At 40.1% G+C, this 144,179-nt stretch overlaps 3 protein-coding genes and 1 long non-coding RNA gene across 6 annotated transcripts; 1 reads left to right on the top strand and 3 right to left on the bottom strand.

Annotated features, from left to right (window-relative positions):
- Positions 1-32,022: 32,022 nt before the first annotated feature.
- On the bottom strand, positions 32,023-32,877 carry LOC124274487. Of its 2 annotated transcripts, XM_046709860.1 has the most exons (3): positions 32,818-32,877; positions 32,325-32,716; positions 32,023-32,211 (listed from the first exon to the last, which is right to left on the bottom strand). In XM_046709860.1, the coding sequence occupies exons 2-3, from the start codon at positions 32,512-32,514 to the stop codon at positions 32,072-32,074; spliced, it is 330 nt and encodes a 109-aa protein (XP_046565816.1). In that variant the 5' UTR covers positions 32,515-32,716; positions 32,818-32,877; the 3' UTR covers positions 32,023-32,071. The 2 variants fall into 2 exon arrangements, with proteins under 2 accessions (XP_046565816.1, XP_046565807.1); XM_046709851.1 differs by lacking the exon at positions 32,818-32,877 and having other exon boundaries at positions 32,325-32,767.
- Positions 32,878-34,462: 1,585 nt separating this feature from the next.
- Positions 34,463-42,351, bottom strand: LOC124274411. Its single transcript, XR_006897935.1, has 3 exons — positions 41,106-42,351; positions 39,190-39,191; positions 34,463-34,473 (listed from the first exon to the last, which is right to left on the bottom strand). It is a non-coding gene; the product is annotated as an uncharacterized LOC124274411 (long non-coding RNA).
- Positions 42,352-42,438: 87 nt separating this feature from the next.
- Positions 42,439-56,039, bottom strand: LOC124274396 (cell division cycle-associated protein 7-like). 2 transcript variants are annotated; one of them, XR_006897929.1, is made up of 10 exons: positions 55,946-56,039; positions 52,746-52,811; positions 51,964-52,020; positions 50,632-50,805; positions 49,000-49,083; positions 48,166-48,294; positions 46,381-46,467; positions 45,436-45,499; positions 44,056-44,192; positions 42,439-42,730 (listed from the first exon to the last, which is right to left on the bottom strand). XR_006897929.1 is itself a non-coding variant. In XM_046709780.1 (10 exons), exons 1-10 carry the CDS (start codon positions 55,955-55,957, stop codon positions 42,718-42,720), a joined length of 825 nt encoding a protein of 274 aa, XP_046565736.1. In that variant the 5' UTR covers positions 55,958-56,039; the 3' UTR covers positions 42,439-42,717. The 2 variants fall into 2 exon arrangements, 1 of the variants encoding a protein (XP_046565736.1); XM_046709780.1 differs by having other exon boundaries at positions 44,056-44,190; positions 45,432-45,499.
- A 1,800-nt stretch (positions 56,040-57,839) lies between these two features.
- Positions 57,840-75,068, top strand: LOC124274419 (pyridoxine-5'-phosphate oxidase-like). The gene is made up of 7 exons (XM_046709792.1): positions 57,840-58,005; positions 60,310-60,463; positions 61,261-61,360; positions 62,553-62,606; positions 63,821-63,949; positions 70,875-70,951; positions 74,253-75,068. The coding sequence occupies exons 1-7, from the start codon at positions 57,909-57,911 to the stop codon at positions 74,416-74,418; spliced, it is 777 nt and encodes a 258-aa protein (XP_046565748.1). The 5' UTR covers positions 57,840-57,908; the 3' UTR covers positions 74,419-75,068.
- Positions 75,069-144,179: the final 69,111 nt, after the last annotated feature.

Below are 144,179 nucleotides of genomic sequence, written 5' to 3' on the forward strand. Positions count from 1 at the left end.
TACATCTCTGAACATGGTACTGCCATTAGACTTGCAGTGCAGCGATGTCATAGCATTGTGACGTCATCAAGTACATGACGTCATAGCATTGTCAGGGCATTGTACAAAATCTACTGTCAAAACGATATCTCCTAGGAGATATCGTTTGATCTCACACATGCGATATCTCCTGTGGAACACAGTTTTGGATGATAAAAGCCCATGTCATGACACTTCCACCCAACTCTGACGACGTTGAGTCACGCAAGCGTCTCTAAAACGGTCTCTTGGATGCCTGTAGACCTTGTACAACCAACAAAGTTGATTGGATGAAACCAAGGATTCCATTGTGAACAGTTGACTGTCTCAGGTCTGACTTCTGAACCTCAGATTCTGTATGTACCAACTTAGGCGTGCTCAGACAAGCAAAATTTGGTGCTTTGCCGGGGTGGATGTTGTTCTGCCCCAAACGTTCCTTAACTGGTCTCACCCGGGAAAGTATCCAAAGCTGTTTATGTGGGAGTATGGTATCGATTCCATAGATGCACCAACCGAACATGGTTGTCAAGATGTCACAGCTGCATGTGGTAAAGAAGAGAAGGAAGACAATTCCACCGAAGACGTCAGACCATGTGTTCTGCAAGGGGGTCGTTTTGGAGGTGGAAGCGTTATGATCTGGCGTGAGACAACAGCTGCAGCAAGCACGCCAATGAATGCGTTTAAGGGAGAAGTACTGAGACGAGATTTTGCAAATGCAATGGCCGCTTGACCGTTTTGGCAATAGAACGGTCGTAGAGTGACGTTTCAAAACGACAACGCCATGTTGAATGACATGGGTCATGGAATAAAGGGCAGTGGTCTTGTCCCAGTCATCACCCAGTCGACATGTGTGGTTTGTGCATATGGATGGAACATGAACTAATTGACGAACTTGACACACACATACATTGCTAACTGCAAAGCGATAAAAATCCCAAGTTTAATATGAAAGCAATTTTGCAATGAATAAACACATCAGCTATATGAACGCGCCATGGTTAGGCTTAACACTGGATATTTCATTGAAGCAGTTGCTCCAGTCCTGGGTTGTAGTTTTTATAGGGGCACTGATCCAGAGCGATTAATGTTTCACGCTAACAATCTAATTATGTATTGTTGCTGCAAGTTGGTCAGTCTCTGCTCCCTTGACCGTCACGGACACGGGGACTGGGCGATGTCCTCCCATTAGTCATACGTCCCACTAGTCATGCGGGTTAAAACAACATATGGTATAGTTGACTGCACCAACAACTATCTTTGTAATGCCTTTGTGAAAATAAAGTGGAATGATCCAAGAAACAAAAATACAGCCTCACATCAGTGAACTTAAAATAATCTGCCTTCAGCATGGTTTACATACATAATCTGATCTTGAGCATAGTATACATACATAATCTGTACAAGGTATCATTAACACATTATTCTTCATCTAAATAACTTCAATAACTTAAATAACTTAAATTCACAGTTTCGCAAATAATGGTCAGATGGGTAGAGGCCAACAGCATCCAGAAATTGAACAGAGTTTTTCTGGCCTGCTTCAAGTTGGTCCCACAATCGAACGAGTCTGTTTCCCTTCTCGCGATACACTCGCTTTCTTCCCTGGATGGCAGCACCGAAGTCGATTTGGCGCATCTTGGCAGATATGAATCTGCCAAGATGCGCCAGAAGTATGAACTTCTCAATCTGCTTGATCAGCTCAAAAAAAGCGATAGACGTTTGGATGATGGTGTGGCAGAGTCTTGTTCAGGTGGTAATGGAAGCCTTCAAAATTGTTCGTTCGAGGCCCAATGTTGTGGTGATTCCATAAAGGGATGGGGAATCTTGCGTCATCATCAACCCAAGTTGTCACAATCAGAATCAGAAGTCATTAAATCTTTGGGCGTTGTCTACTTCTGGCGTACTGTCCATGACGTTGACTCAGGCATCTTACACATCACATTCTGGTAATGTTCAGGGCCAGGGATGGGGCTCTTGTGACTCAAGCCATGGTTGTGAGGAGTGGAGTTCCCGACATGGTTTCCAACTGTAGTAACTCTACCCTGGCAAGTCTTCACAACACACCTCCAGTGGTTACAGTGTTCCTTGGTAGAATTCTTGTTGTGAAGGTGACCTTGAAACAGTACCTGTTGTGTACCTCGCCTAGAGGTGACGTATTCCCATTCAATCAATGCTGCCATGATAACAAGAGTGATATGCCGGAGTCTATAACATGGAACTTTTATGCACTGGTTTATGGGGTTTTTATGAGATTAAGTAAACTCAATAAAACTCAGTAGAGTTTAACATTGATTTAAATGTTTTCACTATCAACGTTTGTGGTGTATTATGTTCATATAACTTCATTTTAATTATAATTACACTGTACTTTAATAACATTCATTTATATGTTTTCATTACCAAAGACTGTGGCATTCTCAGTGTTAGAGATTACAATATTTACAATATTTGTTCCAAAATTTCCAAACATCCTTCCAATAAGGGTTGTTAGTTACTTGATCAACATTTGCACCAGATTTTAAAGTGACACCAAAAGGAACATTACAGGGATTTTCAATTGTTGTTTTTCTACAATATGATCTCAGGTTAGCTAGTTTCAAAGGTTCACAGATCCAGTGTCAACCATCCTTAAACCATCATTTTTGTATACTCTTTTCAAATTGTTCCTTTTGATTATCAGGTTTGTCATTCCATATGAATTTGAAAGAGATATTCTCCAATGAAGTAATGAAATCTTTGGAGGATTAGGCAGAGTATTGAATATATGAACAAGTTTTGACACAGCCAAAGTCGTTATGACAGTGATTTTGGCAATCAGTGTCAAGTGTCTTTTCCTCCATTGTGAAAGCAATCTATTTATCTCATCAAGTCTTTTTCTTGTATTGATTATGCACAAATCGTTAAGATCTGAGTGGAATTTAATTCCCAAGACTTCAGAATTCCCTATTGCCATTCTATTATAATGTCTTTACATAGTATATCCGTACTATTTGTCTTTGAGCCAATCCATATTGCTTTTGTCTTATCAATGTTTATTTTAAGTCCTGACATTTTATAAAATGTATTAATTTCACCAATAGCAGCCTTTAAGCTTTGTTCATTCCCAACAAGAAGTAGTTCCGTATCATCCGCATATTAGTTTAATTTATACTCATTATTGCCAATAACAATACCTTTTATGTTCTCATTATTTCTAATCATTAAGTATTTCAGCGACAAAAATACAGAGATACGGTGACAGAGGTTTTCTTGTCTGCATCCCCGTTCATTTAGGAAAAAATCAGAGGGTTAACCATGTTGGATGACACAGGATGTTGTTTCATATGTCAGTATATTTATCCAACAAGTGATTTCAGGACCAAAACCATATTTAGATGAAACAATATTCAAGAACTATTTGGATACTGTATCGAAAGCCTTCTCAAAATCTATTAGGAGAATTGGTCCTGGCATATTTCTTTTTTTTAGTTTCAAACATTATATCATAAAGTAATCTTGTGTTTTCACTGAACGTTCTAGCTAGAATAAAGCCAGTCTCCAATTTTTCAAAAGTCCTTTTTTAAATCTCTGTTAACTTTAGGTATACAAGTTAATACTCCTCTTTTCATAGTTACAGACATTTGATTTTTTTTCTGAAATATTATTGACAAGTCTAAAGATCCAAATTTTTTAGTTCCTTCCAAAAGAATTTAAATAAATCAATTGGGAATCCATCAATTCCCATGCTTTTGATATTTTCAATATCTTAACTACATAGGAAATTTAATTCATATCGATCTTTTTTCCAAATTGTTTCTTAATTCATCATTAAGGGTTGGGTTTACAATGTGATCTAGGGCGGTAAAGTATTTTTTTCTTGTTTATCATCAGAATAGTTTTTTTATAGGAGGATTTTACTTCATTCAGTTTAGAATCACTATCTGTTAAATCCTCATTGTTGCTTGACCGAAGTTTATTAATAGAGTTACTAACATAATTTCTGTTTTCCAAATGACAAAAATATTTTGTTGGTTTTTCACCTTCTTCATACCAGAGCAGCCTATTTCTCATCAATATTCCTCTCATTTCTTCTTCTTTTATCTGTTCAGTTTTGTATTTTGAAAGTTCACCTAGCAAATTTTCACTGACGTTTTGAAAATCTCTTCTTATATCTTCTTCAAGAGTCTTTATTCTAGATTCTAGTTCATCAGTTCTATTCTTTTTACTTTTTTAAGATATGTAGAATAGGATATACTCTTACCTCTTATTTTCATTAACAGGGTTTCTAGAAATAACCTATCATCAATCTAAAGCTGTAATTCCTTTGGATTAGCACAATTGACTGGTCCAGATATTGTGTATTCATCAATGGCTTCTTTCATTGTATTTCTAACTAAGTTTGCACAATCTGGATTTAGAAACAAGGAATTATTAAACTTCATATAACATCTCCCTCTTTCTTGGTTAATAGAGTTTGAAAATATTAGGGAAATAGTAGAATGATCAGATTTATAGCCTGGTAAAATATTGGGATCCAAGGTTAGGTCACAAATGTCTTGTGAAATACTGAAGAAATCTAGCTTGTTGCTTTGGATTTGTTTCCACCACACATATATTTCTTTTCAGTTTTATTTAATTCTCTCCAAATATAGAAAAGATTGTAATATTCTTCAAAAGATTGTTCAATACTTCTTCTCTCGATTGGGGGTTATGTATGTGTTTATAATTCTCCAAGTCTATTGATTGGTCAAAGACGAAGTTCCAATCACCCACAATGACAACTTATTCTTTTCCGAAAATATGTTTTTATTGAAATTTGGGGTAACGTTATTAGTGAGCGTAATTCCTTTATCTTCTACAGTTAGATCTGCGATGATATAATTTCCATTTTCATCGATAGTTGTTCTATGGATATCATCATTGAAAAGTATTACGAGGCCTCTTGCGTTAGATTGATAGGGAGCAGTTATACATTGCAGACCCACTCATTTCTCATAGTATTCACGTATTCGGGCGAAATATGAATGTGTTGTAGACAATAACTGAGTATTTCTTTTTTCTCTCTTATTTTTGTCAGTTAAACTTCTGCAATTTGATGAAATCATTTTAATTTTCTTCGTCTTGGTCATTTCAAATGGCGATTTTGTTATGGAAACAATAAGGCTCGAAGATAGAAATATACATTGAATTGAATGCAATGGTAAATGTAGTGTCTTACAAGCGTAACAGATGGGAACATTTTTGCATTTCAAAATAAAAACAGAAAAACACACACAAAAAAAGGAATGTAAAAACAAGCACATATATGACGTTATCCCCTCTCCTTCCCAAACCAGTCTTTGGTAAAATTAATCAGATGCCAAGAGTTAAAAACCATATCCAGTATATGAGGGAAAAGAAGAAAACAGTATATGGGACGAACTTTCATAACGTGTACGAAAAGATCGTAGGTCAATTTGTTATGACTATGAGTAGATCTCGTGTACTATACATCAGCTCGGGGAAACTTACCGATCGGCCTATAATAGGCCAAACGGGATATTATAGGCCGTTCTGCCTATTTTGCTATAGGCCGATCGGCCTATAATTATGATATTTATCAAATAAATTTGAAGTGGTGCATTTCCGCATGAGGATATTAACATCATTCAAGTTTTGATGTCGTAAGGTTTTCATTTAAACCCTTGTTGAGAATTTTCATCGCATAATCTGAGTTTGGAAATTGCTAATTAAATATGAGTCTATAATATTTTTTGACAATTTTCTTTGCAAATTATTCAGTGTTAGTTTTCAAAAGGAAAATCTATGCAAAATTGTCTTCTTAATGAAACATCTTTTCCTGAACATTATATAAATTTCCAATGTTTACTTACCCTGACTCGTGATCTTTTACTTATCTCCCTTTCCCTTTCGAATGGTAGTAGAACACTTGAATCCCTTGAAGTTCCCGAAGCGGACGTAAAAATACACTTACCCACGAGTTACCTCCCTTTTGCCCTTTCCCACGCAAAACAGCCAGGTAACCTGCCTTACTTTGTCACTCTCTCCCTTTTCGCCCAAGCGGATGGTTGGGCGAGCACTGGAGTCCCGTATAAGGCATTATATCCTTTTTATTAAGGTCCTATTCTTCAAAATTACGCTGTATATGGATTTTGCTATAACTACTATGTAGTATTTGTAAAAATTGTAGAAATTATTGACATTTGAGTTGTGTTTTCATTGTCATGTAACTTTGTTTACATTTCATGAAATCCTGCAGTGTTTGCAGGCACAGGTTATCCGTAGCTGATCCTCACCCCCCAGTGCCCTTCATGCATAAAACCATGTTCTTCCAGCTTCCGCTGTACTTATTGTGTTGATTTATCAAATCTTCAATTTAATCAATATTTGTCTCATATTTATAGACGTGCCGTGGATCGGGTGAGAAAGTCATCTCAAGTCACGGTTGATAAAACAGATCAGCCTTCAAACCGCATGTTGCTTGCTACTGCCGATGTTCATGATACTGATGCTATGTTTAGTGCGTTACAGGGGCAGTCTGCTAGTAAGGGGGGGCCAAGAAGAGATCGTCTACATCACAATCGACTCCGTCTCAGGCTAAGAAAAAGATGTCATCCTCTTCGACAACGCAGAAGAAGTCATCGGTTACCAGATCGGAGGGCAAATCTACGCATGCTAGAGCATCTACACACCAGAAATCCTTCAACGAAGAGAAAGTACCTCCTCACGAATTCGACGTCTTTGATGAACCCCCTTTACTTCTACCTAAGGTCTCTAAGAGATCAGTGACTCAATCGACCTCTACTACAGTCACAGCAGGACAGCTGTTTGACGAACGCAGATTCCAGGAGAAAGCGAAGGCTAGGAAAAGCCTCTCATCTAGCGACACCGTGCGCAAAGCTACGGACCTGTGCGAACCTACGGGCCTGCGCGAATTTACTCCTCATGGAACTACATCTCAAGACTACGTTGGCGAACGTACACCTTTGCGTAGGTCTCCACAGTTGGACGACTCTGTCATCTTGGAGGATAGAAGAGATGACATGCCTACTCTCAAATCTACTTCTGCGAACCCTCAACGTTCGAGAACATTGAAGGATCCAGCTCCTACACCTAGCCGCTCTAGGTCGAGATCTCATATCTCTCACAAATGTTAGCGAAGTCACTCTGCAAGAGATAGCTCACCTCACAGAGGTTCGCGAAGATATCTACAGATAGAGGTTCGCGAAGAGAGCACTACCAAGATAGACGTTCTCATAGGGAGGAATCTTCAGATAGAGGTTCGCAAAACGATGATGAAGGTTTTAGAAGGGATACATGTTCGCAGATGGACGAGTTGTTGAGACCCAGCTCTAATAATCAGGAGACTTTGGACTTGCAAACGGACTTCGTCTTCCGTGACTCAGAGGTTACAGCCTGGATTGCCAACGTGTTGAACTTGGAGTCTCCTTCTAAGGATAAAGATGAAGTCTACACTTATATGATGCGCATTGATGACTTCGACTCCGTCACAATCCCTCCGATTGAATCTATATCCATTGTACCCTCTAACCTACGCACAGCTTTCGCGAAAGCATCCAAGTACCAGAGTCAGCACCTACCATCATTTAATATGAAGAGATTCTCCCTACATCATATGGATCCATTTACAAAGGCACGTGAATGGGATGATAACATCAAGTTAGTGAATGACTCCCGGAATAAGATGTATAAAGTGGAAGACAAAAAGCTATCTCAACTTGATACTGCTACAAGGAGATCCTTCTTCGGGTTGGCCAGGTCCAGAGCCATCAATGAAGCATTGATAAATAAATTCCAGAATTCAACTTCGGAAGAGGATAAGCTGATATACTCAGCCCTCATTACACAATCAATACTTTTTGTCGGACCATCTAACATCTATATCCGCAGGTCTCACTTTACTACGCAGACAGGGGCTACTTGCATTCAGCTCATGGAATGATAGATTCACCCAACCGCTACTAAGAGCTCCATGGGAGGCGCCTACTATTTTTGGAGGACTAATAGATGATGCAACTAAAGAAGCTACGCACGATACCAGAGAAGTTATGATGATAAAATCCATAGATACTCTGGCCAACGTCATCCGTCATACTTCTCAAAAGTATAACAACAAGTCCAATGCATACAGAAGGCAAAGGACAAGAAGTACTCCAGCTTCAGAGGCGGCAAAGGATCTTTTCGTCGCCGATCCGGATATTACAGAGGAAACTCAGGGAGAAGCCACACTCCCAGAGGATCCAGAGGAACTAGACGTTGATATCAAGGTTTGGAACGACTGGAGTCTTCCACCCCCAGCCGTCTCTCAAGTACTAAGAGCAGGATACAGAGTACAACTAAAAGCCACACCTCAGCTAATCCTCAGCCCGATGGTCTTCGACTATGCAGTGGAACAGGCAGACAAACTACAAGAAGCCATCAACTCACTACTGATGAAAGATGCTGTAGAGATAATAGATCAGAATCATCTCACTCCAGGCTTCTTTTCCCCAAATTTCCTAGTACCCAAAAAGAACTCCAAGGAGAAGTTCAGACTGATTTACAACATGCGCAAATTCAACAAAGACTACTTACTAAAACCAGACAGGTTCAGAATGATCCACCTACCTCAACTCAAACTACTCGTCCGTCCAGCAGATTCCCTGGCCAGCATAGACCTGCAGGATGTGTATCTTCACATCCCGATACATCCGGAATCAAGAAAGTACCTACGATTCCTATTCAGAGGGCAGCACTTTCAATGGAACGTCCTACCATTTGGAATATATTCGGCTCCGTGGCTATTCACACGAGTAAACAAGCCTATAGTTGCATACCTACATCATCGAGGTCTACGCAATGCCTTCTACTTGGACGACGGAATTCAGGTTCACCAAGATGCCAGTCAACTCAAACTACACCTGAACTTCACAATCAAGTTGCTCACTCAACTAGGATGGTTGGTGAACCTTATGAAGTCAGAGTTGGAACCAAAACAAGATCTACAATTTCTGGGGATAAGGTTTATCACACCACAGAATCGTATTGTCGTCCCAGAGGATCGTTGGGTCAAGATACAAGCCATGATTCCACCAGCAGTCATCTCTCCGTTAACACTATGATCATGGCAAGTTCTACTCGGTCTGCTAACCTTGGCACAGGACGGTTACAACTAAGACTGCTGCAACGGATCCTGATAAAACATCTAGACAGCGTTGACCCTATCTTGCTGCCAGACAACCTCAAGAGGTATCTACTGTGGTGGACATACAGGTCGAACGTTTGCGGAGGGACCTATTTACAAGAGCTGGCCTTCGACACACATCTCTACGCAGACGCCTTGATGCAGGGATGGGGTGCGCATCACAACGATCAAGTGACGTTGGGAAAGTGGTCCAAAATAGAACAGCAGCTTCACATCAGTCTGCTAGAGATGAAAGCCGTGATCAACGCCTTACAACTATGGTCGTCCTCGCTGAACAACAAAATGCTGATGATCCACACTCTACAATGGCATTCTCCATAAACCGTCAAGGATCCACAAGGTCTCCAAGCCTATTGCAGCTCACATTCCAGTTGTTCCAGATCACAAAGGAAGCAAACATCGGGATAAAGGCGTGTCACATACCCAGAGCCAAGAACGTACTTGCAGATGCTCTTTCCCGACCACTACACCCGTCACCTACGGAGTGGATGCTCCATCCAGAAGCGTTTCGGCTCATAAGGGAAATAGGATCCCTTTGTATAGACCTGTTTGCCACGAGGGTCAACAAACAACTACAGACGTTTGTCTTGCCTGTTCCAGATTCTCAAGCCTGGGCAACAGATGCACTGAGTATGTCGTGGGAAGGACTGAACGCCTACGCGTTTCAGCCCCCGATTCTACTTCCAAAAGTAGTGTTCAAGATCAAACAGACTCAGACGTTACAACTGACTGGCCAGTGAGAGCATGGTTCCCAGACCTAATAGAAGATCTCGGAAGTCCAGTAATCAAGTTACCAGATTGGCCGAACCTACTAATACATCCGCACACCAAGCATGTCCACGGAAGCCCGACAGTATTCCAGTTACACGTGTGGAGTGTATCAAAACATGCTTGAAGAAAAGAGGATACTCCGCTATTGCAGCCAAAGCAGTAACGTGACCTATATAATGACAAATGGCTGAAGTTTGAGACTTATGCAAGGCAGAAAGGCTTCACTGCGATGATAGCTACTCATCCTCAAGTGGCGGAATATCTGTGTCATCTTATACAGACCAGACATCTGAAGGGTTCAACACTATCTACATACCTCGCTGCTATCAGTACAGTGATTACCATGAAAACAGGCATCAAGTTGACGAAAGTACTAGAATTACTTGCTCTGCTGAGATCTTTTAAGCTGGAGGACCAGCAAAAGAAATTCAGAGCTCCAGCCTGGGATCTAAATGTAATTCTACGTCATCTTACGAGTGATGTCTACGAACCACTCGGAGGTTACACATGTTTTCACCGAGAAAGTTTACACTCATAGTTTCAACCACTTATGTTGCGAGATTAACGTATTGAAACCAATATCCTAGAGGCCAACAGTAAAATTCCATATCCAAAATATGTGAACACACCTCGTGTACTGTTCGTACTAAATGCAGGGGCTGAGGTGGTCCTACCAAGCAAAATATGCACACAACCATGTACATAATAAAGTTATAACCACATAGCAATTAGAGGTGAGGTGAGGTGAAATTGGGTTTAACGTCGTGCTTGAGAATATTTCGCTCATATGACGACGTGCATGCGTGTGTATGTGTATGTGCGGCTGCTTGTACTAGCCCAGACTGAAGCTGGTTTTATAGTGCTAGCCCACTGAGATACCATGCCGCAGTGAAGCATGAATACCCCACTCAGACACAGTATACTGACTCCGAGCCGACCAGTCCTTGTTGTACCCAATAATGCCGAGCGCCAGGCAGGGACCAACAAGTACCATATTTTAACGTCTTTTGGTATGACGCGGTCGGGGATCAAACCTGCGACCTTCCGCTTTCCGGGTGGACGCTTTAACCACTACACCACGGAGGCGGTCCATAGCAATTAGAATACATGTAAAGGAACTCTTGTTTATAACACAAAGCAAATGGCAACCTCGATGTAACACAACACATTTTTATTTCATTTTCATTTTGTTTTCAGTAAGATGTACATGATTTACATAAAACAAACGTAATATTCATTACAAGATGGCAGATAATCTCTTGAAAAAACAATATTGTTTTTTCCATTTGGCATATCCAAGAACAATAACAATCAGTTGCAACATTTGTGTATCGCTGACTTTCGACAGAAGTAAGTTTCCTCCAGTCCGATGCTTTTCGGTGCTCTTCAAAAGGAGGAGCTGACACTTCTTCCATTTTTATACACATGTAAAGTTAAATCTCTAATAGGTTGTTATATCCACTTGCAAAGTCAAATGTCTAATTGATTTGCTCTATACAAATGGACAAAAAAAATGAAAATATTTTTGTATTATTTTTTAAATAGTAATAGTTAGCGATGATGTTATGGATGGGGTCTGACATAAATTCGTCATAGTCACCTAAGGAATAGGTTGAATACGGAGCAGGACAATCTCTGATCTCGAGGCTATAATCGACTAAAGCATAGATGAGAAACTAACCGTTTCGTGCCCACCAAGCCTAAACTATCGTACAAGGTCATGAATTGACCTCGACTAATCACACGGCATAGGGCTGAATAAATATCGAGCCTATTGACGTCCACTCCAACGCGACTGAACAACCGTTTCTCGATCAATCTCCACCACGCAATGATAAGGGTTCAAATCTTTACTAAGGAGGTAATACCCTATCGTGGGCATGATGAGCAATACAGGTAGTACAAATGGGGTTCGCCTTCTTTGATATTCACTCGGTCAATGTGGTATGGACACGGGGTCCGTGGCACAGCATTTATCCCCTCCCTCTAGTTCACCGGGCTGGTACAAATACCTCACACTGACCTGACCCAACAGTTTCTTCTCTGTTTTTGAACCCCCTTTGGTGGCGAGGCTGATTCGGTCGTCACCGATTTAATTTTAATGGCCTCGATGGATTTTTTGTTGATGAGTCTCCTCACTTCGCTGTTGTTTGCCCTTACCTCTTGGGGTAAATGCACGACCCATTCCATCGATCGTTTTTCGGGTGTCACCATTACTTGGAACTACCAGGTGTCCGAACAAGCGTTCGGCTAATGTTCGGTTAAATCTCTCGATGATGGCTTGGCTGCGATGCACGCTTACCGTACCACCGCCTTACCTCTACTTTGTGTTTGGACAGCAGTTGAGATACAGAGCGCATAAACTTGTGTCCAGCATCAGCTTGACAGGGCTCCGTTTGTAGATATGTTCTAACGCCTCAGCCACTTGAGTCAATTCTTTCACAGTGAGTGGTGCGTCCGCTTTGTAGCGACTGGCGACATCCACCATGGTCATGGGCATACTTGTCGCTCTCTCAAACTCGCTGTCTGTGATATCACGTATTACCCACGAAGGACGAATATCAATAGCGATAAAAACAACAAGAGGCTATTCATCGGTGGAAACTGCCACATGATAACCGACGGTTATTGTAATGTTTGTATGCTGAACGACGAAATTTTTAAACCCATTGGAGCCAGTCTCAAACTGAACGAGTCGGATGGAACGCTGATATTAAACACTGGGAAAGATGCCATAAGATTCGGTAAGCCATTGACAAAAACACTCGTGTTGACATCGAGCGTAAATACAACCCAAACCACCTTAACCGGGTAGAAATTACCGGACATCGTTCCCTATCATGAGCTGTTCATTCATCATGATCAGATAAGCACGACGGATAATATTCAAGGTGAACGCCCTTTGACGGGCGAACAGAATTATTCCCCTTCTTGCAGCACAAAAAATGCCCTACCATAGCAATCTCCGATCTCAGGGACACACGAGGGTTTGATGAACCGATGTTGAAGTCAAGTTATACGCCTTGCAATAAAGAAACAATGTTTCCAGATGAGCAGAAATGATCTCCACCGATGGTGGTGGCAACCAGGAAGATGTAGACTATGTCGAGACCGGAGGACTCGTAAAAAACATGCAGTACAATCATGTCCGCAATGACAATACATGGGTGAGGATCCCAGCATTCGATGGCAATCTAGGCGTCAAGACCAGAGGTCTCAGAAAAAACATGTCGTACCAGTTCATCCTTACCGATGATAACCAATGGACATTGATCTCACCCATAATCCACTGGCTACTCAATATCACCCTTGTTTCCCCCTATGTGTTTGCGGAGACTAAGGATATTTTTTGACGAATGGGATTCTAATCGCAGCTTACGTCCCATCGCAAAGAAGGAGTGTGCTCGTGAGCCCCATCCCTGGAAAAGCAGGTCTTTTGCTAGCAAGTCGACAGGATAACCCCAATACGAGTTTGCAGTTGGTGCTTGAATTCGAAAACATGTCAGATGTTCTGAAAGGAATTCCGATTAATTCAACGCTTTATATCGAATTCTTACTTGGGCAGCCATCGCCAGACCAAGATGTTGAAATCATATCGGGGTAAAACTCTGTTGGCCTCGAAAACATCAACATGACATTTGCTTGGCATGGAAAGTGCAGCAGGGACCTTGGGATTAGTGGGAATAACGCTTAAATTTATTTCATGCCGATTGCAGCGTAAATCATTAAAACATGATACCATTCACGTTCTCGCTGAATCAAAATTGAATACGATCGAGGATCATACCTCGACAGCGATCTCCGATAGCAAGATCTCTGAAGAAGAGTTTCGTTTGGTGTTGTCGGAAGTCTCCAAATACCACAAAATGAAAGAAGAGATATGTTTGAGTGCGTGAGTTGGGTTTTATGCTGCTGTTAGCAATATTCCAGCAATATCACGGCGGGGACACCAGAAATAGGCTTAACACATTGTACCCATGTGGGGAATCGAACCTCGCTGAGTTGACCCTGGCTTTACAACAGGAGTGACAGAACATCCCCCAAGCACCTGTTCGATGTCTGTGCGAATCCACGTGAACTCTGTGCATGTGTACAGGCTCAGGGAGGTCACACTCGCTACTGACGGACGTAAGGGGGTCTCTGTGTGAAGCTTGAGGTGTCAGCCATATTGGCGGAACTCAGGTAATCATTTTTACATGAAATTGAAGCACAATGAAACTGTCAACATATTTGTATTACAATTTTCATCCAAATGTTGTTTGTTAACTTTTCCTCATTTGAATTTGGTTTTGCGGTTTCAATGTGTGTCAGTATATGTTGAAGTTATGAAGGTTTAAGCTGGCAAGCTGATGACCTAGTTTATTTTTAGATGGCTTGACTTTGTTGAGACGACACGTAGCGCATACCTGATTGGTTGAATGAGGCTCGTTCAGGGTTGACTAAAAGAATTAAACATTCTGCTGTCAGGTCCTCCGTGGCTTAGTCGATTGAGTGACTGCAGGTACGATCCAAAGTGTCAGAGTTGCGCAGCTGTGCATTGAGGGTTCGAAACCTGCCATTCACCTGGAAGCTATCACTTGGAAGCTATCAATGATGCGCTCCCCTTGAGAGCGCCAGTCGAGACACAATCCCTTGGGAGAAATCAGCTTCCCACAGTGGAAGCAGTGCAACAACAGAAAAATTTCATTCCTATGGGATGTGATCATGGGGGGACATTTTGCTATTTTTCTCCTCATAAATTAAAAATTGTCCTAACCTGACATGGTGTATCAGTAGGTTCCATATAGATAGACTCACATCATGGTTCGAATTGAGCTTTAGACGCTCGTATCACAGGTCGGAGTGAAAGAAGCAGACATATATAGACATTTCCAATGCTACATTCCTGTACCACAGCTAAGTCTTTATGTTATTCACATATATCATTCCCCAAGCTTTTCTTTGAACTGTAATTAAAACTAAGCCAAGCGAGGCGTCCACGAGATTCAAGTTAACAGGTGTAAATCGAACAATAACACGAGGGGCCATGAAGAGTTGATAACAGTCGACCAATTATAGATATGAAATGACAGTGGATTTAGTAGAAGCTTTATTTCTAATTTGATAGTAATAACGAAACTGTGTGGAACATATGTAAATTTTGTAAACACGCCATGTCTATTAGATACAAAAAAATGAAAGCCAAAATGTAAACCATAGACGTCCAATATGTTAAATTTCCATTACCCAGGTATATATGTATGACATTATGTGTATTTTTATATAGGCCTGTGGCCGCGAATACAATATACTGAATTCAAATTGAAAATTTATCCTGTCAGCTCCAGTCCACGTCACCGTTGGTAGCCAAACTCGGCGACACCTCGTTGGATTGTGGCGCTGTCCAGAGCCATTAGGTGGCGGCCTGTTGAGAGAAAACTATATACAGGAAGTTGTTCAGATGCTGTAAACACACATGAAACATAGGCTTTCGTTAAAACGATACTGTCAACATACCGGTTATAGAAACAAGAGGACATGGTCATCAATATCCCCAGCCACAGTGTTCTGTTCCTATTTGCTTCCATTTTTTTAACTCCACCACGACATTCATTGTCCTGAAAACACATACTGCATTTGGTTTCCCTACCTGTAAGGGTTATTGAGAAAATCTGTCCCCATTGAGGATATCGTGCACTTAGTCAAGAAACGCATGACAAGGACCATAACTCTGTAACAAATTGCAACATGGTTTTCGTTTTCGAACTCCATCAAGGCATTCATGTCCGAAAGACACATACCAAATTTGGTTTCCCTGTCTGTAACGGATTTTTATAAAATCTGCCCCCATCATCTCGGACGGACGTATATCACGAAGTGGAAGGGGATAATAATGGATAAGTCATTTCGATGTAAGTTTCTCAAACTAGATCTATCTATTTTTTACATTTGAAAGTAAATGTGGTGAAAATGAGCTCACAGAGCTCACCCAGTTCCAGCAAAAGAGTGTTGTTGAGACCATCCCATGACCAACCATGAGTCCACATCCCAATCCTATTGAGCATCTGTGAGACATTTTATGTCATCGTGTTCGACAGAGAGACCTACCTGTCCAGACTGTGCATAGTACTGACAGTTATGTCTGTACAATTTATTTTTTTTCAATTGCTTTTATTCAGGGTACTGAAGAGGCCACAGGCCTATAGTACAATACAAGTGTGTACAGTTACATGGTATTTAAAACAAATTTTCTGCTGTTGAACCCATGATAGATGTACATTGATAGATTTTTAACAATTTGTAGATTTGTTGCTTTCAACAATAACCTTAATGTATATTCACAGTGATTGATGCGGCAAAATTGGGGTATGTATAACATTCTTAAATTGTGAAAATGCGGACAGACTATTAATAAATGATACTCATCTTCTATCACCCTTAAATCACATAACATACACAGTCTATTTTCTCGTGGAACATTATGATATCTGCCCTTTTCTATATTTAATTATTGGGATGTACATCTTAGTCGTGCCGTTGCTGTCCTAAACTTTTTAATGTTAACATCAAGGAGGTAATGCTCTGCTATAAGATCTGATTTAAAAGTGCTAGGGTGATAGAGTTAGCGAGGCAGTCCAGAGTTGCAAGTACATATCTTTTAATCTTTGTGTTACAGATTTAATAAAAACATTTGGGAAGCTAATACAATCAAGTTTAAAAGCATATCCGAATAGTAGTAAGATTATTTGTTGTAAATGAGGATAGAGATACAGACTTAGATTACACCTTTAATAGTTTTAATTGTGATGTGGACACTTCTGAAGATGATCTTAACACTGATATTTTAGATGCTCCTATTACGGAAACAGAGATACTAGAAGGTATACAACATTTGAAACCGAATAAATCTGCAGTAATAGACAATCTTATTCCAGATTTCTTTAAATGTGCTAAGGATATTCTTATGCCATATCTATGTGTTATATTTAATTTAATGTTGGAAAAAGCTTATTTTCCCAAAGGGTGGGAAGTTGGTATAATTATTCCTTTGTATAAAAGTGGAGACCCTAATAACCTAGAGCATTTTCGAGGAATTACTTTACTTAGCGTTTTTAGTAAAACATTTCTGTATGTCATTAACAGAAGATTAATATTTTGGTCTAATGCTACAAATAAGATTAATGAAGCTCAGGCAGGTTTTAGAGAAGGCTATTCAACCATTGACAATGTATTTATCCTAAACAGCCTCATACAGCGATATCTTTCTTGTAAAGGTTCGAAGTTTTATGTCCTTTTTGTTGATTTTGCTAAAGCCTTTGATTCTGTTAATAGAAATAAATTATGGATGCTATTAACAGCACATGGTTTGAGTAATAAAATGAGGAACAAGTTACTAAGCATATATAACAATGTTAAAGGATGTATTAGAAGTAAGGGGGTTTTATCAGCAACTTTTGATTGTAATATTGGTGTTCGCCAAGGGTGTATTCTGAGCCCATTCTTGTTTTCATTCTTTATAAATGAACTAGCGACTGCTGTTCATCAGCATTGTAATGATGGTATACAACTACATCCTGACATTGTTAAGTTATTCCTCCTATTGTTTGCCGATGATGTTATCATGTTTTCTAGCACTGTTAAAGGCTTACAACGTCAAATTACTGTTTTAGAAGATTATTGTAACAAGTTTAAGTTAAAAATAAATAGAGATAAGACTAAGATAGTGGTTTTTAAGAATGGCGGAAAATTACCCAAGTTTGAGAAATGGACATTAAATGACAATTATTTAGAAGTAGCCAAGGTTATAAATATTTAGGTGTATATTTTACAAAAACCTTATCATGGAACATACATGAAAATAATGCGTCCCTACAGGGTAAGAAAATACTTACGGGAATATTTCATAATTTGGAAGAAGGCTGGTGAAGTAAATTATAATACATTCTTTAAAATATTTGACTCCAAAATAAAACCTATTCTGTTATATGACTCAGAGGTTTGGGGTTTTACACATTTTAATATTTTAGAAAGGGTTCATTTTTATGCATGTAAAAGATTTTTAGGTGTTAAGGTCAGTACTTTTAATTGCATGGTTTATGGAGAATGTGGACGTTACCCTTTATATATTGAAGCATATAAGCACATTTTAAGATATTGGATAAGGTTAGTAAATATGCCGCAGTCACGTTATCCCAAAAAATGTTACAATATGATGTGTATGTATGACAGACATGGTAAGATAAATTGGGTAACAAATGTGAGAAATATGCTTGAAAACATGTCTGTACAAGAAACGTTATTGCAGGACATGACGGTATTTTCCAAACATGTACAATCTTCAAATAAACCAGATGTCATGTTAATCTTGGCTATGTTTCTCCTCAAACATTTCTTTTCACTGCATCTCGTTCGGCAATATTTGACTCGTTTTATGCACCAGTTCATTAAAGTTGCTCAGTCTGAGAAAATACGGATGTTTCTTTATCAATGCCCATTTGTATGAGTACTGATGTGACTGTCATGTGGAAACAGGGGTTAGGGTAACTCTATCAACAATGTCATTGGTTAATCCATTAACCATTGATTCGTGTGATAGAAACAAACATGGTGTCTACAAGTGCAAGTGCACGGTCGCCGATCTTTCTGAAGAGGGTGTTTAGAACTGGAACAACAGTAACATAATAAATAAAGTTCGGCACACAAACACCCTGCATTACCTTTATGGTGGCTATGCCAAAACGTAATTCATTATGCACACATATCACTTACCGGTCTATTATTGACGACGTCATCGTTTGTGCTGGAGGTGACGTCATCGTCTGTACTGTTTGTACTCGCTTCGTTCACAGAACAGGTGCTGGTGAAGCCATGGTTAACTCTTCCGATATTTCCTTTTATCTCGATTCTCTCACCTACCTGTATCTGGGGAGATGTAGCATCCTCTACAGCTCGTTGGGAGCCATCATCATCAAGCCTGTCATTAATGTTGGTTTTATCCTTGTATTTCCTTTGAAGAAATGTGCCTCCATCGCCAAAGGACACAGATTTCGATGCAAGATGCTGACAGAAGATTCGGGAGGCCACTCGACGGTAGGATGGGAAGGCCAACAGAAACAGGGGCAGCTTGAAGACAAGGTACACATAGTTCAGGAAGGCCAGGCTGGTTCCAGTTATAAAGAGAAGAATGTCACTTTCAAAGTAGACGGCAAAGTAAGGAAACGCGAACAGAGGGACAAATGTTACTATGTAGGTGATACACACGATAAGAATGCCCTTTGCCTGGCGGACATACCGTATGGTAACGGAGGCTAATGCGATGGAAATGTTCTCTTCCTTGCGTAAATGTAGGCATATACGTGTTAAGGCGGTGATGATCATTGCAAGGGGCAGAATGACAATGATGAACAGGAGAATACATGCAAACCAGGCATTCTGTCCTTTCAGATTAAGAAGAATTATGATAGAATCACGTTCCTGAATGAAGAAGTCGTTAGCTGCAAATGTCGAAGTCCAGGACCCAGTGGCCACGAGCCAGGATAGTACAATGAAAACTGTGGTTGTATTTCGTTCCTGGTAGACTTTGTAGAAAATAGGACTGCAGATGGCAATGTGAAGGGCGAAGAGTGTCATGGCCAGTGACAGTCCAGACTCACAATGCAGGATGCCTACGACGACCCTCTGGACAAGGATGGCGGTCTCCAGAATATCTCTGTGAGGGTTGGAGTACATGATCCCATACAAAACAAGCCAGGACAGTCCAATCCCTGCGTCAGCCACAGCCTGGTTCATTAGGAGGCGTCCTGAAGCTTCCATCTTTGTTGAGACCTTGTAGATCAGCAACATCAAGACAGTGTTACCAAGTACGTTCAGAACATCAAAGCAGGTGAAAGTGATTTCAGTTATCTGCAGAATACTATGAAACAAATGATCAGTTTGGTTAGCGTCATGAACGTCACATCCAGACGACATGTTGGTAGCGTTGCATCCCATGTCTGTTTCTTGAGGAGGTAAGAAGTCAGAGACATTAAAGCCCACGGTTGATGTGTTGTCCATCTTGGTCTGCTGTCACTTCTTCAATGAAGAGGCGTCACCCCACGCCTGTACACAGTAACAGGTGGAACTGACGAATGGCGGGCCACGCTTATTGGTGATCAATAACTGGCCAATGCCATGGTGAGTGATGCTTCCATTGACGCCCCCGAAGTAAGTGAACCAGACATGTTTATACATTCACAACCAATAGAATCTGTTACGGAGGTTATTCGAGACTGGATAGTCTAGCAATGAAATTCAAATATTAAAGATAACATTATTTAGTCTTCCCTGTGGTATACATTGATCTTTTAATCTTGTAACTGATGACAAATAACGAAAGTTCTCTTGTTAAAACCAAAATAGCATTTATGACCGATAAATGAGTTCAAAACTAATCACATTTTACAGTTACATGTATGATTATATGTGTACAGAATACTTGCTTATAAAGTCTCAGAAATATAATGTCAAATCCCACTGAAGTACGTTTGTGTTAAATCAACAAAACATCAACATAATAAATATAATCTTTCATCATGACTCAAGAAGACTGCTTTAGAATTGATATCTGATAGAAATGGTGGTAAGAAAAGCGCAAGAATGAATTCAGAATGGATCTAGCCACTCATTTATTATTAAAGTGAGTCAGTTAGTTTTACGCCACATTTACCAATATTCCAGCAATTCCACGGCGGGGGACACCAGAAAGGGCCTTCACACATTGTACCCATGTGGGGAATCGAACACGGATCTTCAGCGTGACGAACGAACGCTTTAACCGCTAAGCAGCCTCATCGCACCTAACAGTATAAGAAGAAGCATTGATAACACATGCTTATGATACTCTGCCAGGATATCAGGATATATTGCCATTGTATGACCCCTGCTTTCTGTGGATATTTCATGTGAGATTGAAACAGATTTTGTCATTTGAATCATACCAAAAAATGCTAAAAATGAAACTTTTGTTGTAACTGTTTTTATTATATGTCGGGGCAGTGGTGTAGCCTAATGGTTAAAGCGTCCTCTTCTCACGCTGAAAACCTTGGTTCGATTCCCCACATGGGTACAACGTGTGAATCCCACTACTGGTGTTTTGCTGAAAACGACGTAAAACCATACTCACCGACTAATTGTATTTGAACGATTAGGAATGCCTCAGCGTGTTTCATAAACCAACCTGTGTTCGCGTTGCTTATGTTTTGTTGTATTGGTTCACTGTGAGAACAAATTATGTCTTGGTCTTTATATTGGATACACTTGTTTTGAAAACATATATCCTCACCTGAGTTTTGGCATCAGGAGTGAGTGAGTGAGTTTGGTTTTACGCCGCTTTTAGCAATATTCCAGCAACATCACGGCGGGGGACACCAGAAATGGGCTTCACACAATGTACCCGTGTGGGGATTCGAACCCGGGTCTTCGGCGTCACGAGCCAACGCTTTAACCACTAGGCTACCCCACCGCCCCCCTTTGGCATCAGGAAGTTAAGTTAGAAGGAATGTAACTGTACAGGTGTATCTGTATGTGTTGTCAATTGCAGTCAACTAAGGTTGTAACGAACTCAAAGAGACAATTAATTTCAATTCGTAGTTCATTATAGAGTAGGTGCCCGGACTAAGACGTAGTTTGTTAAATCCACCATTAAACAAAACCAAGATAAATTGTTGATATCCAAGATTGTTATTATTCAGAGATAACTTGTTATAACTATTATAAAAATGTACACCATTACGCATAAATGTGAACCTTCACATGTATTATGGAGCGGCATTAATATAAGCCAATTAGGCTTGTTTGCCAATCCTTTTCTTTCTTCTTGAATGGAATAAAATATGTTTAAACCAAATCCAACAGTTCGTTATGAGGGTGTTCGCGTCATTCGCTCGTCACGCCGAAGACCCGGGTTCAATTCCCCACATGGGTATATTGTATGAAGCCCATTTCTGGTGTCCCCCGCCACTATATTGCTGGAATATTACTAAAAAAGCGGCGTAAAACCGTACTCACTCTTCACTTCATCGTTTCCAGTCACTACCTGTCATTAAGCTTTCTCGAAGTGTTTTAATGTTCAACAAAGGGATGCTGTCACTATCCAAAGAATGTCCAAGCTCACTTATGACACGGTAACCGTTAATCTGTGTACATCTGTTTGACCTGTATTCATTTAATACTAAGGTTCATCTGCTGTGAGCTACCGGGACAGCTCTCTGCTACAATCTAATACGTTTCTGAAAACGTTTCACATGTTACGATCAGGGTAATCACTTCAAAGCTTCCCTGCAGGTGAGTGTTTTTCTCATTTCTGGATTAAGATGCAGTTTGTCAGGCTTTAGACAGTGTCTAATAGCATCTAAGAAGATGAATGTGTCTCGCAGCGTATTCAATGTGTATGTAATTGCAAAGGTGAACTGGGAAACTTGTACTTGATCTTAACTATCTATATTAATAGGTTATCCGACCTCTTAAAGAGAATATCCTTTACTCAACGTCCTTGGGAATATCCGACATTTTCCCCGATAAGGGACACATGGCGAGCAGCAGACTGCCCATTGCTCGAACGCAGCATCTGATGCTGTACGGTGATGTGTGGCAAGCCGTTTTCACATTTACTACGGCTTATTCTGATGTGTTTAAATAATTTAATAATATCTGGGAGCAGGTCTATGTTAAAGTAAATCAGTTGTTCACCACTCGAAACTCGTCCCCATATCGATCAACGCTTTCTGCGAAAACACGACTAACCAATCCAGAAAGTGCGCAAGACCTGAAGAACAGGTATTGTAGCTGAGTCAGTTATGGCACTATGGGGTCGTTTAAAACACTGACTGACTGAGTTTGGTTTTACGCCGCTTTTAGCAATATTCCAGCAACATCACGGCGGGGGACACCAGAAATGGGCTTCACACATTGTACCCATGTGGGGATTCGAACCCGGGTCTTCGGCGTGACGAGCCAACGCTTTAACCATTAGGCTACCTCACCGCCCCTCGTTTAAAAGAAACATTAGTAATACATTACGTCATTACAATGTACTTGCAACAGACTCTGTTGTAAGAATTGTAGCTGTTTACACATATATAAATCACAGCTGGGCCCTTGGGTTGCTGCTGAACGATTTCCAAATAAATTCAGATACGGAAATGCCCCCGGACACATTCACATCATTAATTGTTTGTCAATATTTTAACAAGGTCAAAGAGCACAGCACATATTTTGAGCACATTCACATCATTCAGTGCACATTTATTTTTATTTGACATATTTATATGAGCATATATTTATTCATACATTATGTGACATTTATTCATTTGTCATTCATGTTTTTTGATCAAAGCATAGTCCCTTTTCAGCCAATTAACATCAACTCTTCTGCAATTGTTAATGAAGCTGTTCTATCAAAACATGATGACAAGGACTAAAGAACCTTTAATCTAAAGCTAAAGAATAGTGTCCTGGATTCAAATGTACTATCATAAATTTGTATGGACTGTGTTGTCGAGTGACGTGTACGCATAGCTACCCTTTATGCCACGGTTATACGGACGGCATTAGTAGATATGGTGACATAGTCTCCATTCAATACAGAGAAAGTCTCTGGTTATTGGTGTTTAATATATTGAAGGGAAACTGTCTTGCTGGTATTTAGTATATTCATTACTTGGAATATTATTTTAAACCTTCCGGTTGACCTGATATAAATATGCTTGTAGCAGTATCTAGGTTTTACATACAAAGTTACTTTCATACCAGTAATTTGCATTTGTCTGAAAGGTTGTAAGTGATCGCAAGCTCGTGGAATCAAATGGTTGTCATTTTTCTTGCCTCTATCAGCAAGGCTCCTTTTCAAAGGTGGACTACTAGTATATGCTGGCAATATACTACAGTCGAGCACTGTTGTCTCGATATTCATGGGACCAAGAAAAAATATCGAGTTATCCGAACTTCGAGACATCCGACCGGGGCATATTATCACATATCACTAGAAACAAAACAAAAAGTATATTTCATGTATATTTATTTGTATATACATTTTTACTCACAGGGATCGCGATCGCACACGATACAGCTCATGTTACAGTGTTTATCTTTAATGATGCACAAGTTCTTCGTCTCAATCTTCTTTACTGTCAGCTTTCTCTGTTTAGGTGTACCAACATCTGATCTGGTTATCCCCCAGATAAGCCGGGCCCTTTGCTCAAACCTGGTGATAACCATGCTCGTCACGTGATTACACAAAACCTTATTTGATTCTCAGGTGTTATAACATCACATCCTGTACCTACAGACAAAATGTCAGGTGTTATAACATCACATCCTGTACCTTCAGACAAAATGTCAGGTATTATAACATCACATCATGTACCTACAGACAAAATGTCAGGTGTTATAACATCACATCATGTACCTACAGACAAAATGGCAGGTGTTATAACATCACATCCTGTACCTACAGACAAAATGTCAGGTGTTATAACATCACATCCTGTACCTACAGACAAAATGTCAGGTATTATAACATCACATCATGTACCTACAGACAAAATGTCAGGTGTTATAACATCACATCCTGTACCTACAGACAAAATGTCAGGTGTTATAACATCACATCCTGTACCTTCAGACAAAATGTCAGGTATTATAACATCACATCATGTACCTACAGACAAAATGCCCGGTGTTATAACATCACATCCTGTACCTACAGACAAATTGTCAGGTGTTATAACATCACATCCTGTACGTACAGACAAAATGCCCGGTGTTATAACATCACATCCTGTACCTACAGACAAAATGTCAGGTGTTATAACATCACATCCTGTACCTACAGACAAATGGTCTGGTGTAGAATTTCACTCACACGTGCTATATTCGCCGTGCAACAAAGACTTGATCCATTCACTCAACCACTTACGCTGTATTTGAGATGTCAAATAACCGTGTTTCACTCACTCACCTACTAGAAAATAGACCAACATCCTCATATAGGGGGTGGGCGAGCTGTCTAAGGCGCCAGGCTAGTGATCCAGCGAGCTTGAGGTGCCGGGGTCGAGCCGGGTGTGAAAACCTTGGAGTCAGCTCTGTGTGCAGTGTTGTCACAACCCCTAGTGTACAGTACACAACCCCTAGTGTACAGTACACAACCCTGTACACTTAACAGAACCCACGAATCCGTTGGTAAATGACCAGATGCGGGCCACACGAATACGTGCAAACACCTAGCTGTGGGTACAGCAACGTGCAGTAAAACTTGGACAAAATACTGTGACTATGTGTCCCAGTCCACCTAGCTGTGAATGGGTACCCCATAGCGATGGGAGAGCCACATTAACTTGGTGCGCCTCGTGGCTGCACGTGTTGTAGGATTCCTTGGGAGTTGAGATTGAAAATACGATGTTCCGTTGAGATTGACATCCAGTGATGGAGGGAATACAAAGCGGTTTGAGCATGTAGATGGGATGGATTATAGCGCTGTATAATACTCATATAAAACAATATCACTATCAATGTTAGATACAATTTCCAAGTTTGATATTTTCAATATCTTCCTTTGTTTTTCAGGTGTAGTAATGATCTGCCTTGCCCGTGTTTGTAAATTCAAAAGCACATGAGACACCACCTGGTGTTGTAATAGCACACGTATACCTTAAGACAAATTGTCTGGTGTTATAACTTCACATTCTGTACCTACGACAAATGGTCTGGTGTTATAACATCACATTCTGTACCTACGACAAATGGTCTGGTGTTATAACATCACATTCTGTACCTACAGACAAATGGTCTGGTGTTATAACATCGGTCTGTACCTACTGACAAAATGACTGGTGTTATAACATCACATTCTGTACCTACAGACAAAATGTATGGTGTTATAACATCACATTCTGTATCTACAAAATGTATGGTGTTATAACATCACATTCTGTACCTACATACAAAATGTATGGTGTTATAACATCACATTCTGTACCTACATACAAACTGTCTGGTGTTATAACATCACATTCTGTACCTTAAAACAAAATGTCTGGTGTTATAACATCACATTGTGTACCTTAAGACAAAATATATGGTGCTATAACATCACATTCTGTACCATAAGACAAATGGTCTGGTGTTATAACATCACATTGTGTACCTAAATACAAAATGTCTGGTGTTATAACATCACATTCTGTACCTACATACAAATGTCTGTACCTTAAGACAAAATGCCTGGTGCTATAACATCACATTCTGTACCTACATACAAATGTCTGTACCTTAAGACAAAATGACTGGTGTTATAACATCAATTCTGTACCCACATACAAATATCTGTACCTTAAGACAAAATGACTGGTGTTATAACATCACATTCTGTACCTACATACAAATGTCTGTACCTTAAGACAAAATGACTGGTGCTATAACATCACATTCTGTACCTACATACAAATGTCTGTACCTTAAGACAAACTGTCTGGTGTTGAAATATCACACTATTTACTCACTAACCCACATCTGTTATATTTACCATGCGAAATAACCTTGTTTCACTCACTAACACGTGCTATATTCGCCGAGCAAAATAGACTTCTTCCACTCACTCAACCACTTATGTTATATTTGAGATGTGGAATAACCTTGTTTCACTCACTCACCCACTAGAAAATACAGCAACGTCATTCATATTATATGGCAACCTGTTTTGTGAACATCGCACGCCCAAAGCATTGCGCCATTCGCCAGCCACATTGCTTTTGTTTGGGTTCATACTGGGTCTAATAGGAGAGCATAGAAGCAGAGTAACAAAGAATGTACATGTAGAATAGAGCTAACAAAGTCACCACACCAACACGGATGTATCAGTAGGAGCCACAAAGAGTTCTCACAATATCTGCCTTAGGAAGCTCTCCTGTACATTGTCCCACAGAGATCATTAATGTAATGAGCCACGAAAATGATCTTGGGTATATATGTACTGACTGAGTTTGGTTTTACGCCGCTTTTAGCAATACTCCAGCAACATCACGGCGGGGGACACCAGAAACGGGCTTCACACAGTGTACCCATGTGGGGATTCGAACCCGGGTCTTCGGCGTGACGAGCCAACGATTTAACCACTAGGCTAACACCACCCCAACCCCCCACCCCCATATATGTACTGAATATATCTTTACTGAATTAATATCAATGTTAGTTAACCTGTTCTAAAGAATATAGTTTCTGTCATAATAATTTCGCTTGGTGTTGGAAAATGAATAAATATATTTCCGAAAAGGATGAAAGGGGAAGGATGAAAAGGGAAGAATGAAAGGGGAAGAATGAAAGGGGAAGAATGAAAGGGAAAGAATTAAAGATCACATATACTCTAGGGGGGTACAAATACACTCTGGAGGGGTACAAATACATAAATCACTAATTGGCATCGTTATAAATGAAACCCCGTCATTAAAACTACTCATTTCGATCTTTATTAACTTAAATCGACCTTTTGGCCAAGAGTGCACAATTCTCTCCCGCGAACGAAATTTCAACCAATCAGAGGGGGCCGATGTAGAATTCATGTACATTTCAGGGGGTAAATTATCTTGTTTACAGGTTTGTATGAACCTGAAATATGACAGTTGTTGTGAAAAATGAAAGCTATATGTTCTCACAATCTACTGTCATTTAATCTTGTCACCTGCTTTGCCTAGCTTCCGAGTTACAACTTGTTTTCATAGACGATTCTGTCAAAATCGCTTGGTGTCGCTAGGCCTTATTTGTTCGAGCCAGACGTGAAAACGATGATCAGCCTCGCTCATCACGGACACGATTAATTTCTTCAACCTAAACAGTGCGACATTAGGAAAGGTGGATGCCCATCAGATGCCGTTATTTGAAAATATCCCCTGTAGTTCTTGTTTGATTGTAATAAAGTATCAAAGCAGTGTAGGCTTTTTCAGGTTTTCTAATGCCTGGATGGTATAATTGATGGATCCCATTTCTGTGTTTTCACCTCGATATTTAATCATGTCATGTAGAAATACGACGTCTATTCAGTATGACATTAAAAAATTGACATTTGATTCATTTGAATCCGTAAACTAAACAACCCCTCTTTGCCATTGCTATAAGAATCTGAAAATGTACTTAGGTAAATAGGTACATACAGTTTTAGGACACAGCAAATGCTTATATGTATTTCTCATGCAACAACGACGTTCTGTTCGTATTCTCAAAACAGTGTCGGCCCATAAAGTTTTGACAAGCAATACAGCAATTCATACTCCCTTGTTGTAACCCGGGTTAGTTGGTATAAACCTACACGTTATTTGTCATCATTCACTTGATGGTCAGTTAATGAATTAATAACAGGTATAATTAGTGGTAACACCACTTAGATTACCCGACAAATGTTCCATTTGGCATTTCTTGTGTCTGCAGTAAATACTCAACATTATAAATAAAAGTCTGATGTTGAAAATGTGTTACATGCTATGTAATATGCGCATGGAAGTGCAGCGAGAAAAATTATCAGCCGAGTTACAAAAACAAACATTGATCAAAGGATTAACCGATAACACGCTGATTGATTAATTACTTTTATCTTGCACGGCGTTTTGTCAAAAGGTAGTGTTTATGTATGTAGATTTACTAATCTATACTGAATACACCCTGTCGTAAAGTGTCTGTATAAAACAACGTCCTTCTTTCAAAGGATTAACCGTCAATACAGTGATTGATTGCTCATAACTGGATAACTAAATTACTTCTTTTTAAAGAATGGCGGACATCATGCAGTTAGTTGCCAGGTGTGCTATCTTGGGTGACCAATGAGACTATACACCAATGTGAAAACCTGAAACGATATATCACTTTTTCGCATATTAGACTGTTAAAAGACACATCACTTGGAACAGCTGCAGATGAATAGCTCGTTTATGTGGATATTGATGGATACATTCCTCGAACAAGGTAATAGCATGACATTGTTCCTATAACTTTAATCTGATTTAGTTTTAATATTTGCATTTTGTTTTTATTCATTTGTCGTAGCATTCAATAGTATCATTGTTTTCGCCGTGAAGTGTAATGAGACAGACAATGAGACAACATACACTATGGTGTGTGTGCGAATTATGATTCACATTGGCAAACTATAAAATGTCTAGATATTACAGTCCTGTTATAAATTCACTATAAGTATCAGCAGATTGCCTACTTTTTTATTAAAGTTTCAAAATGCATACAAGTATGATAATGAACTAGTTAGGATTATAAGACCAAATAGAAAGACGTACATTGACTAGTATCTACATACTGGTGAGTGGACGTTAACCACGTGAATGTAGCAAGAAATATATCGCGCAGTATTGTCATTTCGACCCCCCACCTCGCTTCCGTGGAAGAAATCGCTATGGAGATGAAAACCAACCATAATCTCATTAATTCTTTAACAGACTTTAGCCCGTGACGTCACGATTTTTAAAAATGGCGGCGCCCTGTTGCGAACATCCGCCAGTCTGAGAATAAATGCTATTTAGGCTGTGCAGGATGAAAGCAATTAATCAATCAGCGTGTTATCGGTTAATCATTTGACCGATGTTTGTTTTGTAACTCAGCTGATAAGTACCTAAGTAAAATTTCAGATTACTTTTGCAATGGCAAAGTGGGGTTGTTTACTTTATGGAATCAAATATGTCAAATGTGTGTTTTTGATATCATAGCATACGTAATAGACATCTCATTTTTACATGATTAAATATCGAGGTAACAAACACAGAAATAGGATCAAATTGGATTAGTCACTATACGATACAAACATATGAAAATCTTAAAAAGCCTACACTGCTGGGATACTTTATTACAATCAGTCATGAACTACCGGGGATATTTTTCAAATAACGGCATCTGATGGGCATCCACCCTTCCTAATGTCCCACTGATTAGGTTGAAGAAATTATACCAAGAACCAGAACAATGGTTGACATGGTATTAGTTGGATTCTCCATTTCAGAAACCGTAAATGCAAATGAGCAATTATCGAAAAGTTCTATTTTCCATCTACGCTCATTGGCTGAGCTAAACACATACATAACTGCCCCTGAATATCCTGGTTCTCACTGATTCATGACCGGATGACATGTTTGACAGTACATGTCGAATCGTGTTGTGATCAGCACCGACACCCCAGTCATTATAGCTGTAACGCTGCATCGAACTATCGATGGATTGCAATTGTTGAGTCTCCGATAGCAATTATTGAATTAATCGATGCATTGTTTGTATGTGTGACTATCGATGGTTTAGTAATTGACTTTATTTTTATTGAATATTTATGTTGTTTTGTATTTTTTATAGTTTGGGTGCAGATTTGCAGCTTGATTGAGTTTATGTTTTAACTGTTTACTTGATCTTTGTTTCAAGTTTCTTGTCAGTTATTAATAGAGGCTGAAACTATTTCAACTCGTTTATATTTCATATAAATCATACATTCATTTGGGAATTGACTTCAAATGAGACAATTCAAGGAGAAAAATGGACCTTTGTTTGTGAATGTGTAACACAGAAATATTTTGAAATACAATGTTTGATAGTGAAGATGTGTTGTTCCAATAGCATGTGACAAGTCGGCGTGGAGTATTGAACAAAACACCAGTACTGCCTCCACCACAGTCCGCTCCCTGGCCAATGGACTCTTCCGATGCCAATTTTCCCTAAACTTGACATTCAAAATACTGTTGAGTTTGCTTAGCAATAGAGACTATATCGGAGAGTGTCTTCGAATCAATTGGGAGCCCAACACCTATTCATGTGTCCAATTAGACATCAAGGACTATATAGGTATAACCAATTGTTGGCTCTATTCATGAAGTTTAGTTCTTCCTACTTGGGTGTCCCACCTTTATAGCATGAGGTCCCGAGTATAACTTTTGACAGTTGGTTTGAAATCATAAGCTGCAGATTAACAATAACGACAGGTAATGTAGGAAGGTGCACACAGTTGGATGGGTCCAACCAGAGAGAGTAAGATCAACAAATTGTAAACAGGTTGATTGGATGCTGATTGAACAGCTGATTGATAAATCTGTAAATTAACTTCAGTATGGTAGAACAGAACTCGGGATACTTGGCATAAGAGATAATAATAAAATAATAGTAATATTAATCATATGCAATGAATTTACAGAGACTGTCCAACACCTTCCTTGGCACAAACAGTATATCTTAAACATGATGGCATGGCTCGTTACTTTTACTATCGCCTTCGCCATGCCTGTGGCTTTGACACTGAGGTCCATCCATGGAATGACCCTGAACATGTCCAGGGCGTCATGGAAAATGACAGCTTTGAACTTCTGTGGAATAAGCCTATATACAGTCTCAGAAGAATTCCAGGCAACAAGCCTGATCTTGTCCTTTTTGATAAAGCTAATGAATTTATTTAGATCATTGAATTTTCTGTTCCTTTTGGCAGCAGCATGATTAGCAAGATTCAGGAAAAACATGCTAAATATGTGGACCTCGCCTTTGAAATGTCTAGTTTGCATCCCAAGTCCACTGTCGTCAGGCTCCCCATTGTTCTCGGTGCCCTTGGTTTGGTAGGGAACCAGTCAAAAGGGCCGATGGAAAAAGTCAAAAGGGCCGAGGTGAAAGTCAAAAGGGCCGTGACAAAAAGTCAAAAGGGCCGAGGTGAAAGTCAAATGGGCCGAACAGAAAAAAGATTAGAAAGGTTTTACATTATTTATTGACACATATAGTATAATATCAGCATAACATTAATAAAGCATGTAGCCAGGTTTTCATATAATGGCAATACATATATTTAATCAACACAAGTTCACATAATTAACAACAATAACACTATGGCAATTTACACAAGTTCATTCGTTCATAATTCACACAAGTTCATTCGTTCATAATTCACACAACTTCATAATTCACACAACTTCATAATTTCATAATTCACACAACTTCATAATTGACACACTGTTCATTCGTTCATTCAAACACACTTGGGGCATACACTCTGGAACACATTGTCAGTAGCGCAGTTGTACAGCCGCCAAGCAGCAAAGATTTCAGCCTGGTCAGCAGACGCCGACTTCTTCACAAATCTTGTGAGTTTTCCATCATGGAGGAGCTGGGCGTGGAGCGGCAGGAGACTGGCTTCTTTATGGAGAGCTGGATCAGCTTGTACAGTCCCAGTTGTTGATCTGATGTCTGCACATTCATCCGGCGATGCCAACCTAAAATTTAAAAAATTGTTACATAATTTATATTGTTGTGTTAAATATTATCGATTTTGACATTTAAATATCGAATTTAATCATTTTTCGATTGAATGACTAACTATACATACCTTCAACATTGTTGTTGGTGCGGACTGACTGGTTGAATACACACCAACTGACCACTGTGAAGATGGAGTGACTCATCCACTGTCGCTCCATGTAGTCACAGAGATCAACCAGCTTCTGTGACGACGCTCTCATCTTCAGCTGACGGAAGACCGGTCTGATGTGTGCCGCTGGAAGAATGGCCAAAGCCATCAGCTTCCTGATGAATTTAGGAACTGCATTGTTCTCGCGATACGCTCTCTAGAAACGGAAAAAGGAATATGAGTATTGCCTCTGCTGTGTGGCTGTGGTTATGTTTGCCTGGCGCTCTGTCTCCTGTTGATTTGGTCTCGGCAACAGTTGCCTTACAGGGACGTTTGCTACATCTGTAGTAAATCTTATTCTGAGTGACCTCCTGAAAGATGTAATTAAATAACGTTAATATAACGTCAAAAACAATACAGAAATATCCAGGTATAGTATGGTTGATATAAAAGGATTAAGATATAACAAAACCTTTATTACGTAGGTGAATCCATTCCTGGCTACCAGCTTGGGTTTTGATTTCTGTGAGCTGTCGGATACCAACGTGTATGGAGGATCTTCCACCTCCCGCTCCTCCGCAAGAATATCCTGCTCCATTGATCTGTCATGTCAAAAAAAATTGTGTTATTAAATACATAAACTTGAAAATATATAATAGATATAATTGTTTGATCGGCATTAAGTTATATGTTATACATTATGATGTTAGATATACTTACACTTCCTGAACTTCAAGAGTGTCATCGAAAGCAACTGATGGAGCATCTATTGAAGAATCCAACTGGAGAGTGAAGTTGGGAATATTTGTCTTGCATAAATGTCACAAGAAATTAAATTCTTCCCCACTTCTGCATAAGTCTAGGTAGCCGCTATGAGTCATCCCTGTGCCACAAATCCTGTGTGTCCATGACTGACATTGATCACACTTGAAGGCATGCTGATTTCTTCTTATAGTCTTAGAGCACTGCGCACACTGGACAGCCATGGTTAGTGTTGTGAATGTTGTATGTTGGGAAGCAGGTTATATACCATATTGTCAATTGAAGTGAGTTCATTAGTTAAGACACTGAGTCGACAACAACAACAAAAACAAACATCCCATACGGATTAGTCCTGACACCGAGTCTCATGTTCAAATTCCATTGAAAATAACAAAATTAACAAACTAAACACTATTAATACTAATTTACTACGTAATTTATTAAATTATTATTTATTAAATTTTATTTAATTTTCGCCCGTTTTTCGACTTTTCATTTCGGCCCATTTGACTTTTAGCCTCGGCCCTTATGACTTTTTCTTTCGGCCCTTTTCTCCTTCGGCCCTTTTGACTACAACCCGGTTTGGTACCTCCTGATCTCTTGGCGCAGATCAGGAGAGTGCCCAGGTTCTCCACTGGAAGCACAGCCCTTCTGGCACCTGGGTAATGCAGAAGGCTGCAGTGTTGGGGAGCCTTCATATTCTCTGGAAAGTTCTTGGTGGGTTCGACTAGGCAGCGTTTCCTGGGAGAAGTCCCATTCGCTGTCTGGGCTGCATGTAGAAGGGGTAAGTCTATTATATGGTCTCTGCTTTTACAGAAAGGCAGCAGTGAACAGATGGGTCTTTAGCAGAGATTTGAAAGTTTCTTTCGATGAAGTGTTCCTGATTTCCTGTGGAAACGAGTTCCAAAGGAAAAGGTTCGGTCAGACAGTTGGTTTGGAGATATGTGTTGGATGAGGAGAGTCAGAGGAGGATCGGAGACTTCGCTGGGGTACATACACGGAGACGAGTTGTTTGAGATAGATACGAATATACAATTAAGAGTACATAGGATGGCGGGTTGTTTTACTTGGAAGATTTAGTTTTCAGGAAAGAAGGCAGAAAATTCTAAACAAAAGGAATTTAAGAACCAAGGAGAAAGGGATGTATGTCAAATTCAGCTTTGAACAAGCACTGTCATTAAGGTGACATAATCCCCCGCTGCAAATTATCAAATTAAACTTACAAAGTAATGAAAGTGAAGGTCGTAATTTAAGATGAAGTTAAATGTCAACAAAAACATGACCAATCAACCTCTCTTGATATCTTGCTCTGTAGTTGTTCAAACGCACAAACGCATCTTTGGGTCGATTCCACCATCTGCCCTACCTTCTGTATATCGAAATGGGTCTCTTCTTGTTCTTCCTCTATTTCCTCGCAGAGGAGTTTGGAATCATCCTCGTTGTCGTCGTCGATGTCCGGCCTAGACAAGACGTCAACCAACATATTTGTCGTTTGCCTCGCACGAGTCTCGATGTTCCCCAGGCAGTTGTAGAAGTCCTGGATGGTTGGAAACATACTATCGGGTATTGCTACTTTCGATCTATCCCGAGTCACCTTTTGTGGTAATAGTTCGGTCACCGGCAACGATACTTCTGGTGGTGGCACTTCTTCTTCGACTGGCGGTGGTGGTATGGTTTCCTCCATCGGATCTCGCCATATGTTGTAGTCTTGTGGATGCAATACCGAAGCGCTTTTTGACCTCGCTTGCTGGGAGCACCCCTCGAAGTGAGCGTATTTCTTGGATCTTGTCTGAAGACAAATCTCTTCTTGGTGGCATGGTTGTTTTTACCTGGGCATATATATACCCATACTTCCTATATGTCTATATGGGAATCCCAATCCTCCCCCGTAAACTTCTAACAATGCTTAGCAATGCTTAGCAAATACTTAGCAAATGCTTAGCAAATACTTAGCAAATACTTAGCAAATGCTTGGCTATAAGACGTTCCAACACCGAATGAATGCGTTGAGAAGCGACAAACACATCTACGGCATCACCCTCAACAAGACGTCGCTGTCGCCCTTGGATACCAAACGGTGGATCGCCGCCGACGGCGTCACGACTTACGCGTACGGGCACATGCTCATAAACCACTGAACCCCCCACGTCAGTGGGTGGGAGTTTCTAAGGCCCACCACTGGGGTCTAGGGCTGTACATTGAGTGATGCCTCTGCTTGAAATCGTTAATTTATACTTGGGGCTGGGAGTGGAATTGGCATATAATGACGCTCTTAGTTGGCCTGTAACAGAACCCCCACTGACATTGGGGGGGAGCTTCTAAGGCGCATGTCGAGCGAAAATGAGGGTCTGGGCTGTGCATCGAATGATGCCTCTGCTCGAAATCGTTAATTTATACTTGGGGCTGGGAGCGGAATTGGCATATAATGACGCTCTTAGTTGGCCTGTAACAGAACCCCCATTCTGTATACTACTTTCATTATAAAACATTTGGTATAAACTTCTGGTCATCTTTTGTTCTTTGCCAGATAGGAATACCATACAGCATTTGATAGAGTAAATTGGGGGTGCCCTTCCAGCTTCACCATATAGCATGTGTACTGGCCTGCATGTCTAACAGGCAGTAATTTGCGTAAAAACAGATTCGACAACTTTACAGTTTTCAAAACCCCAGGTTTAGCAGTCATGCAACAGAACTGGCTTAACCATCTGATCAAAGACATATAATTGGTTGTTTATTGAAAAGATTCGACTTTTACCAAGAACATATATTACCTAGAATATATTCCAAGATACTTGTAATCTTTGACACATTATTTGGGTGAACTATTTATTAGTATCTGTTCACACATATTTCTTTTTTGAACCACCAAAAACTATAAACAAAATTGATGTTTTCCAATAATTTACAGTAAAGTGTAGATGCATCATGTGAGAGAAAAGGCGGAGACGACACAGCACAGTTAATGAATCAATAACTTTGTCGACACTTTGCAAGTGTTTCGCGTACACCTATCTGTTCCTCTTTTTCCATCCCTCCCTCGTAACAAATAGTGATCTGTATCAAAAAGTTAATGATAGTGTGCTAAAAAACTTTCTATTTTTATTTTTAGGACATAAATTTGCAAAAGTTGGTCTGATGTGATTATGATCAGCGTTTCATTGAGTATTGTATGCTTATTAGCTTTCATCAGTCCAATTTCGAGCTCTATAGTTTAGATGTTATATATAAGTGCATGCGCACGCACACATAATTTGTGAATTCTGTTTTGAGGAAAAGGAAATATCTAATTAATTTGAAACACATTGAAATACATTTCTTAACTCACTGAGAGAAGCATGACATTATGTGTTCGGTATTGAATTATTTCATTTGCATAAAATACAGGATTACCAAAAATGTGAAACAAACTTCTGTATGATGCCATTTTCATCAACATTGGAAAATTGACTATGGAACAACATTTAATTCACCTTTATTTCAAAGTTAACAGAACACTTCTTTTTTATTTCTGAACTGTAGGTGAGGTCAGGTGAAATTGGGTTTAACGTCGTGCTTAAGAATATTTCGCTCATATGACGACGTGCATGCGTGTGTATGTGTATGTGCGGCTGCTTGTACTAGCCCAGACTTAAGCTGGTTTTATAGTGCTAGCTCACTGAGATACCATGCCGCAGTGAAGCATGAATACCGAACTCAGACACAGTATACTGACTCCGAGCCAACCAGTCCTTGTTGTACCCATTAATGCCGAGCGCCAGGCAGGGACCAACAAGTACCATATTTTAACGTCTTTTGGTATGACGCGGTCGGGGATCGAACCCGTGACCTTCCGCTCTCTGAACTGTAGGCCAGAGGCCAATAGTACACGTAAAAACAGTTATAATGGGTGAGTGGCACAAACGCGTTTGTGTTTTAACAGTGATTGGTGTATAAACATGGCAATATTCTGAAGTAGCTGTACATTTTCGGTTGACATTAGTATACAGAATTTGTAAAATGTGGGACAGGACCTTTACGTAGATGGTGTATAATAGCTCCTTAGATCTTCATACTGTGGACAGATCAGACTGACTGACTGAGGTTTTACACCGCTTTTAGCAATATTCCAGCAACATCACGGCAGGGGACACCAGAAATGGGCTTCACACATTGTACCCATGTGGGGATTCGAACCCGGGTCTTCGGCGTGACGAGCCAACGCTTTAACCACTAGGCTACCCCACCGCCCAGTGGACAGATCAGAAGGACATGGTATTCATCTTCAGTAATATCCGTCACATTTTGCAAGATTGGTTCTCAGTAGCATGACATATTCGTTAAAAATGTACATTAAATCATAATAACCACATCCAAACTGCGATACTCCTAATGCCCTTATATTTACAACTGTTAAATACTTTTCACACACAAAATGTTGTTTAAACAAAGAATACGAGTATGAACATTTCCCAGTTTGAATATTTCTTGTCTACTCATGCTGAAAGCAATCCTTGCATCGTTGTTAAACAATGGATAAAAAAGCTGTAGCATCCCCAACTCCCTGTCCAACCCATGCACATCCAAGACCAAGATGGAACAATGTATTTTTAATTAACATAGCGCAGTTATGTTTATTTCTACCTTCATTTGCATTTTCAACCAAATACATTAACATGTTAAAGGCTTTTAAGGGATAGTGGTGAGGACGCATTGAGATGATTCAACCAATATAAAACAGAACGTTTCAGTGCCAAGATATTGATTGGGTATCTTCCGCATTCACCCAATACAATATCACTAGTTGCTGATCTGCGGATGCCCAGAAATCGTTTACATGCTTGCAACTATTTTTTCAATGCTTTTAAACCTTTGGCAGCATTTTAGTATCAAAGACTTTAAAAACATAGTTCATATGAGAGATTTTCGAACTTAAACTACGCTGAACAGTTATTAGAGCCTTCTTAGCTTTGAGAGTCAAATTGTTAAAAGATGCCTGCCAAGTGAGATTTCTGGTAAATAGCATACCAAGGTAATTGTATGATGATGAAACTTTAATTGGAGCAAGTTTGTAGATCCACTTTTCCGTTCTAGAAAGTCTGCCCCCCATGTTTAAATACAACAATACTTGTCTTGTTTAAATCTACTTGGAGACTCCATGTTTCGCAGTAATTCTCTAAAATATCAATTTGCTCTTGGAGTCTAATTAACAGAAAACAGAACATCATCAGCAAATAAAAGAAGGAACAGCTCAAGTAAGTCAGGCAATAACTGAACGCCCCTTGTACAAGTGGACGTGATTTCATCGACCAATTTATTAATGAAAAATGAGAACAGAAATGGACTAAGAACACAACCTTGCCATACCCCTAGAGGACATTCAAATACTTCTGTGTTTACATTATTTGATGAACGAACACATGCTCTCACATTTTGGTACACAGACCGCAAAACTTTATCCATTTTTGAACCAAGTCCGTTCTTTTTGAATAGATACCAGAGCTTTTTTTTTTTTGGGAGGTATTTACTGACAAGGGCCTGTATGGTAAAGATATTATCAATGGTAGAGTATCCTAATCTGAAACCAGGTTGTTCGTCTTTAATTGTATTGCAGCACTCAGCCCAGAATACAAGTCTATTGTTAAGATATTAGTATATATACTGAAAGCCCTTAAAAATGCAATTTGACATTCATACTTTCTTTACTCGCACTAATTTCAACATATATAAACCTAACTGGCAGATATGTTTTCAGTGAACATCTGTGAATAATTTCATCTGAAAATGTCCAGTAAAATGAGTGCGTGAGTTTAGTTTTACGCAATTTTAGCAATATTTCAGCAATATCACGGCTGGGGACACCAGAAATGGGCTTAACACATTGTGCCCATGTGGGGAATCGAACCCAGGTCTTCGGCGTGACGAGCCAACGCTTTAACCATTAGGCTACCCCACCGCCCCTCCAGTAAACAACAACATCAGTGACGCAAAGACATCACACAAAGGAGGGGTCACTTGCAGTCAATATCGTGTGTGTCCACCGTGCGCTGCAAGACATGCTCGCAGTCTTTGGGGCATTCAAAGACACAAATTTCTCAGGAACAGCTGTTGGATGGTCTGCAGCCTCTGATGGTCTGTGGTCTGATCATGACACCACCCCCTCCAAAACGATCATGTTCAAGGACACAGTTTGGCGCAAGTCTTTCTCCTTTAGTCGATAAATCTGTTGATAAGTTAAACCTGGATTCATCTGAAAAAAATGACATCTGGCCATGTCCTGTTGCCAAGATTGGCCCCATTTGCTGCCCATCCCTGTCTGGCAAGTCTGTGGCGATGCAATAAGGTTGAACCACGGTACGGGTGACGACACCGGATGTTGAAGGCAGCAAGGCATCCTTGCACCTTTTGGGCGCTGAAATGACATTGTGCTCCTTGCCTAATCATCAGCTGTTTGGAACTGATTTCACAAGTGTGAAACTCGGATATTCGGTTTTGTCGAGCTTTTATCACAGGTGGCGCACCAGGTCGCGGACGATCAGCAACACTTCCGGTAGCCCGAAAACGTTGTCTGAGTCGACTTACAGTGGATGGATGCACATTAAAGTGCCTGGCAATCATCACATCTGAAGCACCTTGGCTGACCATACCGATAACCTGATTCCTTTCGTCTTGTGTCAAGTGTGGCATTTTCTCAAAGTGATTGAGTTCCACAATTCCTTGTGCTTTTACAGGGCCTGGGTGCAGGTAATGCATGTGAACAACGTGTTTCATGAATGTGGTTGTGTTTACGAGAAATGTCAAAGGTTCAGTTTTAAGTATCAAAGTTCATGTGAGAGGAATGCTCCGGGACTCGAACTCGAAATGGGCCAGAATAACAGCCTTTTATCCCTACATCCTGTATCGCAGGACAAAAATCTTCAATAGAACTTTTGTAAGTTTCAGGACAACAAATACCAATTGCGTTTTTAATGGCTTACAGCATAGTTTGCCAAATACATGAGAAGTGATATGGCACTGTAATTTGCAGGTAAAGTTTTATCTCCATTTCTATAAAATGGGATGATAGCTTTGGACCATGACTATTGGCTTAACAATACGTGTCAATCTTGTAAACAGCAGCGGTGTCATTTCTTGAACATATTTCGTAAACGCAAAGATGAGGCATCCCTAGCCGCCTTTGTAACAAGTAGAAATGCATACAAATCAGGTTGTTATATACGGCGCGGCTGGGGATGATTACATATTTAGCTAAATGTTTAAATCTTCAGCCAATTTTCTCCTACCTTTTTCTGGAAATAATATTAAACTCTTTATAATAAAGAATAGTTCCCTTTGTTTCAGGATGTATATTAACACACTAATGGCACTATAAAGGAAGAAAAAATATTTAGCATTAAACACCAGTTATCTCCCTTTGTGAATATTTACAAAATTGATACATGTATATATTTTTTTGTAAATGTTATCTTTACAAAAATGTGAACGTCTTGTAAACCTCATCTTTACAAGACATTTACAAGCATGTAAATTTAGACTTATTTGGCAGTGACAACTTATTTTATGCAATTTTTTGCTAGGCAGTTACTTTTTTTTGTTAGTATACTATAGGGGCCCAAGACCTGGTACGTGTTCAATAGTAAATTAATTGTTGTTGTTGTTGTTTGACGCCACACTCAGCAATATTCCAGCAGTCTGTAAATAATCGAGTCTGGGCACAATCCAGTGACTAACAGCATGAGCATACGCAATTGGGATACCATGACATGTGTCAACCATGTCAGTGAGCCTGAAAACCCGATCCTGTTAGTCATCTCTTACGACAAGCATGGGTTACTGAAGATCAATTCTAACCAAGAACTTCATGGAGCATGTGTTCAATACGCCATTAAAGGTAAATACAAAACTATAGAAGAAACACTAAACTGTCTGTACTGCAGTGACAACCTAAAAACAAATAATGAAAATATTTATTCATAATATATCAACAATAAAAAAGGCTAATTGAGTGTAAAAGCTAACAGTGCCCTACAACAAGTGATCCCCACTGAGTGGCATGGGGGAGTGGGGTGGAGGTCTCGTCTCAATTCCTGTCCAAATGTACTCCTTTACCTGATGGTGTGACGCCAGATCAGGGTCAAATTATAAAATAAACTGTGTAACAAAAATGGAGCATTCATGTTAATCCCACCACTAGCCACACATACCAAATATTACAAACTAATCAGCAAAGTAAGCTATGATAATCATTTTAAGAAGCATGTGAAAAATGCTCTCAAGGAAACTGGAAACACATGGTAACTTCAGTTGTTATTGTTCTTTTATAAGTGCATACCAAATGACAGAACTTGAGTTACACTACAGCCAATTCTTTCATAGTCACATTGACAGTTACGCCAGGAAACAGTAGCTACAGTGATATGAAGGTATTTGGATGGTCTTTAACTTCTTTCGAGTTAGATAATTCTGTATATTGTCAATCATTTCATGCTGTCAAAGCGCAAAGGATATGATTACCCCTACAAAATTTGTTCACAAATCTACCTGAGTCTAAAAATTGTCTCAGCTGGAAACATGATACCAGAATTTTGGTCAATGTGATTGTCAAAATTTGAAGTACCAATCTACCAACACTGCAGTTTCACTAGGTGTGTAATTAATATCAGTCTAATCTTTCAGCAAGTACTATAATAGCTAAATATCCACTAAAGTTCACACAATTCTAAAATTCAAAGTGAACACTTGAACACTTCCAAACATTTTGCCAGCCAGAAGACCGAACACACTCCGATTAACAAAACCGTACTGTAATGTGTAACATGATAAAAACAGTAGGAAAATCTTCCCACTAATGGACAATGCAAAGAGTAATGGTGTCATTAGAAAGAAATCACTTTCAACAATAGCCATTTTTGTTAGAAGTAACGAGTAACAGTATTTAAAAACAAACATTCGAAGCAATATTGTATGTCATGAAAAACAAGATATTCCACAGAAGACAATAAAGACAACCTTGAGCTGATGGGGGAGTGGGGGGGAAGGTCTAATATTTGTCAGATCTTCATCACATTCAGAAACCATCGTAGCTGCGTCTTCAGATGCAGAAACCATCGAAGCTGCCTACTTCAGATGCAGAAACCATTGAAGCTGCGTCTTCAGATGCAGTAACCATCGAAGCTGCGTCTTCAGATGCAGAAACCATCGAAGCTGCCTCTTCAGATGCAGTAACCATCGAAGCTGCGTCTTCAGATGCAGAAACCATCGAAGCTGCTTCAGATGCTTCAGATGCAGAAACCATCGGCTTCAGATGCAGAAACCATCGTCTTCAGATGCAGAAACCATCGAAGCTTCGCAGCTGCGTCTTCAGATGCAGAAACCATTGAAGCTGCGTCTTCAGATGCAGAAACCATCGAAGCTGCGTCTTCAGATGCAGAAATCATCGAAGCTGCGTTTTCATATGCAGAAATCGATTGTAGCTGCCTTTTCAGATGTAAAAACTATCGCAGCTGCCTTTTCAGATGTAGAAACCATCGCAGCTGCCTTTTCAGATGTAGAAACCATCGCAGCTGCCTTTTCAGATGCAGAAACCATCGTAGCTGCCTCTTTACCACCTTGCCTTCTTGTGAGTTGAGTGTTACTTCCTGAAACTGGAACAGATAGGCACATGTTAAGTTGTTTGTTGGAATGACGAGACAAAGAATGGTTCTGTAACACATCCAACTGGTACAGGGAGACGTAAGTGAGAGAAAGCTTTACACAGCAATTAACAGTGTTCCAAAAACTCTATTTAAGCAGACTAGGGCTGACACTAAGATCAAAACCTGTGACTGACATATGTTGTATGTCGGGTTTTACACTGCTTTCGGCAACATTCCAGCAATACATCATGACAAGGGGACACTAGAAAAGGCCTTAACACACTGTACCCATGTGGTTGATCCAGGCTACCAGCATGGTGAGCTACACCACCGCCACTGAGACTAACAGATTTTTTCAGTTTGGGGCACTATGTTTTTCACATAAGCAGGATGCTTAAAGTGAATGAGTAAGTGTGTGAGTTAAGTTTCACTCCGCAGACAATCCAGTGACTAACAGCATGAGCATCTCTCTTCGCAATTGGGACACGATGACTTGTGTAACCAAGTTGGCGAGCCTGACCACCAGATCCCATTAGTTGCCTCTTACAAAAAGCATGAGTTACTGAATTACTCAAATTCTAACATGGATCTTCACGGGTCCGATGCTTAGCGTCATATAAACCAGTGGTTGACAGCATGAGCAGCCATCCATGTTGTAAGCAGATGATATCACAATCACACGCCGCAAACCTCATTATGTCAACTTTCACATCACAAAATGTGAAACTTGGAACCAAAAATAACTGATAACCTTAAGCAGGAATGGCATATGCAAGATAATAATTTGTCAGATTCTTTTTTATACAAAAAGTTTAAATCTCTTTTACAAGTTGAAACATATCTTATGTCATCCTTACCATTACAGTTTAAGGTTGTTTTAGCCAGATTTAGATGTCGTAACTTTAGAATTGCTGTTAATAAGGGAAGATACTCCTCTACATTGTATGGAGACAGGTTGTGCCAGTATTGTTTAACACAAGGGAAGTATTACATTGGGAATGAAGAACATATATTATTAATCTGTGAACAATATCATCAGTTGCAGCATAATATACTGGGCATATCTATGTGTAATTATGATGCTACATTTGTTAACTTAATATCAGCTCAAGACTTCAGTCAGTTGAGAAAGATTTCCTTATATTTATATAAGGTCCAGCCAATTATTGACAGGAGTAATAACTAAGAAATTTATATAAATTTTCCATGGTTTTATAACATATTTTGTACAATGCGCAGAATTTATATGTCAATATGTTTGTATTTTGGGCCAGTGGCCTTTATACTGAATAAATATCTGTCTGTCTGTCTGGAAATAGTTCCTTCCTCCTCACCTTTGTAAATAAGCGTTGACATCACTGAAACCATTCTCCCTGGCTAGATGGATGAGGATCCCAGTGCAGGACTTGCCAGCCTTCTTTCGACAAAAACTACAGTTGCAGATACCTCTGCACGGGGGACACATCCAACTCTGAAGGGGAAAGTAATGCACATACTGAGTGATTTGGTCGGTTTGTATAACACCGCACCTAACAATATTACAGCTGCATGGCCGAGGTCTGTAAATAATTCCAGTGATCAACAGCATGAGCATCGGCCTATGCAATAGGGATTTGATGACATGTGTCAAGCAAGTCAGTGAGTCTCAAAACATGATCCCATTAGTCACCTCTTACGACAATGCACTGTACCCATGTGGGGAATCGAACCAGAGTCGTCAGTGTGTCGACCTTTAACCACTAGGCTTTCCCAAGAGTTAGGGGCTGATTGGACATGCGAGTTAACATGTTTAATCATGAACTCAACAACACATCAAGCAGATTGTGACAGCTTGTATTGTTTTTTGCCTGTTTGCTTTCTGGGGCCTGACTGCAATATCCCCGCTCCATATTGGCAGCATGTATACAATATAAGTTGTTCACTGGTCTCGAGGGGGACATGGGCTGATGTACCCTCAATGTTTGTTTATGTTCAAGGAGCCCGAACACCGAAATACAGGACTAGAGGTAAATCCCTGAAATTATCAGGAGGAGACACACTGGTGACTTGTCAACACAACAGATTAAGACATCGGGCAACAGGTCACCACATTGGGCACCACATCGGGCAACAGGTAAGGACATCGAGCAACAGGTCACCATATTGGGCACCACATCAGACAACAGGTCACTACACTGGGCAACAGGTCACCACATCAAGCAACAGGTCACCACATTGGTCACCACATTGGTCAGCACATCGGGCAACAACGGGCCATTACATTGTTTACCACATCTGGCACCATGTCACCACGTCAGGCAACGGGTCACCACGTCAGGCAACAAGTAACAACATTGGTCACCACATCAGGCAACAGGTCACCACATCAGGCAACCACATCAAGCATTGGCCAACAGGTTACTCAGTTGAGTGAGTGAGTTTAGTTTTACGCCCCACTCAGCAATATTCCAGCTATATGGCGGCGGTCTGTAAATAATCGAGTCTGGACCAGACAATCCAGTGATCAACAGCATGAGTATCGATCTGCGCAATTGGGAACCGATGACATGTGTCAACCAAGTCAGCGAAACTGACCACCCGATCCCGTTAGTCGCCTCTTACGACAAGATAGTCGCCTTTTTATGGCAAGCACATTCTACCCCGGATCTTCACGGGTCGTTACTCAGTTGAAAATTGATCAGCTAAACAAAAGTTTCAAAAAGACGTTTACTTACAGGGTTTTTTTAACGCTTCTTTAGCATCTTCCCCATATCTATTCCTGAGACAAGGGCCACAAAACTGAAACAGAACATGCTTGAAGTCCAATAAGGGCTGTACCAACTGATCAAACCAATGTGGAATACAACTGTCTCTGATGACAAGATATCAATGTTAAGGAAGCTTCTTACTGCGTGACAGCGTTCCAGTCATGCCACGTCACAGGATGTCAACATAGCGTGAGAGGAACTCATCACAAGCATAGTGCTGATATAACTTGGGAAGTTTCATAATAAATAGTATTTTCATGATACTTATCCCGTCTCATTCATTGCAACGTTTCCAGTTTCAACCCACCTCACACAATCACCTAGCAGTCACATTATAATCACTTGAATCTTCATGCCAATTGTCAATCTATCGTCCAAATTGGGGAGTACGGTTTTGCGCCGCTTTTAGCAATATTACGGCGGGGGGAGACCACAAATGGACTTCACACATTGTACCCATGTGGGGAATCAAACCCAGATCTTCGGCGTGACGAGCAAACGCTTTAACCACTAGGCTACCCCACTGCCCCATTAACACAACTCACTATAACAGAGTACACAATTACACAGTTCTGGCCTGATCGTACATGAGGGCGAGTTTAGATGAGGTATGTTGAAACTGGAAACATTCACAGGGTTCCCAGCACTATTCCAGTCAGAACTGACTTGGGAAGGGAAGATGTGAAGTCCAAGTCTGGATGATAACAAAAAATTACAATCCTAACCGTGGTGAACTGGGATTCATACTGGTGTTCTGACAGACTGCACTGCTAATTGATGGGTCTGGCACCACTGAGGCACCACTGAGACACCCATGTCCTGATCATGTAATTCTCAAGTTGTGAAAGCGTAAATACCACAGTGGAAACACATTTCAGTTCAACAAATACTGACTGAAATTTAAATAAATACCTGTCCTCGGACTCCGAAACACTTGCCAGACCTGCACACTGTCTTCATGTCCTGCGTCTTCTGTCTACACTGGTGACACGACGAACCCTGCAGGTACAACAAGGGACTCACACTGTAGATCCCAGGCAACTTCATTACCAGGGTAATATAAAACATTTTCAATTTGGTTATTGGCATTATGCCACATTGATATATTACAGCTACATCCCATGGTTAAATATTATGAAAACCAAAAAGGCGAAGTTATATACGCCATCAATCATGACAAACCTCGCCAGCAGATTTGTCAAGTTATTGCTGCAATCATGATTAAATCACAGCACCTCAGGTGAGGACTACTGGGGTTGAATACACTGTACCATGGATACTCTGACACAGTATTCTGACTATTAGAAGTAGTGTTGGGAATTGGTTGAAATCTCACAATTGATGATTGTTTCATTACCAACGAACAATCATCGAAAAAAATCGGTTAGCATCATTTTTCAGATATTCCTATCCAGGTTGTTATTGCAGATATTTATAACATGATGCAACTTGTTACTTTAAGGTGATGACTAATATGTCATGAACATAAACTTCCCGGAGTCTTCAAGAAATATTCAGTCATGGCTTTTCAGTTAGTGAAGTGAGTTTTCTAAGAATTAAACACGTTTTCAGGCCCTGACACTTCAACGATATGTTCCATTGTCAAGTATTTCAAAGACTAAAACAGTAGTTCCAAAATCGTTTATGTTCGATTATGAGAAAATGTGATCGATTGCTTGGTCGTTTGGTCACTGCGATCAATCTTCGATTATTTCAATTATTCGGACCACCACTAATTAGAAGACCATTTCCTCTTTTATCTTCTTACCACCTAGCACAAGACATGACAAGAAAAACCATCTGGTACTGTCTCTCATTAAGAAACCTTTGAAGATCCAGGTTAGAATATTGATCTTCAGTAACCCATGCTTGTAGTAAGAGGCGACTAACAGGATCGGGTGGTCAGGCTCGCTGACTTGGTTGACACATGTCATCTGTTCCTAATTGCGTAGATCGATGCTCCTGCTGTTGATCACTGGATTGTCTGGTCCAGACGCAATTATTTACAGATCGCCGCTATATAGCTGGAATATTGCTGAGTGTGGCGTCACACACAAAATGCCTGAAATGACTGGTGCTTGCATAATAACGCAATGTAGGCTGTCGACATTACTGAAAACATTGGGTGCAATGTTTTATGAGATATCGCGTTGAATTAGTTTGAAAAGTGGTCAAAGTGTCTAGGTGACCTTGAAAATAATGTCAAGGTCACCCAAATGGACTGGTGTCTGCGTAATCCCCTAATGTAGGCTGTCACCAAATTTGAATACATTGGGTACAGCAGTTTATGAGATATCGCGTTAACAAGAATCGGGACATACATACGGACGCCACTGAATACATAGTCCCACATTCCCCTTTGCGGCGGGGATCAACCACTTGGCAGTCTATTGACTAGACCACAGAGGCAGTAAATGACGGTATGTGTTGATCGCACCAAGTAGCGTGAGTGAGGAAGTACAGTTTTATGCCACTTTCAGCAATATCACAGCAGGGGACACCAGTCACCCCATCACAGCCTGATCGTATTCCTGATCACAACTCTGCACAGAGCCCTAGACGACAGTGTCATCCATTCTCTGATGATACAGTTTGAAAGTATGTGACAGTAAGGAACTTTTCAATATTTTTACAGTATGACTACTCAGAAATTCATTGAATTATTTTTCAGACAGGTGTTTGATTTCCCTTACTTACATAGTAACTATCATACTTCTTATCACTGACGAAATTGGCTACAAGGTCAAGGTCTTCATCAGTGATGTCTTCTGCTGCTTTCTCCTCGACAACAATTCGAGGCCTCCTCACAGGAGCCGGGAGCTCATCCTGAAAGTTAAGGTCACATGAAAGAACATCGACAAGTTGTGATTCAAATCATGATAATTACTGATAATACCAAGGTGTTGAAAACTGCAGGATTACCTCTTGTTAAAGGAATCGCAATCATTTACTAATTGATGATAAAATCTACAATTTACCTGTGTACCTAAAAACTAATCAAAATAGTTCTGTTGGCCATAGGCCCAGCGATCTTACCACTAAGGTGACTGTAACTCCCATACCTTAACACAAACTTAGGTGGTCTTAGCGATAAGGCGACTAACTCTCAGACCTCAGGGGTGGAAATAACTTTATAATTGCTAGTGTACTCCGGTACAGTGGCACATGTAAAATCACTTGCCCTAATAATTTTTACACTATACCAGCTGTTTTCTTGTTGATTTTTTAAATAAACAACATAATTAACATTGGAAAGTCAACTGGACACGTTACAGTGTGATATACAAATTTGCTTGCCCGACAGAAAAAACACTGGAGTTGGACGCCGGGCAATGGGTTATTTCCACCCCTGTACCTTAAGACTTAAGGTAGTCTTTGCGTTTAAGTGACTGTAACTCCCATACCTTAACAGAGACTTAAGGTAGCCATATTGCTGAGGTTGTTTTGTACACAGCACCCTTAACAGATAAAAGACTTGCATCCGCAACTCCTCTGTCGGATTACAACACAAGACACTATAATCATACCAACCTCGTCCATATTGGAATCCACCTCATCACTGTCGCCATCCAGACGATCTGCTTTGCGGAAAAAGCCAAACCTCACAACCATTTTCTGTAAAGAACATTTCAGGTCTTTAAATAGCATTTAGAAGTGATACACATGAAGGAGAAATGTATGGATGTCAACTTCTTTAACATGAGGAACACAATGACTGACTGACTGAGTTTAGTTTTACGCCGCTTTGAGCACATTCTCTTCCCACAGAGGTTACTCCTATCATATCTTCCTACGTAACCTCTGTTCTAATACGGCCCTTTCATGGTGTGAGCGTTCAAGACTCGTGATTGGAGGTAATCAGATTTAGTTGTGCAATCAGCGACGTTGTTTCAAAAGTGATCATTCGCAAGGCCTCGGTAATTTCCGTATACTTCGAGAAAACTAAACCTCTTCCCCTGCGCGATGCGCAAACGTTTCTTCTAGACAGAACTCAGTCATGTTATGGCGGATCAGTAGTGTCTCCATCGCCCTCGTTGACAACGGACAAGCTAGCCATTAAACGTCTTGTATGTAACATCAACACAAGTCCCCGGCATATGGGGGATATTTGTGGCCTCACATTTGCTTGTGTTAGTCAAGTTGAATCTAAGTCGATGTAACACGTGTTCTAATTGGATAGAAAGAAGGGAGATAATTCGTGTTGCGATCTTTTGCCACTAGGGGATTTTATGAGAACCGGGAAATATGGCCGTATTAGAACAGAGGTTATGTAGGAAGATATGACAGGAGTAACCTCTGTGGGAAGAGAATGCTTTGAGCAATATTCCAGCAAAATCACGGCGGGGGACACCAGAAATGGGCTTCACACATTGTGCCCATGTGGAGAATCGAACCCGGGTCTTCGGCTTGACGAGCCAACACTTTAACCACTAGGCTACCCCACCGCCCTGAGGAACACAATGTTTCAGCGTATATTCTCACTCCATCAGATGGAGTCCAGATGTACTAGGAAATGCCGTGTGTCTCACATTACTGAATCAATATTCATAATTTCCCCTTTAATAACAGCTAACATGCAATCAATATTTTAGCTACAAAAGCCAGCCAGTCAGTAATCAATCAAATCTGAACCAGACAATACACTGATGGACATTGCAAGTACCGGTATACTCCTGTCGAGGTAGCATTAAATCAGGTTATATGTTGGTAATGTTAGACCCATCTTTATCACCCATACTGCATATCTTGACCATGTTGAACACCAGCGCTTGTCGCCGTCCATTTGACCATGTGGTTAACACTCATGCAGTTGGTCTATGAACATGTGGACACTGTTTCAACAGTGGGGTAAACCGTGTTTGTTTTTAGTAACCTGATACATTTAGTGGCTAATTCCATATCAAGAATTCCTGGAGGGTGAAAGGTGTCATACTAATTACTGGAGAACACTTTTACCGCTGCTGAGAGATCCTAAAAGATGGGGAATTTTCTAGCATTTGGCCTAGGACTAAACAAGTGATGTATTATGAACACAAGGAAAATCATCTGTCAAGTTCTGTAATCTGACCATCCAATCCACAACTGGAAACATGTTCTGCAACACTATTCCCACAACCCATTGATAGTCGACATGGTATGTATAAGACCTCAATTTGCTCTCACCTCTGGCGACGATGAAGGTGATGTTGAAGAGGATGCAGAAGACACTGTTGATGACACTGACCCCCTGCGTGCTCGAGTGCGGGGAGGGTCCAGACTGAAAGTACTCCTGGCATGGCGAGACGGGTTCCGTCTAATGGGACCTTCACTGATGCTCTTCCTCGAGGTACGTGGTTTCTACATAATACAATAGAGACCAGGTGAGGTGAAATGGGGTTTAACGTTGCACTCAAGAATATGTCACTCATATGACGACATGCATGCGTGTGTATGTGTGGCAGCTCACTGAGACACCATACCACAGTTAAGCATGAATACCCCACTCACACACATTATACTGACACCGAGCCGACCAGTCCTTGTTGGACCCATTAACGCCGAGTCCCAGGCAGGGACCAACAAGTACCAAATTTTAACATCTTTTGGTCGGGGATCGCTCTCTAGACAGACACTATAACCACTACACCAAAGAGATGGTCACAATAGAGATGAAATGATTACCAAAAATGATCAAGGGTCTGTTCCTGCCTTTTTGATAAAAGAGAGGGGAAAAAGAGCAACTCATAAAAAAACCCCCAGGAATTTCCATTCGAAGTTCAGTTTAATTCCAAAATATTTTAACAATCCCATTCAAGTGAGCGAGTTAATATTTACAGCTGCAATATTTCAGCCATATTGTGAGAACAATTATATATATAAAAAAAACAAAAAATGGAAAGAAAAACATGTCGATGAACAGTAAAACTACGAGTGTATCACAGATATTAAAGTAAAACTAGCTTGTCATCTTAAAACGATATCAAAGAGAACAATACAATATAAAAATGAGCTATGGGACGCCAGCAACTGAAGATATATGTCACCATACTAGGGACCATGGGGACTTACAGTACTTTTGTTACCTGCATGGACCCTAGCTGGATTTACACCATTCCTTCAAGTGTTAGCATTTGTTCAGGAGACAAATATTCTTTCAAAAGGAGAAAGAAAAACATTTGAATGAAATGGGAAAATCCATTCAAAACAACATCAAACATTTACAGCCATAGAGCCCTTTTCACTTTATCGGCCTTATCAGTTAAATATTGTTCAGCTCTACTAAACCACAAGAAGTATCTGAACAGAACTTCCAGCATGGACAACCTCGGACATTAGCTGCCATTCGGGTTGTATTTAAACGCCTGAGCAGATGTAAATAAATTTTTGCAATGAGTTAAGATGTTGATTGCTTCTTCGTTTATTTCAGGTGTCTTCTCTGTAAGCAGTGTATAATATGCATCGATACATAAAGATCAGATTCCTTGATGATGTCTCATGTTGTCTACATTAACTTACCCTTGGTGGAGGTTTTTGCGGAAAGCTTTTCTTTAAATCTTCCATCAATTTAGCCAACTGCAAAAGAAAAGAAAAACATTGCATAGGTTTTTGAAAAACAAAATCTAAAGGTTTTCTAAACAAGAAGACATGATCATCAATATCCCCGCCACAGCGTTCTCCGTAAAGAATCGTAACACGGCTTCTGTCTTATGCCCGTAAGTAAACAAATCTAAGGCAACAGACCTGCACCAAATAGTAGAGCGAGTCTCTGATTGGATAATATAGTTGCACGTTAAAAGAGGTGGGAATAATAGAAGATGCTATCCAATCAGAGACTCGTTCTACTATTCGGTGCAGGTCTGTAGCCCGAGATTTGTTTACTTCCTGGCATATGTCCTGACTTTGTCCGAGAAAGGATGGCAAAATTATTGAAAGCTTTAAATGGGAATAAAATTATCAGGTTTGTGATAAGCAAGGTACTTTACAGAGGTCAACTGAGTATAAATTGTGCAGTTTATTCAACGGTCAAAGCGATGGAAGCGGGTCAGACCGAACCCGAGCCGCCATTTTGTTTCGATTTACTGACACACCTTTCTTATATCATATATATATATATAGGTCATGCTCATAAATATATCAGAGTCGGGTGCCTATGGTGCTGACCCATACCTTTGAGGTCAATGTTATCATGATCGTGCTTATCAGAAACTGGTGGCCATTTTGGCCATTATTCAACACTTACATGGAAACATCACACTACAGATGCCATGTTTAGGAACATTATAAAACAAAATCCTCACCACAGCCTGGTTGTCGGCCAAATTCTTGTTGCGTAGAGCTTCATATTCAGACACCAACTTCTTTGCCTGAAAGAGAACAAATAAATATCAGACCAGTGATCTAACTTGAATGTAAACTTGACGTAATAACAATATAAGAGATCAGGAATCACACTGCCAGTGTCCCTAACCAAGATTCGGCAATATTTACAGTAACCAAGAGAGTGAGAGAGTAGTGTTGTACACAATATTCCACCAACATCACAGAGGGGACACAAGAAATGAGCTTCACACATTGTGCCCATTAGGGCTGCAATGAATACACTATGTGGCGAATATGATACGTATCATGAATTTTGGGTAACGAATACGAATGATTATTCACGAATATAATATTGTAGTTAAGTGATTGATGCACTTTATGGAACGTCCATGTTGACAGTTTTGATTTGTCACAGCAATAACCAGTGATCTCATGACACTCAAATTTGGTATGTAATAGTTATAGTCGACAGTACCATGTGCAGTCTTGGCAAACTAACATGACTTGCACTACTGCAATGCTAGTACATGTTCCATTCTTGCATATCTCACTTTGGAAAAGACATAAGGGTTCAAGTAAAACATGCTCCCTTAAAAAACATTGTAAATATTCGTTAATATTCGGTTCTGGTGACCACGAATAACGAATTGAATTCATGAAGGGCCACGGTTCGATTCAGTGAATATGCGAGTGAATCGTTACAGCCTTAGTGCCCATATGAGGAATCGAACCTAGTTGGGCCTTTGGCCTGACGAGCAAACGCTTTAATCACTAGGCTACCCCACCATCCAGTCTCGCAATATTACACCCAAATATTGGCTGTATAGGACCGCATCGCGGCTCTCCTGTAGCTGATATAAAAACCTGTAGCTGATAATGACATATTATCACTGACTGAGTTTGGTTTTACGCCGCTTTTAGCAATATTCCAGCAACATCACGGCAGGTAACACCAGAAATGGGCTTCACACATTGTACCCATGTGGAGATTCGAGCCCGGGTCTTCGGGCATGGTGAGCCAATGCTTCAACCACTAGGCTACCCCACCACCCTGACTTATCAAATTAAGGAAAGAGTTCCTTCCGTTCCCCCAACCCTAACTCAAAACCTAACTTAAATTTTGGACTTTAGTCATTTTGTGAGTTCTTTAGTAATTGTTGTATCAAGTTTTGTTAATAATTTTAGTACATATTCATAACTATTACAGGGATAAATCTACCTGCGCGTCCTGCGTAATATACGCATGAAAATTTGAAAGGACGCACAAATATTTTACATGTGCGTCCCGTGGATGCATACATATTCACTGATCATACATGCTTTCTCGGACAGATGCTTCGGCAGCGAGTCCATATCAAAGTTGTCAAACAGCAAAGTAACAATGTTTCGTGGAAATAATTAAACAAATTGAATAAACTGAAGAATAAAATCAACAACAGTACTCATATTAGTCATAAAAGTTGTCAAACATTCATGATAACTTACTATTTCCATCTTTATTGAGCGATCAAGTAGTGTAATTCAAGAGACCTCTCGGCTTTCATCGCCTCGAACTTAGCGCTCGGGGGAGTACTGCACTTTACCGGGTGCACTTTTCCCCGATTAATAAGTGCTGCTGGGGTTCCCTAACCCTAAGGATCAGGATCGTAAAGGGTGCCTAACCCTAAACCCTAAGGATCGTAAAGGGTGCCTAACCCTAAGGATCGTAAATGGAGCAGCGAGAGCTGCGCCTGGTAAAGTGGATTCTAGCCGATACGTCCACTAAGTTCCATAATATACGTATAGGTGGTGATTTTGTGCGTAACACGTTCAGAATACCATGATTTTACCCAAAACTTCCGTCTGAATCTATAAGTTTTTGTTTACGAGGAAGGTATCCATTGCTTTAATATGATTGGCTGCCTTAGGGTCACATGCATGATTTCGACCAATCACGACCTTTATGGCAGACTGTGGCGAAAAAACGTCATTAGAAACCAATCTTTATCCAATAAAATCGCTTCTTACAACTGTGAAAATACTCTTGGCAAGGGTACAGTGATATTGTTGATGTTCCGAGCTTTAGAACAACAGCCGCCATCAAACGAAACGCCTTGCATGTTATTCATACGGAGCTTCGAAAACGGAGGTATTTTCTACTGTTGTATCACGTTACCTAGCGGAAAGGCACTGTTAACAGGAAATAGGTCTCCGACCATACATATTATTTGAGAAATCTTTTTATAATAATTTTCCAATTACATAAAAATGAAAAAAAGAAAAGAAAAAGGTAAGGGGATATTATGACATGTTAAAAATGGAAAAAAATCGACGAATTTTTTGCTTCCTTTGTGGTTTATCCGGACATTATAATTGTGTAAGCTTGCATTTTCATTTAAATTAACTGATTTAAGTTGTAGTTGCATTATGTGAATAATATGATAAAAGATAAATTTTATATTTATAAACAGGTAGCTAGGATTAGACCTTTCAAATGGTGAATGATATGTAGTAGCAATAATGTTTAACAAGCTGATATTTTTCTTTCTGAGCTGGACATTGGCGCTATACAAATGTTAGTATGTATGTATGTATAGTTTGAGGGACTCACAAAAATTTCAAAAGGACTCATTACTTTTCAACTGAGCGAGTCCCAGGACTCACTCGCTAAAAATTGTAGACTTATCACTGCTATTATTTGGGATGGGGGAACTTTTGCCCAAATTTGGTGTTCGGCTTATTGTTTATCCTGATTATGTATGAAAACCCGTTTTATATATTGTCGCTATTTGTTAATTAGAGATGTCAACTTTTGACACAGTCAGAGCGCATTTCCGATTCCTTTCACTCACTTCCCGCGAGTTGACATTTATTCCCGCCATATGACGATGGCTTTTGTTTCGAGTCGTAGTGAAAGTACTTTTTCCTAACCGGCCAATATACCATTCACATATTTATTGATGATAGTCACATGGGCATTGCTTCTGATTATAAAAGATTCCCAATTTAAAAACATATATTTTTCACGATATATCGACTGCAAAACCAATCAACACATTGACAACACAGTAGAATTGTGGGTCGGGTTTCAGTGTGGATGCATATTTGAAGAAAATTTAATACCATAGGGCGCAAACTTGAAAATAACCACACGAATAGACAATTTACAAATTCTGTGCATAAAAACGCTTTTTCTTACCAGCTGTGCCATGACTGAACACCAGTTATTACGTTACACTCGTTCACTGAATCACCCACGTGGAACGAGTTTGGCGGGGTTTTCTTACGCGCCTGCGCAGTGTAGATGAAATATACACGAACTACTTGTATAACAACTGGTGATATTTAACCAAGTCAACAAAAGCTGTACTTTACGAACACTGGCGCCGATTTCTCGAAACAAAAACCAGTCTGCGCTTTTTCTCAAATTTTAGAAAATTAGCCAAATGAATTTCCCGAACCATACTTCAATCGATGTTTAACTCAAACCAGAGACCATATAATATCTATTATATGGTCTCTGCTCAAACTAAGCAGACAATTCGAGGTTGGTAGGTTATTCTGACACTCACCAGTTTGACATTTAATTACAAAATGATCTCATATCGCATTGACGACAAAGCGTCGACAAACAGGGTTTCCACAAGTATTTTCTATAAAATGGACAGTGACTTCAAAATCCTCATGCCTTTATCTTCATGAGATCTGATATGAGGTCAGTAACGTACGTTCTCGTCTATGGAATCTCTACGGGGACATGTAAACTGAAAAAAAGTAAATCTCATAAAAAGCATTTGTAAATGCTATTGACTTTACTCTAGCTCTCTTTGCATCAAATGGGGAAGTCCAGCTAATTACGTCTTGTAAAAAGTTGTTAAAATAATATACATAATCTAGGTGGACTCTACTTGCACGTTACAAATATATATATATAGCTGAGGGAAGAACAGGGATTTACGAAAAGCATGCATGCACGTGCATATGTGTCTGTTGGTGTATATGTTAGCGCGAATGAGTGAGTGAGTGTAAGGAATCGAACCGGATCTTCGGCATGACGAGAGAACGCTTTAACCACTTGGCTACCCCACCGCCCCGTAATGAGTCAACAGGCGTAAGTGGACTGGTATCAGTATATGTGTGTATTCACTATTTATGTATTTTAGTGGGGTTTTTTACAGTATGGCGTGCTTGACAACTGACAGAAAACAAGCGTGATAAACCCTCAGTTTCAACTCTGAGAGAAAGGCTTACGAGTGATGAGGAAACAGTATATCTGTCCGTTGGAATGTGTTTAGTTCCGAGACGTGGCGACCGACGATATTCTAGTCATATCTACGTTATATTCAGGGAAGACAACCGGTAATTAATTCGTACCCGGGTCCGGGTTAGAATATTGATCTTCAGTAACCCATGCTTGTCGTAAGAGGCGACTAATGGGATCGGGTGGTCAGGCTCGCTGACTTGGTTGACACATGTCATCGGTTCCCAATTGCGATGCTCATTCTGTTGATCACTGGATTGTCTGGTCGACCGCCGCTACATAGCTGGAATATTGCTGAGTGCGGCGTAAAACAAAACTCACTCACGTAATTAATTCGCCGTTGTAGTTGCTAGTTATGTTATGTTAGTGCTGTGTTCTCACAGGGATACTCTACAACTTATATAGTCTCCCTGGTTGTAAAGATATGCCATTTTATTATCTGTCACACAAAGTCTTTTTTATTTTGATGAGTGGTCACAAATATGGCTGAAATGTTGCCGATGTGATGTAAAACTCACTCAGTCTTCAGGGGTTTATTTTTTATGTCGTCACGTTTTTTTGGGTCTTAAACTGTAAAGTCTCAGTGAGAACAGAAAATAATTTTACCTTTTCCAGTGCCTTTATGATAATAATAATAACCACTCCACAAGGTGATCTTAGCGCTACGATGTAAGCCTATGTTAGAGTATTGGAGCTGCCATCACCTGGAACGTGAGGATGCAAAATATATCTTTCATCAGAAAGGCAATCGGTGGGTTCATTGAATATCAATAGTCGTGGGTGAAATCGTATAAATAAAATATGTCGGAACGGTACATTACGCATGCGCCAAAATTTGTAAACATCCGTAAACCTCGAACTTCGGCTCCCACACGTGACATCAGATAACTGTTTTAGCTGTATGAGTGTAGTGGCGCAACGTCTGGCCAGGTTTGGTCTCACCAATTTGCAGAAGACCTCCAACCTCCATATTCGAAACATGTCAGGAGATATTTCAGGTAAAGACTGATGTATTTAACCTATAAGCCGATTTGTGTTTATGGCTTGAGATAGACACGATCGGTAAATTGATGATTTAAAGAAGATGCACTGACACTACTGACACTAGTGTCAGACAAGAGGGCATGTGAAGTTGTATATCCTGCTTCTTGATGGCGTGTCATCAGTGCAATGTCACTATACTCTCTGATCGTGACCCAAATGTGCAAGTTTCACAATATAAAGGCTACACGGGACATCCAAGCGCAGATCACACTTGGACATTAACATGCTTCGATTTGATAGATAGTTTATGAGATTTTGATTGATTATTTTGACGGGCATGAATATAGTATTGCAAAATGTATAATGAATAAAACCTGATCTTAAAATCTTGTCATCATGCTAACTGAATCTCTGGCTTACAAATTAACGATACATTTATGGGCTCCTCAGAAACTACTTTTTTTCTTTTTACAATTTTACATGACAAAACTAAAGTTATATAGCATACTCTACATTTTGAAAAGTATAAAAGAAATTCAGAACAACTTGGTATGTGTAGAACGTTCAGGCAAATGTTTAAAACCACATGACCCTCTTTACCAGGATGTTTCAGAGATTCACACATAGTATATTGTTCCAATTTTAGGGAGCTACATGAATATATCATGTGCGGGAACTAGTCAAATGGGTCGAAGGACAAAAGGGCCAAGAAGTGCCAAGTCAAAAGGGCCAATGGAAAAATCGAAAGGGCCGAGGTGAAAGTCAAATGGGCTGTGACAAAAAGTCAAAAGGGCCTTATTCCTATAGTCATATGGGCCGAACAGAAAACAAGTTTAGAAAGGTTTTGCATTATTTATTGACACATATAGCATTGAAACATAATATCATGATAACATTAATAAAATGGTAATGGCATGGTAATAGCCAAGCATGTAGCCAAGTTTTCATGTAATGGCAATACATATAGTTCATAATTTACTTAATTAACACAAGTTCACATAATTAACAAAAATAATATAATGGTAATTTACAGTTCATTCGTTCATAATTTACACAAGTTTATTCGTTCATAATTTACACAAGTTCATTCGTTCATAATTTACACTAGTTCATTCGTTCATAATTTACACTAGTTCATTCGTTCAATGAGTTCAGCTGTGAGCTGTTGTTTATATCGACACTTATGGAAAGTGAGCCATGGTCTGATATCCGGCAATGGATGCAGTAAAGACGAGCTTTACATTTATCAAATGTATGGTTACAAAAACAAACATCCCTTGTTTTAATTAGATTTGGATTAAAAACGTACAACAACAACAAAACAAACATCCCATATGGATTAGTCATGACACTGAGTCAAGACGCTTCATCATGAAAACATTTGAGGCTCATGTTCAAATTCCATTTAAGATAACAACAACAACAACTAAACATTATTTGCACTATTTTAATATGTAATTTATTACATTTTAATTTTTTGGACCTTTTTTCGGCCTTTTTGACTTTTCATTTCGGCCCATTTGACTTAAGCCTTGGCCCATTTGACTTATTTTTCGGACCTTTTGTCCTTCGGCCCTTTTGACTACAACCCTCAAGTGCTACTCTGTAGAATATTTACCTTTCTGTCACCCTCAAGAAGAATATGAATACTATATGTACATGTTGTTTATATCTGGTTTAAACATATTTTTATTCCGTCAATGCAGAAACCTGGATAGGCGAACAAGCCTAGTGGCTGATATAAACGCCGCTCCAGTACACGGTTCCAATATAGCTGGATACATATTTGAAATAGTCCGACAAGAAAGAATAATACTGAGACAAAATTACGCTCAGACTGACTGAGTTTGGTTTTACGCCGCTTTTAGCAATATTCCAGCAACATCACGGCGGGGGACACCAGAAATGGGCTTCACACATTGTACCCATTTGGGGATTTGAACCCGGGTCTTCGGCGTGACGAGCCAACGCTTTAACCACTAGGCTACCCCACCGCCCTACACACTCAGAAAAATGATTGAATAATAAATATTTGGTGATGGTGTTGGTTGTGCCTAGCAACGAAAAGAGCTGCCGCAGAAAATCAAGTTATATAAGTCTTGTCTTGCATTGAATATACATGTATATGTAGAGGTGATAATCACTGGAAGCGCTTACTTTTAGAAATGAACTGGTGTAATGAGTTGAGAATATCACAGTTTGTTGAGTTGTTTATATCTCATTTTCAAACTTACTTTATCATTAAATGTTGCAAGTTCCTTGTGCTAAAAATCTTCACTTTTGATTGTTACCTGATATTTTGATTGTTCTGATTCCAGGAATGAGAAAGCCATATCGGACTCAACAAGAATGTTTTGATATTCAGCATCTGGTAGCCAAGGAGCCATTTGAACAGTTTCGTCAGTGGTTTGATGAAGCTCGGACAGTAGATGGGATAGAGGCGAATGCCATGTCTTTGGCCACCGCTACAAGGTTAGCATTGGTCCTGAGTTTAACACTTGACTAAACGCAAACAGTCACAAAAGCTCCAAAAGTAAATGACCAAATGTTGAAAAATATTCAAACCCTTAATTTTCCCATAGAAGATACACATGTTTACTATACTCATGACGATCCGGGTAAGAATTGGTCTTCGGGCAACCCATGCTCGGCGTAAAAGGCGACTAACGGGATCAGGTGGTCAGGCTTGCTGACTTGGTTGACGCATGTCATCGTATCCCAATTGCGTAGATCGATGCTCATTTTGTTGATCATTGGGTTGTCTGGTAAAGACTTCATTATATACAGACCGCCGCCATATAGCTGGAATACTGCTGAGTGGCGCGTTAAACACCAACCAATCAATCACTGTTTCCTAATAAACCACCAACATCAGTTCACTTTATTTGTGACCATAGTTTTGAAACAACTGTTTATTCTAAGTCCTATAGTATAGAAGAACATATTCTACACATGTTGCCAACTTGCCACATTGATAATACTAGCACTGAACTTATCATGACAGTCCAACACATGGTGGTGTAGCTTTCTGTGATGCATGTTGATCGTAATCTGTGTTTTGGTGAGTATGGACACACTGTTCTTCAGGTTTGTATTTGTTGACTCAGTGTTTTAAGTCATGCATTATATCCTGACAACGTGAATTTTTTTCTCATACCTATTTGCTTCTGATTTGAATATTTGCAGGCCCATGTTACATATAGCTGAAACATTGCCTATTGTATCATTAGGTTACAAGTGAAACTAAACATGATTGCCTTCCTCCATAGGAATGGTGCGCCATCGGTCAGAATGGTTTTACTGAAAGGTTTAAGCTCGGAGGGCTTCACCTTCTTCACAAACTACGAAAGCAGGAAGGCAAAAGAATTGGTAAGACTTATGCTAAAAGTTTTGTTGTAAAAAAATGAAACTTTAGGATTCAACAATGTGAAATATGTTTAAATATTGATTGGTAAGTTCAGTTTAGCACTGCTCAAAACAAAATGTCAGTGGTGTTGAAAGATAGAAGGAGGCATTTACAACATTTGTGGAAGCCATGATCGTGGACTTGGTGATGACAAACCTAGAAACATCATCAGTAGATTTAGTTCCTGTAGTTAAATACTGTAGACTAATTTGTTACCATAGTGGCTTTACCACCTGCATTGCTCCAATCTCTAACAGAACACAACATTTCTCTTACTCAGAAAATATATTATCATGTGCCTATATTTCTTCATTGGACGTACAGTATTCACGAATGGTGTTTTAAAGTAACAGGACATTGGGTCCTGTAAGTTTCAGATGTCTGTCTAACCCATTGAAAATTCATAGGACCCATAGAATATAATTAAACACACATTTCAGATTTAACATTTCTTATAATTGGCAATGAAAGTATAAACAAACATAAGATTTATAAACAGCAAACAGGTGTCACATGTCCCATATAACAACTTCAGTCAAAGTCATTGTGAAATATACAGTCAGACACTGGGGCCGGCGGGTTGTAGACTTCTATTGGACCGTTGGCAAATCTGCCGGATTTGTCAGAGGGTCAGACGCTATTCGTGAACACTGGACGTATGGTTTTAGAGACCACTCTGGGATTCCAAATCATGATCATTGAATTCTGCCACATCTAAGGGAAGCAACTATGATTGTAGGTTGTAGTGCCCAGGGGTGGAAATAATCCATTGCCTGCCGTCCGAGTCCAGTGTTTTTTTCTGTCGGGCAAGCACATTTGTATATCACGCTGTACCGGTGTCCGGTTGACATTCCAATGTTAATTATGTTGCTTATATTAAAAAATCACCAAAATAATCAGCCGGTGTAGCGGAAAAATTATCAGGGCAAGTGATTTTACATGTGCCACTGTACCAGAGTACACTAGCAATTTTAAAGTTATTTCCACCCCTGAGTGCAGTGATGGTCATGCGCCTTTTGATATACTGTTTAGTCCGCCTTTAATGCAGCCTTTTAAGATGTATGAATCACAAATTAAATGTTGTTTCAAATATTTATATTTTCTGTGATTACTGATGTGACATGAGAGTCAGTTCATCTGTGTTATGTTTTGCAGGGGGAGAACCCTAGATGCAGCCTCATGTTCTACTGGGAGCCCCTGAAGAGATGTGTATGTATTTATTGATCTAGTCTAAAATGGTTTTCTGCCCCCCTGCTTGTCTCCCACAATGATGATTGGTTGAACATGGTCCCCAGGACCCCTGCTTGTCTCCCACAATGAGGATTGGTTGAACATGGTCCCCAGGACCCCTGCTTGTCTCCCACAATGATGATTGGTTGAACATGGTCACCAGGACCCCTGCTTGTTGCCTCCCCACCATTTAAGATGCAGTTTAGAATCTTCAGTTACCATGCTTGTTGTAAGAGGCAACTAATAGGATCCAGTTGTCAGCCACCGAAACTTGTTAAAGAGATGTTGTCACATCCAAGATCAGTGCTCATAATATTAATCACTGGATTTTCTTATCCACATTCACGTATTTACAGACCATCCAGAGAACTAGAATATTGCCGAAGGATTCATGGTACCACAAGCAATAAACACCTACAACGGCCAAACATACATGTATCTTAAAAGTCTGAAATATTTTGTGAAATGTTGAATATTTATTTCATTTTCTTTCAAAAATGATATAGGTTTATGGATGTGTTTAGTTTCTAAATAATAAATATAATTCATTTCCTATTGTAATGGCATTTGTGTTGTTATACTGCACCCACTTTGATATCATCCATGATGCCACAATTATTCCCTCCACTTCCACTATGATGTCATTACTACATTGATTTGAAAGCGGTCCCTCCCGCTATGATGTCACAACCACTATGATGTCATTCCCACAAAAGATATCGCTCCCACTATGATGTCACAACCACTATGACGTCATTCCCACAATGATCTGACTCCCACAAAAGATGTCGCTCCCACTATGATGTCACAACCACTATGATGCGTCATTCCCACAATGATCTGACTCCCACAAAAGATGTCGCTATGATGTCCACCATGATGTCATTCAACCACTATGGCGTCATTCCCACAATGATCTGACTCTCCCACAAAAGATGTCACAACCCCTATGATGTCACTATGATGTCACAACCACTATGATGTCATTCCCACAATGATCTGACTCCCACAAAAGATGTCGCTCTCACTATGATGTCACAACCACTATGATGTCATTCCCACAATGATCTGACTCCCACAAAAGAGGTCCCTCCCACTATGATGTCAATCCAACAAAGGTGTCATTCCCATTAAAATGTATGTGGTGCCTATTGTACTCACTCATTATTTAGTTGACGGGATATATCCACTAGGTGAGGGTTGAGGGGAATGTGGAGAAGGTGTCGGAGGAGGAGTCATTGACCTACTTCCAGTCTCGTCCCCGTGACAGCCAGCTTGGCGCCATTGTCAGTCAACAGGGTCAGGTGATCACCAGCAGACAGGTGGGTCAAATACCGACATTATTCTTATTGAGGGTTACCCAACAAGTATTTTGTTACCCACCTTTTGTTCCAGTGGAAGAGTCCAACTTTCTCTGAATTGGACAGTTAGTTGCAGGAACAGTGCTCTAGATACATGGTGTAATGGATGATGTTTAAAGATACTAGTCATGAGCGTAAGTCATTTTCAGAGAGAGGGTGTGTGTGTGTGTGTGTGTTTTTCGAACCCCTGAACCCCCCCTCTGGGTCCGCCAATGCTACTCATTATATACGTCACTGAACTGAAGGTATCCAGTTGCTGTTGGCCTGCAGTAGGGAACTAGTACACAAACTCCATTTCTGACTTGTACCAGATCGGTTAGATATCTGGTGATGTTAGCATTTTAAATGCTAACATTAGACCTCAAATTTGTATGTGGCTGTCCCACAGAGTTTATATATACATTTTCTGAAGGTCACATTTCAGGAAGTTCTTGTTTAAATCTGAATAAATCAAAGCTTTTGAAGATAGTGATGGTTAACATATATTAACCATGTCAGCACCTGCAATATGTCACAGACTATTTTATCACATTACGACCATAAGTCAGTCTTAATTTGTAGTAGTTTATTTCTTGGGGTGGTGGGATAGCCAAGTGGTTCGTCACGCTGAAGACAGGTTTGATTCCCCACATGGGTGCAATGTGTGACACCAATTTCTGGTGTCGCCTGCCATGATATTGCTGGAATATTGCTAAAAGTGGCGTAAAAGTACACTCACTCAATCACTCACTCGCTCACATATTTGTGTCTCTTCCTGTCCTGGAATTCCTGGACCTTGATGTATTGGTGCCTGTGGTTGTGGATATCCTCCTAGTGGAAGACACCTTGGGCTTTCATCCCACATTAAAGAGGGGCGGTGGGGTAGCCTAGTGGTTAGGGGTGAAACGGTACACTCTTATCACGGTATGGTACATATTGCGGTACAAGACCTTCGTTTCGGTTATATGAGATATATGAGATATGATCATAAGAAAAGAAACGCATAAATTTTGACAATTTCTAGACATTTTTGAAAGGGTTTAAGAAGGTTAATATAATGGTACGAAAACCGAAAATACCGATTTTTTGGATTGTATTACGGTATACCGAAGCAAAGGCAAAATACCGTGGTTCTACTAATACCGTGGTATACCGTTTCACCCCTACCAGTGGTTAAATCATTGGCTCGTCACACAGAAGACCTGGGTTCAATTTCCCCACATGGGTGCAATGTGTGAAGCCCATTTCTGGTGTCCCCCGGCGTAATATTGCTGGTATATTGCTAAAGTGGCGTAAAACTAAACTCACTCACTATAATGGACTGATCAATGTACCAAAGTGTCTTTGGGTCCCGACCACCTGCTGTAGTCATCAGTCAGAATATGCATGACGAACTACGGTTTTAGAAAACTAAACTTAGTGCTCCCTTTGAGTTCATTATACTGTAGTTTATTTTATTGCATACTTGCTGGACATAGCTGCTAGTTTTTTGTGTTACATACTGCTGGACATTAGCTGCTAGTTTATTGTATTACATACTTGCTGGACATTAGCTGCTAGTTTATTGTGTTACATACTGCTGGACATTAGCTGCTAGTTTATTGTGTTACATACTGCTGGACATTAGCTGCTAGTTTATTGTATTACATACTTGCTGGACATCAGCTGCTAGTTTACTGTATTACATACTGCTGGACATAGCTGCTAGTTTATTGTGTTACATACTTGCTGGACATAGCTGCTAGTTTATTGTATTACATACTTGCTGGATATAGCTGCTAGTTTATTGTATTACATACTTGCTGGACATAGCTGCTAGTTTATTGTATTACATACTTGCTGGACATGGCTGCTAGTTTATTGTGTTACATACTTGCTGGACATGGCTGCTAGTTTATTGTGTTACATACTGCTGGACATTAGCTGCTAGTTTATTGTGTTACATACTGCTGGACATTAGCTGCTAGTTTATTGTATTACATACTTGCTGGACATCAGCTGCTAGTTTACTGTATTACATACTGCTGGACATAGCTGCTAGTTTATTGTGTTACATACTTGCTGGACATGGCTGCTAGTTTATTGTATTACATACTTGCTGGACATAGCTGCTAGTTTATTGTATTACATACTTGCTGGATATAGCTGCTAGTTTATTGTATTACATACTTGCTGGACATAGCTGCTAGTTTATTGTATTACATACTTGCTGGACATGGCTGCTAGTTTATTGTGTTACATACTTGCTGGACATGGCTGCTAGTTTATTGTATTACATACTTGCTGGACATCAGCTGCTAGTTTATTGTATTACATACTTGCTGGATATAGCTGCTAGTTTATTGCATTACATACGTGCTGGACATAGCTGCTAGTTTATTGTATTACATACTTGCTGGACATGGCTGTTAGTTTATTGTATTACATACTTGCTGGACATAGCTGCTAGTTTATTGTATTACATACTTGCTGGACATAGCTGCTAGTTTATTGTGTTACATACTTGCTGGACATAGCTGCTAGTTTACTGTATTACATACTTGCTGGACATAGCTGCTAGTTTATTGTATTACATACTTGCTGGACATAGCTGCTAGTTTACTGTATTACATACTTGATGGACATAGCTGCTAGTTTACTGTATTACATACTTGCTGAACATAGCTGCTAGTTTATTGTATTACATACTTGCTGGACATGGCTGCAGGTTTATTGTATTACATACTTGCTGGAGATAAGTGCTAGTTTATTGTGTTACATACTGCTGGACATTAGCTGCTAGTTTACTGTATTACATACTTGCTGGACATCAGCTGCTAGTTTATTGTATTACATACTTGCTGGACATAACTGCTAGTTTATTGTATTACATACTTGCTGGACATAGCTGCTAGTTTATTGTATTACATACTTGCTGGACATAGCTGCTAGTTTATTGTATTACATACTTGCTGGACATAGCTGCTAGTTTACTGTATTACATACTTGCTGGACATAGCTGCTAGTTAATTTTATTACATACTTGCTGGACATAGCTGCTAGTTTATTGTGTTACATACTGCTGGACATTAGCTGCTAGTTTATTGTGTTACATACTGCTGGACATTAGCTGCTAGTTATTGTGTTACATACTGCTGGACATTAGCTGCTAGTTTATTGTGTTACATACTGCTGGACATAGCTGCTAGTTTATTGTATTACATACTTTCTGGACATCAGCTGCTAGTTTATTGTATTACATACTTGCTGGATATAGCTGCTAGTTTATTGTATTACATACTTGCTGGACATAGCTGCTAGTTTACTGTATTACATACTTGCTGGACATAGCTGCTAGTTTATTGTATTACATACTTGCTGGACATAGCTGCTAGTTTACTGTATTACATACTTGCTGGACATAGCTGCTAGTTTATTTTATTACATACTTGCTGGACATTAGCTGCTAGTTTATTGTGTTACATACTGCTGGACATTAGCTGCTAGTTTATTGTGTTACATACTGCTGGACATAACTGCTAGTTTATTGTGTTACATACTGCTGGACATTGCTGCTAGTTTATTGTGTTACATACTGCTGGACATTAGCTGCTAGTTTATTGTGTTACATACTGCTGGACATAACTGCTAGTTTATTGTGTTACATACTGCTGGACATTAGCTGCTAGTTTATTGTGTTACATACTACTGGACATTAGCTGCTAGTTTATTGTATTACATACTTGCTGGATATAGCTGCTAGTTTATTGTATTACATACTTGCTGGACATAGCTGCTAGTTTATTGTATTACATACTTGCTGGACATAGCTGCTAGTTTACTGTATTACATACTTGCTGGACATGGCTGCAGGTTTATTGTATTACATACTTTCTGGACATAGCTGCTAGTTTATTGTATTACATACTTGCTGGACATGGCTGCAGGTTTATTGTATTACATACTTGCTGGACATAGCTGCTAGTTTATTGTATTACATACTTGCTGGACATAGCTGCTAGTTTATTGTATTACATACTTGCTGGACATGGCTGCTAGTTTATTGTATTACATACTTGCTGGACATAGCTGCTAGTTTATTGTATTACATACTTGCTAAGACATGGCTGCTAGTTTATTGTATTACATACTTGCTGGACATAGCTGCTAGTTTACTGTATTACATACTTGCTGGACATGGCTGCAGGTTTATTGTATTACATACTTTCTGGACATAGCTGCTAGTTTATTGTATTACATACTTGCTGGACATGGCTGCAGGTTTATTGTATTACATACTTGCTGGACATAGCTGCTAGTTTATTGTATTACATACTTGCTGGACATGGCTGCAGGTTTATTGTATTACATACTTGCTGGACATAGCTGCTAGTTTATTGTATTACATACTTGCTGGACATGGCTGCTTTAGTTTGTATTACATACTGCTGGACATAGCTGCTAGTTTATTGTATTACATACTTGCTGGACATGGCTGCAGGTTTATTGTATTACATACTTGCTGGACATAGCTGCAGGTTTATTGTATTACATACTTGCTGGACATAGCTGCTAGTTTATTGTATTACATACTTGCTGGACATAGCTGCTAGTTTATTGTATTACATACTTGCTGGACATGGCTGCTAGTTTATTGTATTACATACTTGCTGGACATAGCTGCTAGTTTATTGTATTACATACTTGCTGGACATAGCTGCTAGTTTATTGTATTACATACTTTGCTGGACATAGCTGCTAGTTTATTGTATTACATACTTGCTGGACATAGCTGCTAGTTTATTGTATTACATACTTGCTGGACATAGCTGCTAGTTTATTGTATTACATACTTGCTGGACATAGGCTGCTAGTTTATTGTATTACATACTTGCTGGACATAGCTGCTAGTTTATTGTATTACATACATTGCTGGACATAGCTGCTAGTTTATTGTATTACATACTTGCTGGACATAGCTGCTAGTTTATTGTATTACATACTTGCTGGACATAGCTGCTAGTTTATTGTATTACATACTTGCTGGACATAGCTGCTAGTTTATTGTATTACATACTTGCTGGACATAGCTGCTAGTTTACTGTATTACATACTTCCTCGACATGGCTGCTAGTTTATTGTATTACATACTTGCTGGACATAGCTGCTAGTTTATTGTATTACATACTTGCTGGACATAGCTGCTAGTTTACTGTATTACATACTTGCTGGACATTAGCTGCTAGTTTACTGTATTACATACTTGCTGGACATGGCTGCTAGTTTATTGTATTACATACTTGCTGGACATAGCTGCTAGTTTATTGTATTACATACTTGCTGGACATAGCTGCTAGTTTACTGTATTACATACTTGCTGGACATAGCTGCTAGTTTACTGTATTACATACTTGCTGGACATGGCTGCTAGTTTATTGTATTACATACTTGCTGGACATAGCTGCTAGTTTATTGTATTACATACTTGCTGGACATAGCTGCTAGTTTATTGTGTTACATACTTGCTGGACATAGCTGCTAGTTTATTGTATTACATACTTGCTGGACATAGCTGCTAGTTTATTGTGTTACATACTTGCTGGACATAGCTGCTAGTTTATTGTATTACATACTGCTGGACATAGCTGTAGTTTATTGTATTACATACTTGCTGGACATGGCTGCTAGTTTATTGTATTACATACTTGCTGGACATAGCTGCTAGTTTATTGTATTACATACTGCTGGACATAGCTGCTAGTTTATTGTATTACATACTGCTGGACATAGCTGCTAGTTTATTGTGTTACATACTGCTGGACATTAGCTGCTAGTTTATTGTGTTACATACTTGCTGGACATTAGCTGCTAGTTTATTGTGTTACATACTGCTGGACATAGCTGCTAGTTTATTGTATTACATACTGCTGGACATAGCTGCTAGTTTATTGTATTACATACTGCTGGACATAGCTGCTAGTGTACTGTATTACATATTTGCTGGACATTAGCTGCTAGTGTACTGAGCGTACATGCAGATATGATTGCAAAAGGCACATACATGAATAAATAGTGTAATATTTACTCATGGTATGTCAGGATGAAACAGGCTATAATGGCTGCATATCCTGAGGGTGATATGGGAGCTTAGCCTTCGGTCGGAGTGGTCATCAGTCCTTCCAATATACACCGGAATAACATATGTCTATGTATGATAGATAACATCTATATACTGTCAAGCAGTGGGTGGAGAATGAATACAAAATACAGACAATATATGTTTCCTGAATAGCAGTTTTCTCACATGTACAATATTCATGGTTATTACACATCAGATAATAATGATGCAAGTTAAGCTTACATTCAGACTGAAACTGTACACAACCGCTGTAATCAAATCCAACTCATGCATGCGTGAACACATTCATACCATTCAACATCACAAATATTAGCATGATAGATTATTAAAGTCTTTTCAATGGAATCACTCTGATCAATATACTTTAGACTTTATTAATGATAACTTTTATTGCAACAAGCTGTTAATCAACACTATGTTAATATATTCCTGTCTGTAATGAAACCAATGGTTGCATATATGACAATGGCAGGATTCCTCTCTGCAACAAAAGCAGCAGTAACTGAACTCTGTTACTTGCATTGGTCCATACCATTGGTCCCGCCTGTGCTCACAAGATGACCACCGTAGTAGACGAGAGAAACCCAGGTAGAGATATCAAAACCTTCTGCCAGCTGCTTGACTCACAGTTTCTGTCAGTGATCAGGTTTTTAGACTTTGTTTACTTATCAAAACATCACACTTACATTCTCGATGAGTTTGTCAGCAGCAACTGTGACCTCTGGTGTGTTGTCTGATAACATGATCTTTGTGCACATGAGAAAATCCAGTATTGTAATGTGTTTCCAGGCACTGGACCAGAGGAATGAAGAGCTACAGAAGGAATATTCTAATGAAAGCAAGGCCGTCCCTAAGCCTGATTACTGGTAACGTATTTGGCTGGTTTCAGTTCCGATTTTCTTTGAACCTGCAAACCAGGAGTTATTCCAATAGTTTCTTTGAGTGGCATTTATAATAGTTCTTAGAAGTAAGGTTAATTGGCAACTCTGTATTTCCGTTTATTCCCGCAAGTTTACTCAAATACCCCATCCCAATAGTAAATGACACAGGTGTGTAGAAAAGTGTCAAAGTGTGAATCATACTTATAAAGACGACAGACCCAGGTGTATTGGTTTTCTGATATCAAATAGTTTGGGTCTCAGTAGGGAGTGATTAAACAACTTTCTGTCAGATTCGTGTAGAAATTGGTGTTTATTAAAACAGGAAGCCAAATATGGTAAAAATGTGGTAAAAATAAAATAAAATTGAATCATTGATTGTTTTAATGCGAAGTTTAAATGCCATTTAGCTTTTCCATCAGACAAGAGCATAAGACTCATCTCTATAAGTGTATAATTGATAAGCAAAATATATTTTGATGTTCATACGTTTTTCGTGTGACTGTAATCAGGAGTGACATAAACGCTAGCAGACTACTTCCTTGTTATATCTCATGTAAGTGCAGTATACTATATCTCATGTTAGTGTAGTATACTATATCTCATGTAAGTGTAGTATACTATATCTCATGTAAGTGTAGTATACTATATCTCATGTTAGTGTAGTATACTATATCTCATGTAAGTGTAGTATACTATATCTCATGTAAGTGTAGTATACTATATCTCATGTTAGTGTAGTATACTATATCTCATGTAAGTGTAGTATACTATATCTCATGTAAGTGTAGTATACTTTATCTCATGTTAGTCTAGTATACTATATCTCATGTTAGTGTAGTATACTATATCTCATGTTAGTCTAGTATACTATATCTCATGTTAGTCTAGTATACTATATCTCATGTTAGTGTAGTATACTATATCTCATGTTAGTCTAGTATACTATATCTCATGTTAGTGTAGTATACTATATCTCATGTTAGTGTAGTATACTATATCTCATGTTAGTCTAGTATACTATATCTCATGTCAGTGTAGTATACTATATCTCATGTTAGTGTAGTATACTATATATATGTTAGTCTAGTATACTATATCTCATGTTAGTCTAGTATACTATATCTCATGTTAGTGTAGTATACTATATCTCATGTTAGTGTAGTATACTATATCTCATGTTAGTCTAGTATACTATATCTCATGTTAGTGTAGTATACTATATCTCATGTTAGTGTAGTATACTATATCTCATGTTAGTCTAGTATACTATATCTCATGTTAGTGTAGTATACTATATCTCATGTTAGTCTAGTATACTATATCTCATGTTAGTGTAGTATACTATATCTCATGTTAGTGTAGTATACTATATCTCATGTTAGTGTAGTATACTATATCTCATGTTAGTCTAGTATACTATATCTCATGTTAGTGTATACTATATCTCATGTTAGTGTAGTATACTATATCTCATGTTAGTCTAGTATACTATATCTCATGTTAGTGTAGTATACTATATCTCATGTTAGTGTAGTATACTATATCTCATGTTAGTGTAGTATACTATATCTCATGTTAGTCTAGTATACTATATCTCATGTTAGTGTAGTATACTCTTTAAACAATTAAATGTACTTGGAGACATAGATATAAGTTCATACTTTAAAATATTCGATGCCAAAATTAAGCCAATTTTATTGTATGGAGCCAAAATATGGGGTTTGAATTATTACAGTGATATTGAAAGAGTTCAATTGAAAGCATGTAAAAGATTTCTTTTAGTTAAATCCAACACGATGAATACAATGGTGTGTGGAGAATGTGGTAAATACCCGATGCAATTGTTTTCAAATATCAGAGTTATAAAATACTGGTTAAAATTACTGAAGATGCCTTCCTATAGGCTACCAAAGAAATGTTACAATATGATGATGCTATTCGATAAAAATGGACACACAAATTGGGTTTCTTCTGTTAGAAATTTTCTATTTTCAAAAGGGTTTGGTTTTGTATGGAATGATCTCTATGTTGATTCTGAGGGTTAGTTTCTTTTAGAACTAACATGCAGATTAAAAGATATCTATTTTCAAGAATGGTTTGAAAAGTTATCACTTGCCAGTAAATGTTTGTATTATATGATGTTTAAATGTACTTTTGACTCCGAAATTTATCTTTCATGTCTAAACATAAAAAAGTATAGGATAGCGTTAAGCAGATTAAGATGTTCTTCACATGATTTATTTATCGAAAGTGGAAGATTTAAAAATGTCAAAAAAGAAAATAGAACTTGCAAACTACTAGTATGTGATCTTAACCAAATAGAAGATGAATATCATTTTCTTTTAATTTGCCCTGCTTATAATTCCCTGAGAAAGTTGTATATTAAGAAATATTATTGTGCCCATCCAAACCTTTATAAATTTTCAGCATTGTTAAATAACAAAAACCTTACTATACTTCAAAACTTGTCCATGTTTGTTTACTATTATAATAATACTATGCCATGTTGTTTAGGACAGAATATATCTCAGAACACAATCTAACCTACAGTTGATTATTTTCTCTTCTTCATGTATATTACATGTGCGTGTAAATATTGATTTATAAATGTGTTGTACTACAGGCCTGTGGCCTTTCAGTACCGGAAATAAATATCTATATACTCTTCAGTTCACAGTTTTGCATAGTCTGTTTGCAGTGAAAACGAACCGATGAATTTCACTTAAAACAAAAAAGTAAATCGAATGAAGTGAAATTAAGATTGCGAATCCTTATAAGTTTACCTTGCCAACTGAACATTTAAATCTCAGAATTTTATTCAATTTAGGATAAAAGTTGTTTAACAAATGATCATTGTTTCAAACCGCTATTATTGGTTTGTATTACATGGGGGTATGCACATTAAATGAAACACCGAGAACAAGTAGGGTTGGTATACGTTAACGCTCATCACGTACCACACGTGCATTTGTTTCACTGTTCCAACTACAACGCTTACTCCCTTGTAATACAAACCAATAATAGCGATTTGAATCTATGATTATTTGTTTAACAACTTTTATCATAAGATGAATAAAATTCTGAGATTTAAATGTTCAGTTGGCAAGGTAAAATTAAGAGGATTCACAATCTTAATTTCACTTTATTTGATTTACTCTTTTGTTTAAAGTGAAATTCATCGGTACATTTTCACTGCAAACAGACTATAGTTTGAATAGATTCGTCTAAATCAAGGGAGACAACTCAGTGGATCATATCATAACGTCTCTGATTTCTCCAACTCAGGGGGAGGCTACCTTGTTCGTCCAACAGTGGTGGAGTTCTGGCAGGGACAGTCAAACCGACTACATGATCGTATTGTCTTCCGTCACCTTCAGCCAGGGGACACAATCAACACAGAAACCACCCACCAGGGGGACAATGGTTGGGTGTATGAGAGACTCTCCCCTTAGACTTTCATGGGGCATATTTTAAGTTACTTTGCCTGCATATTTTTCTTCCCAAGCCAAATGTTTTTGAATCAGTGACAAGATAGACGGATGTTTTGCCCATATTGCACAACTCTCAAATCTTATTCATTACTGATATTAGTCAAGTACCCTGAAGGGAAGACAGAAGTTGCAGAGGTCATTAATTCTCTACTTGTTGGTTTATGAGCCCACTGAAAAGTGAAATAGCCTAATGAAAATAATATATAATGACTTCTCTAATAGTTGTAAGGACCACAGCATAAAAAGAAGATATAAACTGCAATGAAAGTTTGAAGCATTGTCGACCAGTAGGAGATACCACTCTTGGTGTGACCCATGCAGTTGTTGAAGTTGTTCAGTCAACAAAATGGTGACATCCATGTGTCATGAATGCAGTCAAGTAGCATTAGTTCCGTATTCAGAAAATCACCAAAGAATTTCATTTCAGAATCATTATATGTGAAAACCAAAATTGGTGGATAAAGGTTGTATATACTGTTATTATGACGTTTCAGTGTAGCAGTTCTGCTCTGTCATTCTTCAACTTCAAAGACTTCGTATCACACAAATCACCGACATGTTTATTTGAAGAAAAGTTTTCAACCTGTGACATTGTAAGAACAAAACAAAACTCCATAATGCACAAAATTGTTGCTATAAATGTAACTTGATGTTACATTTGTCACATTGGTGAAGATGAATCTGCAAGCAAAGTTTCTTTTGAAAAGGCATGCCTCTTTCATGTCTATGTTATAACCAGAACAAAGGAATTCCTGAGTGAATGAAGTGCATTGTGCATTCATGTTACTTGTATTGTCTCAGTTGTTAACAATTTGTATTTGAGAACATGTGTATGATATAAAATGAAAATTATTGTGAAATGGAATGTGCTGTTTGGAAATATAATCTGAAACCTTGTTTTCAGAATACTTGTGAAAATACTTTTATTCGTGATATCAACCTGTTTCTGTTTAGTATATGCTGGATGTCTTTTGGTCCATCCACCTGTTAGTCCCATTTTTGCATTACATACTTTATATATGGGTGCAGACGACCTGTGAATTGTTCTACCATTGTTTTCAATCTCTCCTGAGGTTTTAGAGGGTTATTGTATGCTCAGTGTGCAAAGAGACTTTTTCTTCTCAAGATCCTTGCTTACCCTGCAAAGACTGCATGGGAATATGCAGCTAGCCCGTGTGTTGTAACTTCTTCAGTCAACTGGACCATGACCAGTTTGTGATCTACAGGAAGGCTTGTTCTGTTCAGGCCAGAGACAGAGATTACAAGGTGCAATTGGACAAATTCTGTCTATCTTTAAGCAAGAAATCCAGACGCACCCCATACAAGGCTCCACAATCGATGAAAGTTTCCCAGATCCTTGCGGATGACAATTTCTGGACACTCCTTCCGACTCATTTTCCCGTGAGGACCATCATCACTTCCTTGGTTCGATCCTCAACCACCAGGTGGAATTTCTTTGCGCTTCGATTAAATCTTGTTTACATCTCCAATTGTTGAGGGTCTCCCACTGTTCCTGGCCAGGATTCTAAGGATATATAGTTACGCCTTGCAGGACCATTGTAGACTTTGGAATCAGCTTTTTATTCTGCTATCCAAAGCGTCTACAGCAGAAGTTTCCAGAACTGCCATTGCCTTCTGTTATCCTCAAAGCCCACACCTTCACAGGATTACCTGATCCCGTTGCCAATAATCTTGAGGAGCCCGACTATGGTGCTCCACAGCAACTGTTCTCAGGTGTCCATCATGGAAGGATTCTTCTGGCGAACTGAGGCCGTTTTCACATTATACTATCTATGGAACTCTTTCAGTGGCATTTAGAAGCTGGTATGAGGAAGAGGAACACGTTTTATGGACAGAACACTTCTTTGTTGCAATAGATAGGACGTTTCGGTGTAGATGCTCACCCTGTTATGAAGCATTTGATAAAATGAGAAATAAGATAAGATTTAATTTGAAATTTATCCCCATTTTCCAGTTATCAATACTACTGCTTGCCTCTTCATAACAGTTATGTCAGAAAGGTGTAATGCAAGTGTAAAAGGCACCTTTCCAAAACCTGAAACAGCATTTCATTCATTGGAATGACAGTACATACATTGTACAACATTGTTGCATGGAGACGGATTCTGATCACTTAGGCCTAGAAAAAAAAGCTTGTGGTTCCGATTTCCCGACCGAGCCTAAATATTCCCACCGAGCCTAACAATTTTACTCACCACATAATAAATTAAATTTATTTTTTGACACATGAGTAATGTAAAAATATTTTGCAAATAAAACAACAAACCTACCTACCTACCCTAGTTCTGAAATGTAGGAAATCTGAACCACAACATTTATTTTTTTTGGCCTTATTACTGGGAATTGAGGGCAGAAGGCATTATATTCACTGTAGAAAGTTGTCCATTTGGGATGCCGGTAAAACTGTGATATCATGCTTGAATCCAAGATTTCCTTGTTTCTGGGTTTGGTGTATGAGGGCTAAAACCTTTGCTGCATTACTGCAACACACGGTGGGTTTTCCCGACCTCCAACTGAAATGTCATGATATGACTGATTACCAAGCAGCAGCAGTCACAGCGCCATCACTCACGATTGGGATTTAGCTGATATTACGTGCAATATATTAGAATGAACATCGTTTATGTTTTGAACATATGCTTCCTATATTTCAATAATATTCAGAGTGAAACTACGACTAATCTTACTGTTACTCAACGCTCATCATATTTATGAGTTCGTATGAAATCTTCAATAAACCTTGAACGTATATTTTGATTGTTGATTGGTTTTTCACCTGTCAGGGCTGATACGCATGTGCAAGTTCTATCCACTGTCTGACCTCATCAGTCAACATATATGTTCCGACACGTGGGAATTCTTGGTTCGAACTGAGTTCCTAGATCAGGTGGTCTGACCGGATCACCGGATGACTATTGCTCATAGTCCCTGCACTGATTAGTCTGGTCTGGACGTGGTGCTATACAGAGTGTCATTATTGAATACTGCCGAGTGAGGTAAACAACCAACTAACTCAAATATTTATAACGGCTTCATATCCTGCTCTTTGCGAGGATTAAAGATTTTGAAAAAATCTAAAAAATTTGAGATGACCCCCGATTCGAAATGCCTCACAGTACAATACATAATGATCATAATGTATTGTACTGTGAGGCATTTCGAGTCGGGGGTCATCTCAAAAAATTATTTTTCTTAATCTTTAATCTTCGCAAAGACACGAGCTAGGGCAGGTGGCGCAAAGCGTACAGTTTGATTATTATTATCCCCGATAACCCAAGCTGTCTGTGAGGCGCGAAAAGGTTATTAGTTAGATGACTTATTCCACCGGGTACCTATTTACTGCTGGGTGAACAGAAGCAATTTTGAACAAACTCACTTGCCTGCGGTGAGACCACATGTATAACATGTGCTTCGTTGTTGGGCAGGACTGAAGTCCTAGAACCTATCAGGAGTCAAGCTGCCAAACGTGGTCACCCATCCAAGTACTCTCCGCATTCAACGTTGCTTAACTTCAACTGATTTATGACGTCAACTCTATGCACAGGACCACACACCAGCACGACATATACACCATAGCATCAGCCCTGTACTTAAATTTGTCAAATAATTCGTTTACGTAATTTCTACTGTTAAACGATACTCAGAATTTACTAATTTTGTTTGGTTGTGTGGCCTCCCAAGTATCACTTGAGAATAAAGTGAGCTGACATTACGGGCTGCTTGTTATTTCCTTTTGTTGTCTTCACACTGGTGTTGGTAAAGGACTTATCAGCCGTGAAACTGAAAGCTGTGCTCGCTCAGCCAACCATATTGAACATTCCAAATTTGTTAACTCTCACGTTTTTGCCGCGAGTCTCTCGCGTTCTTTTTATGAAAATCACATTCTCACAGCCAGTATACTAAATCTCACATCTTTTCGCAAAAGTGCTAAGTTGCCAGCAGAAGTTTCCAAAGTACAGTCAAAATTAAAAAAACAAACCCTTTTTAGGCCGGGGGCTTCGGCCCCTGGACCTCACCGGCTTTTAATGGTTCTCACTTTTGGACACATGTTGGGTATACAGCTATGAAATGACATTATTTTTCATTGAGACCGTTGATAGTTGTGATGTTTTTTCTAGCTGAACGTATAAAGGATAAAAAAACACACCTAACCCTACGTTTACACAAGCAATAATGAAGCACTACCCTCTTTAGTACCTTGTGTAGCTATTCCTCACAAGGATATCTACCAGTCCTCATCTTGTTGGCAATTTCTCAGTGTCAGAATTGTCTCCAAGTCCTCATGGAGTGCCTGCGTCAATTCCTGCAGATTTTGAACAGAAGAATCGAACTTGGCATCATATTGGGGCTCCTTGCGGGCAATGGTAATTGCGTTGTTTTGCAAATAGGCAAGAACGGTGAGGTCTGCCATTGTCATCCATGAATATCGGACGACAGTCAAGGGGATGGATAAATATGTGGATGGCTTTTCCCATACGTTCTTTCTCAGAATCGCCAACTCGCTAATGAACAGAGAGAGAGACGATTTCTTTACAAACAGTGCAAACAAGGGAGATAACTCCCATAACATGGTCCAGTTTAACATATCAAACTATAACTACGGCACGTGACCGGTTTTGACCAGTGGGTAGCCGACATTGCTGTGCAACTCGAAACGTTTATCCCATTGGTTTAGACCAATGAACCCTACGCCACAGAAACTCTGCCTGTGACAAGTCTAGTCCGAGTAGTCGGACAAGGTTCCCTCAGACCAGTAGCCAATAGCCTCCTTCCGATGGTTCTGATGGAAAGCCATTCGTCACCACTCGCCCCTTTCCGTATCCTCGCCCCTTTCAGAATTTGGCTTGTCCCGGAATAACACGAGTTGGTCACGAATGATGGAGAGCCGGACACCCACTCTCCACATTCGTAACTACTCGCCTCTTTCCGTGACCTACAAGAAGACGCCATCCCGCTTGCCGGAATGACACGAGTAGTTATGAATGCCACTCTCCACTGCCGGCGCAGTTCTTCCGATATTTATACATTGAATAATTGGACGAATTAGAACCGCTAATGGTCATTGGTTTTCCTCGGTCTACCAGGTCATGGACTGTCTTTACTTCACTGGTTATCGGCTGATTACCGTGTGGTTAATGTTAACACCGATGTTGCGTCATGCAAGCCAATATTATCATGCAACCGTGTGTTTTCTGAAAGTTTTCGTCTTGCCATGTCAAGAAGTCCAGAAGAAATTATTCTCTAGTGTGCTGGGAACCATTGTGCTGGGTTCAATTTATGAACATGTGACACATAGTTTTTGAGATTTTGTGTAGCACGCGCTTTACTTGTGCACTCCAGCATGCTGGGGTGTGATCTGTTTGGAGCACAATTTACAAACTTTGGAATCCAGTGGTGCTTAATTATTTCTCATATGTGTATGTTCCCAAACCTCCCAATCATACCTTTACCAATCCCGGAAGTAGCATATTTTGACCGGAAGTGCATATTACGTCGTCCTGAAGTAAACTAGAATCATACTTGTTTGTCGTAAGTCGCGGGCCACAGAAAATGCGATGATGGTACCGCTCCTTCTTTGCAGCGCTGCCATGTTTGTGGGACTTTAACCAGTTACCGCATATTTCTTATCAAATGATCATAGTTTAACCATTATGAGATCTTGTGAAACTTGTCAAAGCTAGTTGTCAGTTTAGCTTGTACAAAATACATTATGTAAATCGCGTGAATAAATAGAAGATCCTTTCGCTAAAATAGGATTCCCTGACCTTTGCTCAGTTTCATCGTTGCGGACTGTCAGGATGGCTGACCGTAATGTACGATAAGGCGGGGATTACAACTGGGGTTAGTATTCTGTGAGCAATTGCAGTTGAGTGATTGTTGACGTATTCATTCCATGGCAACAAGGTTATTATCCTTTTGAATTCAAATTTTCATTCAGACAAAGGTCGTCCAAAATTTGTTGCCATGACAACATTCTGAACGTGTATAAACAGTTTATCAGTGATAATGGTTGACATGGCATAAATACATTGATTTTCCACATGGTACCAACAATAAGTCGTCGTTAATTAGAAACAACGAAGTAATATTTACGTGCACCCAAGCTTCAAATAGGAAATAGACTGTAAATGCATTTTTGTCTCGGCTTTTTAAACGCCATGAAAATATTTTTTCAAAATTTTGATCAGACACACTTACCACTACTTTCGAAAGCAGCTTCAGTAAATCGTCTTGTAATTTCCAAATTGTACTTCTCCATGTTCCACATTAATAGTGTAACTGTGTTTAATAGATTTTTGTTTTAATAGCTTGCTTATTACTGACCCCGGAATCTGTATGACAAGCTCGCAAAGCTCATTTGCGATATGAATGGTCACAACATCTAAGGGGGAAGTACAAATAAGTTACAAATCTTTGAGAAAACTATATTTAATGAAGATTCATGCTCTTGATTACTTGCATCCTGCTACTGGAACGTATTCAGCACCTTATCTGTCACTCACGTAACCACTTCTCTACAAAGCTGGTAACACCAATGATGATACACAAACTACAAGATGGAAATTGGTCAAAGGCTTGCTGGTCATCATTTCAATAGTTATGCACAAAAAAATCTAACCTGACATATTTCACAATGATAAAGACCCTATAAAGTTTTTCCTCGTCATTCCAAATGAGTTTTGTAATGAAATGTACCAATTGCAAGTCCTCTCTAAATCTTCATCATCGTATACACTGGTTTAACAATCAATACAAGGAAGCTCGAACGTGTAGGAATAAGCGTCAAAATAATACTGCTGACTTACTACAGCTGAGATACAGTTGCAATTAATCTTTTCTTTTTAACAAAAGAAGCGTCAATCATTGTGGAACCTGTGTTGAGAAAGCACTAATCTAATCTAATACCTTGAATCATGACATTTTAGAGTGCTCGGTTCATAGGGAAAGTCCGTGTGGGTCTAACCCTGTCTGACCCCTGTAACCAGGGTAACCCACACGGCATTACCTTGTCACTTCATTTAGTTTTTACATGAAAGATTTTTTAAAAGGTTTTATATGATTTAGTTGATTCATCGCTGTTCATTGATGATTTAATGCCTCTTGTCGCTGTGCAAACATGCAAAGATGAGTGAGTGAGTGAGTTTAGTTTTACGCCGCACTCAGCAATATCCCAGCTGTATGGTGCCGGTCTGTAAATAATCGAGTGTGGACCAGACAATCCAGTGATCAACAGCATGAGCATCGACCTGCGCAACTGGAAACCGATGACATGTGTCAACCACGCCAGCGAGCCTGACCACCCGATCCCGTTATAGTCGTCTCTTACGACAAGCATGGGCTACTGATGGTTCATCCTAACCCGGACCTCCACGGGTACATGCACAGGGTTCAGAGACAACATGATTATGCCAAAATAATTATCTACATGATCGCTTGCTGATGGCGTCAAGTTTTCAAAGCTAAAACTATCTATAAATTCCAGTTGAAAATATTTCTGTTTCTGTCTGGCTCCAAATCAACAGTATGGAGGAGGCATGGTTTGTTGGGCTTACGTCAGACTGGCCCACAACATTCATCATGAAACCCTTGATGTCATATTATAATTTTAACTACCTAGTATCATTTTTTGTTATATGAGGAGGGTGATTATCTTAATATTTACGTATTTTCCATTTTGTTTTCGTTTTCATATTTACTTTGTGCTTCAGCGATTCGCAAGATATATTCTTTGATTCAGTTTTTTCTGAGAATTGCTATTATGCCCAATACAACCCCTATGCATACATATGAATGCGAATCAGGGCATTTGATTCCTCCAATCCCTCCCTGTCGTTCAACTGCAATGGGGATCGGTTTCTCTTCTTTTTGAGTTTCTTATCTTTCCGCTTAACACGACCCTCGATTGCATCGTTCACTTCATCATCCGTGGGCTTAATGTTTGGAATTAGTAAATCAGACCTGGATGTGTGTTGGTTGAAAGAATCCATGCTGGTCGAATCAAACGCAGATCCAGGCTTCTTCCGGGACTTCCGGTCTCCACCAAAAGAACCGGCTTCAGTACCATTTACTTTGGAAGGGTTATTTTGTCTCGAGGAATCCACTTCGTTGGGAGACATCGAATCGCAACTGTCATTTCTTGGAATGTTGGAGTCTGTGACGTCTCCGTGAACTGCAGATGGTCCTTTGCCGTTATTCGAAGTTCCTTGTCCGTTCCCTTTTCGTATTTGTTCATACTCTTCCCCGCCGTTTTCAGCATCACTGTTACAATAAAATACAATCACATTAATAAGTTATACGTGAAAATCCGAGTTAGAATTGGGCTTCAGCATACCCATACATTTCGTTAGTGAGGTGACTAACGGGATCGGGTGGTCAGGCTCGCTGACTTGGTTGACACATGTCATCATATCCCAACAACGCCACATGACAAAAATGTTAAATTGATTTTAAAACAATATCAGAACAACTTTCAGTCTATTTTTCAGTCACGGAAATGTTCAGCATCACACTGACACGTTTCACTGCAAATTAAGAACCTTATCCCGACCATGGTCACGTGCACATGGTGAAACACGCTTGTTCGAAACTTGCATGATTTATAACATGTTGTGGATGGATATAATATTTTCTATTTTTAGTTTAGTTTTACGCCGCACTCAGCAATATCCCAGCTGTATGGCGCCGGTCTGTAAATAATCGAGTGTGGACCAGACAATCCAGTGATCAACAGCATGAGCATCGACCTGCGCAACTGGAAACCGATGACATGTGTCAACCACGCCAGCGAGCCTGACCACCCGATTCCGTTATAGTCGCCTCTTACGACGAGCATGGGCTACTGATGGTTCATCCTAACCCGGACCTCCACGGGTACATACACAGGGTTCAGAGACAACATGATTATGTCAAAATAATTATCTACATGATCGCTTGCTGATGGCGTCAAGTTTTCAAAGCTAAAACTATCTATAAATTCCAGTTGAAAATATTTCTGTTTCTGTCTGGCTCCAAATCAACAGTATGGAGGAGGCATGGTTTGTTGGGCTTACGTCAGACTGGCCCACAACATTCATCATGAAACCCTTGATGTCATATTATAATTTTAACTACCTAGTATCATTTTTTGTTATATGAGGAGGGTGATTATCTTAATATTTACGTATTTTCCATTTTGTTTTCGTTTTCATATTTACTTTGTGCTTCAGCGATTCGCAAGATATATTCTTTGTTTCAGTTTTTTCTGAGAATTGCTATTATGCCCAATACAACCCCTATGCATACATATGAATGCGAATCAAGGCACTTGATTCCTCCAATCCCCACCTGTCGTTCAACTGCAATGGGGATCGTCTTCTCTTCTTTTTGAGTTTCTTATCTTTCCGCTTAACACGACCCTCGATTGCATCGTTCACTTCATCATCCGTGGGCTTAATGTTTGGAATTAGTAAATCAGACCTGGATGTGTGTTGGTTGAAAGAATCCATGCTGGTCGAATCAAACGCAGATCCAGGCTTCTTCTGGGACTTCCGGTCTCCATCAAAAGAACCGGCTTCAGTACCATTTACTTTGGAAGGGTTATTTTGTCTCGAGGAATCCACTTCGTTGGGAGACATCACATCGCTACTGTCATTTCTTGGAATGTTGGAGTCTGTGACGTCTCCGTGAACTGCAGATGGTCCTTTGCGGTTATTCGATGTTCCTTGTCCTGTCCGTTTTCGTCCTTTTTCATTCTTTACCCCGCCGTATATAGCAGCACCACTGTTACAATAAAATACAATCACATTAATAAGTTATACGTGTTTACTATTAAGTGTCTGTATTTCTCTGAATTTGCTCTTACGCTGCCGTCAACAATAATATACCGTCATCCATTCTGGGCCGAACAGCCATCGACAGGGAAACGGGTCAAGATGATACACTTTGCCAGGTCACACATTGAAAACGCTTAATTCCATTAATGGCACTAATGACAATGTTGGTTACAATGGCCATACTCTGTCCCAGAAAACTCAGAAAGTTCAAGTACTATTATCTTGAGTTCTGAGATTCAGTACCCGCGAAAATCCGAGTTAGAATTGGGCTTCAGCATACCCATTCATTTCGTTAGTGAGGTGACTAACGGGATCGGGTGGTCAGGCTCGCTGACTTGGTTGACACATGTCATCAGATCCCAACAACGCCACATGGCAAAAATGTTAAATTGATTTTAAAACAATATCAGAACAACTTTCAGTCTATTTTTCAGTCACGGAAATGTTCAACAACACACTGACACGTTTCACTGCAAATTAAGAACCTTATCCCGACCATGGTCACGTGCACATGGTGAAACACGCTTGTTCGAAACTGGCATGATTTATAACGTGGATGGATATAATATTTTCTAAGTACAACAGTCATTTGGTTCCCAAATAATATCCCCCCAAAAGAAATGTGCCCTACTTTTTATTAATTTATTAATAGTATAATAAAATATATATCCATAAACCGCATTCTGCTAACAGACTCTATTTTCATAGAAAGAAATGGTAACATAGTTTTGAATCTAAGATAGGGAAGGTATATGTGTTGATTGTGATTGTTAGATTATAGATTTAGTATTTCACTCTTCGCAGTATGATTTGTTGTTCAGAATTCTGTTTGTTGGACTTAACATACCTTGAACAGGTACATTGTGGCTTGTGAGTACCTGGAATAGAGAAGCATTACAGGTGAAAAGTCATCAAAGTCCTGAAGGTAGAAACAGACCACATCAACTATAACGTCTGTTATGGACACTCTGTTACCGGGGGCGGACACTCTGTTACCAGGGGCGGACACTCTGTTACCAGGGGCGGACACTCTGTTACCAGGGGCAGACACAGCGCTTTGATTCCCCCCATGGGTACAATGTGTGAAGCCCATTTCTGGTGCCCCCGCCGTGAATCTACTGGAATATAGCTAAAAGCGGCATAAAACCAAACTCCCTCACTCACTCGGTATTTGCAAGGGTTTGTATGATCCTTATACAGCCAGTCGCATAATACTTACATGTACAGCAAGTCCTGAAAAAGTCATTAAAAGTGTCATTTACTGAATGTACTTTTATGATACCACATTATATTGTACATTATTATTTATATATGTATAAAATACCACATAAGTAACATAGGCGGATCCAGGGATTTTCAATGTGTGTGTGTGTGTGTGTGTGTGTGTGTGTGTGTGTGTGTGTGTGTGTGTGTGTGTGTGTGTGTGTGTGTGTGTGTGTGTGTGTGTGTGTGTGTGTGTGTTTGTTGTCGGGGGGTGCAATGTGGTCTTTAGTCATTTTCAAAGGGGGGGTTCGCAACCCCTGAACCTGAAATAAATTCTAACCCGGATCTTCACGGGTCGGAGTGAGTGAACCAGAAAACATTTCATGCCACAGTCATAAGAGGGGTCAAGTAAGGACAATAAAGCGCGCGCACACGCACGCACACACGCACACAATGGAGTTGCTCGTCTGTTAATCAGTATGTGATGTACATACCCACTTTCGTGAACGGTGTTGCTACGGCAATGACACCATGTGTTTCTACCTGGAACAAAACCCATAGACATTAGTTGCACAAGATGAGATGAACCCTGGATAAGGTGGACAACGTTGCATGAACATAGATTCAGTGTGTCCAGTTACATAATCATCTATCCGGGGTAGAATTGGTCTTTAGCAACCCATGCTTGTAAGAGGCGACTAGGTGATCAGGTGGTCAGACTCGCTGACTTGGTTGACACATGTCATCGTATCCCAATTGCGTAGAGCGATGCTCTTGATGTCGATCACTAGACTGTCTGGTCCAGACTCGATTATTTACAGACCGCCGCCATATAGCTGGAATATTGCTGAGTGTGGTGTTAAACAAACAAACAAAATATAATCAATCATCTTTCGCGATTTTTCTTTAAGTTTGGTTCTCTGTTTGTGGCAGAAGCCAGATAGTTCAGGAGACGTCCTTGTTTCTTCAGACACCAGGTATCATCAATATTTGATATTGATTTTGTTTAATGTTAGTTTTCGTAGTTATTTAGTATTACGTTTGTGCATTTGTGAAAGTAGGATAACATGGAAAATCGTTAAATGTACGAATATAACAAAGTGTAAACAGAATTTGAAAGTCGCTTGGATGTATGAACAGTGTACGTGTAAACTTAATTAACATTGACATTTTCTTTATTTTGTAAAACGTAATCTAGATGTTCATTACAACGGTACTGCATACAGATAATATGTCCTTTCGCCTAAGGCAAATGATCGTTTTCTTAAAAGAATTATACACTACACCTCTTGTGCTTTCCAGTTCTAAAACTTTCGAATTATCATCTGTTTGATTGGCAGTCTTGCTTGACAACGTTAAAGGAATATATACCGAAAATTCGCATCACAATTTATAAAGATGTTGTCATCCATAAAGTATCTTGCCTCTATTTCCCAGTTCTGTCACATTTAAGTTTTTCATACATACGTAAGAGTACAAGCGGGTCCGGTAATTCCGCGCAGCTGCAATAGCGTACTTCCGTATCGCAGGTAAAATCGTCTGCTACCACATTTACGCTCGAAATCGGGATATTTCTACAAGGGACTGGCTTTTAATCACTAAAGGTAAGTAAATAACAGTAATTGACAGATATATTGATAGTTTTATGAAAATTCGTTTTATTCAGACTTCTAAACCTTTTTCTTTATTATTCATAATTGGATTTAATATGAAACACTCTTCCTTACATTGATGAAGTGATTTTTGAAAATAATCTGGCCCTAATACGCTTCCATACTTTTGATCTCTACGCTGGATGTTATGCGCGTCAGTTGCTGCGCAGAATTACCGGACAGCAAGCAATGTCGTCAGAACGCAGGTAAGGTCAACCGCATGGCATAATACAACGTTAGAATCTTATAGTCGTCTATATTTCTAGGTAAATATGATGCATACCAGCATGTGATGTAAACCACAAAAAAATAAGAGACGTTAGTTGCCGTGTTGCGATCGATGTGCTTAGGTGCGAGGAATTACTGGACGGCATTGTAATGGAAAATAGGCTTGGTGTATAGACAAGCTACCAATGAAAACGTTCCAACGGCCTTCTACAGTATTTGGTCAGGGGGTATTATCTTAGGCCTTAATTACTTGGTCAACGGATTTCAAAGAAATATATTAAGACGGTAGGGAGGGAAAAAAAAAGGAGTATGGAGATGTTATTTGCACGCTTGAGTATATCACATATGCCAGGTGCAGCATGCCAGCCGAGCAGCCTGTGGCGTTACCTATCTCTCTGTTCCACAGGTAAAAGCGAATCAGTCTGACTAATCAGCTCAGAGAATAAAATATTTAAGTTGAATGGTAGGGTGTGGACCAGGAGAGATATTACACCCACTTGTACTGTTTCAGGGAATATTTGAAAGGTATAATTTACTATTTTTTTCACTTTCTTTGTTTTTGTAGTGTCGGCGGCATATGAAAGCAAAATATAATGTAAAACAATTTTTTATTTTTTTATCCACTTTCTTATCATTTCGGGTCGGCGGATCCGTAAACCAAGTAATAGACATGGCCTTATTAATAAATTATGATAACGCTATTGAGCCGCGATTTGACATTGAGGACTATATTGACGATCGAGCTATCTTTTACGTTTTATCCAGTTTTGTGAATATGTATGATGTGAGGAAGAAAGAAAGAAACCTTTGTGGGACCACCAGGTACTGCATCTGCCGCAACACCCACAGATCAAGCAGACTGAAATATGAGATTGTATGTGATCCTTTAACAGTATGGGGATATCTGGCCATTAACGCCAGTATTAATAGCAGTTTACCTGTATCACGGTATATAAGCCCAGTAAAATCTCAGTCAGCCATGGACACGTACTACTAGCTGTACCCAAGCCATTATTCAAGAATCGTGATGATCAGGGTAAGCATTGGCATTTGGCACCGATACTCGCCTTTAGACTGACGGGATCAGGTGGTCAGGCTGGGCTTCTTCCTTGATGCGTGTTAGCGAAGCCCAGTTGACTGGATCAATGCTCATGATGTCGATCACTGAATTATTTATAGACAGTCGTCATATAACCAAGTGCGGTGCAAAACAAAACAACACGCACGCACACGCACGCACACACACACACACACACACACACACTCACATACTAAAAGTTGCTTAAAGTCAACTGCGCCATGAGAAGGCGAACGTGAAGAGAGTGCTTACCTGCCAGAACGATGATAGCGATGAGGAGGACAACTACAAGCACTGCGAGAGCAATCACGGTGTCCTGACACACGTCAGTGGTACCTACTGTTGGGACTAGACAACCACGGCAAATGAGTATGTCTTTGAAATAACAAACCTGACACATCGGGGGAAATAATTCTTTTTGTTGATTAATAAATATTGCCACGAAAAGAACAAGCCATTTTCACACATTCCATATGTTCTTCAATAAAAAAATTTACTATTAAATCCCCATTTTCTCACATCCTGGAGGCGTATGTAAATGATTTAATAAAACAATGCCTCATATCCTAGATATTCACTAACCTGGTTTCTTAACAATACGTTTTCTCGTATACTGATAACATATAATTTATTTAGAACATGAAACGATCTAGTGATATACATGTATTGATATAACGGTTACCTGTTGTTGGTGACGTTGTTGTAGTTGGTGAGGCTCTTTGTGTCGTCCCAGCTGAAATAAAATACCAGGAACTGATTCAGTATCAGTACGACACCTGGGGTATCCGCATTTACATTCAACCTCAATTTATAACTGAGGTAAAACGTTTAACCTTCACGTTTCGAGTGAGTGAGTTAATTTAGGTTAATGCTGCGTATAGCAATATTTCAGCAATATCACCAGAATGGGCTTCACAAATTGTACCCGTGTCTGCTGAGTGACAAACGAACGCTTTAACCACTGGCATTTCCCCTTTGACATCTACCCTGCTCAGTGTCAATGTTGAAAGATCATGCTTGAAACAAACATTTGAAAAGAGTACTTGACAAAGCTGCATGCGAAGATATCATCCAAAACGGTGTTCCACAGGAGATATCGCTAGTGTGAGATCACATGATATCTCCTAGGATAGATAGATAGATAATTGAAAGTTTTATAGGTGTTCGGGCAACTGGGCCCATTTACACCTTGCCCATCAGAAAGGTTTGCTAAGTTTCTACATTTTTATAAAGTAGTTAAGCTGCCACACGCTTTGGTGTAAGCAAGAATGACATTCTGAACATCATTGCGAGTGATATTACTTGAACACGACAGTCCAGTCAATGAGATGTCAATATGAAGCGCTATCAAAGATTTCACCATCGCCTTACGTTGAGTTACATATTTTTGGCAATGCAGTAAAAAATGAGCAACATCATCTAGCTGATTACACACTGTGCAGGAATTTCATTATTAATAATGTAAAGATATGCACCAAGACCACAATGCCTAAGACGAAGTCTGGTTAAAGGAAACTCTTCTCTACGATTGTTTCTGGATAATTTTGTTTTAGCTAAAAATGCTTTAGCATAAAGATGGCGTCCTTTTAAGGATGAGGTCCATCCTGTTGCCATTTCGCTTGAGCATGGGTTTTACTGACGGTGAATAGATTTTGTTTTGACAGTAGATTTTGTACAAATGCCCTGACAATGCTATGACCTCATTAACTTTATGACATCACAATGCTATGACATCGCTGCACTGCAAGTCTAATGGTAGTTCAGTGTTGAGAGATGTACATTTTTCATTGAAAACTAATGAAGAATGATTTTTGATGATAAATAGAATCTCACCCTCGCGTCTACTGATATCAATTATATCAACACTCTATCTCGGCAAGCCTCGGATATTTGCAACTTTATCAACTCGAGTTGATATAATTGATATCAGAAGACACTTGGGTGAGATTCTCTATCAAGTCGTGTCCGTGTATCGTATAAGGGAAGTAACTCTCCCTTACCTGGAGGCGTGATTCTACTCTGACAGCAGGTTAACCAGACGTCATAGTCATGAGTGCAGTTTGAAACAGAGGACAGTCGACATTCATTCAGAGTTGTCGCCCCTGGTAAACAAGCGACGTCACCAAGGTGTATGGTCCCCACACCTCCACCCCTCATCGAGCGAGCGCCATACCTGTATATGGTAGACAGAATTGTTACCATTACATAATATTCAAAATGCCTATAATCCTGTATCAATGCATACTACACTCTTCAAAAAAGAAGCCATTTTAAAAGAATGTATTGCGTTAGTTTAAGTGCAATTATTTCATGTAATTTTAATGGTAAAAAGTGAAAATTCACACGTCTATAGACAAAGAGGTCACCGACACAATAGCCTTTATTGCTGTATTTCTGTTTACTCGAGTCCACAACATGGCGTCAAAGTCAGTACTTTGTATGGCCGCCATTGGTAGCAATTCCTGTTCGGCACCGTTTCGGCACAGACTGGATAAGTCGACAAAGACGTTCTTGTGGATTTCTTCCCCACTCTTCCTGCAATGCGATTGTCAGCTGTGGAAGGGATTCGTGTTTTGACGTTGACGTACACGTCGATCGAGTTCATCTCATAGGTGTTCTATCGGGTTTAGATCTGGTGATTAGGAAGGCCACGGCAAGACATTGAGGTTTGAATTGGCAAGGTAGCGGACCATAACGCGTACGATAGGTGAAGTAGCGTTGTCATGCTGGAACAACTCCTTTTGTCGGTTCATAATCGGAAGTATGTGACGTGCAAAGACTTCGTTGATGTACCGATTTGCTGTCAAATTCCCCTGAACCACCACTAAATCAGATCCTTATGTGCTGGATATCCCACCCCAAACAATGACACTGTCTCCACCGAATCTGTGGACCTGTCGAATACACTTAGGGGCAAAACGTTCATTTCTCCGACGGTAAACACGCTGTCTTCCATCTCGCCGGTGAAGGAGAAATCGTGATTCACCTCCAGTTATTTTACGTTTCAGTTCCAGACTCAACGACAAAACCGCAAGTCTCTCCAAGCAGGGCTGACAACTGGCCTTCTTGGTCGAATCCCCACGTCACGTAATCGATTCCTGACAGTTTGGTCTGAATTTTTTCTCAAACCAGGGACGCGTTGTGCAGTATCCACGGCTATGGCAAGACGATTATTCAAGTGAGCAACACGGATGTAGCGGTCCTGGGCTTGGGTGTTAACTCTTAGAATTCATCTGCAGGAAACGATCCCAAAAGGCGAGATATGGTGCTGAAATGAATGTTGAAATTTCGGGCAACTGCAGACTGCGACTCCCCAGCTTCAAGGCGGCCTATGACGATGTTTCCCCTTGGCGACACTCAGTCGTGGCATGATGATTTCCTCTTTTCCAGTCAAAGACGAATGACATAGTGATCAATACCCCATTGCTTTTCTGCTAACTACGTGCAGTGTGTTTTGTATGTTTTCTTGGTGACGTTTAGGCGGTTATTTCTTCTAACGCTTCTAAAACAAGGGAAAATCTAAAATTGCAGCGTTCTGGCACTAAAGCTGTTTACACTTACACAATGATGACGTTTTGGAAAGAAATAGTATATTTGTATTGTTCTTACCGCAGTCCAATATTGGGTTTAGCAAAATGTATCACGAATATCGGGGACATAATAAATGTTGCTCAAAATGACTGAGGGTTAGGGTGGCACAAATATAACACCGTGATGAATCTCAACACCCCATCCCTTTAGAAATGACCAGTCCTGTATTACAGGGTATCGCACATCCTACCTGTATCCCATCATACCACAGACAACTTCCGTTTCCGCCGAGGTCCAGGTCCTCCCACAAACAGTACCGCTAGATGGCGTTCCTTTCAACATGACTATCAGCCGTCCGTTGATACATCTACACAATCAAGCGTATTTCTATCTGTATCTGTATCTTTCAGTTTGAAATATACATGCAACAATTATGTTTGGCTCATGCATATTCCGAGTCATTCTCTTCCCACAGAGGTTACTTGTCATATCTTCCTACGAACCTCTGTTCTAATACGGCCATATTTCCCGGTTCTCGTAAAATCCCCTATCGGCCAAAAATCGCAACACGAGTTATCTCCCTTCTTTCTATCCAATCAGAAAACGTGTTACATCGACTTAGCTCCAATCTGACTAATACAAGCAAATGTGGGGCCACAAATATAAAAAATGGAGACGCCATCGATCCGCCATTACATGACTGAGTTCTGTCTAGAAGAAACGTTTGTGCATCGCGCAGGTGAAGAGGTTCTAGTTTTCCCGAAGCATACGTAAATTACCGAGGCCTTGCGAATGATCACTTTTGAAACAACGTCGCTGATTGCACAACTAAATCTGATTGCAACCAATCACGAATCCTGAACACTCGCACCATGAAAGGGCCGTATTAGAACAGAGGTTCGTAGGACGATATGACAAGTAACCTCTGTGGGAAGAGAATGATTCCGAGTTATTCGTCTTTATATTTTACGACACCGACATATTTTGCAATCATAGCCTGAACAACGCCAAATGAACTGCCACATAGTTCTGTTCCATTTTTCCCTAAAAGGCTGAAAAAGGATAAGCCCAAAAATGATAATCCCATTATGGTCAAATAAATGAAATTGATATTGCCATTTATGGAAGGGTTGGTTTTGGACTATTATTCGTTAATTTGTTTACCTTATTTAATTTTCAGATATTTTAATTTTTGACATACCCTGCGTTTGTACTTGTTGAATCAGTTAGGGTAATATTGTCAACGATTGTAGCACATGTATCTGCAAAACAAATATTAGTGTCAGCCCAAAAAACTTCCTTATTTGTTTGTAGAATTATAGATTTTAAGATATCCCGAAAGCAAACTCCAAAGGAGTTTCTCAAATATATCAATCTAGACCTCCGATCATTTCGTACATTTGAGAATTCACCTACTCCATTGGCGGATCGGGGGGTTGGGGTGGGTGTTCGAGCCACCCACCCCCACCCCCTTTTTAAAATGACTTAAGATCACATTGAAGAATTATTTTGCGTTGGCAACGTTCCTGGATCCGCCCATGTATTTGCATCATTAGTTTCCTCATTTAAATTTGATGGAACCATAGAAATATACATTCAAAGGTTGACATTGACGTTGAACGAGGTTGACGTTGCATTTATATTGTCCAGCTTCCTACCTCTGACATGTATATTAACGATCGCGCTGTTAACAAAGGCCAGACGATGTCGAGCCCTGCAGATGTATCGGCCGGCAGTGCTCGTGTCAATTCTGCACAGGCGCAGATTGGGTCTGACGTCACTGCAGGAAGTGCTGGGTATGACAAATTGCCCATCGCGCACCCACGTGATGTTTTGTGGAGAGACGAGGGGGTATGAGTTGACGTAGCACAACAGCGTTGCGTCGGATCCCTCGTAGAGACCGTAGTTATTGTATTTGACCAAGACTGTGGGTGGATCTGAAATTGAAGCTGCAGTTAAAGGGACATAAAGGGAAGTGTAACATACAAACGAATGTATCTGCTAACTTTGATTTTTAGGTTTTTGTTTTGAAGGATAAATCAACAGGAACTTGTGAAAATCCTCAATTTAGATTGCTGAGGAACACAGACGCTACGATTACGCGTACGTCGTCCCATGTGGTTTACTGTCAAGGACAGGTGCATAGAAACGGGTCCTTGTTCTTGTTTGGATCGGAGGGTCAAACCAAGTGATCTGGAGGAATGCTTGTCCCCAAGCGGCGCAAATGGTACTATCATGCAGCTGGAACATTGTTCAGACCAGCAAACTGGCAAATGCAGTGTGGTTGCTCCATGTCAAGTATGGTTTCATGGCCACATTTATTGTCCCTCTGCGTCTAAAGTTGTGGGTCATATCTTTCATTCGTTTATTTTTACACGCAAAATATGACCTGTACTTTGGTGGCGGGAAGGACGGAGACAAAATCTCCATTCGAGTTTGCTTACTATCCTCCAAGCACGAAACAACGAGTGTGGATCGTCTTATTGATGAGTACACTTACATTCTACCGTGACGGTAATGGTCTCCGAGTGACTCTCTCCGACACCGTTGACTGCTCCACACGTGTACGTCCCAGTGTCGTCGCGCCTGATGTTGGTGATCGTCAAACTGGGATTGCTTATATCACCGTGACCGTACCGACCAGAGTGGGTGTCGAGGTGGATGCCATCTTTAAGCCAGTGGACAACGGCGGGACTGGGTTTAACGCGCATGTCCACAGAGCAGCCTAGAGATGATGTTTGCCTTTCAACCAACATTATGTTCCTGAGGGGCACGTGTACATCAGGTAGAGCTGAAATTCGATCAGGTATTAACCATTACACACAAATATTCCTTATGAGAACAGACTCTACTGTTACTGTTAAGTCCTTTACTACGGACGAATTCCATGTACGTATATGAAAATATCTACCGGAATCAATACCTAGCCGATCATTGCATGTTCCCATTAATCAGCCTGGGCAGCAGCTCTTTCATTAATGTCAACAACAGATACATATATTATAATTCCAACTGTAAATGTTTCCTTAAATTTAGAATTATAAATGTAGTGATCAATCAATCAATCTGTAGGTAATTGTGTTGCCAGGTTGACTGGTTGTATCTACCTAAAATATGAATTGTAACATTCACATCCAATACACGTCTTTACATATTTAAAGCAATTCAGCTTGGCCTGGAGGCCAAAAGAACTGAAGACATTTTGTCTTGTCACAATGATGACAGGTAAATGTATGGAATGGATTTTCGTTACTTCAAGCCATCACCTCCACCAATCCAATCACGTCCAGCTCTTCCCACAAAACCTCTTTTCATCTGAGCACGTCGTCTTCGCTGAGGATGACTTTTTCAGTCCCTGCTCTCTATTTACGTATGAAGATCACAGTCTGTGTCTCTCCTTTGTAAAATGGTGTATTCCAAGCGAAGCACCCCTGCCCGCCCTATCCTGGTGACTAGTTCCTCGATTCAAATTACTCATTAGGACTCATCGGGACTACATTGTGGGACATTAGATTTACATGGGCACATGCTAATTAACATGCTCGACTATGAAAGTACGACATCATCACTACCCAAGGACTTCACAGTGAAAGCAAAGTACGACATCATCACTACCCAAGGACTTCACAGTGAAAGCAAAGTACGACATCATCACTACCCAAGGACTTCACAGTGAAAGCAAAGTACGACATTATCACTACCCAAGGACTTCACAGTGAAAGCAAAGTACGACATTATCACTACCCAAGGACTTCACAGTGAAAGCAAAGTACGACATCACCACTACCCAAGGACTTCACAGTGAAAGCAAAGTACGACATTATCACTACCCAAGGACTTCACAGTGAAAGCAAAGTACGACATCATCACTACCCAAGGACTTCACAGTGAAAGCAAACTCACTGAAGACATCCAATGTGATCTGGCAGCCAGCCGCTCGCACGACGTTCTCTACTTCACAGGTGTAGACATCATCATCACTTGGCAAAATGTTAGAAATTGTTAGATCAGGTGAAGACACAGTTCCTCCGCTATATCGTGGATCGGATACATTCAGTATAACGCCGCTCTTTCTCCAGGTGACGCTTGTCAAGGATGGCAGAAATCTAACGGAACACTGGAGGGTATGCGTTCCATTTAAACACACTGCATAGGTGCGGTTGGGACAGTCGTCCAGATCTGTGGGGAAATGTTTTCACGAGTGAGTGAGTTGGGTTTTACGCAGCAGTTATCAATTCTTCAACAATATCACGGCAGGTCATACTAGACATTTTACCCAGGTAGGGATTCGAACCCGCGCGTCGGCGTGACGAGCGAACGTGTAAACTACTAGGCTATCCCACCGCCCCAGTTTGACATTCAGTGTTACGTAAGTATCATACAATTTGTACATAATATATCTAATACAGCCTCAGACCTAACGCCGCGGTTGTAATGGGGTATGATTCGACCAAGTTGTTATATACAAACTTAGGGGATCATTGCACACGTAGAGATGAAGTCAACATACAAATTATGACAAGGAATGTTTGACATAATAATAATTCATTTATATAGCGCCTAGTATCCATCTGACTAGATGCTCACTGGACGCTGTAATCAGAATCTGATTATTATTACCCCGGATAACCCAAGCTGCCTGTTAGGCGATAGAAGGTTAATAGTCACCTGACTTATCTCACCGGGTACCAATTTTCTGCTTGGTGAACAGAGGCAATTGTTTTAATAAACTCCTTTGCCTAAGGTGAGACCACATGTATCACATGTGCTTCGTTGTCGGGCAGGACTGAAGTCCTAGAAACTCTCAGGCGTCAGGCTGCCAAACACGGTCACCCATCCAAGAACTCTCCGCGCTCGACGTTGTTTAACTTAAACTGATTTGTGACCTGAGCTCTACGTACAGGACCACACGCCACCATAACTCTTTCCCTTGCTGCTCTCTATTGTAAACGATGTCATAACAGACTTCAATGTTCGATATCTGTGCAGCAACAAGTCACTATCAAAATCGCAATATAGAGAGCAGCACAGAGGGTGAGTGAGTATGGTTTTACACCGCTGTTAGCAATATTCCAGCAATATCACGGCGGGGGTCACCTGATATGGGCTTCACGCATTGTACACATGTGGGGAATCGAACCCGGGACTTCGGCGTGATTAGCGAACGCTTTAACCACTAGGCTACCCCACCGCCCCTTTCGTGCAACACAGTACAGTTGCCCAGGTACATGGATACAAGCAAATGCATCCAAACAACACTCCAGGACGTTGACAGTAAACGTTGGTTTAAAGGTGAGGTGAAATTGGGTTTAACGTCGTGTTTGAGAATATTTCGCTCATATGACGACGTGCATGCGTGTGTATGTGTATGTGTGGCTGCTTGTACTAACCCAGACTGAAGCTGGTTTTATAGTGCTAGCCCACTGTGATACCATGCCGCAGTGAAGCATGAATACCCCACTCAGACACATTATACTGACTCCGAGCCGACCAGTCCTTGTTGTACCCATGAATGCCGAGCGCCAGGCAGGGACCAACAAGTACCATGTTTTAACGTTTTTTTGGTATGACGCGGTCGGGGATCGAACCCGCGACCTTCCGCTCTCCGGGCGGACGCTCTAACCACTACACCACGGAGGCGGTCTCGTTGGTTTAAAGACTGTAAGAGATCTTGATAAATCATGCAAGTTCTAAGTATTGTAAGTTCGACGATTATGAAATCATATATAGGTGTTCATAAAACAAGTGTTTGAGTGAGTGAGGTAAGATTTATAGTCACATCGGCAATATTTCAGCCATATGGTGATTTTAAAAAAGTTATGAACTCATAATAAACGCAACTTGAATTATAAAAGAATTGTCAACGAAGGACAGTAAAATAACCAGATTATCACAGATAGAGAATTATAACTAGCACGTAACTGTAAAATTAAACCAATTTTATGGACAATACAATATAAATAAGGGCTAGATGTCACCAGCAACTGAAGGTAGGTCACCATACCAGGGACCATGGAAGACGTGTTTGAAACACTGCTCCTCATTACGATATTCTTATCACTCATGTCAGTGTTAATTATGTTGATGTATTACTCAACACTTTCATATCAACAAGGACACGTACAACACTACTTACATTGTACGACAACGTTGACGTTGCAGTTGGACACGTTCACGACGCTCCCGACGACGTTGACAGCAGTCAGGGTGTATACACCGGCATCGCGACGTGTGATCCGTGTAATGTTCAACGACGGGTTTTGATAGCTGTTGCCCCCCACGTACCGCCCCCCTGTCCTGCTGACAGGGATGTTGTTCAAGTTCCAGTCGACCACGTTTGGTGACGTAACGGCGTCGATGGCGGCGGAGATTGTGACAGAAGAATATTCGGCGACCCTTAAGGTGGTGTTGGACAGGATAATGCACTCGGGCCGATCTATAGGACAAGATAAGATTATTTGTTTTAATGTATGGATGGATGGCGACGATACCGTGACCCGTCACGTGAGTAGGAGAGTAAGTGCAGCTCTAATTTCTTCGAGTGTCATTTTAGAAGTTGGGAAGTACAATATAGACAAAGTCTATGGAAAATAACAGTTTTATTTCGGGAGTGCGATACACCGTTGTCACCGTTCTTGTACCGTTGTCAAGCAGAAATGACAACGGTACAAGAATCTCTATCGAAACGTCGAACCCAAGCGAAGCAACTCTGCACATCACATTGTCTTGAATGTAGCTATTTGCATCCGTATCAAGGAATGAATTGACGTTTTCCTCACATATATAACGTATATATAGGAAACAATGGTTATAAAGAGCTCAAAGGGACCACTCATGTTAGCTTATAACCATAGTTCTTCAGGCATTTCTACTTAATGTCCTGAAAGTAGTTCGTTAAAATATTTAAAATATATAGGGTACACAATGAGGTTGGTTACCATGGCAACAGAGAGATACCTACAGAGGACTCTGAGGAGAACCGAGCAGTTATCGACAACATCGCCCACGATATTGTTGGCTTGTAAGGAGTAGAGCCCAGTATGATGTCGTCGTATGTCGTTGATGGTGAGGGATGGAACCGTGACGTTACCGCCATTGTAGTGAGAATTGTTTCTGGGGATGCTATTGCTGTTCAGGTCCCAGTCTACAAACGTTGGAGGGGGTGACGACGTCAACGTGACGTTGATTGAAACGCTGCTTCCTTCAGTGACGTCGTATCGTGTTGGAAGGAGGAGGCTACAGTTGGGAGCGTCTGACAACGTAATGTATTGTCGTCAAGATGATTCAACCTCAGTATAATGGTACATTGTTGACAAAACGAGAGAAAGGAACTAAGGGCTTGACGTTCACATATCACTAGCTGCTATCTGTCCCAAGGACACACTACTCGTTGACAACTTGACATTTTAATCACTTGCTCTCACATTCACGAGAATTGATTCACATGTGATGTATTTCACTTCTTATTTTATAAGATGATACTAAAATATGAATTTTGTATTGGTATTGAATCAAAGGTCTCACAAATAGTAAATTTACACAGAGCAACGTCGGACGCAGAAAAAAACGCAACATCTCTCTTTACTTCTGTCCTGCAGGTGGTAATTCTCGTATAAAAGCATATTGCCATTAGAATCAAATATTTAAAACGTATTAAAAACTTACACTGAACTGTAAGGTTGGTATAGCAACTGTGAACAAAGCGTCTGGTGAGGCTGTTGGTGACATTGACACTGTAGCTTCCGGCGTCCGTGCGGACAGCGTTGATGAGCGTTAAGGATGGAACATTCACGTTACCTTGGACGAAACGGCCATTTCGTTGTATAAGGTTACTCCCCTTGAACCAGCTGACTCGAGACACGAACGGATAAGATACAACACCGATATCAAAGGTATAGCTGTCCGCCTCATTGATTGTTACCATTGGTGGCGCTGAGCAGTTTAATTCAGGGCCGACTGTAAAATAAAAGACGAATTGCAGTTTTAACTAAAAATACATTCACTTGCTTCCTTTATGTCGAGCAACGTTCCAGGAGCTTCAGTCCTTGGTGTCTACCTTTCACAACTTACGAAGTACAACCAATCATGTTTTGTTTCTGTGAAGAGCTCCATACCATCAAATTCTTTGACAGGCATTTAGAAGGTGGAGCAGTAGGATAAAAAGATTTTATTACTTCACAACACTCCTGTTGAAAAGTGGATCTAGCATTTAAAGCCTTAGCAGAACTTTTTGTAAGTTTTATGATAGAGGGCATCACAAGTAGACGCATCAGTGACCGAAATACGTACTCAGCAGTACCTTATTTTGGCCTGTTCCTTGTTACCGTGTTTGGACACTTGATTTATATGTGCTTACACTTTAAAGTGATTTAGGAAGTCAAATAGAATACAAGTCGGCCTCTGACTCTGTGTACAGAAAACATATCTCTGTGGTAAAGGTACTATCTGGTAACGTCATAATATTTTTTCAGTTCCAGAACACATAAATGACCACAAAAAATATGTCGATACCGTCACTGACTCTAGAAATCCACTTAAAATGTTACTTAAACTGGCGGCCTTTCTTGAACGCCTTTATGAGCATTGTTGTGGAATCGGTATATTCGTGATGATGATTTTAGATTTTACGTGCGCTTTCCAACATCATGCGTATTTCGCACACGGTACATTCGTCATGACCAAACACTTAATATTCACTACTTCAGAACAAACGTTCTTGCCGGCACCGGAGACGTTTCAAACAGCACAGCCGGTTTACTAGTCTTTCTCATTAATTTTATTTTATTATTTTTCTATACTTGACCATCATTTTATCACTGATATACTCGAAACTTGAATAAGACTTTTTGGACAAATTCACATTGCTTTTTATTTGTGAATTCGAGCGGAAATTTCGTTTCGTTTGCAAAGCAAAGCAAGGAATGGAGAACAGCTGGCGTCCATGTGGATGCCTGCTTCTCATGTAAATGTCCCGAATTATAATGCATCATTTCACATACACACTTCAGCATACTTTAGAAGATATTTACAAATTGTCTCTAGTGTTTAAAGATGGAACTGTAACAATATATATGGTCACCACAATCTGTGACAAATGCTCTATGGAGGAAGGAGTGAGTGGGGACTTACGCAATTGTATCACTATTGTATTACTATTGTATTGCTATTGTAACATTGTTGCATCACTATTGTATTACTATTGTAACACTATTGTGCTACTATTGTATTTCTATTGTACTGCTATTGTAACATTGTTGCATCACTATTGTACTACTATTGTATTGCTACTGTACTACTATTGTAACATTGTTGTATCACTATTGTATTATTATTATATCACTATTGTATTACTATTGTATTGCTATTGTACTACCATTGTAACATTGCTGCATCACTATTGTATTACTATTGTAACACTATTGTATTGCTATTGTAACATTGTTGCATCACTATTGTACTACTATTATATTGCTATTGTACTACTATTGTATTACTATTGTACTACTATTGTATTGCTATTGTACTACTATTGTAACACTGTTGTACTACTATTTTACTACTATTGTACCACTGTTGTATCACTATTGTACTACTATTGTAACACTGTTGTACTACTATTGTACTAAGGATGTATCCCTATTGTATCACTGTTGTACCACCGTTGTACCGCTGTTGTATCGTTGCATCACTGTGTGTCTTAATGTCGGGGAAAGCTCCAAGTGATGCATGTGTCAGAGCTTTACCACTTTGTTGATCCCTACAAACCCGGGTATGGTGCAAAAAAACGGGATTCGAACCCCGGGACGAAACACTGCAGAGTGAATAGTGGCGCCTTAAACGCATGTGCCACCCGAACGCAGCCTCTCTTGGATCAAATCATGACATAATGACGTTAACGTGTGTCTAGGATACCTACAGTAAACAGTGAGGTTGACCGTGCAGTTTGTTTGTACCAGCCCACCAACGATGTTGCTAGCCGTGAAGTTATACACCCCTGCGTCGTCCCTGTTAACTGTGCTGATAGTCAGAGTCGGTATGGCGGCTGTGCCCCCGCTGTATCTGGGGTTGGTTGTGTTGATCGGGTTGCCCTCGTACAACCACTGCGCGGAGGAGATAGGAGGCTTGGCCGGCACGGATAGGTCATTGAAGGTCACACTCTCGTTCTCTCTGACAGACAGTTGTGGAGTTGGAAGAGTACAAATCGGTGCGTCTGAAAAACATGAACACTTATTCAGGAAATCTATGCTTAACTATGAATGTGTGTGACATCATATTCACAATCTATACCACAATGCAACATGTTTGCAAACTGTTGAACTAAATATCTATACACAGTAGCAATAATAAAGCACCACCCACTTTTCATATAAGTTCGAAACACTACATGTTGAGTATAAATGCTTTGGAAACAGATTTTGTGTAACATATTTCTTTCTGATTAAAGCAAAAGCAAAGCTGAAATTTGGTACAATATACTTGCAATCTAAGATCAATACACAAAAACGCGAATATGACCTATGCAGGAAAGTAACTACTTTTGGTTTCAGATGGTGCTTGATTTATGCTCATGTGTATATATAACTTGTGAGCACCCGTCCTGCCCCGAGACAATGTGGTCAGTACAGCAAGACTGCATGCGCTCTTGTCCTGACATACCCTTTTCGCGAATACATGGTCTTATCCCTGATCTATAGTGGTAATATTATATAAATTGTAAGCTTTTGTGACCTTTATACAAAATGGAGGGTAATCATGACTGGACATCCCTCCCTCCCTCCATTCATCAATCGTTTCATCCATCCATCCATCCATCCATTCATCAATCGTTTCCTCTATCCATCTATCCATTAACCAATCGTTCATCAATCCATCCATAAACCAATCGTTTCATCCATCCATCCGTTCATCAATCCTTTCATCCATCCATCCATAAAAAGTTATTTCATTCCCGAACATCAATCCATCCATCCATCAGTCGTTTCTTCCATCCATCTATACAAAAATGATTTCAACCTGAACACACGTACTTACATTGCACATTAATGTCGGTAGGGACACTCTTATGTAATCCTTGCGAGTTGTTGACCCAGATGGTATATGTCCCAGACATGCTTCGGCTCACGTTTCTCAGAGTGAATGTACACGCCGGGTCAGTCTTGTGACATAAGCAGTCCACTATAGTTGTCACCACAGATTTGTTGTTTCTGATCAGTGTTTCGTAAGAAGCATTGGGAACCGATTCGCAGTGTGCAGTTATCGTCACATTCCCCCATTCTGGCACGTCGATAGTGCTACCACTTGTGACGTTTATCAAGATGCCATCTGTCAACAGGAAGCACATGGTTTCACTAAAAGAACTCTGATTACCATGTCAGCTGTTACCTGGAAAATATTAGGAAATAAATTTGTTGTGTCTAATCCAGCGGCCAAAGGTGTACAAGGGAAGAATGCTAAACGGTTGTTTTCAGTTCTACCTTAGAGCGCGAGTCTTGCTGAGTGAGTGAGTGAGCTTAAGTATACTCCGCACTCAGCAATATTCCAGCTATATGGCGACGGGGGTTGTGAATAATCGAGTCTGGACCACAAATCCAGTGATCAACAGCATGAACATCGATTTACGCTAGTGGGACTCGATGACATGTGTCAACCAAGTCAGCGAGCCTGACCACCCGATCCACCGTTAGTCGCCTCTTATGACAAGCATGGGTTACTGAAGACCAGTTCTAAATCTTCAATCAGTTCCCTGATCTTCACGGGTAAGGCTTGATGGCGAGGTACTGGCTACTCATTTCGCTTCAAAATAGTGGCAGCTACCTGGGTGTAATGCAACCTATTCATTAGTGCTTTAACGATACATCGAACTATCGATGGATTGCAATTGTTGAGTTTCCAATAGCAATCAATCAATGGTAGAAACGAAACACTATCGATGCATCGATAGTATGTGTGACTATCGATAGGTTAGCAATTAACTTCCGTTGATATATGTGCAGCGCAAAATACAGGAAGTGCCAGATTCGTCAACTTTCAAGCAGGGCATGCAACTCGTAGTTTGAAATTGTGAATAACAATGCGTTTGTGTGTTAACTGTTTATTTGATCTGGGTTTCAAGTTTCTTGTCAGTTATTAAAAGAGACTGAAACTACTTCAACTTGTTTTTTATTTCCTATAAACTATACATTCATTTCGGAAATGACTTCAAATGCGACAATTCAAGCAGATAAAAACAATTGCAATAGTATTGCAATAGTATGTTGCTATAGTCTATCGCTACCGCAATAGTTGTCACCCCTACTAGTCCTGCACACCTTTCCTCGGTGACAGGGGGGAACCCGCAGGAGTACCCTTTGAGCCAATCATGAGTTCTCAATAGACTTCTTCTTCCTTCTTCGAGTGGCAAGTCGGGGAGTACAATATAGACAAACTTGTGGATAACAACTTCTTTATTTAGTGAGTGCGACGTTTCGATACAATTCTTGTACCGTTATCAAACACCAACTTCTTTATTTAGTGAGTGCGACGTTTCGATACAATTCTTGTACCGTTATCAAACACCAAATCTTTATTTAGTGAGTGCGACGTTTCGATACAATTCTTTGTACCGTTATCAAACACCAACTTCTTTATTTAGTGAGTGCGACGTTTCGATACAATTCTTGTACCGTTGTCAAGCAGGAATGATTAGCAGAGACCATAAATACTTATTATATATAGTCTCTAAACTTAGCAGATGGTGTAGGTAAAGGCCGGAGTGGGTGCTTATTCATCTGTAGACATTTTCAACATGAACGCGATCATGAATATGAAATACTGTTCCAGAGATAGAAAATTGAAAGCATTACTGACTTTTAAATTTAAGATACTGAATAGAAATCTAAATCCTGGAGCATTGGTTTGAAAATTAAGGCATCTAAGATGACGAGATTCCATTTTGTCATTATTTATATGTATAGAAATTATCTAAAAGAGTGTTGATTTGAAAGTTTAAAAAACGGTTCTAAACATACTTACATTCCATGACCTGCCCGCTGGTACCTGTAAGGACAAAGAAGGACGGACCATTTCAAACCAGTTATGTGATATCTGCAACATTGCCCGCACGTATTATCAATTTGAGTGGTGAACATACAATGTTAATCTTTACCAAAGCTGAGACATGGTGTACAATTCGTCAGGAATGATTACGATGTAAGAGTGAGTGATGGAGTTTTAGCTTTTAGTGCAATATTCCAGCAATATCACGGCGTGGGACACTAGAAATGGGCTTTACACAGCCTATCCATGTGGGGGATCGAACCCGGGTCTTCCGTGTGACGAACAAACGCATTAACTACTAGGCTACCCCACCGCTCCTACTACTATGTAACAATACACGATTTTAGCAATATTCCTTCAATAATCACACATTGTACCCATGTGGGGAATCGAACCCGGGTCTTCAGCGTGTAAAGCGTACGCTTTAAACACTGGGCCCCTTTAAGTGAAATAAATGTATCAGCAAATACTATCTTTTGTTGTACATCACAGTATGCCCATCAAATTAGGGCTGAATATGGGCTGTGTTATAAAAACAGGGTGTGTCCATTAGGAATTAGTTGGACTACATTTGTTATAAATCCAATTCAAAAACCATCCAGAGGTGACCATTCAAACAGGCACTGTTTACTCCTAAACTCCACTCTTACAAAAAAGGAAAATAGATAAAAAAACAGTAATCCAAAACTTTATAAGTGACTATCAAAATGGGCCCAGAGAGTGGACCCACGACAGATGCCCTCACAGCTTTTACGTCGATTATGGAAACAAGGAAATGAGTAAGGATGATGTTCTTGGGCGAAGACTGTAGGCAATAGATCCAGCACCCGCCAACATGGCTCAGCGTTTCGGAAACTCTTCAGGCAGAAAGCCCGGCAATACTAAGGGCAACCGTTCTTAAGTTAATCAAAATGTGCCATCAATGTCCCGTGGAAAGATAAGAGCCAAAGTTAAACTAGGAAATAATATATTAGCAAAGTATAATGTATAAACGTGAAGCACATACCACTCAAATGTATGAACCAACAGATGCATGAGAGTACAGTAAGGCATGGTAAAATGTGCCGCTGCTCCGGATCCCTGGATAGAAACTGCAAAACAATATGTACGCTTTGATTACCCAATACCATTTTAGAAAGTGGTCAAATGTAACATATGTTATTTTTGGGATTACACTTTCTTTGTAAAGTACAAATTCTAGTACTTTTTTGGGCCGAGTCCCATCCGGGATTCGAACCCGCGCCCTCAGAGTCAGGCACCTAATCGCCAGCACACAAAAAGTACTAGAATTTGTACTTTACAACGAAAGTGTAATCCCAAATATAACATATGTTAAATTTGTACCTTCTTAAGTGTTTGTCACAAAGCAATAGACATGTGAAACATATGCCTGCTTCTGTCTGAATGTTACCTCTACATATTACATAGATGCTATCAATGAGGACGTCCAGTATTTCATTGGATAACCTTTACTTTCATATTTGACAAATTGTCCTGAACCTCAAGGATCAAGGGATGGGCTTTTGCTTAAGTTAGAGATATGTGAAAGTGGCATCAAACGTTCAAAAATCTTTTGACAGAACAAAACTCGATCCGTTCCTAAGCCTGTGAGTGTTGTAAGTGTTGTAAGTGTGTGTGTGTGTGTGTGTGTGTGTGTGTGTGTGTGTGTGTGTGTGTGTGTGTGTGTGTGTGTGTGTGTGTGTGTGTGTGTGTGTGTGTGTGTGTGTGTGTTGTGGCCAATATCCGCCATTTTGTTCTTATGACGTAACATAGGTGTGACCTTTGTGTGACCTAATCGACTGTTGAACCCCACCCTCCTTTGGGAGTCCCCTTTACCAGCCCAGGTGTGTGTGACCTTCAGGTTCACCTTAGTGGTCTGTGATTGTTATTCAATTATCTTATGTGTTTGCCAACTCGAGTGTTCACACAGCAAAATCTTTTTTAAATGTAGAATTAATATGACACTATGTGGGGAATTTAGGTGCTATTTATTAGGTCAAAAGTTAGATCAGAGCGCATTTTGTTAAATCAAAGGTATCTCTAGCCAGTGTAAAATACGCTGTCACACAAGGAACAACTCCGAATGTTTACATATCTGTCAACAATAAACGGTTGTAGCTGTTAAAATTCATGCGCCATGTGGGCCTGTATATGATATGCGTGAATGGGGCGCTGTCTATGCACTACTGTGAGTACTACTGAGAGCAGAATCGCTTGCTCGCTGAGCCGGGCCGTAACTGAAGAGACATGTGACAGCTGTGATTGGAAATCGTGTAAGGTGTAATGTTTGTTAAAAGCACATCCATCCAGTCATTAAAACTGTCCACCATTTTAAGTATTTAATGCTGTCATTTGTATCACTTATGCTTATGCGTGTACATATATGTTCAAGTAGGTGACAGTTGGTGCGGACCTGGGAGGGTTGATGTGTTCAGCTTCCTGGGTGTGGCTTCCTGTGCTCGCAAAGTTAGCCGGTTCAAGTTGACCAGAAATTGTTTTATTGTAATTTAAAGGTCAGACTGTAATCATGTGTACATGGAATGGCTGTCGATAATTTTCAGCGTGGTGGCGAATGTAGTGTCACAAGTGGTCAGCTTCCGTTATGTAGGGAGAGAAGTGTCTGACCGGAATTAAAGACAGGAAATAGTAAGCAAAACAATACAGTAAATGTGGAACAAATTTGGCACATGACAACATATTGAGTTGAGTAGATGGTTCATAATACAAATATGAGTCACAAATGCTTGACATCTGGTATCTCAATATCTTGGCCGCAGAATGAAGGATCTGTCTTTCATCAATCTCAGATAGTCCAGATGTTGGTGTAAGATCACAAAGATCTTCAGCATCATCAATGAAATACTGTTCTTGCAATTCAGATGCTTTTCGTAGAGCATCACCCACATAGACTGTACTGGAGACCAATAAGTCTGAACGTCCATGGCGTTCAATGAAAAAGTTTTTCTCCAAAATATTGACTTAATTTCTCTTTCAGTTTCCATGAATTTACCTCAACTTGCATTCCAAATTTGACAAATTCTTTTCAAATTCCACCCTTACTTGAGAGAATGTTTTTACAGATTTACTCCTGGAAATATTGTTTCTTGAATGTTAGACACAAGTTGCTTAAAGGCCTTGTCATATTCTGAGTCTCCCTTGTCATGGTCAAACTTTCTTCTTGCTGCTGTAATGTTTCGTTCTTAGATGTATGCAGCATAACAAAGACGGTGGTACTTTGCATCGAAGGCAAACAAGTCAGAATAGGTTGTCATACGTAGAATAACCGTTTCATCATTTCTAGCAATAGCTGCAACAAGCCAACGCCTTTTCACGTGTACTCTGCCCTGTTCCTGTGGCAATCTGTGTTAGTTTCTCACCCAATGATGATGTGTCATTTCTGCTTAAGCGGGTGTTGTTGTACATGGATTGTTCAGACTGTGTGTTGTCAGATATTTGACTGTTGTCTACATGTACATGCTTCAAATTGGATTTGCTGGTATACGATGCTCGACAAGACTTGTGAAAAGCAGCTTCAATAGTCCCTGTCAAAATATCATCTTTGAATGGCAATAGATGATGATACACTTCATCCAGACGTACTTCAGAAGCTGTAAACAATGCTTGCAGTCCATCTACTGTGGGTTTTCTTACAATATTTGATGCCTCTTTCTCTTTTCAGCAAGATGGCTATGACAGAGAATACAATGCCTTATATCTGGTTGGACTGGGCGGATTCTTTTGGCAGGTGGTGCCAAATCCATCCTTATATTGTTTACACAATAATGAGCATCATAGTCGAACTTACATTGATCACTGAAACTTCACTGTGTTCAATATCTATGTCATCAAAGAAAGAGCAGTCACTAATACTCCTTATTGGATAGCAGAAGGGGAAATTACTCTCAACAAACATTGCCAAATTTAGTAATAATGAAGCGCCCATAAAATCTTGGGTGAAACTTTATGAATGGCCAGTGTTTTTGAGAAGTCACAGTTGGTAATGGTAACATACCTTCAAATAAATTAATGCCCTCTACATGTGATATCATATGAGTGTAAACAGGGCTTTTTGTGTCAATCTGAAAAATATTTATGATAAATGAAAACTATCAATTTACTTTTTCTGCACTAACTGATGTATTAAATAATTCATTGTGTCCATCAGTGGCTTCAATAGAGTTAATGATCAGCACTGAAAGAATTGATGAACATTACAGATCATTTTAAAAAAATGATAAGAGTTGTACCCCATCAAATAATGTTGTAGTGGATGGTTAAGTGAACCCCCTGTCCGAAACATATTTTGCTCTTGTTACCATGGAAACAGAGCATTATATATATTACATACCTATTTCATATTACCACAACCATACTTTTCTTGAAGAATAGACATATATACTCATGCCAATAATGGTTGTCACCACCTTCAATTCTTTTAATTGGAGAGGGGGTGTGGGGTGTAGGGTGTAGGGTGTGTGGGGCGTTGGGGTGGGGAGGGTGGTGACAACCATTATTGGCATGAGTATATGTATAAGAAAATATAGGTTGTGTCTTGTTATACCATCGGTTGGGGTTGCTCCTATTTTTATAGGCCTGTTGAAGAATGGCCACTGGACTATTACTCCATAAGCACATCTACCCGCGTGTGTTTGCGTTGGAATACCGAACATGAAAACGTGGAAATTACACACATCTATACAAAATAAACAAATACATAAGCAATGCAAACACCTTATAAAGCTTATTGCATACGTACCATCTACGAGGGACGACTCGAACGACTTGGTCGGTGAAAGAATTGCAACTCCGACAAGATAAAAGACATTTCAATATATCTATATTCACCCACACACCTCAGTGATTGGTTGGGAGGAACAACAAGTAGTAGTTGTACTTGCCCCAAGTACTGTGTTGTCGAGTGAGGGTTGTTACCATGTTTAAATGAATGGTAACTAGTGTTAGTCTTTCAAAACAGCAGCCTTTTCATTTCTACTGTCGACAAAGAAAGAGCATACTATGTTTTCATTTCATTCAATGATCCAATGATCTATTGATTCCAGATTACATACTGTGAGGTGTGTGTGGATTACACGTGAGGGTCTCGCACATGGCCACAGTGACAGTTGGATACCACAATGTATTCACGCCATACAGTTCAATATCATTCGATAAAGCACTGGGGTGTGTTATGTCGTGTCACCCGGGTATGTGTGTGTGTGTGTCTCTCTCTCTCCCTCTCTCTCTCCCTCTATCTCCCCCCTCTCTCTCTCTCCCTCTCTCCTCTCTCTCCTCCCTCCTCTCTCTCTCTCTCTCCCTCTCTCTCTCTCTCTCTCTCTCCTCTCCCTCTCTCTCTCTCTCCTCCTCCCTCTCCTCCCTCCCTCCCCCCTCCCTCCCTCCCCTCTCCTCTCTCTCTCTCCTCTCTCCTCCTCCCCCTCCCTCCCTCCCTCCCTCTCCTCCCTCCCTCCCTCTCTCTCTCCCTCCTCTCCCTCTCCCTCTCCCCTCTCTCTCTCTCTCTCTCTCTCTCTCTCTCTCTCTCTCTCTCTCTCTCTCTCTCTCTCTCTCTCCCTCTATCTATCTCGAAAAAAATGGGAGTGAACTTCGGACCACGGTTACCCGTCGTCTCGTGAAGCGAGATGAAAAGATATGTCTTTCTGTCTGCAATATTATTTCCTGGAACAAAATAAATGGAAAATTACAACTTCATTTGTCATTCACCAGCTTCAAGTGAAATACACTGTCTTACATCGAATCAACTGTATCGTTATAGTCAAACGTTCGGGGGCGGTTGGGTAGCCTAGTGGTTAGCGCGTTCGCTTCTCACGCCGACGGCTCGGGTTCGATTCCCCACATGGGTACAATTTGTGAAGCCCATTTCTGGTGTCCCCCGCCGTGATATTGCTGGAATATTGCTAAAAAAGGCGTAAAACCATACTCAGTCGGTCAGTCAGTGTTTCAGTCCTTTCAATGGTATCAGCATGCCTATAGTTGTGTACAGCCAATCTTTCAAAACATGGCAGTTAAGAAGACCTTAAATATGTTCTCCTTTGTTTAGATACAAAAATGGCTACTGTACCCGACATCATACGACATTGCGTATTCTCGGAGAATACCTTCCAGCATTTTGCGGCTTGAATTACGACTTACATCTAACAGTAATGTACATCTTTGATTGTCATTGATGAAGTTGAAGTGATGAAGAATAATGATAATTTTATTGATATACAACTTCTATAAACAGTCACTTGCTGACAACGACATTAGAATCTTTGTCGAAACGTCCCCTTTCACAGAATAAAGAAGTTGTATATCCATAAAATTATCATTATTCCTCAAGAGGAAAGTACTTTCAGTTTCGAGTTGACACGGTTCAACCTATATGAATAACTCCTTATTGTATTCCCGTCCTCCACCCCGGTGAGAAATAGTATCCAAATTTTACTAGCCAGTCGGGCCATTGACTATGCAGATTTACTGGCCTGAATGGAATTTTCTTAGCCACGGGCTAGCGGGCCAGTGGCTATTTCGCACACTGCCTATATCTAACGGTAAAGACAGAAAATGCATAAATACTACAAGCTTACAGACAGACATGGTGTTATGGTATTTGTATAGTGAGTATTGTGTATTTTAGTATTCTTGGTATGTACTAAGAGGGCTTGTCTAAACAATGTTGTTTAGGTACGTTCTGTCGACAAACCACGTGGGTCTCTCATATTCAGAATACCTTTGGATTTCAATTCAATTTCAATTGTTTGCTGATTCTGAAAGTTTTATAAATGAATTTGAATGTACAGTTGGAGATTTTTATACACTTTGTTATATTCTTAGGTGTCAATGTATCATTGTCATAGGAATCGTAATTGTTTAATATCAAATTGAAGGATGCCTCGTTGAATAAGGAGGAGAAAGTAGAAACCATGCACAACACAGCACGAAATACGGGTCATTGGTAAAACCCTTCCTTTCCAATGCATTTTATCTACTGTATATTCATCCGTTCTACGCCTCCGTGGTGTAGTGGTTAGAGCGTCCGCCCGGAGAGCGGAGAGCAGGTTCGATCCCCGACCGCGTCATACCAAAAAGACGTTAAAATATGGTACTTGTTGGTCCCTGCCGGGCGCTCGGCATTAATGGGTACAACAAGGACTGGTCGGCTTGGAGTCAGTATAATGTGTCTGAGTGGCGTATTCATGCTTCACTGCGGCATGGTATCTCAGTGGGCTATAAAACCAGCTTCAATCTGGGCTAGTACAAGCAGCCGCACATACACATACACACGCATGCACGTCGTCATATGAGCGAAATATTCTCAAGCACGACGTTAAACCCAATTTCACCTCACATCATCCGTTCTATTTATACTGATATTCGTTCAAACTCATTTTCCATTTAGATTACAATACTCACAATGAATGAAATCTTGTGCGTTTATCATCCTTAAGAACTTTTCAAGTAACATCACGGAATTAGTCAGTCTACAATTTTCATACCTCTAATTACTTTGTACATATCTGGTAATACTCGACGTTTAAATAATGTGAGCTATTAGTTATTGGTTCGGCCGTATTTCCGAAACAACACAGCTAAAACCGTGTGGTCAAATAGTGCACGGGAATGTGTTTTGTAATGGTATGTCATCATATATCTGTGGGGGTCTATTCATTGGTATGCTGACTTCGCCAAGTTGCGCTGCATTTCAACTCGTGAATATGTTCTTCCAGTTGTCAAACCAAATAAAGTTCGTAGCCAAACTGGGGGTGTGAAACTGCTTTAATAAGCTTAGTTTAATCCTTCCTCAATAGCATATGATTGTTTTGAATTATGTAAAACCGACTAAATTCAACATGTCCTGCGTTTTATCTTGCCATAACGTGGCGGAGAATCTGACTGCTTGTAGTGTTGTCTTGATTAAGTGTTGGTATAGTCCCTCATACTACTTTAAAGTGTGATGGTCATTGATGAGGGTTGTCTATTGCAAAAAGATGATTTCAATAAGCATCAACATATTCTGGTGCATATGCATTTTAATAAAATGATCATTGGTTATTTCGCTAATTTATGTCCTTTAATGTGTCCTGAGACACTTTGTCCTGAAAATTTGATTTTAAAAAGTAAATATGTTACGATGTGCCGCAGATCTATGTGAGTAAGACGTGCAGTAACCAACTGAGCTATTGTAAATAGTGTGTACATATACACGGACTGTATGTGGCTTGGTTATGTATTGTGTTGGTGTGAATGTGTAACCCACCTCTGTCATGGTGTTCGCGTGTACAGGGACTTAATCTACACGGCAGTTTCAACCCTAACTACTGTGAGAAGAATATTTGTGAGGGCTTACACCAGTCTTTGTGTCACTAAACTGTTTTTCGCGCAATGAATTGATAACCCTCACAGAGAAGCGTTTATGCTGATATGATCCAGCTTAGTTACGTGAAGCTTTGATTGTATCAGAACACATTTCAAGTGAATCAAATCCTGAAGCGGGCATTCCTGGGGAATACTATAGAGAATATGTGACGGACCTGGCCTACACACACGTATAGCAGTGGCCATGGGATTTGCTGACTAAGAAGACAGCAACATAACGCTTTTTATCTACTTTGCTATTCCCGAGGAAAAGGCATGACTCATTTGGAGACGTGGTAAACATTTATCATTGTGCACTGCTATGAATGATCATATTCTATACAGAATTCTTACAAAAACGATTGGACCTATGTTGCATTAACACTATGTGCACCTGCAGTCTGTACTCCACTTGTTGTACTAACACTATGTACACCTGCATTCTGCACTCCACTTGTTGTATTAACACTGTGTACCCTTGCAGTCTGTACTCCACCTGTTGTATTAACACTATGTACTCATGCAGTCTGTACTCCACCTGTTGCATTTACACTACGTACACCTGCAATCTGTACTCCACCTGTTGCATTAACACTACGTACACCTGCAATCTGTACTCCACATGTTGTATTAACACTACGTACACCTCCAATCTGTACTCCACCTGTGGTATTAACACTATGTACACCTGCATTCTGTACTCCACCTGATCCATTAACACTATGTACACCTGCATTCTGTACTCCACCTGTTGTATTAACACTGTGTACACCTGTATTATGTACTGCACCTGTTGTATAAACAATGAGTACACCTGTAGTCTGTACTCCACTTGTTGTATTAACACTATGTACACCTGCATTCTATACTCCACCTGTTGTATTAACAATGTGTACACCTGCAATATGTACACCACCTGTTCCATTAACACTATGTACACCTGCATTCTGTACTCTACCTGTTGTATTAACACTATGTACACCTGCATTCTAAACTCCACCTGTTGTATTAACACTACGTATACCTGCAATATGTACTCCACCTGTTGTATTAACACTGTGTACACCTGCGGTCTGTACTCCACCTGTTGTATTAATACTATGTGAACCTACAGTCTGTACTCCACCTGTTGTATTAACACTATGTACACCTGTAGTCTGTATTCCACTAGTTGTATTAACACTGTGTACACCTGCAGTCTGTACCCCACCTGTTGTATTAACACTATGTACACCTGTATTCTGCACTCCACTTGTTGTATTAACACTGTGTACTCATGCAGTCTGTACTCGACCTGTTGCATTAACACAATGTACACCTGCAGTCTGTACTCTACCTGTTGTGTTAACACTATGTACACCTGTATTCTGCACTCCACTTGTTGTATTAACACTATGTACACCTGCAGTCTGTACTCCACCTGTTGTATTAACACAATGTACACCTGCAGTCTGTACTCTACCTGTTGTGTTAACACTATGTACACCTGCATTCTGTACTCCACCTGTTGTATTAACACTATGTACACCTGCAGTCTGTACTCTACCTGTTGTATTAACACTATGTACACCTGCAGTCTGTACTCCACCTGTTGTATTAACACTGTGTACACCTGCAATCTGTACTCCACCTGTTGTATTAACACTATGTACACCTGCAGTCTGTACTCCACCTGTTGTATTAACACTGTGTACACCTGCAGTCTGTACTCCACCTGTTGTATTAACACTGTGTACACCTGCAATCTGTACTCCACCTGCTGTATTAACACTATGTGCACCTGCAGTCTGTACTCCGCCTGTTGTACTAACACTGTGTACTCTTGCAGTCTGTACTCCACCTATTGCATTAACACAATGTACACCTGCAGTCTGTACTCTACCTGTTGTGTTAACACTATGTACACCTGTATTCTGCACTCCACTTGCTGTATTAACACTATGTACACCTGCAGTCTGTACTCCACCTGTTGTATTAACACTATGTACACCTGCAGTCTGTACTCTACCTGTTGTGTTAACACTATGTACACCTGCATTCTGTACTCCACCTGTTGTATTAACACTATGTACACCTGCAGTCTGTACTCTACCTGTTGTATTAACACTATGTGCACCTGCAGTCTGTACTCCACCTGTTGTATTAACACTGTGTACACCTGCAATCTGTACTCCACCTGCTGTATTAACACTATGTACACCTGCAGTCTGTACTCCATCTGTTGTATTAACACTATGTGCACCTGCAGTCTGTACTCCGCCTGTTGTATTAACACTGTGTACTCTTGCAGTCTGTACTCCACCTGTTGCATTAACACTACGTACACCTGCAATCTGTACTCCACCTGTTGTATTAACACTACGTACACCTGCAATCTGTACTCCACCTGTGGTATTAACACTATGTACACCTGCAGTCTGTACTCCACCTGTTGTATTAACACTATGTACACCTGCAGTCTGTACTCCACTTGTTGTATTAACACTATGTACACCTGCAGTCTGTACTCCACCTGTGGTATTAACACTATGTACACCTGCATTATGCACTCCACTTGTTGTATTAACACTGTGTACTCTTGCAGTCTGTACTCCACCTGTTGTATTTACACTATGTACACCTGCATTCTGTACTCCACCTGTTGTATTAACACTATGTACACCTGCAGTCTTTACTCCACCTGTTGTGTTAACACTATGTACACCTGCATTCTGTACTCCACCTGTTGTATTAACACTATGTACACCTGCCGTCTTTACTCCACTTGTTGTGTTAACACTATGAACACCTGCATTCTGTACTCCACCTGTTGTATTAACACTATGTACACCTGCAGTCTTTTCTCCACCTGTTGTATTTACACTATGTACACCTGCATTCTGTACTCCACCTGTTGTATTAACACTATGTACACCTGCAGTCTTTACTCCACTTGTTGTGTTAACACTATGTACACCTGCATTCTGTACTCCACCTGTTGTATTAACACTATGTACACCTGCAGTATTTTCTCCACTTGTTGTATTAACACTATGTACACCTGCAGTCTGTATTCCACTTGTTGTATTAACACTATGTACACCTGCAGTGTGTACTCCACCTGTGGTATTAACACTATGTACACCTGCATTCTGCACTCCACTTGTTGTATTAACACTGTGTACTCTTCCAGTCTGTACTCCACCTGTTGTATTTACACTATGTACACCTGCAATCTGTAGTCCATCTGTTGTATTAACACTATGTACAGCTGCAGTCTGTACTCCACTTGCTGTATTAACACTATGTACACATGCAGTCTGTACTCCACCTGTTGTATTAACACTATGTTCACCTGCATTGTACACTCCACCTGTTGTACTAACACTATGTACACCTGCATTCTCCTCTCCACTTGTTGTATTAACACTCTGTACCCTTGCAGTCTGCACTCCACTTGTTGTATTAACACTGTGTACTCTTGCAGTCTGTACTCCACCTGTGGTATTTACACTATGTTCACCTGTAGTCTGTACTCCACTTGTTGTATTAACACTATGTACACCTGCAGTCTGTACGCCACCTGTTGTATTAACACTACGTACACCTGCAATCTGTACTCCACCTGTTGTATTAACACTATGTACACCTGCAATATGTAGTCCATCTGTTGTATTAACACTATGTAAACCTGCAGTCTGTACTCCACTTGCTGTATTAACACTATGTACACATGCGGTCTGTACTCCACCTGTTGTATTAACACTATGTTCACCTGCATTGTATACTCCAACTGTTGTACTAACACTATGTACACCTGCAGTCTGTACTCCACCTGTTGTATTAACACTATGTACACCTGCAATATGTAGTCCATCTGTTGTATTAACACTATGTAAACCTGCAGTCTGTACTCCACTTGCTGTATTAACACTATGTACACCTGCAGTCTGTACTCCACCTGTTGTATTAACACTATGTTCACCTGCATTGTATACTCCAACTGTTGTACTAACACTATGTACACCTGCAGTCTGTACTCCACCTGTTGTATTAACACTATGTAAACCTGCAGTCTGTACTCCACTTGTTGTATTAACACTGTGTACTCTTGCAGTCTGTACTCCACCTGTTGTATTTACACTATGTTCACCTGTAGTCTGTACTCCACCTGTTGTATTAACACTATGTACACCTGCAATATGTAGTCCATCTGTTGTATTAACACTATGTAAACCTGCAGTCTGTACTCCACTTGCTGTATTAACACTATGTACACCTGCAGTCTGTACTCCACCTGTTGTATTAACACTATGTACACCTGCAATATGTAGTCCATCTGTTGTATTAACACTATGTAAACCTGCAGTCTGTACTCCACTTGCTGTATTAACACTATGTACACCTGCAGTTTGTACTCCACCTGTTGTATTAACACTATGTTCACCTGCATTGTATACTCCAACTGTTGTACTAACACTATGTACACCTGCAGTCTGTACTCCACCTGTTGTATTAACACTATGTAAACCTGCAGTCTGTACTCCACTTGTTGTATTAACACTGTGTACTCTTGCAGTCTGTACTCCACCTGTTGTATTTACACTATGTTCACCTGTAGTCTGTACTCCACCTGTTGTATTAACACTATGTACACCTGCAGTCTGTACTCCACCTGTTCTATTAACACTATGTACACCTGCAATCTGTACTCCACCTGTTGCATTAACACTATGTACACCTGCAATCTGTACTCTACCTGTTGTATTAACACTATGTACACCTGCATTCTGTACTCCACTTGTTGTGTTATCACTATGTACACCTGCAGTCTGTACTCTACTTGTTGTATTAACACTATGTGCACCTGCAGTCTGTACTCCTCCTGTTGTGTTGACACTATGTATACCTGCAGTCTGTACTCCACCTGTTGTATTAACATTGTGTACACCTGCAATCTGTACTCCACCTGTTGTATTAACACTACGTACACCTGCAGTCTGTACTCCACCTGTTATATTAACACTATGTACACCTGCATTCTCTACTCTACCTGTTGTATTAACACTACGAACACCTGCATTCTGTACTCTACCTGTTGTATTATAACACTATGTGAACCTACAGTCTGTACTCCACCTCTTGTATTAACACTATGTACACCTGTAGTCTGTACTCCACCTATTGCATTAACGCTATGTACACCTGCCGTCTGTACTCTTCATGTTGTGTTAACACTATGTGCACCTGCAGTCTGTACTCCTCCTGTTGTATTAACACTATGTACACCTGCATTCTGTACTCCACTTGTTGTGTTAACACTATGTACACCTGCAGTCTGTACTCTACATGTTGTATTAACACTATGTGCACCTGCATTCTGTACTCCTCCTGTTGTGTTGACACTATGTATACCTGCAGTCGGTACTCCACCTGTTGTATTAACGCTATGTACACCTGCCGTCTGTACTCTTCATGTTGTATTAACACTATGTGCACCTGCAGTCTGTACTCCTCCTGTTGTATTAACACTATGTACACCTGCATTCTGTACTCCACTTGTTGTGTTAACACTATGTACATCTGCAGTCTGTACTCTACATGTTGTATTAACACTATGTGCACCTGTAGTCTGTACTCCTCCTGTTGTGTTGACACTATGTATACCTGCAGTCTGTACTCCACCTGTTGTATTAACATTGTGTACACCTGCAATCTGTACTCCACCTGTTGTATTAACACTACGTACACCTGCAGTCTGTACTCCACCTGTTGTATTAACACTAAGTACACCTGCATTCTCTACTCTACCTGTTGTATTAACACTGCGAACACCTGCATTCTGTACTCTACCTGTTGTATTAACACTATGTGAACCTGCAGTCTGTACTCCACCTGTTGTATTAACACTATGTACACCTGTAGTCTGTACTCCACCTGTTGCATTAACACTACGTACACCTGCAATCTGTAGTCCACCTGTTGTATTAACACTATGTACACCTGCAATCTGTACTCCACCTGTTGTATTAACACTATGTACACCTGCAATCTGTACTCCACCTGTTGTATTAACGCTATGTACACCTGCCGTCTGTACTCCACTTGTTGTATTAACACTATGTACACCTGCATTCTGTACTCCACCTGTTGTATTAACACTGTGTACTCTTGCAGTCTGTACTCCATCTGTTGTATTAACACTATGTACACCTGCAGTCTGTACTCCATCTGTTGTATTAACACTATGTACACCTGCAGTCTGTACTCCATCTGTTGTATTAACACTATGCACACCTGCAGTCTGTACTCCACCTGTTGTATTAACACTGTCTACACCTGCAGTCTGTACTCCACCTGTGGTATTAACACTATGTACACCTGCATTCTGTACTCCACGTGTTGCATTACCACTGTGTACACCTGCAGTCTGTACTCCACTTGTTGTATTAACACTATGTATACCTACAGTCTGTACTCCACCTGTGGTATTAACACTATGTACACCTGCATTCTGCACTCCACGTGTTGTATTAACACTATGTACACCTGCATTCTGTACTCCACCTGTTGTAATAACATATACCGTCAGCATGCTGACCTCTCTACTTTTGGGCAAACATATCCCATTTTTCTTCTGTCGGGGAAATCACCTTTGAATATGTTGTCGTTTACATTATATTGGAAACAAAACGTTCAATGTCCCATACACTTGCAAATACTTCTGCTTTGTCGTGTGTCTATATGTAATGTACACTACAGCGACTATGCACTTTACCGGGCGCAGCCCTCGCTGCTCCCTTTACGATCCTTAGGGTTAGGGTTTAGGGTTAGGCAGCCTTTACGATCCTTAGGGTTAGGCACCCTTTACGATCCTTAGGGTTAGGAGTTAGGGTTAGGGAACCCCAGCAGCGCTAATTAATCTGAAAAAGTGCGCCCGGTAAAGTGCAGTACTCCCAACCGGATTCACGGTTTTAGTTTATTGTCCAGAGTACAGCTCAAGATGGTCACACTATTGAATCTTAATATTATTTTGAAAATATCGAATATAACTTTGTCCGTTGGGTCCATTTGAAGTGCATTTTGTTGAAACTTTCTTTAAATGTTCATTTCACAAGGTATCTTTTTGATGTACACCTGCATTCTGCACTCCACTTGTTGTATTAACACAGTGTACACCTGCAATCTGTACTCCACCTGCTGTATTAACACTATGTACACCTGCAGTCTGTACTCCATCTGTTGTATTAACACTATGTACACCTGCAGTGTGTACTCCACCTGTGGTATTAACACTATGTACACCTGCATTCTGCACTCCACTTGTTGTATTAACACTGTGTACTCTTCCAGTCTGTACTCCACCTGTTGTATTTACACTATGTACACCTGCAATCTGTAGTCCATCTGTTGTATTAACACTACGTACAGCTGCAGTCTGTACTCCACTTGCTGTATTAACACTATGTACACATGCAGTCTGTACTCCACCTGTTGTATTAACACTATGTTCACCTGCATTGTACACTCCACCTGTTGTACTAACACTATGTACACCTGCATTCTCCTCTCCACTTGTTGTATTAACACTCTGTACCCTTGCAGTCTGCACTCCACTTGTTGTATTAACACTGTGTACTCTTGCAGTCTGTACTCCACCTGTGGTATTTACACTATGTTCACCTGTAGTCTGTACTCCACTTGTTGTATTAACACTATGTACACCTGCAGTCTGTACGCCACCTGTTGTATTAACACTACGTACACCTGCAATCTGTACTCCACCTGTTGTATTAACACTATGTACACCTGCAATATGTAGTCCATCTGTTGTATTAACACTATGTTCACCTGTAGTCTGTACTCCACTTGTTGTATTAACACTATGTACACCTGCAGTCTGTACTCCACCTGTTGTATTAACACTATGTACACCTGCAATCTGTACTCCACCTGTTGTATTAACGCTATGTACACCTGCCGTCTGTACTCCACTTGTTGTATTAACACTATGTACACCTGCATTCTGTACTCCACCTGTTGTATTAACACTGTGTTCTCTTGCAGTCTGTACTCCATCTGTTGTATTAACACTATGTACACCTGCAGTCTGTACTCCATCTGTTGTATTAACGCTATGCACACCTGCAGTCTGTACTCCACCTGTTGTATTAACACTGTCTACACCTGCAGTCTGTACTCCACCTGTGGTATTAACACTATGTACACCTGCATTCTGCACTCCACGTGTTGCATTACCACTGTGTACACCTGCAGTCTGTACTCCACTTGTTGTATTAACACTATGTATACCTACAGTCTGTACTCCACCTGTGGTATTAACACTATGTACACCTGCATTCTGCACTCCACGTGTTGTATTAACACTATGTACACCTGCATTCTGTACTCCACCTGTTGTAATAACATATACCGTCAGCATGCTGACCTCTCTACTTTTGGGCAAACATATCCCATTTTTCTTCTGTCGGGGAAATCACCTTTGAATATGTTGTCGTTTACATTATATTGGAAACAAAAACGTTCAATGTCCCATACACTTGCAAATACTTCTGCTTTGTCGTGTGTCTATATGTAATGTACACTACAGCGACTATGCACTTTACCGGGCGCAGCCCTCGCTGCTCCCTTTACGATCCTTAGGGTTAGGGTTTAGGGTTAGGCAGCCTTTACGATCCTTAGGGTTAGGCACCCTTTACGATCCTTAGGGTTAGGAGTTAGGGTTAGGGAACCCCAGCAGCGCTAATTAATCTGAAAAAGTGCGCCCGGTAAAGTGCAGTACGGCTAGAATGCACTTTACCGGGCGCAGCCCTCGCTGCTCCCTTTACGATCCTTAGGGTTAGGGTTTAGGGTTAGGGTATGCCACCCTTTACGATCCTTAGGGTTAGGGTTTAGGGTTAGGCAGCCTTTACGATCCTTAGGGTTAGGCACCCTTTACGATCCTTAGGGTTAGGAGTTAGGGTTAGGGAACCCCAGCAGCGCTAATTAATCTGAAAAAGTGCGCCCGGTAAAGTGCAGTACTCCCGAAAATATCGAATATAACTTTGTCCGTTGGGTCCATTTGAAGTGCATTTTGTTGAAACTTTCTTTAAATGTTCATTTCACAAGGTATCTTTTTGATGTACACCTGCATTCTGCACTCCACTTGTTGTATTAACACAGTGTACACCTGCAATCTGTACTCCACCTGCTGTATTAACACTATGTACACCTGCAGTCTGTACTCCATCTGTTGTATTAACACTATGTACACCTGCAGTGTGTACTCCACCTGTGGTATTAACACTATGTACACCTGCATTCTGCACTCCACTTGTTGTATTAACACTGTGTACTCTTCCAGTCTGTACTCCACCTGTTGTATTTACACTATGTACACCTGCAATCTGTAGTCCATCTGTTGTATTAACACTACGTACAGCTGCAGTCTGTACTCCACTTGCTGTATTAACACTATGTACACATGCAGTCTGTACTCCACCTGTTGTATTAACACTATGTTCACCTGCATTGTACACTCCACCTGTTGTACTAACACTATGTACACCTGCATTCTCCTCTCCACTTGTTGTATTAACACTCTGTACCCTTGCAGTCTGCACTCCACTTGTTGTATTAACACTGTGTACTCTTGCAGTCTGTACTCCACCTGTGGTATTTACACTATGTTCACCTGTAGTCTGTACTCCACTTGTTGTATTAACACTATGTACACCTGCAGTCTGTACGCCACCTGTTGTATTAACACTACGTACACCTGCAATCTGTACTCCACCTGTTGTATTAACACTATGTACACCTGCAATATGTAGTCCATCTGTTGTATTAACACTATTTTCACCTGTAGTCTGTACTCCACTTGTTGTATTAACACTATGTACACCTGCAGTCTGTACTCCACCTGTTGTATTAACACTATGTACACCTGCAATCTGTACTCCACCTGTTGTATTAACGCTATGTACACCTGCCGTCTGTACTCCACTTGTTGTATTAACACTATGTACACCTGCATTCTGTACTCCACCTGTTGTATTAACACTGTGTTCTCTTGCAGTCTGTACTCCATCTGTTGTATTAACACTATGTACACCTGCAGTCTGTACTCCATCTGTTGTATTAACGCTATGCACACCTGCAGTCTGTACTCCACCTGTTGTATTAACACTGTCTACACCTGCAGTCTGTACTCCACCTGTGGTATTAACACTATGTACACCTGCATTCTGCACTCCACGTGTTGCATTACCACTGTGTACACCTGCAGTCTGTACTCCACTTGTTGTATTAACACTATGTATACCTACAGTCTGTACTCCACCTGTGGTATTAACACTATGTACACCTGCATTCTGCACTCCACGTGTTGTATTAACACTATGTACACCTGCATTCTGTACTCCACCTGTTGTAATAACATATACCGTCAGCATGCTGACCTCTACTTTGGGGCAAACATATCCCATTTTTCTTCTGTCGGGGAAATCACCTTTGAATATGTTGTCGTTTACATTATATTGGAAACAAAACGTTCAATGTCCCATACACTTGCAAATACTTCTGCTTTGTCGTGTGTCTATATGTAATGTACACTACAGCGACTATGCACTTTACCGGGCGCAGCCCTCGCTGCCCCTTTACGATCCTTAGGGTTAGGGTTTAGGTTAGGCAGCCTTTACGATCCTTAGGGTTAGGCACCCTTTACGATCCTTAGGGTTAGGAGTTAGGTTAGGGAACCCCAGCAGCGCTAATTAATCTGAAAAAGCCCCGGTAAAGTGCAGTACGGCTAGAATGCACTTTACCGGGCGCAGCCCTCGCTGCTCCCTTTACGATCCTTAGGGTTAGGGTTTAGGTTAGGGTATGCCACCCTTACGATCCTTAGGGTTAGGGCTTAGGTTAGGCAGCCTTTACGATCCTTAGGGTTAGGCACCCTTTACGATCCTTAGGGTTAGGAGTTAGGGTTAGGGAACCCCAGCAGCGCTAATTAATCTGAAAAGTGCGCCCGGTAAAGTGCAGTACTCCCGAAAATATCGAATATAACTTTGTCCGTTGGGTCCATTTGAAGTGCATTTTGTTGAAACTTTCTTTAAATGTTCATTTCACAAGGTATCTTTTTGATGTACACCTGCATTCTGCACTCCACTTGTTGTATTAACACAGTGTACACCTGCAATCTGTACTCCACCTGCTGTATTAACACTATGTACACCTGCAGTCTGTACTCCATCTGTTGTATTAACACTATGTACACCTGCAGTGTGTACTCCACCTGTGGTATTAACACTATGTACACCTGCATTCTGCACTCCACTTTGTTGTATTAACACTGTGTACTCTTCCAGTCTGTACTCCACCTGTTGTATTTACACTATGTACACCTGCAATCTGTAGTCCATCTGTTGTATTAACACTACGTACAGCTGCAGTCTGTACTCCACTTGCTGTATTAACACTATGTACACATGCAGTCTGTACTCCACCTGTTGTATTAACACTATGTTCACCCTGCATTGTACACTCCACCTGTTGTACTAACACTATGTACACCTGCATTCTCCTCTCCACTTGTTGTATTAACACTCTGTACCCTTTGCAGTCTGCACTCCACTTGTTGTATTAACACTGTGTAATCTTGCAGTCTGTACTCCACCTGTGGTATTTACACTATGTTCACCTGTAGTCTGTACTCCACTTGTTGTATTAACACTATGTACACCTGCAGTCTGTACGCCACCTGTTGTATTAACACTACGTACACCTGCAATCTGTACTTCACCTGTTGTATTAACACTATGTACACCTGCAATATGTAGTCCATCTGTTGTATTAACACTATGTTCACCTGTAGTCTGTACTCCACTTGTTGTATTAACACTATGTACACCTGCAGTCTGTACTCCACCTGTTGTATTAACACTATGTACACCTGCAATCTGTACTCCACCTGTTGTATTAACGCTATGTACACCTGCCGTCTGTACTCCACTTGTTGTATTAACACTATGTACACCTGCATTCTGTACTCCACCTGTTGTATTAACACTGTGTTCTCTTGCAGTCTGTACTCCATCTGTTGTATTAACACTATGTACACCTGCAGTCTGTACTCCATCTGTTGTATTAACGCTATGCACACCTGCAGTCTGTACTCCACCTGTTGTATTAACACTGTCTACACCTGCAGTCTGTACTCCACCTGTGGTATTAACATCTATGTACACCTGCATTCTGCACTCCACGTGTTGCATTACCACTGTGTACACCTGCAGTCTGTACTCCACTTGTTGTATTAACACTATGTATACCCCTACAGTCTGTACTCCACCTGTGGTATTAACACTATGTACACCTGCATTCTGCACTCCACGTGTTGTATTAACACTATGTACACCCTGCATTCTGTACTCCACCTGTTGTAATAACATATACCGTCAGCATGCTTGACCTCTACTTTTGGCAAACATATCCCATTTTTCTTCTGTCGGGGAAATCACCTTTGAATATGTTGTCGTTTACATTATATTGGAAACAAAAACGTTCAATGTCCCATACACTTGCAAATACTTCTGCTTTGTCGTGTGTCTATATGTAATGTACACTACAGCGACTATAGGCGGCTAGAATGCACTTTACCGGGCGCAGCCCTCGCTGCTCCCTTTACGATCCTTAGGGTTAGGGTTTAGGGTTAGGGTATGCCACCCTTTACGATCCTTAGGGTTAGGGTTTAGGGTTAGGCAGCCTTTACGATCCTTAGGGTTAGGCACCCTTTACGATCCTTAGGGTTAGGAGTTAGGGTTAGGGAACCCCAGCAGCGCTAATTAATCTGAAAAAGTGCGCCCGGTAAAGTGCAGTACTCCCTTTGAAAATATCGAATATAACTTTGTCCGTTGGGTCCATTTGAAGTGCATTTTGTTGAAACTTTCTTTAAATGTTCATTTCACAAGGTATCTTTTTGATGTACACCTGCATTCTGCACTCCACTTGTTGTATTAACACAGTGTACACCTGCAATCTGTACTCCACCTGCTGTATTAACACTATGTACACCTGCAGTCTGTACTCCATCTGTTGTATTAACACTATGTACACCTGCAGTGTGTACTCCACCTGTGGTATTAACACTATGTACACCTGCATTCTGCACTCCACTTGTTGTATTAACACTGTGTACTCTTCCAGTCTGTACTCCACCTGTTGTATTTACACTATGTACACCTGCAATCTGTAGTCCATCTGTTGTATTAACACTATGTACAGCTGCAGTCTGTACTCCACTCTTGCTGTATTAACACTATGTACACATGCAGTCTGTACTCCACCTGTTGTATTAACATACTATGTTCACCTGCATTGTACACTCCACCTGTTGTACTAACACTATGTACACCTGCATTCTCCTCTCCACTTGTTGTATTAACACTCTGTACCCTTTGCAGTCTGCACTCCACTTGTTGTATTAACACTGTGTACTCTTTGCAGTCTGTAATTCCACCTGTGGTATTTACACTATGTTCACCTGTAGTCTGTACTCCACTTGTTGTATTAACACTATGTACACCTGCAGTCTGTACGCCACCTGTTGTATTAACACTACGTACACCTGCAATCTGTACTCCACCTGTTGTATTAACACCTATGTACACCTGCAATATGTAGTCCATCTGTTGTATTAACACTATGTAAACCTGCAGTCTGTACTCCACTTGCTGTATTAACACTATGTACACATGCGGTCTGTACCCACCTGTTGTATTAACACTATGTTCACCTGCATTGTATACTCCAACTGTTGTACTAAACACTATGTACACCTGCAGTCTGTACTCCACCTGTTGTATTAACACTATGTACACCTGCAATATGTAGTCCATCTGTTGTATTAACAATATGTAAACCTGCAGTCTGTACTCCACTTGCTGTATTAAACACTATGTACACCTGCAGTCTGTACTCCACCTGTTGTATTAACACTATATGTTCACCTGCATTGTATACTCCAACTGTTGTAATTAACACTATGTACACCTGCAGTATGTACCCACCCACCTGTTGTATAACATTCTTGACCTATGTAAACCTGCAGTCTGTACTCCACTTGTTGTATTAACACTGTGTACTCTTGCAGTCTGTACTCCAATCTGTTGTATTTACACTATGTTCACCTGTAGTCTGTACTTCACCTGTTGTATTAACACTATGTACACCTGCAGTCTGTACTCCACCTGTTCTATTAACACTATGTACACCTGCAATCTGTACTCCACCTGTTGCATTAACACTATGTACACCTGCAATCTGTACTCTACCTGTTGTATTAACACTATGTACACCTGCATTCTGTACTCCACTTGTTGTGTTATCACTATGTACACCTGCAGTCTGTACTCTACTTGTTGTATTAACACTATGTGCACCTGCAATCTGTACTCCACCTGTTGTATTAACACTACGTACACCTGCAGTCTGTACTCCACCTGTTGTATTAACACTATGTACAACTGCATTCTGTACTCCACCTCTTGTATTAACACTATGTACACCTGTAGTCTGTACTCCACCTGTTGCATTAACTCTACGTACACCTGCAATCTGTAGTCCACCTGTTGTATTAACACTATGTACACCTGCAATCTGTACTCCACCTGTTGTATTAACACTATGTACACCTGCAATCTGTACTCCACCTGTTGTATTAACGCTATGTACACCTGCCGTCTGTACTCTTCATGTTGTATTAACACTATGTGCACCTGCAGTCTGTACTCCTCCTGTTGTATTAACACTGTGTACACCTGCATTCTGTACTCCACTTGTTGTGTTAACACTATGTACACCTGCAGTCTGTACTCTACATGTTGTATTAACACTATGTGCACCTGCAGTCTGTACTCCTCCTGTTGTGTTGACACTATGTATACCTGCAGTCTGTACTCCACCTGTTGTATTAACATTGTGTACACCTGCAATCTGTACTCCACCTGTTGTATTAACACTATGTACACCTGCAGTCTTTTCTCCACTTGTTGTATTAACACTATGTACACCTGCATTCTGTACTCCACCTGTTGTATTTACACTATGTACACCTGCATTCTGTACTCCACCTGTTGTATTAACACTATGTACACCTGCAGTCTTTACTCCACTTGTTGTGTTAACACTATGTACACCTGCATTCTGTACTCCACCTGTTGTATTAATACTATGTACACCTGCAGTCTTTTCTCCACTTGTTGTATTAACACTATGTACACCTGCAGTCTGTACTCCACCTGTTGTATTAACACTATGTACAGGTGTACATAGTGTTAATATAATGATGGAGTAGAGATTGCAGTGTACATAGTGTTAATATTACAAGTGAGTACAGAATGCAAGAGTACACAGTGTTAATACAACAGGTGGAGAATGGTTGGTGTACATAGTGTTAATAGAATAGGAGTAGACTGGTGCAGCATAGTGTTAATGGAAACACGTGGCTGTACAGACTGCAGTGGTGTACACAGTGTTAATGCAACACGTGGAGTGCAGAATGCAGGTGCAGTCTGTACTCCACCTGTTGTATTAACATTGTGTACACCTGCAATCTGTACTCCACCTGTTGTATTAACACTACGTACACCTGCAGTCTGTACTCCACCTGTTGTATTAACACTATGTACACCTGCAATCTGTACTCCACCTGTTGTATTAACGCTATGTACACCTGCCGTCTGTACTCTTCATGTTGTATTAACACTATGTGCACCTGCAGTCTGTACTCCTCCTGTTGTATTAACACTGTGTACACCTGCATTCTGTACTCCACTTGTGTTAACACTATGTACACCTGCAGTCTGTACTCTACATGTTGTATTAACACTATGTGCACCTGCAGTCTGTACTTCTCCTGTTGTGTTGACACTATGTATACCTGCAGTCTGTACTCCACCTGTTGTATTAACATTGTGTACACCTGCAATCTGTACTCCACCTGTTGTATTAACACTACGTACACCTGCAGTCTGTACTCCACCTGTTGTATTAACACTAAGTACACCTGCATTCTCTACTCTACCTGTTGTATTAACACTACGAACACCTGCATTCTGTACTCTACCTGTTGTATTAACACTATGTGAACCTGCAGTCTGTACTCCACCTCTTGTATTAACACTATGTACACCTGTAGTCTGTACTCCACCTGTTGCATTAACACTACGTACACCTGCAATCTGTAGTCCACCTGTTGTATTAACACTATGTACACCTGCAATCTGTACTCCACCTGTTGTATTAACACTATGTACACCTGCAATCTGTACTCCACCTGTTGTATTAACGCTATGTACACCTGCCGTCTGTACTCCACTTGTTGTATTAACACTATGTACACCTGCATTCTGTACTCCACCTGTTGTATTAACACTGTGTACTCTTGCAGTCTGTACTCCATCTGTTGTATTAACACTATGTACACCTGCAGTCTGTACTCCATCTGTTGTATTAACACTATGTACACCTGCAGTCTGTACTCCATCTGTTGTATTAACGCTATGTACACCTGCAGTCTGTACTCCACCTGTTGTATTAACACTGTCTACACCTGCAGTCTGTACTCCACCTGTGGTATTAACACTATGTACACCTGCATTCTGCACTCCACGTGTTGCATTACCACTGTGTACACCTGCAGTCTGTACTCCACTTGTTGTATTAGCACTATGTATACCTACAGTCTGTACTCCACCTGTGGTATTAACACTATGTACACCTGCATTCTGCACTCCACGTGTTGCATTAACACTGTGTACACCTGCAGTCTGTACTCCACCTGTTGCATTAACACTATGCACACCTGCAGTCTGTACTCCACCTGTTGTATTAACACTATGTACACCTGCATTTTACACTCCACCTGTTGTATTAACACTGTGTACTCTTGCAGTCTGTACTCCACTTGTTGTATTAACACTATGTACACCTGCATTCTGCACTCCACGTGTTGTATTAACACTATGTACACCTGCATTCTGAACTCCACCTGTTGTAATAACATATACCCTCAGCATGCTGACCTCTCTACTTTTGGGCAAACATATCCCATTTTTCTTCTGTCGGGGAAATCACCTTTGAATATGTTGTCGTTTACATTATATTGGAAACAAAAACGTTCAATGTCCCATACACTTGCAAATACTTCTGCTTTGTCGTGTGTCTATATGTAATGTACACTACAGCGACTATAGGCGGCTAGAATGCACTTTACCGGGCGCAGCCCTCGCTGCTCCCTTTACGATCCTTAGGGTTAGGGTTTAGGGTTAGGGTATGCCACCCTTTACGATCCTTAGGTTAGGTTTAGGTTAGGCAGCCTTTACGATCCTTAGGGTTAGGCACCCTTTACGATCCTTAGGTTAGGAGTTAGGCTTAGGTTAGGGGAACCCCAGCAGCGCTAATTAATCTGGAAAAGTGCGCCCGGTAAAGTGCAGTACTCCCAACCGGATTCACGGTTTTAGCTTATTGTCCAGAGTACAGCTCAAGATGGTCACACTATTGAATCTTAATATTATTTTGAAAATATCGAATATAACTTTGTCCGTTGGGTCCATTTGAAGTGCATTTTGTTGAAACTTTCTTTAAATGTTCATTTCACAAGGTATCTTTTTGACGTCATTTTACGACCCCTTCGTTCAGAATCATCACTATAAGGACTGAAAACCGCTGTCGGTTGGTTGGTTTGTTGTTTAACGCCGCACTCAGTGATATTCCAGCTACATGGTGGTGGTCTGTAAACAATCGAGTCTGGAGCAGACAATCCAGTGATCAACAGCATGATCATTGATCTACGCAATTGGGTATATCGCTGACTTGTCAACCAAGTCAGCGAACCTGACCACGATCCCGTTAGTCGCCTTTTAAGACAAGCATTGGTTGCTGAAGACCAATTCTATCTTCCCGGGTCGAAAACCGTTGTTTTTTACCTAACTTGGTAGATTACATTAAAACGGTTCTTACAGATTGGAATGAACGGAAATAATTCATCCCATGTATCAACGACAAAAGTGTCTCAATCAAATCTCTTGCCGATGTTTTTGTAACAGAAAATACATCAGTCTTATTCAAACCACCTGATTTCATCGCAGAAAGCCTATTTGTAGTACACATCGGTGAAAAACAGATTGATTCATTTGGACGGATTTTGATTGATGAGATTCACTTCTTACTCTGTCTCTATCCTGCTAAAGCTGTTACAGATGGTGATGTGTTTGATTGATAGCAACATGTAAAAAATAATTAATAATGAATTTGGAATGGAGAGAGGGCTTTGTCTGTGATAAAAGGGTTTTGCACATTTAGAACCCCTAGATGTCAGGGGAGGGAAAAGAATGTTTTTTGTGAGATGAGGATATCAGTAAAAGGAATACTTCCTTCCATATAACACTCAGTATGTTACACCAAATGGTAGAATCAAAGTATATCGCCAACAGCAGCATTGCCTTGTTCAGTCTTTACACCAGAAATAAACAAACAACAGTACACTCAAAATGAACATTCTATAGAGAAATGTGTTACTATTAATGTTTACGAACCATCAGTATACAGGACATGTACATGTGCTCGCGACCATTTGGCAAACATCTGGAATCCTATTTATATATCTATGTCTTGTCTCACACTCACACACACACACACACACACACACAGAGAGAGAGTCAGTCTCCATGATAACGTGGATGTTTCCAATGGAGAGAAAGAACACCATGAGTTTCATTATACCTCTGAAACCACCAAGAGATGAAGAGTTTCCGTACGACTGCTGGGGGTTCAGTACAACGACGCTGCTACTTCTGTGATGAAGGGGCTGGTCCTTATAAGACTTTCAGCGTGTTCTTTACAGATCACGTTAACATTTTTGTCAACGGAAACCTCATAACACTTTCAATATCTGCTTGTAAAACATTGGCCTTCGACCCTGACTATTGCATAATAAATAAAAAAATAACGTGGTTTTCTGGGTTTATGTTTCGGGAGCCTGCAAGTCTTGCCCCTTATCTGAGATGACAAGTGATGTTAAGGTTTTTCAAATTCATTCAGTCATCCGAACGTAATTTACAACGTTAATGATAGATGACTCAATTGTCTGTAAGAAATCGCATCATCCAAACAGACAGTCTATAGATATAACGCTCATTAGTTTTTAACGGAGATCAAATTCAGACTTGAAGACACCATCAAAGTCCAATGGCGAGGAGTAATGTGCAGTTCTGGCTGAATAAGTTAGATAACTGACATGTTACCCACGCAAGTGATTGGATCAGAGCGATGAAAGACAGTATTCTAGTTCAATGCTTCCTTGACATTAAACAATGGATATTTACGAGGTTCGTGGCTCTTTGACACTATTTCCCATTCACCAAAACAATCGTTTTTCTGGACTGGATTCTGTTCCTGGATGACGTCTACTTCAATCACGTGTCGAGTTGGATGAAGACCATTTGATTTCGGGCGTCTAGACAGGATAAATGCTCCGGTGGTGCTTCTCTCTCGGCAATAGTTTATGGCATCTCAGTAGACACTGTGACATGATCTGGCAGGGTCATGGTGTGGCGGGGTCCCAGGGCAGAGGCCTAGGATGTGCATGAAATACGTGTTTAATATGTCCCAGCGGAGAAAACCTATTACAAATGTGATCGACCAATGCCATTCAAGTTGAAATGAGGTGGTAAATAGAATCACCTTTTTCTGGTGCACGCAGCCGTACAGTAAATCCTACATGGGAATCGATTGGAAAATGTCCATTTCGCTGACTCTGTTTTATACGTGGTGTAGATAGCATGAAATGTAGTTTTCCATCAATTTAAGTTGTAATTCTCAAAGTTCTTAAGATGTCTATTCCTATCTCCGTTTAAAACATGTAAGAACTGCATTGGTCTTGAAGGACAAGGGTGATACAGTCGTGTAACGCCGCAACACATAGACCTAGGGTACGTGGGTTGAATCCCAGAACCACCTTAATTGTGTTTCCCAGTTTGTCCCTTAATTACCGCTGTTCCCATTAAAACCTGCCTGACTTCCGGCGTTCCTCCTACATTAGGCTGAAACGCTCTGATATAACTGACACACTGCTCTAAGGGCGATAAACCAAACTCATTATCTTCAGCGGGAAAAATGCTATGTTCGTGTTACACAAGAGGCAGGATTTTAACGAGGTGTTCGGAAGCAACCTCTTATATGATTATTATCTAGTTGATAATATCAAAAGAAAAGATGCTTACTATGTACCAGATATATTTCATTTTCAGTCACTTTTGTTTTATGAAACAAACATTTCTCATTGCTACTTTTCCAAAGCTACCTATCATTATCTATCTCTCCTATTTAAAAATCTCTCCTAGCAAAGTTCAGGTGTAGCAATTTTGAGTTAGGTATAGAGGTAGGAAGATATTATGACATACCAGTGGCTGACAGAGTCTGTTTTACTGTAAATTAGATAATATGAACAGTATTGAAGATGAAACACATGTCCTTTTTATTGTAAATTATATATTGATGCTAGAAACAGGTTTATTATCCAGTTTTGTATGATAATGTCAGCAAACAAAGCTTAATACACATACTTAACAGTAAAGATAAAATGTTATCATATATGGGTTTTTTAAAATTTTTGAAATGTATACATAAAACTAGAGCTGCAACTGTGAAAACATAAACCTGTCAACTTTATGTGCGCTTATTTCAACCAATTTATTTTGTAGTATGGGCCTTTGGCCTTTACACTGAATAAAATATCTGTCTGTCTATCTTTCTGTCATTTCCAATTGCCTGAGTTAAACAAAGGACCACATGCACTTTCATGTGTTCCCCTGTTCGTTTCCATGTGTATACATTGTTGTGCATTTGATATCAGCTGCAAGCGTGCGTAAAATATACCTCTGATGATACTGTTTTATCTCATTCAGCCCGACACTACCTTCTGGAATGAGTGTTTATATATGGTTGTTGAAATCCCAGATAAATCACAGCGATCTGTAAATAATCTAATTTATCAGACAGTTCAGTGACTGTCGTCTTGGGCAATGACCCAGTTTGGATTTGATTACATGAATCCATCAACTCAGTGAGCCTGATCCCTCGATCCCGTTAGTTGCCTCTTACGCCAAGCATGGGTTACTGTCAGTCACTTGAAATCCCATTGGTTTACATTGGACAGTTACTCGTGGTAGCTCACTCGGAGGGCTCACGGGAGGAAGTACTCTTATTTCCAAGACGTAACCACAACGTAGCCTCAATGTCTTCTTTGAGTGGGATCTTAGAAGTTAGAAGTACGATATCGATAAACTCCTTTATGGATAACACTCAGGAAATAAAGAAGCTGTTATCCATAAAGTTTTTCTATATTAACCTCAATGTCATGAGAACAAAATTGGTTGTGTATGGTACAACCGAGGAAGAGGGTGTATTAGATGTTTGTGTTGTTTTGAATTTGTCCTCTTTGACAAATGAACAACAGCTGTTCGTGACTGTGACTAAGGATGTGGTTCGGGCTCTGTCTTTCAGACTGAAAACAGTTGTAATCCGCTGTTACGGAGTAAGTGAGTGAACCCGGCCTCACATCTAGCCAGTTATCGGGCTCAGTGACGCCTCTACTCAGAATAGACATTTTGTCGTACTCCATTCCTCTTATAACAACATATGGTATTGATTTAAAACTTCTTAAGTATAACAATATAAATCCATGCCACACGTTGTCATGTTACCTTCCAACTTCTAAATGCCTATCAAGCATCTGTTCCATTCCTCTTGCTTGAATATTGCTGAAAGCGGCATACAATCAGTCAATCAATCTTTTATTTAGATGAAAGGCCTTCGGCCCACGTGCAAACTTGACATGTGAAATGCATTGATGAGTAACAAATGTTCCTTCAAACAAAGGAATTGTGCAAAATCAAGGCATCTTTAGTATAACTTGAGATGGACAGTAAATGACTTGGATTATCATTTTGAAGATTATAGATCATGACATCTTCATTAATGTACATAGGTTTATTTTCAAAGTATTGAACACGTAATTCTTTATAAACTGGACATTTATAAAGAAAATGAAATTCATCCTCTACATAATTTGATTAACATATCTTACAATGCCATCTCGTCTATAGCTAACCATCTCCTAACACCATCACACGTAAAAGAAAACCTCACAAGCAATGAATATTACACAAGAAGCAATGAATATTACACATACATATTTACAATTTATGACACAGGCCAGTTTCTGTCAGGTAGCTGAAAAGTTGGGAGATGCTCCCACACGTGGAAGACAGATCTTTCAATTTTACTGCTTGATGATGTGAATCCTTTGCCGTTGCTAAGACCGAAGTTCATTAGACCACGCCCACTCACGGACTTCCTTGTCCTGATAAGCCTAAACAGAATGGGCGGGGCCTGCGAGGTATTCCTGCACACGTTTCGTATTGTGGGATACTGTTTGAGTGTTAAGAGTGTGTCTCGGAACTGGTTTTAAATATTGTAGTATTTATTTAGAAGAATTGATCTCAGTATGGTTTTGCATGGACGAAGACAGTGTGTTCAAGGCTTTTACATTTATATATCCAGAAGTTTTGTCATTTCTTTTAGTCACTTCTTAATTGTATTTCAAATGTGTAACACTTCTAGTACTTATCCTATATATGCTCTAATGTCTCATTACAGTATGTAAAGCAAATGTTGTACATTTCCGAGGATGTTACTTTTACATCCGTGGATAATATTTTCATCTGTATGTGAAATGGATTTATTTGGATTCACATAGAAGTAGTGTAACACCCCGCGTTATATATGTACTTATGTATCGCATGTGTAACATCTGTCCTTATGCTAAATTAAAAATAAAATAAAATAAAACAAAATGTGTAACTGTGAAACTCTGAAAACTTGTGTCCTCGAGACAGTTTGATTAGAGGAATATTTTATAAATCATAAGACACATTTAACATAAATCCCTCAGCGCCATTTTTGAACAATAATATCAAGGGCATTAATTAAGATTTGCAAACGTCCTGAAAGTTGAATTCCTGGTGAAAATGGCAAAAAACATTATGCCATCTTAAGAGTTATCTGGATTGAAAGGGTTGGTGAAACATAAGACGGACATGTCAGCATGAACACGGCATGGAGTTTCCTAACGTCACATAGTCCAGGAATGGACCCCGGGGCTTCTCGTCTCAAACATTTCTAGACAGGAGCGGGGATTAATTGTGACAGTAATTCCAGAATATCCCGACATTTGACGCAATCTGTAATTGTACAAGGTTTCGTCTTGTACTGAAGCGGGCATTAAAAAGGTCACAGTAAAAGTGAATGCGGTAATGTTGTTTGACGCCGCACCTAGCAACAATGCAGAAACACCACGGTTCGGGACACCGGAACTGGCCTTCATGGTTTGTACCAGCGTGCACAGATGAGCCACACTGCTGTGACGAACAAACAGTAAAACCTCTAGGCTAACTCGCCCGTATGACACGATAGTAGTAGTAGTAGTTTGTATGATCTGACTCCACTGAAAAGATTGGAACCTGCAGACTAAAACAACGCTTGACATCCTGTTCAAGGAACCGATAAAGATATTTATAGCCATTGGCTTTTGTGCCTAAGAAGATAACCTACAGTAAGCCATGAGCTAAGCATGACAGAATTGTCATTTGTATGAAATTTGTAATGTATTGTTAAAGAGGTGTTTGGCCATCTAAAACGTGCGTAAATCATTTGCTCTAAATAGGTGTTACTTTGTTTTTGTTTGATTGAGCACTTTGCAGGTTTCTGTAACATGAGAGGTATCGCGGAAATGGATGGGACATTCACAACACACGTGTGTGATTGGAAGTAACCTCGGGGTTGTCCTGATGAATGGCTTCGCCTCTGTCCTCTAAGAATAATCGGCTTCGGTTTATGTTTCCAATTGCCCGAACTGTCTCCTTACCACTGGCAATGACATACGACTATACGAAACACAGAATTCGTTAACACTGACAGTGACATACGAGCCTACGATAGATAGAATACGTTAACACAGTATCTTGACCGATACCTGATATAGTCTAAGATATTCATCTGTAGCAACAATTCCAACAATAAAGTGAAACTGTTAGATAAGGACGTCGAATGTCTACATAGATGATATCTTTACACGATGACGATGCGTCTCTATAACGTGAAAGGTGGCGTGGTATGCATAGTGAGTGAGTTTAGTTTTACGTCGCACTCAGCAATATTCCAACTATATGGCGGCGATGTGTTTTAGTGGCATATGTCTGTAAATAACCGAGTCTGGACTATCCAGTGATCAACAGCATGAGCATCGATCTACGCAATTGGGATACGATGACATGTCAACCAAGTCAGCGAGCCTGACCACCCGATCCCGTTAGTCGCCTCCTACGTTAAGTGTTCGCTAGTAACAGCGAAGTCTTAGGTTCGATTGCCCACATGAGTAAAGGCTACGGGGCCCATTTCTTGTGAAATATTGCTAAAAGCAGAGATAATTCACTCACTCTTTCACTATGACGTGAAAATGTTCATTGACGTTTAGCGTTTTACATTATCTCAATTCGTTTAGCATGACGGTGTTAAAGCATATTGTCGAGGGAATTATACATAAATGACATGACATGTGAAGTCAGTCTACAATCCTCACAAATCAGGAAGAGCGTACCTCTGTTATACGTTCCATAAAATGTCATCGTAGTTTCGCTTCCTGATTCACACTGATAATGATGAATGTAACATATGTGAGTTCGAATCCCGGAAGTGACTCACCCCAACAAAAGTACTAAAATCTGAACTTACTAAGAAAGTATAATACAAAATATAACATTTGACCACTCTCTAAATGGCATTGAGTCTTCATGATGAACATAATCAAAATATGAATTGTATGTAATTACTGACGGTGACAAAATTATACGCTTACACCGTTCGCGAACATGTGATGTTATCACTGATTCCAGTGGCCTATTCGTATAGTTGTCACAGCGATGTTGCTATTTACACCAACTGTTGGTTTCTGAGGATAGTCAACAGGTTAATCGTTTGCATGGAAGCCTTATGTTTTATTCACATGTTAACTTTATATATAGGTGAACCGCAGTACCCATTGACATATTTGTGTTGTTGAAAATGCTACAGCGGTAACGGGGTAGCCTGTAGTGGTTGACGGCGTAGGTATTGGTTCGATTCCCAACATCGGCAAAATGTGAAGACCACTTCTGTTGTACCCCGCTACGATATTGCAAGAATAATGCGAATAGCGGCGTAAACCCAACTCCCACAATCTTCAGAACGGCATTCCTAACAACAGCGAGATGTGTTTATCTTGAGTTACCAAGCACATACGTTATATATGACTATATGGCTGAAACAATGCCAAGGCATTTAAACTCACTCAGTGCATGTTAACCCACTCACTCACCGAACATACCCAGCCTTATTTCATTTACATATGACAGCAATAGCAGCGATCGCGCGAGTTCTCCGATATCGTTGTTCTATGCCACTCCCAACATCACACTGCAGGACTATACGCAGAGTGAAATGTCTTCTCTATCAAGTAAAACACCTTTATGAACAGACACAAATGCTCAAACAGCCGCAGCTATGATCTTGCACCTTCATTCTTTGGGTCCGGCATTTAACTGAATCCTTTGTGTTACCGGAAATCAATACTCGCTACAATTAACCTGTCTGGAAGCTTCCAAGGGAACTAAATAATGGCCGTACAACCGTCAACAAATACTGACAGTCTTGGTGATATAGCGAGGTTTATACTGTATATGTAACGAGGGGCCATCTATGTTGTGTCTGATGTTCTGTAATGTACATAAAGGGTTAATCTCTATTCTTTGTCATGATGGAAGTAAAACTGATCTTTTCAATGAATAATATTATCCATGTTTCCTCAAGTAACTTGACACTGCTAAAATCTATTTTAGATCTTTGAATATTGAATTGAAGATAGCAGGAAACGTCATACACAGATGTAAAGATGTTGATGTGTAAACATATTAGGTACATTTTCTATGACCAGATCGGTAAATATAGCTGTCTTGTAAGGTGCCTCTCCGTATTATTCAAATATATTCATTTTCTCTATATGTACACACGAGATTCATTATTATCATAAATGCTACAATAGGTGCACCCGCGACTAGTAATACTCAGCAATATTCCAGCCATATAAGGCGGTCTGTAAATAATCCAGTGATCAGACAATCCTGTGACTAACATCATGAGCATCGATCTACACAATTTGGATATCATGACATGTCTACTAAGTCAGCGAGCTCTGACCCAATTGATCCCGTTATTCGGCTCCTTATGACAAGCATGGCTTACCGAAGATCATTTCCTTCACGTGTTTATTCAATCCAGGAAATAGGCAGTGAACATCAAGCATAAATGTATCAATTGAAATCATCATGGCGGCTAACGCCAGGTGTCCCATTCTACTGGTAATTCCCACCAATACACACATTTGCACAAAATAGTGTTATGAGGGCAATTGGCATACGGTGTCCAACCGTATCATCCCCTACCAGTTGAATGTAACAAACAGATTCACATCAGTCAGTTGTCCACCTCTATATAAACACAACGAACAATAATGGTATTAATCAAAATAGGGAATTGCATCTTTGCCTTTTATTAAGCCGCGAAGGAAGAAATAGCATTTAAACTCCATTGTAACTGGGAACGAAAGCGCATAGGTAGCAATTGCATGCTTTGTAGAAGCCTTGGATTTCATTTCTTCATATGCAGAACAGACACGCAACTCCGCCTAGTGACAGTGTATGACATTAATCAGAGCTAATTTGACATCTTATTTCTCCCAATAGAGTCGTGGTTCTTGTCAAAATAGATAGAATGGATTTGATTTAAAACAATGCTCTTTATTCATGAAACAGAGACAGACTCACATCTTGAAAGTGAACGTTTTCTTGACAAGGTCATGGGTGTGTGTGTGAATATTTGAGTGATAAATTATGGTAACAGAATCCTTCTGTTCTATATCTACAGACAACCTGGTTTCTTTGATGAAAGGAACTCAAAGAGATAGTGTGAAACTGAAGTATTTGTTTTAAAAACAGTGATACAACACACTATTATATCCTATGACAGGGCTGGTGCTTTACTCTTACAAAATATCTTTTGGATATTCTTTAAGATCTTTTCTCAGCTTTTGACTAACACCTTTTTAGAGGAAACTTGCAGGACCAAGTGTCCACCTTAACGATGGACACGCGGTATCTTCTAGTCTGTCTCACAGTCTCTGAACCACATTATTTTCCGAACTGCCTGGCCCTCTCTGCAATGCTAAAGCCCTAAATGAAGCAAATCTAGGTTCCTTCAGGTTCAGGAATCTCTGGTCTCCCTAGGACTCCTTTTCAATTTAAATGGGGTTGTTACTATCAGATGATATATTCAGAGACTAAGCGTTAGTCTAGGTATCTTTTATACATTAAGTATATACTAGAAGTAAACGTAAACAACTGGCTACTATTGGCTAAATTGGAGTAACTGATGGAATCTTAGTTATGCCCTCAATGTATTTACAAATGAAAGTGTCACATATCCAGAAAATACCTACAGATGGCAGGAAACGTGGTTGTCCATGTAGCTGATGGTACGCCGGGTCAACTGTCTGTGAGGATGATGGTGTCGAGGTGGGAGTGTCACAGTATGGGGTGGTATCTCACTACTGAGGACAACCAAGTCAATCAACAGAATGTCAACACTTATCATCATGTAGCGTCCAACATGGGAGACACACTAAAGTGAGTGAGTGAGGTAAAAAATTACCTCACATCGGCAATATTTCAGCCATATCGTGACGACAAAAAGTTAGGTAAGACACACCAGATATTGATTTAAACAATTAAAATCTATTTTTCAGACATATATCGTTATTGCATGTTCACAATCACTGCTCCAGTTCTTTTTTGTTGTTTTTGTGAGTAGTACGATGTGAATTCGTCATCTGGTTGATCGATATGCAAGAAAACGATAAGGAACAGTTTTTACATCGTGTTACATCATCTTAAATACCGATATCTGTTGCCTCTCTAACAGCAGCATATTGACACGATAATGACTTTAAGGAAGACGGAAACAGTAAATCACTCGACACCTGCCACAAAAAACCGTGTAAATCCGTAATTATACTGCAGATGGTGTGGTTAATTTCAATATGTTTACTTTTGTTACAAAAATAGGTAAACAGTATAATTGATATGATCACAATTCCTGCTTGTATGTTTTGTCATGCTCCTGAGAGGGCAGGTTCGTCAGATCAGGTTTCCTTTGTTTTGTTCTACCATGAAAGATATAAAATAAAGTGTCTTCATAAAGGATTACTGCTTTCACAAATGGAGAAGAGCAGGTCACCAGGCGTCTAGGTTTCTTCAGGTCTCTGACCTGTTGACTTAGTCGTGCCATAAAGGTATGATCGTTGGCTCGAATCCTGGTTCTCCCTGTACCCGTGAAGATCCGGGTTAGAATTGGTATTGAACAACCCATGCTTGTCGGAAGAGGCGCGTAACGGGATGGCATACTCGCTGACTTGGTTGACAGACGTCATCGTATCGCAACTGCATAGATCGATGCTCATGATGTCTGGTCCAGACTCGATTATTTACAGGCCGCCGCCATATAGGTGGAATATTGCTGTGTACGGCGTTAAACAATAAACAAGCAAATTATTTTCCCTGAGTGTTTCTTGAGGTGTCAGCACCACACCCGTGCAGCCCATTCTCCTGAATCAAGCTAGCACACCGTGACATAACTGAACTGTGGTTAAAGCGGCGTCAACCAAACTCATCCACCACAATTCCACATGACTTATGTAACAAGAAAATCAAAAGGTTAATGTTGCATTGAACACAAAATATTTACTTAAATATGACACTATCAGACAGGTAATCTTTATCAAGATTTATATATGTGTAATGTAAAATCGAATCTCACACGTCAACGCCAGATAATAACCACTGTTCATCCGCTGGGAGTGAAATGCAAAATAGCGGTGAAAAATATGTATGATCACAGACAATTAGGAATTACACTAGATGTTTGCAGAAAGGGTACGTAAGACATGCCCTCCGTTAGCACCTGTCACCCACACAATGCGTATAAAAAAAAACAAAGAAGCACTGTACTTATTCTGACATAACACAACACCCACACCTCAATAGCTTGATTCATGTTGTGGGAGTAACACGGAAGATATCCGAGAAGGATCAGAGCAGGCAACATAGAGCCTTAGCTTATCTTACAATACCTCTATCATGTCTGCACGGGTTATCATTTACCGTTATAACTAAATAATAACCCAGTGTGTCAGGAAACGGGACACAGAGCGGAGGGGGAATGGCGCCCTCAGATTTCTATTTCCCGAACATTAAAGTCCTAGAAATGATTCCTGGGTCAACTCCAGTGATCCTGTACTTCACTGGCGACGTGCCGACACTATTCGTAAATACTTGTTTTGTTATCTTACTTTAAAATGACACATGAGTCAGTTTAGGTGTTTATGAGGCTGGGCTTTTTATGTTTTACCTGTTCCCACCTTTCCAACAACATGTCTGTTCCTGCTCTCTATATTTTCTATATTTCCAATCAATTTCCATAGTCATAAGTCTACCCCACCGATGTTAACCGTACAAATACGTGCAAAGGCTAGTCAATTGTTCTCCTGAAAGAAAAAAAGCAGGAATTGGTTCCAGGCAGATAGGGAGTTGAATCGGACATCATTGTTTTCACTGATGCTTTAAATTTGAATATGTCCTAAACACGTCTACCATTAAACAGTGGAGTTTTTTTTGAGGCCTTGAATGTTGTAAAGCTGAGGAAAAGACTTCTTCTAACGCTCGTTGAAATGCTCGATTGTACCTTAAGAGTTGTGGAATGAAGATACCAAATGCTCTCTCGCAACTATTCATCGATAGGGTAATAGAGGCTATGCAATGAAAACTGGCAAACAAAACCCACAGGCTTAAATGGCGTGTTCCTCACGTACATGGGGCCCGTGAAGATCCGAGGTCCTCAGTAAACCATGCTCGTCGTAAGAGGCGACTAACGGGATCGGGTGGTCAGGCTCGCTGACTTTGTTTGCACATGTCATCGTGTCCCAATTGTGTAGATCGATGCTCAAACTGTTGATCACTAGATTGTCTGGTCCAGACTCTATAATATACAAACCGCCGCCATATAGGTCGAATATTGATGAGTGTGGCGTTAAACACCAACCAACCAACCAATCAACCATGTACATGGTATGTAGGCGGTGTCCCCCGCCGTGATATTGCGAGAATATTGCTAAAGGCGGCGTAAAACCATACTCACTCACTCGGCAGTCAGCGTCAAAAGCAATTACTGCCACAGTAGACCAATGATTTGATGTCAGACATTAAGCAGTCACAGAGTTTTGCCACCAACGTGCTGGTATTTAACAGCACCATTCATCACAGCAAGTGGGGAGTCTCCAACAAAGTCTGGTTCCGTGAACACACGATAGTAATGTCTTCCCACAGCCACATACCATCAGTCAGTGTTGTCACCCGATGCTTCTTTGAAGATGTTCATTTCCATGTATGTAACACAGGTTGATTTCCCATCGATCAATGTGGATAGATTCATGTTGATTCCGCCTGGTTCGTTAACGATCACCCGTTTCTCTGATGTGGAGTTCAGTTTCAACTCGTACATGCTCTGGTTTCTAATTCATGACCTGAACCTAAGCTTGCTGACAATATAGATCTCTCTCGGGCATACTCCAATGTG

This window comes from Haliotis rubra, unplaced genomic scaffold (assembly GCF_003918875.1).
Source record: "Haliotis rubra isolate DU_JTF1 unplaced genomic scaffold, ASM391887v1 Scf104, whole genome shotgun sequence".
Lineage (NCBI taxonomy): Eukaryota > Metazoa > Mollusca > Gastropoda > Lepetellida > Haliotidae > Haliotis > Haliotis rubra.

Coding starts and splice junctions, on each gene's coding strand:
- LOC124274487 (XM_046709860.1), bottom strand. CDS start 32,514: ATGGCTTTGGCCATTCTTCCAGCGGCACACATCAGACCGGTCTTCCGT. Junction 32,212..32,324: donor CACCAACAACAATGTTGAAG/GTATGTATAGTT, acceptor TTTAAATTTTAG/GTTGGCATCGCCGGATGAAT.
- LOC124274396 (XM_046709780.1), bottom strand. Junction 52,021..52,745: donor TGGCCGACAACCAGGCTGTG/GTGAGGATTTTG, acceptor TTTCTTTTGCAG/TTGGCTAAATTGATGGAAGA. Junction 49,084..50,631: donor CACCTTCATCGTCGCCAGAG/GTGAGAGCAAAT, acceptor TGTTCTTTACAG/AAAATGGTTGTGAGGTTTGG.
- LOC124274419 (XM_046709792.1), top strand. CDS start 57,909: ATGAGTGTAGTGGCGCAACGTCTGGCCAGGTTTGGTCTCACCAATTTG. Junction 62,607..63,820: donor GGGAGCCCCTGAAGAGATGT/GTATGTATTTAT, acceptor TATATCCACTAG/GTGAGGGTTGAGGGGAATGT. Junction 70,952..74,252: donor GTCCCTAAGCCTGATTACTG/GTAACGTATTTG, acceptor CTCCAACTCAGG/GGGAGGCTACCTTGTTCGTC.